Here is a 144,179-nt window from a genome sequence, read left to right as displayed (position 1 = left end):
CACCAGTCAGAATGGGTAATTATTCCATTTTTAAAGACAACTCAAGTCTTTTACTTTGTTTCATGTGTCCAAAACTTTGTTACTCCTGGCTTAGTTTAAGATTGGTGATTTACTTGGCATTTGCAATGATGTGGTTGGAAATAAAGTGTATTATGCTAAGCAAAATAAGTTAAAGGCAAATATCATATGATTTCACTCATATGTGGAATTTAAGAAACAAAACAGATGAACGTAGTGGAAAGAATAAAAAATGGAGAGAGAAAGAGAGGCAAGTCGCAAGAGACAATTAACTATAGAGAACAAACAGAGGGTTAATGGATAGAGGTGGATGGGGATGGGCTAAATGGGTGATGAGTGTTAAGGAGGGCACTTGTTATGATGGGCACTAGGTATTATATGTAAGTGATGAATCACTGAATTTTACACCTGAAGCCAATTTTAAATAATATGTTAACTAACTAGAATTTAAATAAAAATTTGAAAAAGAAAAAAAAAAGAATTTTAATTCAATTCCAAGCCTTAGTTCACATAATCCTGGATAAGTCCCCAAAATGTGGTCCAGATGTCATTTAGGTCTTGCCTGCCCCTTGAAAGCTAGATAAGACTTGATAAAACTCCCAATCCATCTTACCTTGGAAATCCAAAGCCATCAAGATTTCTGTTAAAGGATGGTAGGAGGGAATGAGTTAATGTACTCACGGTCATCTCACAGTGTTTTACTGACTTTTTTAACTCTCTTCCCTCTTCAGTCCCTAATTTTATTACCTTTCCTAGAAAAAAAAAAATCCCCTCCTTTCTAGTACAGAATAGAAAACCGTATTTACTCTTGAGGTCTTATCTCAGAATCTCAATCTGCTGGTGGATTTTCAAGATATCTTCTTTTAAGAGGCAAATTTTACCTATGAGACAATTCACATACCAGATACTAAAACAATATATTTCACCTTCTCCTATCTGTCTTTTTATTTAAATTCTATAATTTGGGAAGTTACTTCTTGGCTGCAAAGTTGGCCATAGAAAGGAGGCCCTATCAAGTATTATAAATATCATTTTGTCCAACATCCTGAGACCTATGGAGGAAAATGTCTTTCCCAAGATTTCACTATTAATCAAAGTCATAATGCATCTTGAGCCTTTGGATCCTCATTACAGTATTCTTTGTATTACTTCATACTGATATAATACTGTAATATCAATACTGATATTCCAAATAAATACAATCATTATTTAGGCAACTCACTGAAAGAATTTTTTAATTTAATCAAATGCTAAAAATTCAAAATACTTAATAGGAAGATTTAAACATATTTTCCTTCATACTGATATTTAAATTGATAGTAACCACTCATGGACCAGATTTTTTTTGTTAGTTTACATTTAAAAACTGACTGTGTATGCCTATGATTTAAATCATAGTTCAAATTACAGTTTCACATTCTAATTGTAGTTCAAATACTGGGCCACCTGGGTGACTCAATCAGTTAAGCATCCAACTCTTGATCTCAGCTTAGGTCTTGATCTCAGGGTCATGAGTTCAAGCCCCATAATGGGCTTCATGCTGTGACCAAAGCCTATTTAAAAAAAAAAAAGTCATCTTTTTTATATAATTGCTAAATCATATTTAGCAAGTATATAATTGCTAAATTAAATTCATCAGTGCTATGAAGTCAATTTTTAGTTACATTTTTAGTTCAATATGTAAATTCAATTTAAAAAAGGATGTTTAAGTGGAAAGAATCCATTGAAGTAACTAAATTAAATTGGTATCTACTCAATTTATATAATTACATTATTTATTTATTCTTTCTAGTCAAGATAAGAAGGTTTTTCTATAATAATAACTATAATTTCTTGCACATTCATTGAAGCAGGCACTTTGTCCTATATATTATCCCATTTCTGTAACTTCTCTGTAAATTAGTATTACTTAGAATAATTAACTAAGAACACTAGGGTACAGAAAGGTTACATAAATTCCTCTAGCCACACAGCAAAGCAGCAGGTATTAAATTCAAACCCAAATCTCTCCCACCCAAAAGGCACACTTCTACTAATGTGAAAATTTGTTATTTGTAATTATCAATATCCTTGTACTATTTATATCTATTTACAAGGAGGTCATTTTTCAGAGGTTGCATGTTAGTATCTAGTGAAGAACTACATTTTCTTTCAATTACTCATCAATTCAGTCAACATATATTTAATTAAAGCCTATTTTGTGAAGCACCTGGGTGGTTTAGTTGGTTAAGCATCTGCCTTCGGGCTACCCCAGTCCTGGCATCAAACCCTGCGGGGCTCCCTGTGCAAAGGGGTCTGCTTCTCCCTTTGTCCCTCCACCCACTTGTGCTTGCTCTTTCTCTCTCTCTCAAATAAATAAAATCCTTAAAAAAAAAGAAAATAAAGCCTATTTTGTATCAGATATCATGTTAGGTGCTAAAGATTTAGTAAAGCTTTGGACGTAAATGGGTATTTGCATAATTATAAAGATTTGTCCTCCTAATAATATTTTGTGAGCTTTTCTCAAATTACACATATTTATTAAAATAGTTAACTATAAATACTTAATGCAATAGTAAACTTTGAAAATCTTTTTCTAAGCTGAGATATTTTTTTCCTCTTATAAGCCTTGCCAGTTCCTCATTTAAATTTTTTCCTTCAAAACCTCTAAAATAATGAGAATGCAGTTTTGCCTGACCTATACATGGACCCAGTCTCCCAATTAGCTTTTTTGACTGTCCCTAACATATTGGCTCATACTTGCACAGTATTCGTCTTTAGGCAATAAAATATAGGATGGGGTGACAGGAAGACTCTACCTAATTGGCAATATGTCAACATTTTTCTGGGTGACATGTAATGATGGACTTGGCAGCAGTAAGAGCATGGGGATAACTGACCTGGCAGCATGTAAAGCACTCACGTGTCACAGATGATTTACCTACACAAACAGCCAATATTCCCAGCATAAATCTTTTTTTCCCAAAAATAAAGCAACCATTTTTTAAAGTTTTGAACTCCTGTATTAAAATACATATTTGACTTCAATCATCTATCAAGCTAAATAACAAGTACAAATATGTTCCCAAATCTAATAGGACTTCAACTAATTTGGGGGAAGATTGAAGGTCAAGAGCAGCAGAAGCCCTTTTAGATCTACTTTAATTTGTGCCTAAACGCAGATTTCAGAGAAAACCTCGATTTTGAGAATTGTTTAGGACCCTCACAAGGGCCTCAATATTAGCTTGTTCACCTACTTCCACGTCAAAGACAAAATGATACGAGGTATATTATCTAAGACATGTGAGAAAAAGAGAATACAAAATCCTTACAGGGATAATTCTAATACACTTCCAAATATGGATGTCACCATTTTATGGTATATATAGAAAAAGAGCTGTTGTCTCACATCTACCCCTGGAGGGTCCACCATACAAATACTCATCCTTACTGCCCAAACTCCTTTGGAGGCCACTATTCATGTTCCTGTTTATCTTTTCAGCATTCCTTTGAAAAATGTTGCCCCTGACACTCAAATGGCAGAAGTAGGGACTGGCCACACTTGTCTTTTAAGGCCCTGAAACTTTATCCTCTACTGTATAATTCAACCGTTACTGAAAATTGGGAGAAACCAGAGTAAATATAGGAAAGGAGGAATTCAAGACTGTAAGTTTTATTTTCCCCATAGTTCAAAGAAAAGGTACAAAACCAAATAAACACAATACAGAGTTTCTTCCCAGACATGGCTCATTCTTAAAGACTAAGCCATTCAAGAAGCTGACTCTTCACTAGGAAAAGGTACTTCTTTTCAGTATCCTATTACAGATCTGTAACACTCATTAATAAAATCCAATTCTGCCTAACATGTTGATCATGCTGTAAAAATGTGTGTTTTTCCAAATCCTCATTATGCAATGCAGCACAGATCCCTAGAATTTTCCAAAGTCTGTTTAATACTCTGAGGAGACTACAACAGGACTGCCTAGGTTTTAACCTAAGATTAATCTTAATATAGGCAATTAGTCTATGCTTGTGACTTTGGAAAAGGTGAAATGGGAAAAAATATACATATAGCTTGGAAAATTTCATATTTGTATTTTTAAAAAGAAAAACATTTAAATATAATACAAAATTCAGAACTCTGTTAGAGTTCTTTGCATTTATATGCACTTCAGTATTTTGTTTGTTTGTTTCTAAAAAATTATTATTACAAGGGTGCCTGGGAGGCTCTGTTGATTAAGTCCCTGCCTTCAGCTCAGAGTCCTGGTCTCAGGGTCCTGGGACTGATCCCCACGACAAGCTCCCTGCTCAGTGGGGCATCTGCTTCTCTTTCTGCTTTCCTTCTCACTGCTTGTGTGCTCTCTCTCTCTCTCTAATAAATAAAATCTTTTTAAAAATTACTATTGCAGTGGGGATATGGACATTGGGGAGGGTATGTGCTATGGTGAGTGTTGTGAAATGTGTAAACCTGGCGATTCATAGACCTGTACCACTGGGGATAAAAATACATTATATGTTTATTTAAAAATTTAAAAATTAATTTAAAAAAAGAAAAAAACTACTATTGCAAAGGAATGTGGATTTCAAAATGGTCTTAGTAGTTAATGACTCTAAAAGTTTGAATCTAATAATGGCTTTAGCACTCTAATTCAGGTGACCTTTAATATGTAGTAATAAATGTGAAGTGAAAATAAGGATTCTTCTATTTTTCTAAGGTATTCCTATTATGAAAATGTTTGTATTCTCTCTCTCTCTCTCTCACTTTGTTGTGGATATTATGCATTGACTTCCAAATTTAGAAGACTATAATTTAGCACTATAATACATCCCTCACATATGCACATTTTCTGTTTCCTATTGTTCCAATTTGGTTTTATTAGTTAGGTCCAAATTTATTGTTTGCAATATTATGTCTATATAAATATTTTTTTATTCTCACATGTCTTTTTTATTTTTATGTCTATATAATTTTTTTTAATTTTTATTTTATAATTTTTACTTTTCCAGGTAAATCTATCTTGACAGTCTTCAAGCATCTACTAAAGGGGCACCTGGGAGGCTCAGTCAACTAAGCATCTGGATTCAGCTCATGTCATGATCTCAGGGTCCTGGGTTCAGGCCCATGTCAGGCTCACCTCTGCACAGGGAGTCCACTTCTTCCTCTCCTTCTGACCTTCCCCCTCATCCCATGATTTAGTCTTTCTCAAATAAATAAATAAATAAGATCTTTAAAGCAAAACAAAATTTAAAAACACAGATTTCTATTAAAGTCTTCTCAAACTTCTACTAGTTCTCTATATAATGCTTTTTAATCAAATTATTCGCCTGGCCAAAACTGTCAGATAATGTATCAAGTTTATTCTTCTAAAAACACCTTTCTCACAACTCTCACTACTGTCCTGATCCAGTACTTACTAGTTTACCCCTAGCTTGCTGGAATCCTACTGCCTGGGGACTTTCTGCCATTATATTGAATATTCTGTTAGTCTCTTTTTTGTGTTTAATTCTATTTCAGAAAACTAATTTTCCTCCTTTTGATTTTACCACTTCATTTTGGTGGGGGAAAAAAAAAGAGGTACAAGGGAATTAGAATATTTTAGGTTTTCACATGTGATAAATATCTACTCTCCCCCACAAATCATGACTGATAATTTGTCTGGCTACAAAATTCTAAGCTGGAAATTATTCTTGGGGCACCTGGGTGTCTCAGTGAGTTAAGCCTCTGCCTTCAGCTCAGGTCATGATCTCAGGGTCCTGGGATCGAGCCCCACATTGGGCTCTTTGCTCAGCAGAGAGCCTGTTTCTCCCTCTCTCTGCCTGCCTCTCTAGTTGTGATATCTCTCCCTGTCAAATAAACAAATAAAATTAAAAAAAAAAATTATTCTCCTCAGGATTTTTTTTAAAGATTTTATTTGTTTATTTGACAGACAGAGATCACAAGTAGACAGAGAGGCAGGCAGAGAGAGAGAGAGAGAGAGAGAGAGAGAGAGAAGCAGGCTCCCTGCTGAGCAGAGAGCCCGATGTGGGACTCAATCCCAGGACCCTGAGATCATGACCTGAGCCGAAGGCAGCGGCTTAACCCACTGAGCCACCCAGGCGCCCTCTCCTCAGGATTTTAAAGATAATGTTCTACTATGTCTAAATGTCCAGTGTTGCTGTTAATAAGTTTTCTAATAATACCTAACATTAATTTAGCACTCCTAAATTCTAAATTCTATTCCAAGTTCTATACTAGCCTACTCATTCCTTATAACAAACTTATGAAAAGTAGTATCCTTAATGACAGATAATAAAATTGAAATCCAGAGTCCATAGTCTCTCATGGTTCATCTCCCCTTCCAATTTACCCAAAAGCACATACCCTCCCCAATGTCCATAACCCTACCCCCCTTCTCCCAACCCCCCTCCCCCCAGCAACCCACAGTTTGTTTCGTGAGATTAAGAGTCACTTATGGTTTGTCTCCCTCCCTATCCCATCTTGTTTCATGGATTCTTCTCCTACCCACTTAAGCCCCCATGTTGTATCACCACTCCCTCATATCAGGAGAAATTAAGTTTGTCTCCCTTTTTCCCTTGAATTTTCTGAAGTATTACAATATGCATTTCTTTTTAACATTTCAATTTTTTTAATCTATATGCTCATATGCTTGAGCTCACAATTGTCTTTTATCTGTTTTTCCTATAGTCTCTTCAGAAATCACTATATTTAAGTGATGAAATTCCTGAAATAATCTTCTAATTTTCTCTTTATTTTATTTTCTTTTATTTTTTTCCTCTGTTTCCTAAGATATTTCCTTAGTTTTCATTCCAACTTTCTATTGTTTTTTTTTATTTTAGTTAGCACATTTTTAATTTCAGAATATTTAATTTTCTGAAAAGTTAATTTTCTTACTCATATGTATAAATATATTTCCATTGTCTTTTTGTGTTATCTTAAAACATTATAGAATTTTCCCTATAGTGTTAATTTCCATTTTTGTTAAATGTATTCTTACATTCCTTGTGGTTTTATTGTTATTATAAATTATGTTTTTAAATTACTTTTTCCAAATTTTTGGTGTTTTTTAGGAATTGATTCTGTACTGCTGTCTTTTGTTTATCTTCCTTTCCACCTTTTATAATTACTTAACATGGGTCATGTGTCATTTAATTTTTTATTATTAACGACTTTTATTATGAGTAGGTCTCAATCTAGCTAAAGTTTTGCGTGTGTGTGTTTGAGTTTAGGTGGCCAGGTGAGCTGGGACAACATCATTTTCTGTACATTGTCTCAAGACACTTTTTTCACCAACTTTTCTGTGTCAGTTTTGATTATTTATTTGTTTTTTTTCTTCATAGTACTTTTGTCTGTTTCTAAATATGTTTTTGGAATGAACGGAAAATCTGTACGGCTCATTATAAAGCTTCTTATGTTACAGGTTTCCTTTGTAGTAGTAGCCCATTTTGTTCCCCCAAGTCAAACATGGAACTGGATTATCAAGTCAGAGATCTTATTTCAGCATCAATCTTACTAATAATTTCAAAGTTATAGTCAGTAAGAGGTTTAGACAAAACAGAGAAAAGCCCAAGATATCAAAAACAGCTCCCCAGGTCCCATCCTTTAGCACTACATATGACTATCTGGCTCAGAACAATAGATCAGGTCTCTAAATAAAGATCATAGAGTCACCTCACACACAGAAGCTTTTAAGATATAAAATATCTCCATTTTAAATCTGAGCATTGTATCATTTATAAGACATCACCATGCCTCATAGATTATAGGTTCCTGTTACTATAGGTAACCCTTACCCCTGGACACTCCACAAAGGGCATTTGAAAGATAACGTTTCTTCCACCCGCCAAGTATCAGTAGAACCTTTCCCCAGAAGTATAGCTGACAAAGGGGTTCTAACTCATCTACCTTCTGCCATCTACCAGGGCATCTGACAGATTTTAGGTAATTGCTTTAATTACTTCTAGATAGCTCTAAATGGACTTGATACAATTTTCAGGCTGATCATCAAACATATTTCTTGCTACTACTTGAAACTCTAATTAACTTCTTCTGGAAAAGATAGGTTTTCTTTGTGGCTTTTCCATTCTCACACTATGGAATAGGATTTGTGTATCATTTCAACCCCCCCATTATATTCTAGTAACTCACAATTCAAAGAAAGAAATCTTTGATTAGACCTTTAAGGTCAGAGACCACCATATTTCTAAGAGGTTTCTCCCATGTACAAAATTTGGTGGTACTACTTCCTCTATAGATTATACCAAATTCCACTTGATTGGTATTTCTGTGTTGGTTTTTATTATTTATTATTTGGTCTGGAAATCCCACAATTTTATTAGAGATGAAGGGAATTTCTTTCCTATGGTTTTTGTTCTTGTAATTTTCTATGTTCACCAAGCAGGAGGGTTGGAGTGGAAATAATTTTGTAATTATCAAACATAAGAAAATGGAAATATTGTTTCAAAGGTCTTCTATTGTTGTAACTAAACGTTCTATGATTTGAAGAAGTTTCCAAAAACAAGATTTACTTCAAAGTCATGTGTTTGATTTTTTTTGTAAATCAGTTTTTAAAACTTTATAATTAAGAAAAACCCCATCAATTTAACTTCGAAAATATGCAAAAAAAAAAACTTTTGGAAAGTAAATGCTTAAATTTTAAAATAAATTTTGGATATTACCTTAAATAATTGGCAGACAAATATAAGGGTAAATAAAGACAAATAGAACTGAAGTTTAGATTTCTTTTCAACTATTCTAAATCAGTATTTACAGAGGGAAATTTTATCTGCAGCAAAAAGGAATTAATTCATATCAAAGATATGTAAAATATTATATTTTACTATATTCTTCTTTATTCCTATTTTTGAATTAACGTTCTTAGATATTATTGGGTTACAGAAGGGTAAGATGCAAAATTCTCTGATCTGTAGGGAACTACTAGCCAGATTTCAGTAAATGACAGGCTCTTCAGTGTACCTTGTTTATCTTTTTACCTCTCTTACCTAGCATTTTATCTTGTTGGTGTTAGTCTCTCTTCCAGTATGTGTGCATTGTACTGTTGTCAAAAATGTGCTAGAAATATTTAAACAATATCCTTTTATTATTCTCATTCTAATAATTATTATATGTCAATTATAATGTTGGTGCTTTCTATCTCATTAGTCTCTATGGACTTTAAATGTTATTTGCAATAAGTTAAAAGAAAACAAACTATTCTTTCCAGGAAGGGAAATAGAAAATCTTCAGCAAAATAACAGTTGTCAAATAAAAAGAGAGAGAGAGAGAGAAAGAAATATCCCAGTCAAATTAAATTATAGAGGATTGACATTAATAGAATACAAGTATCTAAGATAGAACTGTGCAGAATTCCTAAAGTAACACCCAATTCTTATAAACTGTACCACTAGGAAACAGAGGTTCCATTTTACATCTCATTGCATCTGAAAAAGCAATCTTCTTTAGCAGAGTCCCAACATCCCTTTACAATTTCAATATGACATTTTATTCTGAGGTTAATAGATATTAATAATACATACAACCACAGAATATCAGCAACAACAAAACACTAAATATAGAGAAGACAATTCTGTGGCTTCTATAACATTAGGACACTATCACAGGGCCCAAATATGACCAGCTGTAAGATCTTTACACTTTAACTCACTCAGTCCACTATTGCACTATAGAGCATCTGAGCAAGCCCCTCAGTGACAGCGTTTTAATAGTACATCTTTCCTGACATAGTTTGGTCTCTCACAGAATCTCATAGGAACAAAACTTTGAAACTGTAAGTGTATTATCAAAAACAGGGTAATTGCAAAAAGAATTGGGGTTTAAATAAGATAGGTCATTAAATGCTAATAATTATCACAGCACTGAGTTAAAGTATATTTCAAAATATAAGCTTTGCTATATTTAAATGTTATAAAACCCATATTGGTAACCTAATAAATACATTAAAGTAACTAAGTAAAACAATAAGTCAATTCCCAGTAGAACTATTAATATGTTGTGCTCCAGGGTAGGTGGCTTGGAGCAGAGTTAGGTGTTAACGTGGGCCCATCCCAGATAGTCAAAAAAGGAAGCAAAGAGTAAGTCTGATGATCAAAATAATTCTATTAGGGTACCTGGTGTCTCAGCCAGTTAAGCCTCTGCCTTCAGCTCAGGTTATGTCCCATGGTCCTGGGATCCAGCCCTCGATCAGGCTCCCTGTCCAAGGTGGAGTCTGGTTCTTCCTCTGTCCCTCACCCAGTTCGTACACACACTCTCTCTCTCACACAGAAAATAAATAAGTAAATTAATTAATTAATTCTAATAGTGCCCTAATTTCTATCAAAGAATGACGGATCCATTGAGAATTCTGAAGTGTTCCTGCTTGCCTATGCCTACAATGTATACTCTATTCTATCTTAGTGTTAAACTTCTGTGATCTTAACCCGCATTGATCTATTTGCTTGTTATTCTGAGAATAGGATGGGATAATGAAGCTAATTTAGCCTATAAGTTTAATGTCTATAAGAACCCATTAACCCAATATAACCAATCTGAAATGTTATCTTTTTTTGTGGTGGATTCTTAACATGACCAGAAGCTGTAATAATGATAGAATTCCACCAGTGAAGAAGACTACAAGGGGCAAGTCCTCTCTCTTTCCCAAATATCAAGAAAATTTGAGGAGAGTACTCATAGAAAGAAAAGCAAAACCTGGGGCACCTGGATGGTTCAGTTGGTTAAGCATCCGACTCTTGGTTTCACTCAGGTCATGACCTCAGGGTCATGAGATCGAGTCCTATGTCTGGCTCCATGCTGGGTATGGAAAAAAGATTTTCTCTCTCCTTCTCCCTCTGCCCCTATCCCTCTCTCTCTGTAAATAAAATCTCAAGAAATAGAAAAACAAAACCTGATCAAAAGGTTAAAGGAAAGGAATAATTCTGAGTACAATAAAAAAATTTTTTTTTTACAAGTACCCATAGATTAATTGGTAAATTTGTGATATTGGTAAGTTTGGTAATATTTGTGATATATTTTAATTAAAAGACAACACTGATTTAAGACTTATATGTTCATCATTATTGGGAGAAAGGAATTCAAAACAAGACTTTGGCACCTCAAGAGTTCCCAACCATCAGTAAGTACATGAGCTCTCTTAGTAGTTTTGGCATAGAAGTGTGGCTTCAGTACACCATGACCTTTTTACAAGGAGACTTAGCATCACCAGGGGAGGGACTGGCAATCTATATTGATCAAAAGGCAATTTCACGTGGTAGTTTAACCAGTATTGAGGAAATCAAAAAAATTTCAGGTACTACATGGTTTAGAAGAATATGTTCAGTCATGAGATATGGCATCAAGTCTTGCAGACAGAGAATTTAAGAGACTTGGAAGGAAAGCGGTCAATAGTAATAGATGTAGTTAGAATCTAAGATATACAATGATATACATAAATTTTGGGACACATTTTCACTGAGATCTGGGACTAATATGAATGCTTAACTGAGGAAATTAAAATGTTGGTTAAAAAGTCATTTTATTCAGCAAGTCTACATGTTTAAGACAAAATAACAAATGAATTAGGAGTATGGTGAAAAACTAAGATCATAAGAAAGTAGATGATTCATGAAAGACGCAGGGACACGTGTGTCCTGTATCAGTCAAGGTGATATGACACAGGAGTCCAGAGAGAAGGGAGGAATTTGGAGACCCTACAGAACCAAAAATAGCAGTAAGTATTAGTATGAATGGAGTGGGTTTCAAGTGACTAACTGACTCAAGCACAATGAAAATTTGTTAGTTTTATAGCTGGGAAATACAGGGATACAGACAGCTTCAGACTGGAATTAGCAGCTCAGAAAAACCTCAAAACATTTTCTCTCTCCATCTCCTGGCTCTGCCTTACTATATCTTGGGTATATTCGGTCAAGCTTTTCCCATGCAGTGTCAAAGCTATTCAAACATAGTGTCAAACTTACTTCCTAACAGATTGGCAAACTCAGAAAAAAAAAAAAAAAGAAGGAGCTCTTTCCCAACAGTTTAAGCCAAAGACCAAAGGGTGACTCTTAATTGATTTGGCTTGACTTTTAAACCTATCCTGGAACCCAAACGTTGTGAAAAGGAAATGGGATGTTGTGATAATAATCAGCATAGATCACATTCCTTCCCCTGAAGATGAGAAATGAACTCAACTGTGCCTTTACAGCTTGGGTTAAACATGGTCTCTAGGTGGTTTATTAACAGGAGGTGATGTATTGTTACCAATAAAGGAAGAAATGATCCTTGATAGCAATAAACAATAAATATTCATCACATGCACATGTTGAAAACTTCTGGTTCAGGTGACCCTAAGAGATACTATCACTAAAGTTATCGCTAACTAAAATAATTATAAAAGGGAACTATAAAATCTTAGAATTATGGTAGTGGAAAGTGTGAACATGCATGTAATGCTGTCTAAGACATTGCCAATTCTGAATTCAGAATCGTATTTGTCCTGAAATGTCCATGATAAAATCTGAGTTTTGTTTTTTATTTTTTGATTTTGTTTGTTTTCCTTTTATATTTTTCATTTAGGTTGTTATTCCAAACTCTTTAGTTGTCAGTGTTAGAGAAATATATACCCATGTTTTTTGCTGTATGCCTTTGCAATCCCTATTAGAATATACAGAGTATTTTCCCACTCAATCAATTGATACTGGGCTTGTCTATGTGTCTTCTTTTAACCAGTGGAATTTTTACATATTGAGGCAAGCAAATTCTTAAATGTCCTTTCAGCATCTTAGTTCCTTGTATTTCTTCCTTGTAGTATGAAAAGAACATACCTGGAGTAGTCACTGATTGAAGAAAATGAACAGACTTGACTTTACCCCACAGCCTGGAGTCAATCCCAGGTAACTGCAGTATGAACCAGTCTCCCCAAATAACCTGCAGACAAGAAAAATAAACATTAGTTGTTTTAAGTTACTGAGATCTTGAAATCATTGATTGTGCAGCATTATTGCAGCAGAAAACTAAACATTAAACTTTTTACCCTACTTGTGAGTTATAATCCACTTAGTTTCAATATAGCATATTGTGTAAAAATGGTGCTGTTAAAAATAGTAAGAAATTTTTGACATGTAACAGTGTTTTACAATTTAACACAATTTAACTCTTACGCTGCTCAAAAATTTTTCCATATAAGTAAAATTTAAAAAATATTTAAAAAATGCATTTTACAGATTTCTTCCCATACTTAAGTTTAAAAACAATGCATCATGCCCCTCTAGGTGCTGTCAAGCTCTTCTGAATAGGGAAGCTCTTCTGAATGGGCGAAAGTTTTCCAGTTCCTCATTCCATCCCACTACAACCTTAGAGAAATCTCATTGCTGGTTTTATACAGTGAAATTCCACATAAAGTTTCAGTTTTTAAGGAGGGAGAGGAGATTTTTCTGCTACATTAACATATAAGTTTATAATCTATTCACTACACAGTCATCTTATCTAGAAAAATACAAATTTTCTCCCTATTCCTAAAAGTAGTTTGTTTATATACACATATATATAGTAATTAAATCCAACTATAAATGGTTAAAAATAATAAATAATTACACTAAATTGTGCCTCATAGGGGAAATACTCCTTTCTCCCACAGCCTAAATAATCATGTTATGAAATGCAAGTGTTTTTCTTATCACTCTTTTAATCATCCCCTTACCAGAATATGTATCATTAAAAATTGTCTATTTTAATTCTTTTTTTTTTTCCCTTGGAAGGATACTCTTGAGGGAGGACATGAAACATTCTTTGTCATTTGCATTCTTAAGGGTCTATACCTATAGAATACATATGATACTAATAAGTAAAAAATTAAAAAATATATTTTCATGCCACTTTTCAGCTGATGTGTAGGCAGAAATGATTGACAGATTTTGACATTCAAAACATTTGTTAACCTTAATTGGAAAAGTAAATAGTAGGTAGTGACTGACACTTAGAGGTTGGAAGACTATCCAGAGCCTTCTTACATATTTTCACCATTATGATGTCAATAATTACTATTACTGAAGCCACACCTTTAAGTTAAGACATTATCTCCAGATTTTTAAATAATTATTAAAATTTAATTCAGTTAAAAATTTTAATTTATTTAATAAAAACTATATTAAAGGATTAACATCAACTAAATCTTTGAAACAATGAAGAGAGATAAATTCAGTTTTCTTTGAAGACTCATTTCCTCTTCTGTTTGGATAGCTTACCAACAAGCTAACACCACAGGTCTGAATAAACTCAATGGGAGAAAAGGTATTACCAGAAGCTGGACTCCAGAAGCCACATTTTTAACAGAGTCACTTATTTACTGTTCTCTCTCCATATTTATGTCACATTGTTAGGATTTGGGGAATGGGGAATTTTTACTGGAGTATTTTCAGTGGTCACCCACTCCAGGTGTGCTAGTCAAAACATAACTCCCCGTGGGACAACAAATTGTCTATAATATATGTTTGTAACACTCCTCAGTAAACCTTCTTTTATTTTTACTATAATGGAGTTAGAATGTTTCTTGAAGGAGAAACATGTTACCTTTCACATGAGTTAACAAAAAGGAAAAAAGTTTTAATGAAAGGATTTTGGAGAGTAAAATCGCATAACTGCAGGATGCTCTTCTTGTTCCATAAGGATAGGAGGTTCCAAAAAGGAAAATAAGACCAAAGACAATCATGGGGTATGCAAAGGAATTCCAAAGCAAATTTACTACTCTAGAAAGCTCTGAAATTCTATTGAAATGTCACTAGCAAAGAATAATGAAAGAATAAAGAAACTACAATTCAGAAGTTATTTTCTTCATATTCTTTTTCTTCTCCTTCCTTATTTTCTCCTTTTAAATTGTTGATTTTAACATAAAACACTTATTACCTTTCTAAAATACAAAAAAAATGAAGATGACTTTTCCCTACTCATTGTTTGTTTTCTTAAGGAATAGCTACAGTCACAGAACACTCTGGCTTCACTGTGTTATTCCACTCACTAGAGGAAGAGGGCAACATCTTCTTGATGTTTGGAAAGAAATACTGGGCACATGTAACTTAGCTCCTTCTTCTCTTTCCCTTGGGATTGATTCAGATATTCTGCTGATAAAGATATTCAAACTACTTTTTTTGTTTTTTTTTTCTAGAGATGTTTTGCTCATCTTTTTGGGAGACCTCTGTCCCATTTTAGGCTGTTGAGTGGGAATGTCTAACTAAGTCTTGGGTTCACCATTAGAAATGTCATTTGCCCATATTGGAAAGCATTTAAGTCTGCATACAGTACCTCTAAAATATTTCCATATAGTATCTCTAAAATTAAACCTCTGTAAAATAACACTGCATTTTGCTGATACATTTACTTCCTCAGAAAAATTTCTACTGAGCTATTAGGTCTTTTTTCTACCCTTTTTAAGTTGCTTTTATTAAATGCATATACATTTCTTCATTGGTTTGTAACCATTAGAATAAAAGGAAGTCAATATACCAAATGTTTTTCCTCTCAAATGAAAATTATAGGTTTATTCTCACTGAAGTGGAATTTTACAGGATATAATTCCCTATTTTAATTTTAAAACATATTAATCCTCATATATCATAGGGAAGCATTTTATATATGAACTTTCTACTACAAAGCCAGGAGTATTACAAAAATCATTAGTTCCAGATTGAGAGGCTTTGTTTGGTTTATAGTATGCTTGAGGTGCCAATTGATTGATAGTTAAATCAAGGGATCATTCAATTATTTCTGTCCCCAATGATGTTAAAATAGTAAGCAGGAAGCTGGTTGTCATTCAAAATCAATTATTTCAACATAAGACAATAGAAGCCTGGAGTGAGGACTGTCAAATACAGGTTCATGCAAATCTGAAACAATAAAAAGACCGGCAGACCTATGAACTAGTGGACTGCTGAATTCAGTTTCATTTAAACTACATAGCTGGAAGATGGTGAGATGAGGGAAGAAAACCATAAAGGTAATATATACTAAAACTTAATAAACTAATTGTGTATTAATATAATGAGTGATAGTTTCTAGAATTTCATTATCTTGTATGAAATTCAAGACAGTGATACCCTTTATATTCAGAAATGTCATTGCTGGTATCAATATATCAAACCTAATAGGAAAGTCTTGACAGAAAAACGTATTCTGTTTTTAGTCTTACTCTACCTTTCCAACCTATGTTCCATTAGTATCCTAAAAGTCCTTCTCTCCAGAACTAATCAAGTAATCTATTCCTGGCCATGAAGTCTCATTCCTTTGTGTTTCTGTCATTCCCTTTTTCTTCTTGAAATATCCCTGACTCTTTTCTCTTCCTTATAAATTTTTCTTAGCCATATCAAGACCTTCCTTTTCCATAAATCTGTCTCAGACCATTTCAGCACATGCATTATCTCCTTCATTTGAAATCAAACAACCTATTATCCATACTTTGTTTTGCATAACTTTAAATATTTTCCTCTAATTTCATTAATGTATCATGTTGTTATATTTTGTTTTCCAAACTATACTTTGTACTTAAATACGGATAACATATTTCAAAGTACTAAGAGTGCTGTACATTTAATATGTTGGATTGGTTGATGTGCATTTTTATCATAATATAATGATTTGTTTAATCTTTACTTATAGCTCTTATAGCACATTTAAGATTGTAATATACAAAGCTGAGGCTGAAATCTCTGATAGAGGAACTCCTACAGATCTTGTATCAGACCTAGAACTGAATTAGAAACACTATACAGAGACAAGATGGCAGAGAAGTAGGAGAAGGTGCTGGTTCAACCGGTCTCCTAAAGTGAACTGATTACCTATGAAAGAACTCTGATCACCCATGAAATCAGACTGAGATTAGAATTATACACTTCTGGATCTCTACGGGGGCAGAAGATGCCAGTGGACAGGTAAAGCAGCGTGGGAATATTAGACTGATATAAGAAGATAAACAAAAGGGGGAGAGAACTACCAGAAGTGACCCATTGGAAAGCAATACCCCAATATGAGAGTGCCCTGTGATAGGGGACCAGCATTAACTTGGAGTCTGGTTGAAAGAACTGAAAAAGAGCAAAAGATTATAAGGGGAAATTGGTGGTATTGGGTGGTTAGGGACAGGAACTTAAGCCCACAGACCCAGGATGGCCACCAACATCAGGGAACCAGAGAGCAAAGCAAAGAAGGGAGGTCTTGGTCCCTGAGCCACCGGCACACCTGAGAGCATCTGGGTAGTTAGCGGTGCCCATGAGAGTGAGGGAGCCTGCTGTGGACATCAGCTGGCATAGCCACAGCATTTTGCACTCTGCACGCACACTGCACGACCGGGGTCTGAGTTGTGTCCTACACCCTCCCCTGAGAGAGGTCCTTGCAGGTGCCAGCCAGCACTCTCTAGGACCCGGAGACTCTGAGCACTCTCAGCCCAGGCCAGAGTGAAAATCTTAGTGCACTGTCTCTGCCTGGGACCTCTCTGGTGGTCTGGAGCTGCCCATACAGCCACAGCTAGTGTTTCTCATGCTTTTGGGTAAAAGCAAGAGTTCCTATGACCCCAGAGACCATGAGTGGGGATGTGCTCTGCCAGCAGTGGGGGGGGGGGGATTTATGTGCTCTGGAGCACCCAGAGGGGAACAAACTGAGTCTTCTCTCTGAGATGGAGGTCTGCAGTTTGCTTTCCTCTAAACTTCCAAAGAACTGCCAAAAGCTGCCATGGGGAGAAAAAACAAGCTAACAAACAAACAAAACCTCCAGAGAACAAAAGCCTGAAAAACCAGTTTCCTCAGAACCCAGCCCCTTGATGGGGACAAGAGGACTCAACTCTAGCAAGACTCCCTGAAAAACCCTGTGGCAGGCCCCTCCCCAAGAAAGCCAGCAAAAAAATAAATAAATAAATAAAACCCAAGAGGACAACCACCACTACTTCATAGATACAACTTTTATTTTGAATTCATTCCTGCTATTCTGGTTCTTTAAATTTTTTTTAATATAACTTTTTTACCTATTTACCATCACAATGAAATGTTCATACATCAAATTCCATAATAACCTTTTAACCTAAACTTTTCTGATACATATACCTGTGTTATTCTTTTTCATTTCTATTTTTAAATTTTTTTTTAATTTAGCTTTTTAAAATATCCATATAGAGATAAGTTTCAAGGTAATCCCCTTTCCCCAGTCAATGCTACCTCTATAGGTAAACAGTTTTAATCCCCCTTTATCTCAGGAAAGTTCAGTCCTTTAACAAGATATCAAGATACATCCAGGAAGAATCAAAATAACCTTCCTCACCCACACTGAGAATTTATAACCACCCTCCCATCTTTTTCTTCTGTCAGTGTTTCTGTGTATTTGTTTTTGTTCTGGTAGTATATAAATCTTATACTTGGGGTTCATTTTGACGGGGCGCTTTTTAAAATTTATTTACTTATTTTTTCTCTTGTCATCTACATTTGTCAGTCCTTTTGCTCGTCTGTTTTTGTTTGTATACTTCATAAATCTTACCTTTGTGGCCCATTTGGGCTGGGCCTTCTCTTTTATTTTATCTTTATTTTTTTCCCCTATCTCTCTCTCTCTCTTTTTTTTTTCTTTTTTCTTTCTTTTTGGTGGGGACTCTCAATTGCTTAGAAGTGTTCCAGAGTGCACTTTGCCTGCACCATGGTTGATATGTTCAGCTATACCTCCATTCAGCCATCTCTCATCAAAATGACTAGGAGGAGAAATGCCCAACAGAAGAAAAATTCAGAGACTGGGCCCTCTCCATCAGAGCTATTAGATGTGGACATAGATGTCGGAAAGGGAATTCGGCTAACAATTATCCACGCAATAAGTAGGTTGGAGAAAGCCTTTGATGATAAAATGGAATTGATTAGGGAAGAAGTGAAAGCCACCAGGCATAGTGTTAACAATACTCTCAATGAGTTCCAATCTAATCTAAATTCTCTAAAAGCTAAGTAACCAAGCAGAAGATAGAATTAGTGACCTGAAGGACAAAGAGATAGAGAAAAAGGATCAGGAGGAATCCTGGAACAAACAGCTTAGAAGGCCTGAAAAAAGAATTAGGAAAATAAGTGATGCCATGAAACATTCCAACATCAGAATTATTGGAATCCCTGAGGGGGAGGAGAAAGAAAGAAGAATAGAAGATATAATTGAACAAATTCTCCATGAAAACTTTCCCAATCTGGCAAAATGGAACCAGCATTCATGTGGTAGAGGCAGAAAGTTCTCCTCCCCAATATCATAGAATCTAGAAGGACCTCAAGACACCTTATTGTGAAAATGATGAATCATAATTTTAGACAGGAGCTACTGAAAGCAAGTAGGAGGAAGAAATCCCTTACCTACAGAGGAAAGACCATCAGAATAATGTCAGACCTGTCCACAAAAATCTGACAAGCCAGAAAGGGCTGGAAAGATATATTAAGGGCACTAAATGAGAAGAACATACAGCCAAAAATACTTTATCCAGCAAGACTGATATTCAAAATGGATGGAGAGATAAAGAGCTTCCAAGACTGGCAGGGTTTAAAAGAGTATGTGACCACCAAGCCGACACTGCAGGAAATATTAAGGGGGGGGGAGATTCTATAAAAGAGGAAAAAAAAAAACCCAAGGAATATCATTGAACAGAAATGTATGGAGACAATCTATAGAAACAAAGATTTCACAGGGAACACAATGTCAATAAAAACGTATCTCTCAATAATCACTCTCAACATGAATGCCCTAAATGCGCCCATAAAATGACACAGGGTTGCAGATTGGATAAAACAATAGGACCCAACCATATGTTGTCTATAAGAGACCCATTTTGAACCTAAGGATACACCCACACTGAAAGTGAAGGGATGGAGAAGCATCTTTCATGCCAATGGGCCTCAAAAAAAAGGCTGGGCTGGCGATTCTCATATCAGACAAATTAGATTTTAAACTAAAGACTGTAGTCAGAGATACAGAAGGACACTACATCATTCTTAAAGGGACTATTCACCAAGATGATCTAACAATTATAAATATCTATGCCCCCAATATGGGAGCAGTCAATTACATAAGAAAACTGTTAATCAAGATAAAGAGTCATATTGATATGAATACACTAATCGTTGGAGATCTTAACATGCATCTCTCAGAAATAGACAGATCATTGAAGCAGAAAATCAATAAAGAAAGAAGAGCACTGAATGACACATTGGATGGACCTCATACAGAACATTCCACCCTAAAATAAAAGAATACTCATTCTTCTCGAGTACACATGGAAACTTCTCCAGAATAGACCACATACTGGGTCACAAATCAGGGCTCAACCAATACCAAGAGATGGTATATACTCAGGTCACAATGCTTTGAAACTGAAGGTCTACCACAAGGAAAAGTATGGAAGGAATTTAAACACATGGAAGCTAAAGACCACCTTGCTTAAGAATATTTGGATCAACCAGGAAATCAAAGAAGAACTTAAACAATTCATAGAAACCAATGAGAATGAAGACACTTGCGTCCAAAACCTATGGGATACAGCAAAGGTGGTCCTAAGTGGGGAATACATAGTCATCCAAGCATCCCTCAAAAAAATTGAAAAGTCCAGAATACACCAGCTCTCTCTACACCTTAAAGACCTGGAAAATCAACAACAAATTCAGCCAACTCCACACACAATAAGGGAAATAATCAAGATTAGAGCAGAAATCAATGAGATTGAAACTAGAGATACAGTAGAACACATTAAAAATTATTGATTTTCCAAAAGAATCAATAAGATAGATAAACAATTGGCCAAAGTAATCCAAAAGAAAAGAGAGAAGACCCAAATTAATAAAATTATGAATGCAAAGGGACAGATCACAACTAAAACCAAAGAAATAGAAACAATCATCAGAAATTATTATCAACAGTTATATGCCAATAAGTTAAGCAATCTAGATGAAATGGATTCACTCCTGGAAAACTATAAACTTCCAAAACTGAACCAGGAAGAAATTGACAATCTGAATAGACCAATATCTAGTAATGAGATTGAAGCAGTTATCAAAAACTTCCCAAAAAACAAAAGCCCAGTACCTGATGGATTCCCTGAGGAATTCTACCAAACTTTCAAAGAAGAAATAACACCTATTCTCCTGAATCTGTTTCAAAAAATTGAAGCAGAAAGAAAACATCCAGAATATTTTTATGAAGCCAGCATTACCCTGATCTCCAAACCAGAGAAAGACCCCACCCAAAAGGAGAATTTCAGACCAATATCCCTGATAAATATGGATGCTAAGATTCTCAACAAGATCCTAGCTAATAGGATCCAACAGCACCTTAAAAAGATGATCCACTATGACCAGGTAGGATTCATCCCTGGGTTTCAACATCACAAATCAATCAATGTGACAGAACAAATCAATAAGAGAAGAGAGAAGAACCGCATGGTCCTCTCAGTTGATGCAGAAAAAACATTTGACAAAATCCAGCATCCGTTCCTGATTAAAATGCTTCAAAGTATAGGGATAGAGGGAACATTCCTATCTATGAAAACATAGATTTTTTCTATGTTTTTTCTATTTTTTTCTATTTTTTCTATGTTTTTCATAGATAGGAACATTCCTATCTATGAAAAACCCACATAAATATCATCCTCAATGGGAGAAAGCTCACAGCCTTCCCGTCGAGAACAGGAACATGAAAAGGATGCCCACTCTCACCAATCTTGTTCAACATAGTATTAGAAGTCCTAGCACCAACAATCAGACAACAAAGAGAAATAAAAGGTATTCAAATCAGCAATGAAGAAGTCAAACTCTCTCTCTTCGCAGATGACATAATACTTTATATGCAAAACCCAGAAGACTCTACCCCCAAACTACTAGAAATCATATAGCAATTCAGTAATGTGCAGGATACAAAGTCAATGTACAGAAATCAGTGGTTTTCTTATACACTAACAATGAAAATACAGAAAGGGAAATTAGAGAATTGATTCCATTTACTATAGCACCAAGAACCATAAGATACCTGGGAATAAACCTACACAAAGAAGTAAAGGATCTGTACTTGAGGAACTACAGAAAACTCTTAAAGAAATCAAAGAAGACACAAAAAAATGGAAGACAATTCCATGCTCATGGATTGGAAGAATAAACATTGTTAAAATGTCTATACTGCCTAGAGCCATCCATACTTTGAATGCCGTTCTGATCAAAATTCCACCAGCTTTTTTCAAAGAACTGGAGCAAACAATCCTGAAATTTGTATGGAATCAGTAGATTCCCCAATTGCTAAGGAAGTGTTGAAAAAGAAAACAAAACTGGGGGAATCATGTTGCCTGATTTCAAGCTTTACTACAAAGCTGTGATCACCAAGCATGGTACTGGCATAAAAACAGACACATAGACCAGTGGAACAGAGTAGAGGGCCCAGATATGGACCCTCAGCTCTATGGTCAAATAATCTTCAACAATGCAGGAAAAAAATATACAGTGGAAAAAAGACAGTCTCTTCAATAAATGGTGCTGGGAAAATTGGACAGCTATATGTAGAAGAATGAAACTCAACCATTCTCTTACACCATACACAAAGATAAACTTGAAATGGATAAAAGACCTCAATGTGAATCATAGAGGAGAACATAGGCAGTAACCTCTTTGATATCAGCCACAGCAACATCTTTCAAGATATGTCTCCAAAGGCAAAGGAAACAAAAGAAAAAATGAATTTTGGGGACTTCATCAAGATCAAAATCTTCTGCACAGCAAAGAAGACAGTCAACAAAACAAAGAGGCAACCCACGGAATGGGAGAAGATAATTCTCGAATGACAGTACAAACAAAAGGCTGATATCCAGGATTTATAAAGAACCGAAACTCAACACACATAAAACAGATAATCACGTCCAAAAATGGATAGAAGACATGTACAGGCACTTCTCCAATGAAAACATACAAATAGCTAACAGAAACATGAAAAAATGTTTTCATCACTAGCCATCAAGGAGATTCAAATCAAAACCACATTGAGATACCACCTTACACCAGTTAGAATGGCCAGAATTAACAAGATAATGTGTGTTGGAGAGGATGTGGAGAAAGGGGAACCCTCTTACACTGTTGGGAATGCAAGTTGATACAGCCACTTTGGAAAACAAAGTGGAGATTCCTTAAGAAATTAAAAATAGAGCTTCCCTGTGTCCCTGCAATTACACTGCTGGGTATTTACCCTGAAGATACATATGGAGTGAAAAGAAGGGCCATCTGTACCCCAATGTTCATAGCAGAAGTGGCCACAGTCACCAAACTGTGGAAAGAACCAAGATGCCCTTCAACAGGCAAATGGATAAGGAAGATGTGGTCCATATACACAATGGAGTATTATGCCTCCATCAGAAAGGATGAATACCCAACCCAACTTTTGTATCAACATGGACGGGACTGGAAGAGATTATGCTGAATGAAATAAGTCAAGCAGAGAAAGTCAATTATCATATGGTTTCACTTATTTGTGGAGCATAAGAAATAACACAGAAGACATGGGGAGATGGAGAGGAGTACATCATTGGTTTTTGATGTAGTGTTCCAAGATCAATTGTTTATGTATATCACCCAGTGCCTCATGCAATATGTGCCCTCCTTTATGCCCATCACTGGACCAACCCATCTCCTACCCCCTCCTCTCTAAAACCCTCTGTTTGTTTCTCTGAGTCCACAGTCTCTCCTGGTTTGTCTCCCCATCCAATTTTCCCCCTTTATTTTTCCCTTCTCTTAATGTCCTCCATGCTATTCCTTATGCTCCACAAGTAAGTGAAACCATATGATAATTGGCTTTCTCTGCTTGACTTATTTCACTCAGCATAATCTCTTCCAGTCCCATCCATGTTGATGCAAAAGTTGGGTATTCATCATTTCTGATGGCTGAGTAATATTCCATTGTATATATGGACCACATCTTTAGCCATTCATCTGCTGAAGGACATCTTGTCTCTTTTCACAGTTTGGCTATTGTGGACATTGCTGCTATGAACACTGGGGTGCACACGGACCTTCTTTTCACTACATCTGTATCTTTGGGCTAAATACCCAGTAGTGCAATTGCTGGTTCATAGGATAACTCTATTTTTTATTTTTTTTGAGGCACCTCGACACTGTTTTCCAAAGTAACTGCACCAACTTGCATTCCCAGCAACAGTGTAAGAGTGTTTCCCTTTCTTACATCCTCTCCATTTGTTGTTTCTTGACTTGTTAACTTTTGCTATTCTAACTGGTGTAATTTTTGGTGGTATCTCAATATGATTTTGACTTGAATTTCCCTGATGACTAATGATGATGAACATTTTTTCATGTGTCTGTTAGCCATTTGTATGTCTTCATTAGAGAAATGTCTGTTAATGTCTTCTGCCCATTTTTTTTACTTGATTATCTGTTTTTTTGGGTGTTGAATTTGAGAAGGTCTTTATAGATCTAGGATATTAGCACTTTGTAGTGTTATTTGCAAACATTTTCTCCCATTCCATGGGTTGCCTCTCTGTTTTGCTGACTGTTTCCTTTACTATGCAGAAGGTTTTTAATCTTGATGAAGTCCCAAAAATTCATTTTTGCTTTTGTTTCCCTTGTTTTTGGAGACAGGTCTTGAAAGAATTTGCTCTAGCCAATGTTAAAAATGTTACTGCCTATGTTCTCCTCTAGGATTTTGATGTCTTCATGTCTCACATTGAGATCTTTTATTCACTTAGTGTTTATCTTTTGTATGGTATAAGAGAATGATCCAGTTTCATTCTTCTGTATATAGCTGTCCAATTTTCCCAGTACCATTTATTGAAGAGACTGTTCCCCAATCTCCCTCCCCACTGCCATTGGATATTTATTTTCTCTGCTTTGTCAAAGATTATTTGACCATAGAATTGAGGGTCCATATCTGAGCTCTCTTTTGTGTTCCAATGGTCTTTGTGTCTGTTTTTGTGCCAGTAAAATGCTCTCTTGGTGATCACAGCTTTGTAATAAAGCTTGAAATCAGGCAACATGATGCCCCAGCTTTGTTTTTCTTTTTCAACATTCCCTTGTTGATTCAGGGTCTTTTCTGGTTCCATACAAATTTCAGGATTGTTTATGCCAGCACTTTGAAAAATGCCGATGGAATTTTGGTTGGGAAGACATTAAAAATATAGATTGCTCTAGGCAGCACAAACATTTTTACAATGTTTATTCTTCCAATCCATGAGCATGGGATGTTTTTCCATCTTTTTGTGTCTTCTTCAATTTCTTTCATCAGTGTTCTGTAGTTCCTCAAGTACAGATCCTTTACCTTTTTGGTTAGGTTTATTCCAAAGTATCTTATGTTTTTTTGTGTTATTATAAATGGAATTGATTTTCTAGTTTCCCTTTCTCCAGTTTCATTATTTGTGTATAAGAAAGCAACTGATTTCTGTACATTGACTTTGTATCCTGCCACATTACTGAATTGCTGTATGAATTGCTATAGTAATTTGGGGGTGGAGCCTTTGGGGTTTTCCATATAAGTATCATGTCATCTGAGAAGAGAGAATTTGACTTCTTCATAGCCAATTTGAATACATTTTACTTCTTTTTCTTTTTTGGTCTTATTGTTTTTGTTAGGACTTCTAGTAGTATGTTGAACAATAGTGGCAAGAATGGGCATCCTTGTCATGTTCCTGATCTCAGTGGGAAGGCTCTCAGCTTTTCCCTTTGAGAATGATATTTGCTGTGGTTTTTCATAGATGGATTTTATGAAATTAAGGAATGTTTCCTCTATCCCTATGCTCTGAAGGGTTTTGATCATGAAAGGATGCTGAATTTTGTCAAATGCTTTTTCTGCATCAATTGAGAGGGCCATGAGGTTCTTCTCTCTTCTCCTATTAATTTGTTTCTATCACATTGATAGATTTGTGATTGTTGAACCACACTTGCATCCCAAGGATAAATCCCACCTGGTCATGGTGGATAATCTTTTTAATGTACTGTTGTATCCTATTATCTAGGATCTCATTGAGAATCTTGGCATCTGTATTCATCAGGGATATTGGTCTGAAATTCTCCTTTTTGATGGGGTCTTTGCCTGCTTTTGAGATCAAGGTAATACTGTCCTCAGAGAAAGAGTCTGGAATTTTTCCTTCTGTTTCTACTTTTTGAAACAGTTTCAGGAGAATATGTATTATTTCTTCTTTGAATGTTTCATAAAATTCCCCAGGGAATCCATCAGGTCCTGGACTCTTGATTTGTGGGGGAGGTTTTTGATCACTACTTCAATCTTGTTATCAACTATTGGTCTATTCAGGTTATCAATTTATTCCTGATTCAGTTTTGGAAGTTTGGAAGTTTAGAGATTTCCAGGAATGCATCCATTTCTGTTGGATGTTGAATGCATCCATTTCTGTTGGATGTTGAATGCATCATGTGTTCTACTGTATTTCTAGTTTCTATTTCATTGATCTCTGCTCTAATCTTGATTATTTATTTCCCTTTTTGTGTGGGGGTTGGTTTAATTTGTTGTTGATTCTCTAGTTCTTGAAGGTGTAAAGAGAGCTGGTGTAATCTGGGTTTTTCAATTTTTTTTTAAGATTTTTTTTATTTTATTTATTTGTCATAGAGAGGGAAGCAAGAGCAAGCACGGGCAGACAGAGTGGCAGGCAGAGGCAGAGGGAGAAGCAGGCTCCCCGCCAAGCAAGGAGCCCGATGTGGGACTCGATCCCAGGACTCTGGGATCATGACCTGAGCCGAAGGCAGCTGCTCAACCAACTGAGCCACCCAGGCGTCCCAGAGAGAGACTTGGATGGCTTTGTATTTCCCCCCTTAGGACCACCTTTGCCGTATCCCTTAGGTTTTGGACTGAAGTGTCTTCATTCTCATTGGTTTCCATGAATTGTTTAAGTCCTTTGAATTCCTGGTTGATCCAAACATTCTTAAGCAAGGTGGCCTTTAGCTTCCAAGTGTTTGAATTCCTTCCATACTTTTTCTGCTGGTTGAATTCCAATTTCAAAGCATTATGGTCTGAGAATATGCAGGGAATAATCTCCATCTTTTGGTATTGGTTGAGCCCTGATTTGTGACCCAGTATATGATCTATTCTGGAGAAGGTTCAATTCACGCTTGAGAAGAATGAATATTCTATTGTTTTAGGGTGGAATGTTCTGTATATATCTATAAAGTCCATCTCTTCCATCATGTCGTTCAATGCTCATTTCTTTTTTGATTTTCTGCTTGGATGAAAGTGGCATGTTAAGATCCTCTACTACTAATGTATTCATATCAATATGACTCTTTATCCTCATTAACAGTTGGCTTATGTATTTGGCTGCTCCCATATTGGGGGCATAAATATTTATAATTGTTAGATATTCTTGGTGGATAGTCCCTTTAAGAATGATGTAGTGTCCTTCTGTATCTCTGACTACAGTCTTTAGTTTAAAATCTCATTTATTTGATAATGAGAATCGCTGCCCCAGCCTTCTTTTGAGATCCATTGGCATGAAAGATGCTTCTCCATCCCTTCACTTTCAGTGTGGGTTTATCCTTAGGTTCAAAATGAGTCTCTTGTAGACAACATATGGATGGGTCCTATCGTTTTATCCAATCTGCAACCCTGTGTCATTTCATGGGCGCATTTAGGGCATTCATGTTGAGAGTGATTATTGAGAGATACTTTTTTTTAAAATTATTTATTTATTTATATATGAGAGAGAGAGAGAGAGGCAGAAGCAGACTCCCCAAGGAGCGGGGATCCTGATATGGGATTTGATCCCAGGATCCTGGGATCACAACCTGAGCCAAAGGCAGACGCTTAACCATCTGAGCCACCCAGGTGCCCCCTGAGAGATACGTTTTTATTGACATTGTGTTACCTGTGAAATCTTTGTTTCTATAGATTGTCTCCATACATTTCTATTCAATGATATTCCTTGGGTTTTTTTTCCTCTTTTATAGAACCCCCCCCTTAATATTTCTTGCAGTGTTGGCTTGGTGGTCACATACTCTTTTAAACCCTGCCAGTCTTGGAAGCTCTTTATCTCTTCATCCATTTTGAATGTCAGTCTTGCTGCATGTTCTTCTCATTTAGTGCCCTGAATACATCTTGCCAGCCCTTTTTGGCTTGTCAGGTTTCTGTGGACAGGTCTGGTGTTATGCTGGTGGACCTTCCTTTGTAAAGAAGCAAAAAGGAAGTAATCTCTTCCCCCTAGCTGCTCTCAGGAGCTCTTGTCTAAAATTATGCTTCATCAATCTCACAATCAAGTGTCTCAAGGTCTTTCTAGATTCATTGATCTTGAGGGAGTGATCTTTCTGCCTCTAGCACCCTAACGCTGGTTGCATTCCCCAGATGGAAAAATTTTCATGGAGAATTTGTTCAACATATCTTCTAGTCTTCTTTCTTTCTCCTCCCCTTCAGGGATTCCAATAATTCTGACATTGGAAAGTTTCATGGCATCATTTATTTCCTAATTCTGTTTTCTTGGTTTCTAAGCTGTTTCTCCCATGCCTCCAACTGATCCTTTTTCTCTATCAGTTTGTCCGCTAGATCACTAATTCTATCTTCTGCTTCAGTTACCCTAGCTGCTAGAGAATTTATATTAGATTGGCTCTCATTGATAGCATTTTGCACTTCTTCCCGGGCAGCTTTCTCTTCAGCCCTTAGAGATCTATGTTGTCACTAATGGTTTTCTCCAACCTAGCCATTGCCTGGGTAATTGTTACCCTGAATTCCCTTTCCAACATACTGTTTATGTCTATATCCAATATTTCTGATGGAGAGGGCACAGTCTCTGAATTTTTCCTCTATTGAGTGTTCCTTCTCCTAGTCATTTTGGTGAGAGTGAGTTGAGGGGATGTGCAGCTGAATATATCAACCATGATCCAGCAAGTGCACCCTGGAATGCTTCTGAGCAATCAGAAGTCACCACTAAAAGGAAAGAAAAAGAGAGAGAGAGAGAGAGAGAAAGAGAGAGAGAAAAAAGAATTAAAGACCCAGCCAGAATGGACCCCAAAGGTAAGATTTATAAGCTATACAAACAAAAATGGACAAATAAAATGACTGACAAAAGTAAATGTCAAGAAAAAAAAATTTAAAGAAACCAGCCAAAAATGAACCTCAAGGATAAGATTTATATAATACCAGAACAAAAACAAATACACAGAAACACTGACAGAAGGAAAAGATGGAAGGGTGGTTATAAATCCTTGATGTGGGGGAGGAAGGTTATTTGTATCTTGATATCTTTGTTAAGGGACTCAACTTTCCAGTGACAAAGGGAGATTAAAACTGTTTTATATAGGGGCGCCTGGGTGGCTCAGTGGGTTAAGCCGCTGCCTTCAGCTCAGGTCATGATCTCAGGGTCCTGGGATCGAGTCCCACATCGGGCTCTCTGCTCAACGGGGAGCCTGCTTCCCTCTCTCTCTCTGCCTGCCTCTCCATCTACTTGTGATTTCTCTCTGTCAAATAAATAAATAAAATCTTTAAAAACAAAAACAAAAACAAAAACAAAAAAAAAACTGTTTTATATATAGGGGTAATATTGATTAGGGACAGAGGATTACCTTGAAGCTTATATCTATATGTATGTTTAAAAAAATAGAAAAGAAAAAGAAAAACACAGGCATATGTATGAAAAAAGTTCAGGTTAAAAGGTTATTACAGAATATGTTGTATTGAAAATCTAGTTGTAATGGTAAGTAAGTTAAAAAAATTAAACAGCGTAAGAATAGTGAGAATGAATTAAAAATAACAATTATAGCTATGAAATATACAGACAGGTTTTAGGGTAATACTAGGAGCTTAATATTTTGTTTTCCCCTGATATTGGGGTTTTACAGTTTTATGGTGACACCGTAGTGGTTGTACTCTCATTCTTTTGGCTGGCTTTCTAGGGGAGGGGCCTGCCACATTGTTTTTCAGTCAGTCTTGCTTGGGTTGAGTCCTCTTGCTCCCTATCAAGGGGCTGAGCTCTGTGGAAACCAGTTTCTCAGGCTTTTGTTCTCTGGAGGTTTTTGTTCTTTGGCAGCTTTTTGCAGCTTGTTGGAGCTTTAGTGGAAAGCAAACTGCGCCCAAAGCCCCTGTCTCAGAGAGAAGCCTCTGTCCGCTCCTCTCTGGATGGTCCAGAACACACAGATTCTCCCTCTGCAAACTCCGCTGAACCATGCAACCTCCCACAGGCACTGGACATCCCCAGCCACTGTCTCAGGGGTTCCCCAAAGTGCCCGCTTGTCTCTGCACCTCAGTGCCACTAAAACTATGAGTGATATTGGTTCAGACAGCCCACTTCTGGTGGTTGCCTTTGCCAGGACTCCTGTCTGGGGTCCAGACCTCATGGTTTTACAGGTCATTGTCTGCTGAGAGATCATGACCAGAGATAGTGTGCTGAGTTCTTTCAAGCCCGGGTTGAGAGTGTCCAGACTCTTGGCAGGTCCTAGAGACGGATGGCTAGCACCCTCATGAAACTCTCTCAAGCATGGGTGGGGGAGCGAAATTTAGAGCCTGGTCACACAGTTCACGCAGAGCACAGAAGACTGTATCTCTAGAGAGTGCAGGCTGGCACCCACCTCAGACTCCCTCATGCGGGGGCGGGAGTGTTCCTAGCTGAGTGGTGGTGCAAGCCACACAACCTGGGGGGCTCTAGGACCAAGAACTGCAGGCTCTGCCACCACATTCTCTCTGGCATAGGTGGTTGCCAGCAGTGGCCGTCCTGGGTCCATGGTCTTAGTTAGGCCTGTGCCCATGACCTCCTGATTCCACCAGTTGCTCCTTAAGATCTTTTGCTCTTTTTGAGTGCTTTTAACCAGACTCCAAGTTAATGCTGGTCCCCAATCACAGGGCACTTTCATATTGGGGTATTACTTTCCAATAGGTTGGTTCAGGTGGCCCCTCTTCCTCCTCTTCATCTTCCAATATCAGTTCAATCATTCTTACTTTGCTTTACCTCTCCTCAGGTGTCTTCTGACTCCATAGAGATCCAGAAGTGTATAAGACCATCTCAGGCTGATGTCATGGGTTTTCAGTGTTCTGGTAGATAATTAACTCACTTTAGGGGACAAGTGGAAACAGTGTCTCCTCCTTCTCCACCATCTTGACAGTCCTCCTCTTTTAACGTTTTTTTAACTATTATATCTTATCAACACCTTTTTTAAAAAACCTTTTTAAATGTTCATTGTTATAGTCACATTTTATCCCTTCATTGTATTTAACTTCATTTTTTGTATACATATAGGTTCTTTTTCTTTAAGATTTTGGGATATATTTCTTCTAATAGATCAAAATAAACCTTATACAGCTCCAGCATGAACACATTCTTCTCTTTTTTTTTTTCTTCTTTTTCCAACCACTTATCTTATCAAAACCTTTTTTAGAATCTTTTTCATTCTCGTCTTTAAAGTCATATTCCAGAACGCCTGGGTGGGTCAGTGGGTAAAACCTCTGCCTTCAGCTTGGGTTATGGTCTCAGGGTCCTGGGATCAAGCCCCACAATGGGCTCTCTGCTTGGTTGGGAGCCTGCTTCCCCCTCTCTCTCTGTCTGCCTCTCTGTCTACTTGTGGTGTCTCTCTCTGCAAATAAATAAATAAAATATTTTTAAAAAATAAAAAAATAAAGTCATATTCCATCCCCTTATCACATTTACCCTTATTTTTGCATATACATATAAGTTTTTCTTTCTTTAAAATTTTGGGAGGTAGTTTCTTCTAAGACAACAGAATATACCCAAATTCAAGTGGGTGGCTCTGCTTTATTCACCAGTCTAATATATATATATATATATATATTATATTACATATATATATTTTATATTTTATATAAAATTTTATTTTATATAAAATAAAATATATTTTTTATTTTTATATTATATATAAGATATATATTAGATATATATTATATTTTATATTTTACATAAAATTTTATTTTATATAAAATAAAATATATTTTTATTTTTATATTATATATATATAATATATATATATTATTTGATGTGGAGCTCGATCCCAGCACCCTAGGATCATGACCTGAGCTGAAGGCAGAGGCTTTTAACCCTCTGAGCCACCCAGGCGCCCTGAGCCTCCATTTTTGATTAAACATCATTAATAGCTTTTTTGATTTTTAATTTGGTTAGATATTAGTTCTTTTATTTCTCCAAAAAGGGATTCTCCATCTTCCATGCCATTTTGCAGTCCAGCTAGCATGTTGATAATCATTATTCTGAATTCTAGTTCTGATGTATTACCAATGTCCATATTGCTTAGGTCCCTGGCTGTTGGTACTGCCTCTTGCTCCTTTTTTTTTTTTTTTTTTTTTGTGGTAAGTTTTTCCACCTTGTCATTTTATCCAGATAAGAATATATGAATGAGAGATTAAGATACTAAAATACTAAAAGGGTGACAAAGACCTCAGAAAAATATATGCTAACCACCAGGGGTTGGGGGGATGAAGAAAGGGGGGAAAATTAAAATTAAAAATTAAAAATAAATAAATAAATAAATATTATTTTTATATTTTTATTTTTTATTTTATATAAAATTTATTTTATATAAAAATTTTATATTTTATATAAAATATATAATATATATTTTATATATATTATTATATAATATATAATATAAATATATAATATATATTATATATAATATAAAAATAAAAAATATATTTTATTTTATATAAATAAAAGGACATCTAAAGGACCTGGAGAAAGAATAGCAAAGAAAGCCTAGACCCAGCAGGAGAAGAGATATCATAAAGATCAGAGCAGAAATCAGTGAAATAGAAACCAAAAGAACAGTAGAACAAATCAACAAAACTTGGAGCTGGTTCTTTGAAAGAATTAATAAGATTGATAAACCCCTGGCAAGACTTATCAAAAAGACAAGAGAAAGACCCAAATAAATAAAATCATGAATGAAAGAAGAGAGATCGTAACCAATACCAAAAAAATACAAACAATTATAAGAACATATTATGAGCAACTATATGCCTGCAAATTTGACAATCTGGAAGAAATGAATACATTCCTAGAGACATATTAACTACCACAACTGAACCAGGAAGAAATAGAAAACCTGAACACACTCATAACCAGTAAGGGGATCGAAGCAGTCATCAAAAATCTTCCAACAAACAAGATCCCAGGGCCAGATGGCTTCCCAGGGGAATTTTACCAAATACTTCAAGAATTAATACCTATTATCCTGAAACTGTTCTAAAAATTAGAAATGGAAGGAAAACTTCCAAACTCATTTTATGAGCCCAGCATTACCTTGATCCCAAAACCAGACAAAGACCCCATCATAAAGGAGAATTACAGACTAATATCCCTGATGAACACAGATGCAAAAATTCTCACCAAAATCCTAGCTAAAATGATCCAGCAGTACATTAAAAGGATTATTCACCTCTACCAAGTGGGATTTGGGCTGCAAGTTTGGTTCAACATCCCCAAATCAATCATTATGATACAATAAAAGAAAGAACAAGAACCATATGATACTCTCAATGGAGGCTGAAAAAGTGCAGCATCCTTTCTTGATCAAAACTCTTCAAAGTGTAGGGATAGAGGGAACATACCTCAATATCATCAAAGCCATCTATGAAAAACCCACAGTGAATATCATTCTCAATAGAGAATAACTAAGAGCTTTTCTCCTAAGGTCAGGAACACAGCAAGGATGTCCAGTATCACCACTGCTATTCAATGTAGTACTAGAAGTCCTAGCCTCAGCAATCAGACAACAAAAGGAAATTAAAGGCATCCAAATCGGCAAAGAAGAAGTTAGACTCTCACTCTTTGCAGATGATATGATATTTTATGTGGAAAACCCAAAAGACCGCACTCCAAAACTGCTAGTACTTGTACAGTAATTCAGTTAAGTGTCATACATAAAATTAATGCACAGAAATCAGTTGCATTTCTATACACCAACAACAAGACAGAAGAAAGAGAAATTAAGGAGTCAATCCCATTTACAATTGCACCCCAAACCATAAGATACCTAGGAATAAACCTAACCAAAGAGGCAAAGAATCTGTACCCAGAAACCTATAAAGTATTCATGAAAGAAGTTGAGGAAGACACAAAGAAATGGAAAAGTTTCCCATGCTCCTGGATTGGAAAAACAAATATTGTGAAAATGTCTATGCTACCTAAAGCAATCTACACACTTAATGTAATCCCTATCGAAATATCATCTATTTTTTTCAAAGAAATGGAACAAACAATCTTAAAATTTATATGGAACCAGGAAAGGCCCCAAATAGCCAAAGGAATGTTGAAAAAGAAAGCCAAAGTTGGTGTCGTCACAATTCCAGACTTCAAGCTCTATTACAAAGCCATAATCAAGACAGTATGGTATTGACACAAAAACAGACACATAGATCAATGGAACAGAATAGAGTGCCCAGAAATAGACCCTCAACTCTATGGTCAACTAATCTTTGATAGAGGAGGAAAGAATGTCCCATGGGAATATGACAGTCTCTTAAACAAATGGTGTTGCCATTAATAGTTTAATCCAGCCTGACCATTATCTTCATAACTGCTACCCTGAAGTCCATTTCTGATATTTTGTTTAGATCCATATCCATTAAATCTGCTAAAGAGGCCATTGTGTCTGGGTTTTCTTTGTTGGGAATTCCTCCCCCTTGTCATTTTGTTGAGTTGTGGTTGAGGAGATGTATAACTGAAAATATCAACCACTATCCAAGCAAGGTGCACCCTGGGAAGTTTCACAGCAACTGGAAGTCACTGCCAAAAAGAAATAAAAAACAAACAAACAAAAAACCCAGCCAAAATGAGCCCCAAGAGTAATATTTATAAAGTACAAAAACAAAAACAAACAAAAATACCAACAAAAGAAAAAGGAAAAAAATAGCAGCCAACTGAGCCCCAAGAATAAGATTCATAATGTACAAAAACAAAAACCAACAAACAGAAAAACTAACAAAAGAAAAGAAAAACACAAGATAAAAAAGGCTAGTAATAGAATGGTGGTTATAATCCCTCAGTGTGGGTGAGGAAGGGTACTTCAGTTCTTCCTGGGTGTATCTTGTTATCTTTGTTAAAGGACTTCACTTTTCAGAGAAACAGGGAAATTAAAACTGATATGTGTGTATATATATATATATATATAGAATAGGGAAAAAAGGACTACATTGAATCTTACATCTATACATATTTAAAAAAGAAAAGTAAAAAAGTATATGTAAGAAAAAGTTCAAGTTAAAAAGTTACTATGGAATATGTTGTATTAAGCAATCTAGTTGAATGGTAAGTAGGTAAAAAAATAAAAGAACAAGAATCATGAGAAAGAATTTTAAAAAGGGAGAGAGAAAGAGAGAGTGAGAAAAGTTGTATCTAAGAAATACACGGGCCTCAAGGTAATACCAGGATATAAAAAAATATACTGTTTTCTCCTGGTGTTGGGATTTTACAGTTTTATGGGGACCCTGGGGTTGTGGTCTGCTTGTTCTTTCAGCTTGATCTTGTTCTTTCAGCTGCCATGTTGTTTTTCAGTCAGTCCTGCTTGGGTGGAGTTGATCTGCCTGCTATCAAAGGTAGGAGATCCATGGAAAGAGTTTTTTCTGGGTTTTGTTCTCTGGAGGCTTGGTTCTCTGGTGGCTTTTCACACGCTTTTGGAAGGTCAGAGCAACGTAAATTCTCCACAACCAGACTTGGCCTCAGAAAGAAGCCATAGTCTGCTCCTCTCAAAATGGTCAAGAACACACAGACTCCCCCTCTGCCAAGCCCATTGAATACTGCAGCCGCCCCCAGGCAGTGCACACCCTTACACACTGTCTCAGTGGTCACCCAAGGCCTCTGCTTTTCTCTGTACCACTGTCTACCCAAACCACGAGTGATATTGGTCCAGGCGAGCACAGTCCCAGCAGCTGTCATTCCCAGGGCTGCTGACTCAAGTCCGTGCTGGGTCCTGACAGGTGTGGCAGAGGTGGCAGCAGCTGTGTTTGCGGCAACAGCCACCAGCCCCCAGGAACTGCTGAATGGAATCTGAACCAGGGCCTCAGGCATGGATGGATCATGGCTGGGATCTGTCCTGGGACCCTCGGCTTAGGTCTGCACTTGTGGCCACTTGGTCCCAACAATTACCCCTCAAGTCCCTTTTTTTCTGTTTGAGTGCTGTTTTCAATCCCTTACCATCTCTCAGACACTGGTCTCCAAGCTATTGCTAGACTGCAAGCACAGGACACTTTTGCATTGGGGTGTTAGTTTTCAATGGCTCCCTTCTGAGGGCTCCCTCTCCCTTCTGTTTATCCCCTGATATCTGTCTTCACACTCTCAACATCTCTGTACCTCTCCACTGATGATCCTCTGTCCCTGTAGAGATCCAGAAGTATATAATCTTCATCTCAGGCTGACTCATGTGTGTTCAGTGTGCTCTGGTAGATATCTAGTTCAATCCAGGGGACAAGTTGAAATAGAGTCTTCTACTCCTCCGCCATCTTGCACCCTCCCCCATAAAGACACATTGTTACTGAAGATATGAAGAAGTGTGTATTTAACCAGAAATAGTGGTTAGTGTATAATGTATAATTTCTCATTCAGTACACCAAACTAAAAAAGTAGATGTTACTTTCCTTTTATAGAGGAAGAAACTGAGGTTCAGAGAGGCATTTTTAAAATGTCCATTGAAATGACTATGAAAATATAATATTTCATTACTAAAAACAGATCTTTAAAAACATCAGAGAAAAATATTGAGTTGGACTTGACAGATTTGCAATTATAAGGAAATAATAAATATCACCTTTTATTCTAGTGTAAGTGGTGCTATTTGAACCTAAATCCTTTCAACACAACTATTTCTTTCTAAATAGGTTATGTGAGTGGCTCCAAGCCACTCACATTTTTTCCTCCCAGACTTATGTTCAAGGGCAAAAAGAGCAAATAGACTGTGTATTTACCCATCTGTTCCAATTCTTGTGAAAGACCTTTAAAGGTCTTTTAATATATCACTTTACTTCTGTTGTTTTCTTTTTTTAAGTTCTGTTTTTATTGGAGTTCTTAGATGACTTCTTCTAAAACCTTAGGATTTTCTGCAACAAACTATAAGCTACTACTGACATATCTAGATTTTTCTGCTTTATATCTACTTGTGTGTGTGTTTGTGTGTGTGTGTGTGTGTGTGTGTGTGTGTAGAGAGAGAGAGATTTGTAAGGGCAAACAAAGCAGAAGAAAAACTCTTATTTACTTAAACTAGCCCTGAGTTAAGCTCCTGAACTTTATTCCAGTCAATTCCAAATTGGAGAAGGAATTTACTTTAATATTTAAATATAAAATTTAAATATAAAAAAGAAATATGGGAGCTTCTTTTATTTTTTATTTTTTTTTAAGATTTTATTCATTTATTTGACAGAGATTACAAGTAGGCAGAGAGGCAGGCAGAGAGAGAGAGGAGGAAGCAGGCTCCCTGCTGAGCAGAGAGCCCGATGCGGGACTCGATCCCAGGACCCTGAGATCATGACCTGAGCCGAAGGCAGCGGTCTAACCCACTGAGCCACCCAGGCGCCCAGGGAGCTTCTTTTAATACACAAGAACAAAATGCAAATGTTCAAATACTGGTTTAAATACACAGAGATATTTCTTTTTTTTTAAAGATTTTATTTATTTATTTGACAGACAAGTAGGCAGAGAGGCAGGCAGAGACAGAGAGAGGAGGAAGCAGGCTCCCTGCTGAGCAGAGAGCCCAATGCGGGGCTCGATCCCAGGACCCTAGGATCATGACCTGAGCCAAAGGCAGAGGCTTTAACCCCCTGAGCCACTCAGGCGCCGCCTCAGAGATATTTCTATCCCTTTCAAAAACTGTCTCATTTCTCTCTTAATACCACATGAAAATGATCTCTTTGGAGATTTGCTTTATTGAACATAAGTGTCTTTTTGGAAACTTTGATCATTTATTGGTCCAATATCTAGATGTACTTATTAATGATAATAATAATGGTACTATTAATCATATTGTTGAGATTAGTCTGGAAGGGTATGGCACTGAGCTTGTTTCAATCAATCTCTGTGATCATATTCCATGATGATTTTAGTGGTTCAGTTTTGACTTGCAAGTGAAAGTCTTATCATAAACAATGATTCTTCAACATATTTTTCCTTCCATGAGAAGAGAAATTACTCAGTATTCACAGGCAGAATTGCTTCTATACATAAAATAAAACATCTAAAGGAAGAAACTATTAACAAGTTCTTAAGTATCAGAAATCACTAAGAACATAGCATAAATTTATTTAAGATGTATTATATTAAGATCAATGTGGCCTCATTTTTCCTGTTTGAAGAAAACTACATTGACATAAGAGGGGCATAGCTTACAAAAAAAATTTTGAAGGTTGCATTTTGTATATACTGTATATAAGATATCTGTGAGTCTTGAAGTGGAGTAAACATCTGTTAGAAATGTGAGGTTAAAGTCCAAGAAAAGATCTGAATTGGAGGTATAGGTCTTCATGTAAAAGTCTGTGTTTTAAATCCATGGAAAAGCTTGCAAATACTTAGAAGAAAGAGGATGAATAAAAAGAAGAGAGTTAGATCCAAATGAGTCTTTAGGTCAGACAGAAGATAAGCCAGAAAAAGAATCTGAAAAAGAGGCACCCGTGAGAAAAAAAGGAAAACCAGAGAGTAGATGGAGACTGAAGGAAGAGAGGAGGAGAGGTTGGCTCACATGTCAAATACTGTTGTGAAATAAAGTAAAATGAAGATAGAGAAGTACATTGGATTAGTAACATCAGTGTTTTTGGTGATGTTGACAAGAGTAGATTCAGTGAAGTCATGATTAGAAACTGGACAATGAGGAGATGAAAATGACTAATGTTGAAAATGTAGAGATTATGTGGTAAAAACAGAAGCTCAGCTAGGAAGGGAAGAAAATAAGTGGGTTATACTTAGAAAAATTCTGGAAGTCATGGATTTTTCAGTTGGAAGACTAATAAATGTAATCTCAAGGTACTAATCTAGCAAAAAATGAATTATTAAATTAGAAGAGAAAGAATAATCTTTTTTTTTTTTTAAGAAAGGGAAAGGGAGGGGCACCTGGGTGGCTCAGTGGGTTAAGCCGCTGCCTTCAGCTCAGGTCATGATCTCAGGGTCCTGGGATCAAGTCCCGCATCGGGCTTTCTGCTCAGCAGGGAGCCTGCTTCCTCCTCTCTCTCTCTCTGCCTGCCTCTCTGCCTACTTGTGATCTCTGTCTGTCAAATAAATAAATAAAATCTTTAAAAAAGGAAAGAAAGAGGGAGGTGGGTAGGAGGGGCAGAAGAAGAAGGAGAGAGAGAGAATCTTAAGTAGATTCCATTTCCAGGGCAGAGCCCCACATGGGTCTTGATCTCACAACCCTGAGATCATGACCTGAGTGGAAATCAAGATTCCAATGCTTAACCAACTTGAGCCACTCAGGTGCTCTGAAAAAAGGGTAATTTAAGAAATAAAATTACCCACCAGATAAAAATGGAATGGTATTAACACAAGTGAAAAGAATGGCCTTTGATAAAATAAAGTACACTTTCTTCATTATGACAGGAGGAAAGAAAAAAAAAATAATAGGGACCAGGTGTCTGCGTGGCTCAGTTGGTTAAGTACCCAGCTCTTGATTTTGGCTCAGGTCATGATCTCAGGGCTGTGAGATCAAGGCCCCTGTTGGGGCTCTGTGCTGGGCATGGAGTCTGCTTAAGATTCTCTCTCTATCTCTGCCCCTCCCCATTTGCTCTCTCTCTCAAAATAATAATGATAATAATATTAAGAATAATTATAGATAAACTTACAGGTGAAAAGAAGAGGGAGTTTCCAAACTATGGCTTTTATTTTATCACTCAAGCATAAGAAAAACAACTGACAGTGATAAGACACAGATGAGATCCTTACCAAATTCCACTTTAAAAGTCAAGGTGAAGGAAAATGAATAGCTGGAGGATCAGGAAGAAAATCCAGAACATATGGTATAATGAGAGTCCTAAATAATTACATCCATCCATATGGGGGTTAAGAAATGGAACAAAAAACCCATACATCTACAGCAAGTTAAAGACATTACAAAGAGAAGAGAAAAATAGAGAGAAAGTAGAAGATTTTTATGAGTTCCATAACTGAGACTTATATCTTGCATAATTTAAGTTTATTTTTTAACTTATTAACTGTAAAAGGGCTTTCATAAAGTTGAAGTCACTTAAATGTTATAACTTTGTATGGGAAGAATTAAATCAGATATCCCTAACTATTAGAAACACTTGATGGAAGAAATACATAAATACATACTGGGAAATATTGTTAATGGCAACAAGCATATTTGTTAAGATGACTCCCTGAATTCTTAGAAATTCTTTTGACAAATAAGTCATCATGAGTTTTCTAAAATATAACATGGTATCAATTGTAGCTATATTATAATTATATAATTATATGTGATTTTTATACTTTTCTGAGCTTTTCAAGTTGATTACTTACAGCTTTTACCAAAAATTAATGAATTGTAAAAATACACACACACACACACACACACACAAAAAGAAATACACTTGGTTATTTCTCTGAGTATGTGTACTTATTTATTTCAAGTTTTATAATTTAGATTCAGCATGAATTGCAATAAATGGATCTTCAGCAGAGTTACTAATAGAAAAATGAGCATTTCCATCCCCAGAAACATAGATTTTAATTCCCGTACAATTGCCATCAATTTTATCTCCAGAAATAACATCACAATATGTGCCAGCAGGAAGACCAGTTTGCAAAGTTAAAGATAATGACCTGTAAAATAAAATTTAAGATTTAACTTGAATTTAGCACAATTAAAAGCAAGATTTCAGACTATCTCTAAAAGCTTAACTGTGTGCTGTAGAACTCTAAGCAGTCAAAGACTCAGTGAGAAGAAAATATCAAGACCTCTCTAGTAGATGTGAATAGTTTTCCAAGACTAAAAGTAATTTTACAGAAAGCTTAGCAATTTCTTAGTTAGCAGTAAATATTATCACAAAATTATGGCTGAGGAATATCAATGAAAATTTGAGTGAATTGTCACTCTTAGATAAAAGTACTTCTTGTGGTAAACATAAATATTTTAAATTTGTCCTCATCTAAACTTAATACTAATTACTTTCAATAATTTAAACTTGGTTATTTCTGCAAAAATCTTTCACAAGAGGAGAAAATGAATTTGGGCTGGAAATAAAAATAATTTAGCATTTTATGAAGAAGTATATGGTTTTAAATATAAAGCTCTCTCATAAATTTATTTTGCTTTTCCCATCCAAAAGACAGAAATTAAAGAAGAATTTAAGAAGCCATAGCTTCTTTTGGCAAGAAAGAGATATATTTGATTTATCTTTTTGTCAGTAAAATATAATGTAGGCTAAAATGAATTAAGCATGAGTGAAAGCTGGCCTTGGAATTGAGACATTTCAACTTCTTGCAAAGACATCTTCTAAGTCATAGTTCTATATATTAGGAAATCAATATAGTAGAGGCAAAGGATGTAAGTATAACCAATGAAAGTAAGAAGTAGTCTCAGAACAAAAATTGAAAATCTCCTGAAGTGAATCACTGACCAACCATAAGATACAGGTTCTTTATACATATGCTTTAAAAATATATATGATTTTTCAGAAAGGGAAGTTAAAAAAGAAGAAAAAAAAACAGATAGAAGAATACTTGAAAGAGAGAACTAAAAAAAGGCACTTCAAATTATTGAGGCAATAATTTTCCATTATTTAAAAAGGAAGAGGGGTTATTAGACAGTTCTAGTGATTTCACAACCTTTATATTAACTATTCTGCGTATTTTGTGTGGGGTGTATATGTGAGCCTATGTGTGTGCCTCATATATCTGCATGTAACAGGCAAGGATGCACATAAAATCACTCTACTTAGAACAGAGAACCTTATAAAGAAGAGATCAGAATAAAAGCCATCATCATTTTTCTTCTGATTTCTGTGGTTCTTAATCCACTAAGGAATTTTTCAGATATGAAAAAAGTAAATGTGCAAGAAGAGAAAGTAGTAAATCAAGAACATATTAGTATAAAATGTTATTTCTAATTGAGATCTGCTTACCAGTCATCATTGTTAAAGACAATGAATCCTCTGTTTCCTCTTCCAAAAGCTACTTGGTTGCTACCATTATCCCACCAGTTTGTAAAAGGTTGGCCATCAACTATATTACGGAACATAACCATGTTCCTAAAAGTATAATACCACATAAAATGCTGATGAATACATTAACAGTTTTATGAAATAAAATGTTAAGAATGTTTATTATTAGAAGACATCTCTAAATAAGAATGCCCACCTTATTTGACGCCATCGATGTTCACAGACCCAATCATTACCACAAGTAGTGTCTGGATTAATAGTAACTTCTTTAATTATCCCATTATTATTTGGTGGCCCAATCCAATCATTAACATCCTTAATAAAGAGAAAAAAAGAAAAAAAATTTAAAAGCCCTGACTTTTAACATTTCATGTATTTGTCTCTTTTCTCTCCAGAACACCAAACCTAATCTGTCTTGTGTCTCTGCATTGTCTTCATTTAGAATCTAAATCCCTTGGTATTTTTACAGTCTTTTACCAAGTCCTCACTACTGTCTCCCCAATTTTTCATTTTCTAGTGCCATATTTTAAAGGTAAGGTTTTTTTGCCCTTTTATTTTCTTTCCAAGGAATTGCCATGGAATTTTTTTTTTTAAAGATTTTATTTATTTATTTGAGAGAGAGAGACAGTGAGAGAGAGCACGAGCGAGAAGAAGGTCAGAGAGCGAAGCAGACTCCCCATGGAGCTGGGAGCCTGATGCGGGACTCGATCCCGCGACTCCAGGATCACGCCCTGAGCCGAAGGCAGTCGTCCAACCAACTGAGCCACCCAGGCGTCCCTGCCATGGAATTTTTTTAAACGATTTTTATTTATTTATTTGTCAGAGAGAGAGAGAGAGAGAGAGAGAGAGCGAACACAAGTGCACAAGCAGGCAGAGGCAGAGAGAGAAGGAGCCCGATGTGGGACTCGATCCCAGGACTCTGGAATTATGACCCAAGCTGAAGGCAGTGGCTTAACTGACTGAGCCACCCAGGTGTCCCTGCCATGGAGTTTTTAATAAATATCACTGTCAATAGTGCAATGATATTGAAGTGGCAAGGACTCCAGTGTCAGAAACAGCAGAATGGAAACAAAGATTCTATTACTATTAGTTAAGAAAACTTAGTTATACATATCTCCTCTGTGTCTAATTTTCTTCTGTAAAATGGGGATATTGTTTAGTTGCTATAAAATTTAAATAATACATACAAAAATGCCTTGAATATGATAAATTGCTAAATAAGCATTCATTTCCTTCATTCTTTCTTCTAGATAAATGTGTTAATCAATACTTCACAACATTCTTTATTAAATTGGCCAAAGTTTTAATATTGTGCTTTTCTGATTGGCACTTTTAATGATAGTCATAGAAAAAAAAATGGAAGAAACCAGGTAAATATCAGTCTGGTTTGTAGTGAAAAGTGTTTTTTACTTTAGGTATGAAGTTGCTATACAATGATGCATCTGAAATCTTCAGTTTAAAAATGTTATTTATTTATTTGAGAGAGGAACAGTGAGAGAGAACATGAGAAGGGAGAAGATCAGAGGGAGTAGCAGACTCCCAGTGGAGCAGGGAGCCTGATGCAGGACTCGATCCCAGGACTCTGGGATCATGACCTGAGCTGAAGGCAGTCGCTTAACCAACTGAGCCACCCAAGCACCCTGAAATCTTCGGTTTAAAAAAGAAAAAAAAAAATTCCACTAACTTTCCAAATACACTCATAATTTTATTTCTCAGTTCCCTTTTTAAAATTGCTATTCAGGGTGCCGGGGTGGCTCAGTGGGTTAAGCCTCTGCCTTCAGTTCAGGTCATGATCTCAGTGTCCTGGGATGGAGCCCATATTGGGCTCTCTGCTCCGCAGGGAGCCTGCTTCCCCCTTTCTCTCTCTGCCTGCCTCTCTGCCTACATGTGATCTCTGCCTGTCAAATAAATAAATAAATTCTTTAAAAATAAATAAATAAAATTGCTATTTAATATCCTCTATTACCTCAAATATTTTTCTCATCTTTACATTTCCCAAAATAGTTTGCAAATTTCTCCTCTTTAATATATTTTAAAATATCCTCCTCTATATTTTCTTTCCTCTTAAAAGATACTTTCCCTGTTTAATCCCAATTCAATTTAATAATTTCTTTGGATTCCATACAACTTTTTTTTCAAAGTATTTAAAAATATATATTGTTTATATTATGGGCAGGTACTGTTTTAAGTTCTTTACAAGTGTTAACTTATCCTTATATCAACCCTATGAAGTAGGTACTTATAAAAAGTGCATATTTTCCTTACTATATCCTTATTTTTTTTCTTTCTTTTTTTTCACTATACCCTTACTTTTAAGTGCTTCTTTGGGGTGAGTGTATTTCTCACTCATATTTTGTCATATTTCTGATATTGCTTGAATACTCTCACAATAAAGACCATGATTTTTAATTCTTTAATATCTACTGCATTACTAACAGTGTCCTATATCAGGTTTACATGTCAATATTTGATAAATAGTAAATATAATAGCATTATGTACAATTACAACAAAATTCCATTCCCTTCCTTGAGAAAAATATATTTTGGATAACACCAAAACTTACTTTTCCATTTTCAAAGTACCTTGGCCAACGGAAGCTTGACATTACTCGTGTAAATCCATATGGATGAGCAAGCATAAATCCAACTCCCATTTTGTACAGTCTGAAGGTTACAAAATGGTATTATCATAGAAGAAAATATTTTTAGCATCATTAAAAGGTAAGTTAAAAAAAGGGGGGGTGCTTTATTACCTACCTAGAGTCCCAGAATGTAAGAATAGATGCTCCTCCAGCTCCATGTCCTCGCTGATTGTCATGGTTATCAACAAAGACAAGTGCCCTATCAGATGGCATAAAACCCCATCCTTCTCCCCAGTTCCTATTAAAACACACACAAAGATATGTATTCTTTCCCAATAGCTTTAGGGTAACCCAAATGTGTAGTTCTTTTGGTATAGCAGGCCCAAATGAAATTTTCTAATTAAAATGATTATTCTATAGGAGTTTTTTAAAAATATATAAACAATATACAGATACATTATACATTCCATGTATGTATAAATGTATGAATTACTTGTATTACATTCACATTACAGTTATAAGATTTTTGTTATAAAAAAGTCATTTTAGAGATTTTAGTACATTATAACTTAGATAAAACTTCAGAATGATCAATATCCATATGATATCATACAGAATAGAAAACTGGATTAAAAGTAGGTTTCAATATTATATTGTTATAATGTAAATATTCTAATATTTGAAAATAATTGATAATATATGTAAATAATTTTATATAAAATATGTAAATAAGTATATGTAAATTAAAAATAGTCACCTTGTAAGTACTTCATAAATGATGCAATCATTTTAACAATAACGTGGCCTTCACATACTATATGCAAACATGAGTCAAATATAGTATCTCTAGGGTATGTTTTGGGTTTCTAGATACCCTCATGATTGACATTCTTAATAATAAAGATGATAAATTGGAGTGTGGGGAACTATAACCCTCATTACTAGTAACTGAATCCTTAAAAGTTCTAAATAAGTTCCAAAGCTAACTCAGATTGGGATAATAAGACTAATACATCTTTGAAATAATTTAAAAGACAAATTATATTTCATTTACTTTAAGTAAGCCATCTTCTCTCCATTCCACTTGCGCAGAACTGTGCCTAGTTTTGCACCATACTTGAATTCTGTCACACGGCCATTTCCAAAGTACTCCTCACTTTTAATTGGCTCACCACCCAGATCAATTACCTAGTAGAAATATAGGGAAATATCATTTTATTTTTTTAACTTTTTTTTACCCCTAAAAATATTTATTGCCCTAAATTGAAACACTAAAATCAAGTTCATCCTTTTTTAAAAAAATATTTTCTTCAGGTCTACTGGTTTGTTTTTTGTTTTTTTTTTTAAATATCATTTTAAATCAGAACTTTAAAGACATTTAACCAACAAGGTACTATTATATAGAAAATGGCTTGAAACTATTTATATTATTTGAAAAAGTGTAAATGGATTTCCCTAAAAAAAGATTCTTTTTTTGTGCTAAATTATATGCTACAATATTTAAAAAATAATATAACAAGGTGAACTGTTGGCCTGCGAGAATGTTGTTGTAATTTTAGTCTTGCACATAACGATAATAAAAAGGCTTGCATTTCTATAGCACTTGATATAGGGTTCACAACATTTGTAAGTGCTTGACTATGTTAACTCATTAATATTTAGACAAAAGTATAATGATTATCATCCCTTTTTTTCATGTGAAAAAAAATGTTGCACAGAGAGGTTAATCAATTTGCCTAAGTGAACACAGATGATAGTGCTAAAGCCAGGATTGTAAACTCAGATATACTGGCTCAAAAAAACCACTGTAATATTATCTGTCTTTTCTAATGGTCTCTGGGGAGATGGTAAAAGACACAGATGTCTGCAGCCTCAATAAATTCTCTGCAGTTCCATAAAACGTGTTGTGATAAAGAGGTAGGTGTTAGATACTGTCTCACTAAAAGAGGTTCAAGAAAACTCTTCTATATAAATGATTTAGCCCATAAACAACTGAAATTGTATTAATTAAATCTATCACTTATTTTATTTTTTAAAATTTATTTTATATTTTTTTGTTTATTTGTCAGACAGAGAGCACAAGTAGGTAGAGCAGCAGGCAGAGGGAGAGGGAGAAGCAGGCTCTCCAGAGAGCAGTGAGCCTGCCGGGCTTGATCCCAGGAGCCTGGGATCATGATCTGAGCCAAAGGCAGCCACTTAACCGACTGAGCCACCCAGGCACTCCTATCACTTATTTTCTACTGAATTAAATTATATTATTTCATATACACATGAAATACGGATACATATATATATTAGTGTACCTCCTGGTAAATGAAAGGTTTACTTCCTTCAGAGAACCACTTTGTATTTAGATTATGCAGCTTATCCAAAATTGCCTTCATGTCTCCAGGCCACATGTGCTTAGAAGCATCAATTCTGAACCCTGCTACACCAATGTCAATGAGGCGGTTCAGATATTCAGCGATTGTGGAACGCACATAATCTTTCTCTAGTGCAAGATCAAGAAGACCAACCAGACGACAATCTCTGACCTATTAAAGTAAACATTTTGTGAGCGATACATAAAACATCACCTTTACCTGGGAAACCATTTGATTATGCATTCATTTATTCATTAACAGATATTTCTGTAGTGTCTTCCTTGCATTAGGAACTGGAGATACACTCTAGTAGGGACATACCTTTGAAATATTTTCAAAGTATATTTTCAAAGTATAAAAATGGAGTATATAGGAAATAAAGTAGATGAGCTTTTTGATTGGGACAAATTAAATTGGGAAAAATGTTTTACATATCAATTCAAGTTTCTTACTTTTAAAGAGTCATAGTTGGAATCCTATTTTCCTAAGGAATCCAGGCCAGTATTTAAAATGAAGATCAATAAACTATATGTAGATAATTAAAGGCACAGATAGCTCTTTATTTAGATCACTGTGGGTTTTTTTCTTTAATTACCTGATAAGGATCATTATAGTTCTCAATATCTCCACTTCCAGTTTTACATTTACCATCATTAAAATCCCAACCAGAGAATGGGACTGCTGGAAAATCTCTATATCCAGGGTTGAAGTAACTTCCACAAGTACTGCTCGTTCCTGCACCTACACCATTCCCACACATATGATTAATTACAGCATCCACATAAATATGGACCTGAAAAACAAAGTTTTTATTTCAGTTTGACTTATACAGAGGTAATAATCTATGGTATTACTGACTGAAGTTTATGGTATGTTAATCACACTCCAAAATAGGTCTTTGTTATTTTTTAACTTCTCTTCTTAGTAAATCAAAAATCAAGAGTGAAGGGAAATTAATGGGAACTGAATACCTATCTGCTTTCTATCATCTTGGTAAAATTCTTATATATGTGATAAAATTATAGAACTGAAACTACCATAACTATGAAAAAATGCAGCCTTTTTTGGGGGGAGGTAAGAATCAGCTGAGATGCAAAGAGTAGTGGTCTTTGAAATTTCCATGCATCATCCTAAGAAAGAAGCAGATAGCCTTTATTATTTATTAAGCATCTGAAGGTAAATATTGTCTCTCATGCTCCTTGCCAAAAAGAATATAATTATTTACCATCAAAAACCCTATGTGAAAGAAGACCCAGGAATTATAGGTGGAGATACAAGTCACACAAAAATTACAGCAAATATCACGAGAATTTCCAATTCTTAACTAGAAAAGTATTCCCCAGAAATCTGTATAGTTTTAGAACTAAAAGTTGATACTTGCTTTATAAATAAGTTCATTTTAAACTTTGACTTAAATTTCTTTAGTACACAAATAGCACATATACAAAAATTCACAAAAGCTGAACATAAGGTAATAATTAAATTTCAGTTATAGCTTAAGTGTAAAGTAAAATAAAAAATAAATATGGAAAACGTTTTCTTCAAAACAAGCAGGAGAGAGGAGAAATTATTTTCCTAAATATTTTTAAAGGATAATTTACTTTAATTCACTTACACCAACATTGTTACATCTAGTCACCATGTCTTTGAATTCATCTTCATTTCCTGATCTTGTGCATAACTTGTAGCTAACTGGTTGATATCTTTCCCACCAAGGTCTTGAAGGGTTATTAATCACAACATTTTCATTGGGTGGAGAGATCTACAAATAAAAAATCACAATAAGTATCAAATTATGGGTTACTTTATATCACTGGGTACTCTAGAGACAATAATCTAAAATAATTTCTTAATCTTTGCATATACAGCTACATTTTTAACAAACACATGAAAATATTAACAACATATTGGAAACGTCCTGCTGAAGAAGGATTATATCAGAAACAAAATATAACGTTGCCAACAATACTAAACTTTTTTCTTCCTCAGTAAAACCTTTCAGCTTCACAGATTCAGATCATGATAGCCATTTACTATAAGCATAGCAAACCACAATTAATACTGTGAACAATACCCACCTGAACCCCTCCAAATCCTCTTGGAGCTAAGTATCGCTCACATTCAAGAGCAATGTCAATCCAGCGCCACTCAAACAGATGGACAATAGTTGTCCGTCCAGGTTTGGTATTTGGGGCATACTGAGCCCAGCAGAACCCAATGACTGAAAGCAACAGAAAGACCTTCATTTTGCTTTGAAGTTGCCAGCATTCCTTCCAGCATGTATTTATCTTCCTGTAAGAAACATGTTTTACTAAGTAAATGTTAACATGAATAAACACATAGAGAAAGTGTTTATTCAAAATCAGAAAAAAATTATCAATGATAATATTAACAGGTGAAGAATATCTATAAACAACCTACCAGGAAAACAATCTAAATGACCTTTTAGAACTTAATGTTTTCCTTACTGAGGGAATATTAACCTTTTTAAACATCTGGCATAAAAACAGACACATAGACCAGTGGAACAGAGTAGAGAGCCCTGATATGGACCCTCAACTCTATGGTCAATTAATCTTCGACAAAACAGGAAAAAATATACAGTGGAAAAAAGACAGTCTCTTCAATAAATGGTGCTGGGAAAACTGGACAGCTATATGAAGAAGAATGAAACTCGACCATTCTCTTACACCGTACACAAAGATCAACTCAAAATGGATAAAAGACCTCAATGTGAGACAGGAATCTATCAGAATCTTAGAGGAGAACATAGGCAGTAATCTCTTTGATATCAGCCACAGCAACTTCTTTCAAGATACGTCTCCAAAGGCAAAGGAAACAAAAGCGAAAATAAACTTCTGGGACTTCATCAAAATCAAAAGCTTCTGCACAGCAAAGGAAACAGTCAAAAAAACAAAGAGGCAACCCACGGAATGGGAGAAGATATTTGCAAATGACAGTACAGACAAAAGGTTGATATCCAGGATCTATAATGAACTCCTCAAACTCAACCCACATGAAACAGACAAACACATCAAAAAATGGGCAGAAGATATGAACAGACACTTCTCCAATCAAGACATACAAATGGCTATCAGACACATGAAAAAATGCTCATCATCATTAGCCCTCAGGGAGATTCAAATTAAAACCACATTGAGATATCACCTTACACCAGTTAGAATGGCCAAAATTAACAAAACAGGAAACAACATGTGTTGGAGAGGATGTGGAGAAAGGGGAACCCTCTTACACTGTTGGTGGGAATGCAAGTTGGTGCAGCCTCTTTGGAGAACAGTGTGGAGATTCCTCAAGAAATTAAAAATAGAGCTTCCCTACGACCCTGCAATTGCACTCCTGGGTATTTACCCCAAAGATACAGATGTCGTGAAAAGAAGGGCCATCTGTACCCCAATGTTTATAGCAGCAATGGCCACAGTCACCAAACTATGGAAAGAACCAAGATGCCCTTCAACGGATGAATGGATAAGGAAGATGTGGTCCATATACACTATGGAGTATTATGCCTCCATCAGAAAGGACGAATATCCAACTTTTGTAGCAACATGGACGGGACTGGAAGAAATTATGCTGAGTGAAATCAGTCAAGCAGAGAGAGTCAATTATCATATGGTTTCACTCATTTGTGGAGCATAACCAATAGCATGGAGGACAAGGGGCGTTAGAGAGGAGTAGGGAATTTGGGTAAATTGGAAGGGGAGGTGAACCATGAGAGACTATGGACTCTGAAAAACAGTCTGAGGGGTTTGAAGTGGTGGGGGGGTGGGAGGTTGGGGTACCAGGTGGTGGGTATCATAGAGGGCACAGCTTGCATGGAGCACTGGGTGTGGTGAAAAAATAATGAATACTGTTTTTCTGAAAATAAATAAATTGGGGGAAAAAAAAGATTTAAGAAACTATTTGGAAGTTGAATGCCCATGAATTGAGGAAACAGACCCTTTCCCCAACTCCATCAAATAAGATGCTTAATGCAATGCCTATAGCAGTAGAATGTTTTGTTTTTTTCTCCCTTTGGCTAAATCTCTCTCTCTCTCTCACTCACTGTCTTTTTTTAAAAGATTTTATTTATTTCTTTGACAGAGAGAGAGAGAGACAGCTAGAGCAGTCACACAAGCAGGGGGAGTGGGAGAGAGAAAGCAGGTTTCCCGCTGAGGAGGGAGCCCGATGTGGGGCTCGATCCCAGGACCCCGGGATCATGATCTGAGCCAAAGGCAGACACCTAACGATGGAGCCACCCAGGCAGCCCAAGCTAAATATCTCTTATACCTGATAGGACATTAAATTGATGAATTCAATCCCATTTTTTTTTCTTACTATAAGTAAAAACCTATAAAAGAGAATAATAGGATGGGGAAAACTTAAACCATTTATCCAATAAGCACTTTGCTTAAACTGAATGCTGCTTTTTGCTTAAGCATGTGGATGATTTTCAGGATACAGTGATGAATAAGACAGGATTCTTATTCTGAAGAAGCTTACATTCTACTGAGGAAAGAAAATATATGAATGCTCAACATTACTCACAATCAGGGAAATACAAATCAAAACTATAACGAAGTATCACCTCACACCTGTCAGAATGGCTAAAATTAACAATACAAGAAACAAGAGGTGTTGGTGAAGAGATGGATTAAGAGGAACCCTCTTACACTGATGGTGGGAATAAAAACAGGTGTGACTACTGTGGGAAACAGTATGGCGCTTCCTCAAAAAATTATAAATAGAACTACCTTGTGATCCAGCAATTGCACTAGTAGGTATTTACCCAAAGGATACAAAAATATAGATTCAAAGGAGTCCATGAACCCCTTTGTTGATAGCAGCATTATCAATAACAGCCAAACTATGGAAAAAGCCCAAATGTCCATTGACTGATGAAAGGATAAAGAAGTGGTGTGTGTGTGTGTGTGTGTGTGTGTGTGTGTGTAATGGAATATTAACCATAAAAAAGAATGAAATCATGCCATTTGCAACAATGTGGATGGAACTAGAATGTATTATGCTAAGTGAAATAAGTCAAGCAGAGAAAGACAATTATCATATGGTTTCACTCATATGTGGACCATAAGGAATAGCACAGAGGACCAAAGGGGAAAGGAGGGAAAACGGAATGGGAAGAAATCAGAGACAGAGACAAACCATGAGAGACTCTGGACTCTGGGAAGCAAAGGAGAGAGGGTTACAGAGGAAAGAGGGTTTGGGGAAAGGGATACCCGGTGATGGGTATTAAGGAGAGCACATGCAGTGATGAGCACTGGGTGTTATACAACTAATGAATCATTGGCTCACTGAACATAATGGGGGAGGAGGAAAATTAAATAAGATAAAAACAAAAAGGAAGGCAAACCATATGGACTATATAGATAAAGAGAACAAACTGAGGGTTGCTGGAGGGGAGATTTGTGGGGAATGGGCTAAATGGGTGATGGGTTTGAAAGAGAAAACTTGTAGGATGAGCACTAGGTGTTATATGTAAGTGATGAATCACTAAATTCTGCTCTTGAAACCAATACTACACTATATGTTTACTAACTTGGAATTTAAATAAAATTTAAAAAATGAAATCTTGCCACTTGCAATAACATGGATGGACCTAGAATTTATCATGCTAAGCAAAATAAGTCAGTCAGAGAAAGACAAATATATTATTTCACTCATATGTGGAATTTAAGAAATAAAACAGATGGTGCACCTGGGTGGTTCAGTCAGTTAAACATCCACCATCGATCCCAGAGTTCTGAAATCAACTCTCACATTGGGCTACCTGCTCAGTGGGGAGTCTGCTTGTCCCTCTCCCTCTGCCCCTCACCTCCACTACTGCTCTCTCTCTCTTGCTCTGCACTCTTTCTCAAATAAATAAATAAATAAAATCTTTAAAAATAAAATAAAATAAATTTTAAGAAAGAGGGCGCCTGGGTGGCTAAGTGGGTTAAGCCTCTGCCTTTGGCTCAGGTCATGATCTCAGGGACTGAGTCCCGCATTGAGCTCTCTGCTTGGCAGGGAACCTGCTTCCTCCTCTCTCTCTCTCTCTCTCTCTGCCTGCCTATCTGCCTACTTGTGATCTCTCTGTCAAATAAATAAATAAAATCTTAAAAAAATAAAAAGAAACAAAACCTATGAACATGGGAGGGGAAAAAAAGAGGAGAGAGGGAAACAAACCATAAGAAACTCTTAATAATAGAGAACAAAGTAAGGGTTGAGGGAAGGAGGTGGGTGTGGGATGGGCTAGATGGATGATAGGCACTTGTTAGGAGGGCCCTATGGAGTGCCCTTAAGGAGTGTCCCTAAGGAGGGCACTTGTTATAATGAGCACTGGGTGTTGTATGTAAGTGATAAACCACTTAATTCTACTCCTGAAACCAATTTTGCACTATATGTGATCTAACTAGAATTTATATAAAAAGCTGAAAAAAGAAAAAGGAATTAAAAAAAGAAAATATATGAATTAATAATAATAATAATAAACAACTGAAGATAAGTTCAATAATTTCAATAAGAACAAGTATGAATTAACAGTAATAAAATAGAAAATGACTTTGTCATCAAGGTATTTTAATAGTCAGGAAGTCAGGAAGATTTTTCTGTGGAAATGATTTTCATCTAGGATTTGACAGATAAGAAGGAGCCAGTCATTTGAAGATGAGAGAAAGAACAATCTAGAGGAAAATACAACAGAAAAATCCCAAGGAAAGAAAAAAAACAAAGTGACATTAAAAAAAAAAAGTAGCTAAGCAATGTGTAATAAAGTGAAGGGTAAACTGATACAAGGTCTATTAGGCCAGATCATTTAGGACCTTGTAGAATATAATGAGAAAGTCTTTGAGTCTGTCAAAAGCAGAGCGAAGAAAGTTTGGTATATTTGAAAAGAAAATCACACTTGCTGTCATGAAGAAATTGGATTATGTGAAGATAAGAGTAGAGATAAGGAGATCAGTTGCAATTTTTTGGTGATCTGGGAAAGAGGGGAGTGGCTTGGACTAAGGGCACTGACAGGATATAATTCAGAGACAGAAAGGCAATAGGTTTATGGATATAGTAGAGCTGAAGAATGAGGGAAAGAGAAAAAATATAGAAAGGTATTTGGCGATATCATTCATTAAGATGAGGAAAAGCAAGGAAGTACCACTTTTAAGGAAGGGTTATGCAGAACACTATGGTCCATAATTACTCCTCTATCAACCCTAATGCTTTCCTTTGGTCCTTCTTCTAACCCACCATGTAAACACAATTTGTCTTACTTTCTTAGTTCAAGTTGTTAAAATAAAATTATTTTAACATATAAAATGTGTTTTATCTGCTAAAACATATAACTGGTGGCTTAAACAACAAATATTTATTTCTCATAGATCTGGAGGCTGGGAAGCCTGAAATCAAAATGTCAGCAGTTCCAGTGTCTGGTGAGACACAGATAGCCATTTTCTCCTGTATCTTTACATGGTGGAGAACTGAGAGGGCTCCAGTCTCTTTCTCTTCTTATAAGGACACCGATCCCATCATGGGAGTCCACTCTCATGCCTTCATCTAAACCTAATTACTTCTAAAAGGCCCCACAGCCTTATACCATTGCACTGGAAGTTAGGGTTTCAACATGTAAATTTTGGAGGAAAGGAGACATAAATGTGCAGACCCTAACACTTATCCATTGCAAAACTAAAATTCCCTCACATTTCACAAACAATTTCATTGCTCCATGATTTTCCAAATATCACCTTCCAACATCCTTATGTACTTAACCAACATCCTTGTGTACTTAACAACTATTCTTTCTTCCAGATGCAGCTGAAGTAGCGTCTTTTGAAGCTTATCCTGATATTTCCAGGCATAGTTAATAACTGCTCTGTATGATAACTTTTTAACTTATATGACATTATTAAGCTATATTTGATTTATATTATAAATATACTATAGATAGCTAAGCATTTACATGCTCATCATTCTACATCAAACTTCTTAAAGGTAGACCTTCTACCTAATATTCTTAGAAACTAACAAAACACATAGCATAATGTCTTATATAATCAATAAATTTTTGTAACATAAGACTCTAAATTCCAGAGACACCTGGGTGGCTCAGTTGGTTAAACATCTGCCTTTGTCATGATCCCAGGATCCTGGGATTGAGTCCCACATCTGGCTCCTTGCTCTCCCTCTACCTTTGCCCCTTCTCCTGCTTGTGCTTGCGTTCTCTCTCTCTGTGTCAAAATAAATAAGTAAAGTCTTAAAATAAAAAAAAAAGACTAAATTTCAGGCATTGTATAAAATTCTGGCATAACATGGGTGATGTCCTCAATGATTTTCCAAAGTGTCAGAAATTATGTGATACAATCTAATCTTTGTAAAACCTTTGTACACATGAAGGAACTAATGCCAGATAAACTGAATTGTCTAGGCTCATATGGTAAATAGAGCCAGTGATTTGACAATAGATTCTACCACAAATCAGCATTCTCTGTATTACACCAATGGTTATAATAGAATTCTAGAGGTGTAATGTCCAATATCATAGCCACAGGCAATATTTGGCTACTGAGATCCTAAAATGCTAGTCTGAATGGAGATGTGCTATAAGTGTAAAATACACTCCAAATTTTGAAAAATTAGTATTAGAAATTAGTGTAAAAAATAATTTTATGCCATTTATGTTGAAATAATATTTTGTGACTCATTAGGCTAAATAAAATTTATTATTAACATTGATTTCTCCAGTTTCTTTTGACATCTCTTTTACTTTTTTTTTATATTTTATTTATTTATTTGACAGAGAGAGACCACAAGTAGGCAGAGAGGCAGGCAGAGAGAGAGGGAAGCAGGCCCCCTGCCAAGCAGAGAGCCCGATGCGGGACTCGATCCCAGGACCCTGAGATCATGACCGGAGCTGAAAGCAGCAGCTTAACCCACCTAGCCACCCAGGTGCCCCAACAGCTCTCTTTCTCTTTTTTTTTTTTTTTAAAGATTTTATTTATTTATTTCAGACAGAGTGAGGGAGAGATCACAAGCAGTGAGGAGGGGCAGAGGGGAGAAGCAGACTCCCTATCGAGCAGGGAGCCTGAGCAGGTCTCAATCCCAGGATTTTGGGATTGTGACCTGAGTGGAAGGCAGTCACTTAACCGACTGACCCACCCAGGCACCAGAGAAAGGTTTTCAAAAACAAATAGGAAGAAGAGTTTTTGGGGAGGACAAGAGACCAACTGGATGAAGATGAATATCAGAATAAGAAAAAAGAGCGAAGACTGACTAGACAGTGGATGATATAGGGCTGATGGTGATAATGAGTTGAGAATTAGATAAGAGCATGGTTTGAACTTCATAGTTAAGCTTCCAAATGTTAAGAAAATGACCTTAGGAGTTAGATAAACTACAGTTTAAATCCTGACGTTGTCATTTATTATCTATGTGGCCCTGAAAAATAATCTTTTTTTGCACGGGGAGTGAGGGGAATAATCTCTTTATCTATGAACTAGAAAATGTAACATGTACCTCATAAAGTTGTCATCATGATTGAGTGAATTAACATCAATAATACTGTTACCCCAGTACATGATATATTAAAAACCCAATATATTTGGTTTCTATGATGTTGCTATTACTGTTTTATTATTTTTATTGCTGGTACTATTCAAACTGCTCTAAACTCATGCTCTTTTTCTACTTTCACTTATAGTCACTTGGACATTATCTCTTTCCATTCCATTCTTTCCAAATTCTAATAATACCTTCTACTCTCAGAAGTATTTGCATACTCCCCCCTCCCCATGGGAATAGTGATAAGAAGGAACCAGCAAGGTTTTCCACCTGCTCTTTTTCCCACACTTTCTTTTCTTTTTCTCTCTTTTTGTTTTAACCTCTTTAGAGCTTACAGGAGATCGCATGTTGATTTTGAAATAACTTCTCATCACTGCCTCATCCATTATCTCTGAACTGTTTTTAATATTGATTCCATGTATTTTATGATGCTATTATTAAAATAACAGATAACTTGCAAACAAGCTGAGAAATTTTACTAGCATCACAGCATAGATGGATGTATACAATTATACAATAATCTTCTATCAAGGGTCAGTCATTGTCAAAGATTTTCTCATTTAATCTTAGTTTTTATCTCAAAACTCCATAGGAGAGACATTAAAACAACTAAAGCATCTTATATCATGTGAAGTAAAATCTGCAAACAAATCCTTGACATCTTTCATATCAATAACAAAACAAAAAAAGGGGGATCTGGGTGGCTAAGTCAGTTAAGCCTCTGCCTTTGGCTTAGGTCATGATCATAGTGTCCCAGGCTCAAGGCCTGAATCAGGCCTGCTCAGTGGGAGCCTGCTTCTCCCTCTCCCCCAGGCCCTCCCCTGGCTCATCCTCTCTTTCTCTCAAATAAACAAAGAAAATATTTTAAAAAACAAAACAAAAAAATAAGAAACTTGAAATCATTGTTATGTCTACTTCCCATTATGGATTTCCTAAAATTGTTTTCCTCAGAGAAGATATTCACAGTTATTAATACTAATAACAATGCTCCATTGCCCATATCTCATATTGCTTGGATTGCCTTACAAAGAGGAAATTTCCTTCTATTTTAAAGCTTTAAGGGCTCCTATAATATGTCAAATTAGATATATTGGAAGCTCCTTAAAAACTTGAACTAGGACATTTGGTAAAAAGCAATACGCCTTAAGAGGTATTTATATTTTAAGTGCCAATAAAACATACACAATGCTAAGAAGAAAAAAATAGGGGCTCAGTTGGTTAAGCCACTGCCTTCGGCTCAGATAATGATCTCGGAGTGCCACGATCAAGTCCCAGGGTCCAGCTCCGCAGGGAGTCTGCTTCTCCCTCAGACCTTCTCCCCTCTCATGTTCTCTCTCTCTGTCTCTCTCTCAAATAAATAAATAAAATCTTTAAAAAAAAAAGAAAAAGAAGAAGAAAATATTATTAACTTAGATTATGTTCTCAAGTATTTTTTTTCTCAATCAGTATTGAGATATTTGTTATTTTATTAAATGTCCACAATATAAATGACATCCTGGGGGGAAAAGCTCTAGAATAAATTCAGGATTTCTCTTGATACATGAAATACCATAAACAGTGATTCAGCTTAAAGTCTACTTAAATCCACCATGTCATAAATAGAACTATTAAAACGTTAGGTAAAAAGTAGTAGTAAAAAAAAACTAGTATCTATTTCTATGGCTTTCTTTCTACTTATATAAATGTCAGTCAGTTACCTATATAAGTATTACTTATGACAATGTTCTTTCCCCCTATCCGAAGCAATCTCACATCTCGGGTAGATAGTAATATATTTTTTAACATGTAAATAAATTAACATTAACCAAGAAGAGACAAGTTATCTACTCTTATCATTTGTAGTTATTAGCCTAGATACCATAGTTAAATTTCTTTAGGTTGTTTAAAGTATCATAAAACGTTTTAATGGAAATACCTTATACGTCACATCAATGCTTATTTTTCACTTTTATTTATCTGTATTTTTTTCTATTTTCATTGTTTTGAATATTTTAGAGCTTTAGGTAGTATTACTACTATAGTATTTGGTCAAGTTAGTGGTTTCTCTTACTGAAAAAGTGGTAATTCTTCTGAACTTTGCATTGAATCATGTATAATTTTCTCAAAACTGTCTCCTACAAGCTCTCTATTCTCATAAAAAAAAAGAAAAAGGAAAATAAAAACAGGAAATTGAAACTGAGCTCAAGATAATAAATTACATGGGAAAGTTAAAGAAAAGAGGCAAATATAATCAAGTTTGCCTACCAGATTTCTTAAATGAAAGAAACATTTTGAGCCAAGGCTCAGACACACTTCAAACACAAACAGTACATTTTGTGCCGCTGGAAACTGAAACTTGAGTTGTAAACAAACCTAAAATAGGTTGTGAAGCATTGAGCAATAGCAATATCAAATCATATGATAGAAACCATTTCTTTCAAAGAGAAAAGTGGGGGGTAGGGACTACATGATATTCATAAAACATTAAAATAACTTACCACAGGGACACCTGGGTGGCTCAGTGGGTTAAAGCCTCTGCCTTCGGCTCAGGTCATATCAGGGTCTTGGGATTTAGCCCCACATCTAGCTCTCTGCTCAGCAGGGAGCCTGCTTCCCCCTCTCTCTCTGCCTGCCTCTCTGCCTACTTGTGATCTCTGTCTGTCAAATAAATAAATACAATTTAAAAAAAAATAATTTGCCACATCACTTCTTTAAATCAGCAACCTCTCAAATCCACAGGTCAGTCTTTTCAATTATAGAAAAACAAAAATCAGATATTTGTTTTGCTTCCTCTTCAGCAAGAAAAAATTCGCTGAATTTAGGACTTATAGATTTTCTTTAATTCTTTTCTTTCCAATAGGTGCTCTACAACCCCTTCCAATTCTTCAAACCTCATCTGTTTAAAAAAAAAAAAAAAAGTCTAATGTGAGCTCCACAATGATACTTGATTGCCACCACTTCTAATTATACTGAGCCTTTCCAGTTGTTTGCTTTCTTTTTCTCTTTCTCTTTTTTTTTTCTTCCTTTCTCTTTCTTTCAATATCCTCTCCCAATCTCAATTGGTCTTTTTCTTTCCTGAACCATCTATAGCAATCTGTAAGAAAACTTTTTTTGATAAAATAACCTTAAAGACAAAGATTAAAATGATTGTGTCAAATTCAACAAGTGTGACTAGGATGTAAACAAAGTCTCTAAGCCAAACATCTAATTTTGAATCTGAGCTTTGCCATCTTCTGTGTGACCCTTAGAGAAATCAAAGACTATTGCATTTAGGTCTCAGTTGGAAAATGGGGTTAACAGTATTATTTTTTTTTTTTTAGATTTTATTTATTTATTTGACAGACAGAGATCACAAGCAGGTAGAGAGGAGGAAGCAGGCTCCCTGCTGAGCAGAGAGCCCGATGTGGGACTCGATCCCAGGACCCTGAGATCATGACCTGAGCCAAAGGCAGAGGCTTAATCCTCTGAGCGTATTATTGATAAATGTGATAGAAATATAAAAATAACTAAAACCAACTAACTATATATTGATAACAACTATGTGTCATTTCAGTGTATTATCACTTTGATTCCTCACACAAACATAAATACAATATAGAATTATGATTATACCCAGTTTTAAGTGAAGGGAACTGAAGTACACTAAGTAAGGTAATTTGTCCATGGTCAAATTTCAGTAAATGCTGAAACTGAAATTCAAAACCGAGCAGTTTAACTCTATAGTGTGTTTGTAGCCAATACTTAGGCTTATCAGTCTCTGTCACTGAGTTATAAAAAAAATCAAATACTTTATCTGAAGATATTTTAGAATCTGGTAATTCCTGTTTAGCTAATATTAATATGTTTAGAAAATTGCAAAAGTAGTTCATCTCCTATTTCCTGTTTTCGAATTTTTACACTAAACAAAATTAATATTTCTCTATTACAGTGTGAGGTTTTTGTTTGTGTGTTTGTTTTACAGAGAGAGAGAGCATGAGCATGAGAAGCAGAAGGTAAAAGAGAATTTTAAGCAGGCATCACACTTAGTGCAGAGCCCGACATAGGGCTTGATCTCAATACCCTCAGATCATGAAGTGAGCATAAATCGAGAGTCCTCAGCTGCTTAACCAACTGAGCCACAGAGAGGCACCGCTCTCTGTTACAGTTCTTATTCCAGATCTTATTCATAAATACCCAGTGCTCTTCCCTGTATGTGAATTACACACCTTGTCCTGTTGAATTTGGGAATATCTATATAATTTCCTTTGGCAATGAAATAAAAGCAAAAGTAATATGTTTTACTCTGGGGCCTCTGTGATTGTTAAAGCCTGTATCAAAATGAAGTTTCAGTGACAGACTATAAAGTGACTAATACGAAGAGTCTCCTTGTCGATTTAAGGTAAATGTGCGAAATAAACTTGGCTATTGTAAACCACTGAGAATTCAGGTTTTTTGTTATTATGACATCATCTATTCTATCCTGATTGATGCAACCATTAAGTTCCCTTAATTAAACTCTTTGATTCTTAGCATTCTACTTGACATTTCTTTTCTCTTGTGATGTAGGAAGAATAAATCATAAGATCAGAGAACATTAATATTGAAAGAGACTACTGGAATAAGCTAGTCCAATGGTTTCCAGATTTTGAGCTCTTAAGTAATCAGTAGAATATTTTAAAAATTATATAAAAACATATTCTCATATAAAAGTCATGAAATTCAGTTTCATAAAAAAACTACCACTGATACATTATTTTTTTTAATTTTTTAATTTTTAATAAACATATAATGTATTATTAGCCCCAGGGGTACAGGTTGTGAATCGCCAGGTTTACACACTTCACAGCACTCACCGTAGCACATACCCTCCCCAATGTCCATAACCCCACCACCCTCTCCCGTCCCCCCTCCCCCCAGCAACCCTCAGTTTGTTTTGTGAGATTAAGAGTCACTTATGGTTTATCTCCCTCCCGATCGCATCTTGTTTCATTTATTCTTTTCCTACCCCCACAAACCCCACCATGTTGCATCTCCACTTCCTCATATTAGGGAGATCATATGATAGTTTTCTTTCTCCAATTGACTTATTTTGCTAAGCATAATACCCTCTAGTTCTATCCACGTCGTTGCAAATGGCAGGATTTCGTTTCTTTTGATGGCTGCATAGTATTCCATTGTATATATACACACCACATTAATATATTACTCTTACATTTTTATATTTAGATAATATATTGTTCTTATCTAAAGCTAATTCTCTTATTTTATTGATACGTATAAAAAAAAGACCTAGGAATGAGACAAGCAGGACTTATATTGAACAAATAATAATTTAAAAAAACTGACTGTGATGTCAGCATCAAGGTACTGTGAGTGATTCCTTTCTCCTCTCCTCTTTTACAATTAATTAGTCACCTATAACTGTATTAAAGTGCCTCTCTGTATTATACCAATTTCTATCTACTTGTGCCTCCAAAAGTAAGTGAATAGGATCTCAGAGTGGACTGTGGATTCAAGGGAGCAGGTGAACCTGTTCCATCTGGCACAACATCAGAGTGGGATAGATGGCAGCGGAGGCAGAGGACAGGGAGTAACCCACTGAGGCAGCTCCCTCTTTAGGGCAACAGTGCAACACTCTGAGCTTTGGGCAACAGAAGGAGCTACTTCCCTAGCAGAGGAAGTGATAAGTGAAAGAAGCTGACACACTACCTAGCTGCATGTGGGTTGCAGCTGGAGGGGCTTGTTTTTCACTTGCAACACAAGAGTTTTAAGGAGGGACCTCCATGACTTGGGGGAGGGAGAGGGAAGGGGAGGCAGATAAGGAATATTAAATGGCACTGAAGGAACTTAATTTCCTTCTGTATGCTTCAGAATTTCAGCAGTAGGTCTATTCATAGATCTCTTGAAGTTCCCTACACTAGGATCCAACTAATGGACTGTGGACACCCCCAAAGTTCCAAATACTAAATACACATCTAGCCCAACTCCCTGCCAGCTCTTTTCGCATAGTTCAACCCAAGAACGAACACCCATGGGAGAAACAAAAACTTGAGCTATAGTGCCACCTCATGGATTACAAAAGAAAGTTTTCTAATTGCTAGTCTGTTGAGCTGTAATGACCAAATAGCACAAATTTTTAAGTAAGAAAAGTGTTTGCTATTTCAAATGTAAAATCAGACACACATATTGTCAGACACAATGAGAAATCAAGGTAATATGACATTATGAAAAGAAAATAATTCTCCATATACTGAACTCAAAGACACAAAATATTGAAATGAAACTGATAAGAGAATTCAAAATAAATTTTATGAAGAAATTTAATGGGCTACAAGAAAACCAAGAAAGGCAACTCAATGAACTCCATATAAAATTAAGGAACAGAATGAGTTTTCTACCAAAACAACTGAAATTAAAAAGAAACAAACAAAGAAAAACAAATTTTGGAGCTGAAGAAGTCATAGAATGAAATAAAGAATGCATTGAAGAGCAGATAAGAAGGAAGAAAGTATAAGTGAGTTGGCAGATAGGATTTTACAAATGATTCAGTCAGAAAAGGAGAGAAAACTAAGATTTTTAAAAGTGAAGAAACCCTATGAGTACTATCAGATTCTATCAGAAAAGAAAATAGAGTAATTAGTGTACTTAGAAAAAGAGAGAGGGAAGGGGGCAGAGAGTTAAAGATATAATAGCTGTGAACCTTCCAAACCTGGGGAAGAAACTGAATATACAAGTCTGCAAAGCTAGAACACCCTATTATTTCAATGCAAAAAGACCATTTCCAAGACACTTTATAACAAAACTGTCAAAAATTACTTATGAAGAATGCTAAAGGCAGCTGGGGGAAAAAGAAAGTAATTTACAAGAAAACTCCCATTTAACTATCAGTGGACTTTTCAGCAGAAACTATAGGACAGGTGAGAATGAAATGAAATATTTAAAGCATTAAAAGATAAAAATTGATAGCTAAGAATATGCTATCTGGCAAAGTTGTCCTTCAGATATTAAGGAGATATAAAGACTTCCCAGACAAACAATAATAATATCATCAAGGTTTATCTTCATTGTAACATACGGCAAATTTTCCTTTTTAAAGGCTCTCATATGGATATGGATATTACCACATGTGACTTATCCATTCATTTGTTGAAGTATACTTGTTTTTCTTCCACCTTTTTGGTTATTGTGAGTAATGCTGTTAAGAACATGGGTGCGTGAATAATTACTTTGAGAATTTGCTTTCAATTCTTTTGGGTATATACCCAGAAGTGGAATTGCTGAATCATATGGTAATTCTATTTTTGTTTTATTAAAAACTGCCACACTGCTTCCAACAGCAACTATACCATTTTAACTTCCCACCAAAAATGCACAGGATTCAATTTTGCCACATCCTCAAAAACACTTGTTTCTTGTTTTTTTTTGTTTGTTTTGGTAACAGACATCCTGATAGTGAAGTAATATCTTTGTGCATATTGATAATTTATACATCTTTAGAGATAAGTTTACTCAAATTCTTTGCCCATTTTTGAATTAGGTTGATTTTTTTTGTTGTTGAATTTTAGGTGTTCTTTGTATGTTCTGAATATTAATCACTTATCAGATTTTAGGATTTGAAATATATTCTCTCATTCTGTATACATCTTTTGATGAAAAATTTTTAAAAATTTTTGTGAAGTCCAATTTGTCTATTTTTTCTTGTTACCCATACCTTTGGTAATGTATAATGTGTGCATTACATAAATGCCTTATGTAATGAATCACTGTCAAATCCAATGTTGTGAAGCTTTAGTTCTGTTTTGAGAGGTTTTTTAGTTCTTAAATTTAGATTTTTTTGATCCATTTGGAATTAATTTTTGTATAGTCTTAGGTAATGGTGCAAATGAAATCTTTCATGTGTGGTTATTCGATTTTCCTACCACAATTTGTTGAAAATACTGCTCTTTCCCATTGAATGGTTTTGGCATCATTCTTGTCATCATTTGACCAGGAGTGCCTGGGTGGCACAGCCAGGTAAGCATCTGACTCTGGGTTTTGGCTCAGGTCGTGATCTTGGGGTCCTGGGATCAAGCCCAGTATCAGGCTCCATGCTCAGCAAGGAGTCTACTTGGGACTCTCCTTTTTTCACTCTGCCCCTCCCACTCATACTTGCTCTCCCTCTCTCACTCACATAAGATAAATCTTTAAAAAAAAAAAAAAAAAAGAATCATTTGACCATATATGAGAGGCTATATTCCTGGATTTTATTCTATTCCATGGATTTATATGTCTGTCTTTATGCCAGTACCACAATGTTTTGATTATTATAGGCTTATAATAGGTTTTGAAACCAGAAGTGAGTCCTCTAGTTTTTGTTCTATCTCAAGATTCTTTTGGCTATTCAGGGTCCCTTGAGATATGAATTTTAGGACAGAATTTTCTTTCTTTTTTTTTTCAAGGTCAGTGGGATTTTGATAGAGATTGCACTGAACCTGTAGATTACTTTGGATGTACTGACATTTTGATTCCAATAAGTATTCCAACCCATGAAAACAGACATTTTTCAATTTATTATCTCTTTAACATCTTTCAGCAATGTTTTATAGGTTTCACTGTATATTTTCCCACCTCATTGTTGATTCCTAAGTATTTTATTCTTTTTCATGCTATTATAAAAGATTTTTTTCCATAATTTCCTGTTCAGATTGTTCATTAGTGTACAGAAATGCATGTTGCCTTTGCATGCTACTACTTTGCTGAACTCATTTATTCTGACAAGTTTTTTCCTGACATGGTTTTTTGGTGGAATCTTTAATGTTTTCTACATATAAAATTATATTTACAACTCAATAAAATAAATAACTTAATTAAAAAGTGGACAAAGGCCTAAATAGACATTTTTAAAAGATATACAAATAGGAAACTGGTTCATGAAAGGTGTTCAATATCACTAATCATCAGGAAATGCAAATCAAAACCACAGAGAATTAGGGCACCTGGGTGGCTCAGTGGGTTGAGCCTCTGCCTTCGGCTCAGGTCATGATCTCAAGGTCCTGGGATCAAGCCCCACATTGGGCTCTCTGCTCAGCAGGAAGCCTGCTTCTCCCTCTCCCTCTCTCTCTGCCTGCCTATCTGTCTACCTGTGATCTCTCTCTCTCTGTCAAATAAGTAAATAAAATCTTAAAAAAAAAAAAACACAGAGAGCTAATATCTCCCACCTGTTAGAATGGTTATCATCATGAAGATGAGATAATAAATGCTAGAAAGGATGTGAAAAAGAGAACCTTGTACACTGTAGATGGGAATGTAAAGTAATACAACCATTATGGAAAACAGTACAGAGTTTCCTCAAAAAAGTAAAAACAGAATTACCATATGATCCACCAATCCCAGTAATCTGTGACATGGATGTATTTGAAAAGGCATTATGCTAAGTGAAATAAACCAGAGAGAGTAAGGAAAATACTGCATTGTTTCATTTGTAAGTGGAATTTAAAAAAGAAAGGGGAAAAAGTCAAACCTATAGTCAGAGAGTAGAAAAGTGTTTAATAGGGACTGAAGGGTGGCATAAATACGGAAAAGGTTGATAAAGGGTATAAACTTTCAGCCATAAAATGAATAAGGTTTGATGATCTAATGTATAACATGGAGACTATAAGTGATACCACTACTCTGTAATTGAACTTTGTGGAGAAACCTTAAAGGTAAATATGTCAAATGATAGATGTGTTAATTAACTAGATAGGGGGGTGCAGATTCTTTCCACAATATATGTATATATTAAGTCATGTTGTATACTTTATTTGAAGATTTTATTTCTCAATTGTACCTCAATAAAGCTGAAAATCATATCATCTGTGAGCAGAGATAATTTCATTTCTTCCTTTTAAATTTGAATGCTTTTTGTTTGTTTGTTTTCCTAACTCCTCTGGCTACAATTTCCAGCACTAGGTTGAACAGAAATAATTAAAGTGGTAATTTTTTTACTTGTTCCTGATTGTACAGGAAAACTTTTCCCTACTTTTCAGCACAGTGTATGATGTTCACTGTGGGTTATCCATATATATAGCTTTTATTATGTTGAGATAGTTTTCCTTCTATTCCTAGTTTACTCAGTGTTTTTATCATGAAAATGTACTAAATTGCATGAAATGCTTTTTATATATCAATTTAAATGACCATATAGTTTCTGTTCTTCTTTCTTTTCGTAGTTTATATTACACTGATAAATTTTCGTATGTTGAACCATCCTTGCATTCCAAGAATATATTCCACATGGTCATGATGTGTAATCCTTATAATATGCTGCTGAATTCAGTTTGCTAGTATTTGATTGAAAGGTTTGTTTGCATCAACATTCACAAGGGATATTGGTTTGTATTTTTTCTCTTGGTGTTTTTTTTTCTGGCTTTGATATCAGGGTAATGTTAGTTTCACAGCATGAGCCAAGAAGTGTTGCCTGCTCTTCAAATTTTAGGATGAGTCTGGGAAGGATTGGTATTATTTCATCCTTAAATGTTTTGTAGAATTCACTAGTAAAGCTGTCAGTCCCAGGGCTTTTCATTGTCAAAGTTTTGATTACTGATTCAATCTTCCTTTAGTTATAGGTCTATTCAGAATTTCTATTTTTGTGTGTAATTTATTCTTAGTAGGCTTTGTATTTCTAGGAATTTGTCCATTTCATCTAGTTATTCAATTTGGGTAGAACTGTTCATCATACTCTTATAATCCTTTTTATTTTTGTAGAATCTGTAGTAATGTACCCACTTTAACTTACGATTTTAATAATTTGAGTCTTTTTAATTAGTACATCCAGATATAAATATGTCAAATTTGCTGATGTTTTCAACTAATCAACTTTTGGTTTCACTGTTTTTCTCTTATCTTATCTCTTATCTCTTATCACTGTTTTTCTCCTTATCTTCTGTCTCATTCTATCATCATAAAAGGAGTACTAAAGTTTTGAAGTATTATTATGAAACTATTTCACCTTTCAACTCTGTCAGTTTTGCTTCATATTTCATTCAATTCATATTCTTTAGGCACATAAATGTTTACAGTTTATAATCTATAAACATATTATTTTGCTCTATTAAACTTTTATTAAAATCCTTCTTGTCTCTTGCAATCTTTTCAATTTAAGGTCTCTTTTGTCGGTATCAGTAAAGTCACTCCTGCTCTCTTTTGATTACTATTTGCATGCATTATCTTTTCCCATCCTTTAAGTTTTTTTCCATCCTTTCACTTTAAATCTCTTTGTGTCTTTGAATCTAAAGTGTGTTTCTCTTAGACATCATATAGTTGAATCAGGTGTCTTTATACACTCTTGCAATTGTGTTTTGACTAAAGAGTTAAGTTCATTTATACTTAATTACTTAAAGTGAGGATCTCCTATCAATTTGTCTGTTTTCTGTATGTTCTATAGCTTGTTGTTGTTGTTGTTGTTCATTCCTGCCTTACAGTCTTATGTTGATTTTTTTGTAGTGACGTGTTTACTTTCTCATTTTCTTCTGTGTTTATTCTGTAGCTCTTTTATTTGTGGTTATCATGGGTTTACATTTAACAATCCTAAATTAACACTTCTTCAGTATCAGACAAAAACTCTGCCTTTACAGTTGTCTTAATTTCATTGTTTAAGTCCCCCAAAGGACATCTTTATACATTGTGTACTCCAAAACCCAAAACATAAGTAATTATTTTAAATGTCATTAGTCTCAAATTATGTAGAAAACAACATGTGGAGTTACTAGCCACAGTCACAATACTGGCTTATAATTGCTTTAAAAATGTATCAGTCTCCCAAATCATGTAGAAAACTGGTATAGTTATAAACCACTATTACAATATTAACTTTTATAATTGCCCATATATTTCCCTTTATTGAGTGCCGCATTTCTTCAAACAACTTTGAATTACTATCTAATGACCTTTAAGTTCACTATGCAAGACTCCTTTCAGTATTTCTTCCAGAGCAGATCTGATGGTAACAAATTTTCTCAAACTTCATTTGTGATTCTTAATTCTTCCCTCACTTTTGAAGAAAGGTTTTGCTAGATACAGGATTCCTGGTTAGCAGGTTTGGTTTTTTGCCCTTTTTTGTTTTGTTTTGTTTGTTTTTTGTTTTTTCCATTTAGCACTTTGTACTCAGTGCCTTTTGGTTTTCCAAAGTTTTTGATGAAAACAAAAATCTGCTGATAATCTCAGTATCCCCTGTGACAGTTCACTTCTTACAGTTTTCAAGATTCTGTTTTTGTCTTTTGGAAAAGTCTGATTAGAGTGTGTCTTGCTGTGGGTCTCTGTGTTCATCTTATTGGCAATTTGTTTAACTTCCTGGATTTCTGTATTTGTAATTTTCATCAGATTTAGGAAGTTTTCAGTCATTATTTTTTCAAATATTCTCTGTCCCTCTCTCTCTCTTTTTGGGACTCCCACAGTGTATATACATCTTCTTGTTGGTGTCCAACACGTCCCTCAGGCTCTGTTCACTTTTTTTTTAATCTTTTCTGCTTCTGTTCTTCAGACTCAATAATTTTCATTGTCCTATCTTCTTGTTTGTTGATTCTTCTGCCTATTCAAATCTTCCTTGGAACGCCTCTACAGTGATTTTTTTCATTTCACTTACTGTATTTTTCATCTCTGAACTCTTTTGCTTTTTAGCTATCTGGATATCATTCTTTAATCTTTTGGTCATCTTTCTAAGTTGTTTTAAAGATTTTGTCTAGTAAATGCCATCATCTACTTCAGGTAGTTTGTATCTCTTTTGAATGGGTCATACATTTCTGTTTTGTTTGTGCTTTTTGAAATGACATTTTTACAATATCTTAATTCTAGAAATAAATTCCTTCCTGGGGCTTGCTGGGGTTTTTTGAGACGTAGAAAGTGTATGTGCCCATGTGTGCCTGTACATGAGCAGGGGAGGGACAGAGGAAGAGGAAGAATCCTAAGCAAACTCCACCCCCAGCGTGAAGTCTGATACAGGGCTCAATCTCAAAACCCCGAGATCTTGACCTGAGCCAAAAATCAAAAGTCAGATGCTTAACTGAGTCACCCAGGCAACCCTATCATTTGCTTTTGATTGTTTTTCGCTCTCTGTGCTAAGGATCAGTCTGAAGTATGAAACCTAAGGTCTTCTCAGATCTTGTTTTAATCTTTCCCTGGGCATTTATGGTCAATTTCTCATTTTTCCCATACATGCAGTTATTTATGAATGCCCTGGTCTTTAACGCCTGAATCCCAAAAGTGGGGAGGAGGAAAAGAGGAGAGAAAAGACACAAGGAAAGAAAAAGAAAAAAAAGAAAAAGAAAGAAAAGAAATGAAATGGGGAATAAAAGAGATGTCCGTCATTTTATACCTTTGGAAGTCACTTCACAGGATGTGGGTGTGTATGCTTATAATGGAAAGAAGTAGAACCATGGCTTCCCACTTCTTTGCACTCCTGTGATCAAAAGCAGAAATCAGCCATCAGCCTGATTCCCAATATTTGGAGGTGGAGGTTCTTTTTGCCTATCTTGACGCCCACTAGCTGTGTGCAAGCTGTCCCAGGAACACATGTACAGTTGCCTGTTATATGGCTGAGGTTGGGAAATGGGTCACTACTACGCTAAGAGCTAAATTTGAATGAAATTAACTTCAATTTACTGTCCAAGCTTTTTCCTGGTAAACTTAAAGGCCTTAATAGAGTTCCAAAATAGTTACATCAAAAAAACTCTACCACTCCAATTGTCATCTGTGTGGGGAGATGAATTCCTGGTGCTTCCTACTCTGTCATGTTCCCAGTATCCTTTCACATACAAGGTTTTTTGTTTGTTTTTCATTTTGTTTGTTTTCCGGGTGACCATATTTTGTTCCTCTTAAACAGGAAGTGTGATAGCTATGTCCCATATAATTGTATATTTCACTTTATATCAAACTTCTTGAAACTGTTTTTTTAAGCAGCTGGACCATTTCGTACTTCAATTAGCAATGTTTGAAAGCTGTAGTGCTCCATTCTTGACAAGTGTTGGTACTGTCAAAATTCATTTTAAGCCATTCTAATAGGTGTGTAGTCCTATACATTATTGTGGGTATCTTACATTTTTCTAAGATCTAATGATGTGCATCTTTTCATGTGCTTATTTGCCATCTCTAAGTCTTTGATAAAGTATCTTCAAATTTTTTGTCCTTTTTTGGGGCAGGGGATTTGTTTTCTCTGAGTTTTCAAAGTTCTTTATATATCCCAGATAAAATTCAAATATATATTTTGCAAAAATTTTTCCCAGTCTGTGACTTTCCTTTCATCTTCTTAGTTATGACTTCTGAAAATTACACGGTTTTTATTTGATGAAGGCATATTTATCTTTATTTTTTTATAGTGTTGCATATAAGAACTTGTTTATGTAAGGCCATGCAGACTTACCCTATTTGTTCCCCCCTCTTCCAGGAATTCTTACTTTTTCACCTTATACCTAGCACTAGGGCTCATTTTTGAAGAAATTTTTCTCATGAGAAAATATACTGAGATTTTATTCTCAATTTTTAGCACATGGATGTTCAATTTATTGTAGTATCATATGTTGAAATGACCATCTTTTCTCCACTGAATTGCCTTCTCACCTTTGTCAAAAATTATGGTACATGTGTGGGTCTATTCCTGGATTTTTCTGTTCCAATGATCTGTGGCTTTCTAATAAGTCTTAGGTAGTCTAAGTCACCCCATTTCCACCCCCCACTCCAGGCTATTCTAGTCATTGCTTTTCCAAAGAAATTTAAATCAGCATGGCAATATCAACACAATAGGATTGTGTTGTGTGCTAGGATTTTTTCATAGTAATGAATCAATTTGGCAGAGTTGATGTTCTTAAAAATCATGAGTCTTCTGACTCATGTACACAGTACCTCTCTCATTTAGATCTTCAACTGTCATCAAAAGTGGTGAAGGGTTGTCAGGGTCAGTACACATTTTGGTAGACTTCTATTATTTGTTTTGGTACTACTGCAAATGGTTTATTTTTTAGAAAAAAAATTGATATCCACTTACTGAATTTTAATCTTGCAACCTTGCTTACCTTACTTATTAGTTATAGGAGACTTCTTTGGATTTTCTACATAAACAATCATGTCATCTCTGAATGAGGACAATTTTACTTCTTCCTTTCAATTTGTATGGCTTTTCTTTTTTTGTTTTATGCACTGTTAGTAGATGTTGAAAAGAAGGAATTGGTATCTACTTTTTTTTTTTTTAAGATTTTATTTGTTTATTTGACAGAGAGAGATCACAAGTAGGCAGAGAGGCAGGCAGAGAGAGAGGAAGGGAAGCAGGTTCCCTGCTGAGCAGAGAGCCCGATGCGGGACTTGATCCCAGGACCCTGAGATCATGACCTGAGCCGAAGGCATCAGCTTAACCCACTGAGCCACCCAGGCGCCCGGTATCTACTTTCTTAACCTGTTCTCAATTTTGGAATAAAATGTTCAGTTTTTTAACCACTAGGGTAGTAGTTAAGTTTTGTAAACACTATTTGCCAGATTAAGGAAAGCTCTTCTCTATTACTTTTTATTAGGAACGTTTAATTTTATCAAATGCTTCATTCATTAAGATGAGCATATGCTTTTTCTTCTTTGGTCTATTGATATGGATTATAGTTGATTTTCAAAGGTTGGACTAGCCTGCATTTTCCAAGATAAACTGCATTTCATGATTTAAAATACTTTCCACATAGTGCTTGATTCATCTTCTTTAATATTTTGATGATGATTTTTACATTTACTCTCATAAGAAATAGTGTAATATAGTTTTCTTATATCTTGTTTTAGCATCAGGGTAGTACAGAACTCAAAATGAATTTGTATGTGTCGTATAGAATTGTTGGTTTCATTTAACATTTAGCAAAATTAACCCAGTGACACTATCTATGCCTTATGTTTTCTTTGAAAGAAAGAAAGGAACATTTTTAACTACAAAGTAAATGTATTAAGTGGATGTAGGATCATTCAGGTTACTTACTTCTCAAATAGCTTCAGTAGTTTGTCTCTTTCATGATACTGACCCATTTCATCAAAGTTGGAAATTTGCAGAAATAAATTTGTTCAAAATATTCCAAATATTTTCTTACAGCTCTGGGGGTGTTTTTTCTTTGCAATTTGGCTAGAACCTTTTCAATGCTACTGGTCTTTTTAGGAACTAGCTTTGTTTACCATATTTTCTATTGTTCTGCTTACAAATTCACTGATTAATGCTTATTTTTACTTCCTTTATCTGCTTGCTCTGTGTTTACTTTGCTCTTCTTTCTCCAGCTCCTTAACGTAGAAAGATGAATCATCAATCTGGATTTTTCTTCTTTTCTAATAGAAGTAAATTCCCTTTAAACACTCCTTTAGTGTATTCCACAAATATCTGATCGATTTTCACTTTCATTCAGTTCAAATACCATCTAATTTCTCCTCAGAATTCTGTCTTGACCCATGTTATTTAGAAATATTGCTTAATATTCAGAAATTTAAGCATTTTTCAAATCTTTCTTTATTGATACCTAATTTATCAACTAAGGTCAGGGAAAATTCTATGATCTCTTAAGGTTTTGAACTTGTTAATGTTTTATGGTATCATGTGTTATTTTTTAGTTCTTGGAAAGGATAGAAAATCTTCCAATTTTTATCCATAAAGACAGGTACATATATAGTTCAAAATCAAAAAGTATATTACGATATTAAAATTTCATGTACAGCAATTGTCAAAAAAATTCTAAAAACGTTCCTTTGGGGACAATATGACAATTGAAAACAATATGACAATAGGACAATATGAAAACAGCTGCAAACACTGGGTTAGAGGTGTTCCACTATTTTATTTTCATTCAAGTTGTGATATATGTCATACAGAAAAATGTAAAAGAAAAAAAAAATTACAGGCCCCATGTCCCAAGATCCAGATTTAACAGATGTTAACATTTTATCAAAATATTCTTCAAATAACTTTTTAAAAGAAATGTACAATATATACAAAACTGCGCAATTCAAACCTCAAACTTTCCTTTCCACCCTTTTCTTACATAGCAGCATAATAAATGTCTCCATAAGTAATTTTAATATTTTGTGTATCTTTTTTCTAAGCTCTGAGAAATTTCATACAATAAATTAATTTCTTACTCAGACTTTCTTGAATTCTTTTTTTTTTTTTTTTTCCAATTACTTTCTTGAATTCTTAAGATTTACAAATACCCAGGTGTCAGTGCTATATTGTTATTTGGAAAAATTAAAATTTCTTGTGTAGTTAAATGCCCCTTTTCTCATTGTTGCAGTTTTTGGATAGAACCCCTTTCAATCACAGATGTTCTAAAGTGTTGTTTTTGTTTAATCCCCTCGCTTCACACCAAGGTATCGAAGCTTGTGCTTGTTGGGATACAGAATCTCCCTTTCCCAGGACTTTTTTTCCCCCCCCAAAATTTGGTGAGTTTGAGCTGTTTATTTTAGATTCCCTACTGACCTGTACATGAACGCCCTACCATTAACAACAGTTTGCTTTCAGGAAATGTCAGAGTAGCATATATAAAGAGTAGCTTAAGTTTTTGGAGTACACTATTCCTCCTGAGATCATCAGTTCTCTTATGTGCCTAACATATGTGGGTGGCTCTCATCTCTCCTAACAATCATACTAAGGTCAATACTTTTTTGTTTTATAAGCATTGATAAGTATAGATATAAAAAAGTATCTTATTAATTTACAGCTGAAGCTTATTAGAAAAAACAAAACAACCTTCTCCATTACTCATAATGGGAAGTGCTCTCTTCTTAAAAAGTGGTTAAGATCAAATTGCTCCAAGCACTCAGTACTGTGCCTTTTGAATTTCAGGTTCTTAATATATTCCCTTACTTACTTCTTTTAAAAGTCTATCTCTTGATACTGATTTTAAAGGAGTCTCATTTGCATAGCAAATACTTTTCCAAATCATCTAAAGCAGTAAACTGAACTACATCCTTTTGTTTGATTTACCTAATCAGGTTTATGTTGATTCTATTCATGCTACTAACAGTAGGAGGCAGAGCCATGTACTAAATTGGGATGAAGAGACTTACATTAGTCTGAGTGACTTCTTTAATTTTACACGATATTTGTCTCACTTGCCTCATACCATTCCCAGCCTTTGTAGAAGGCCTAAGTGGAAAACCACCATGTGGAAATACGAGTTTTATATATCATAAACTGTAGTAAAACATTTGGTTTTGGCTGTGTAGCACCTACTTTCACTCTTGATTTCATAGCTCTGTGCTTTTCCTTTGGAGAAGGCCTTTAAACTCTCACTTCATGTGGTTTATATGAAACTTCAGTCCTTAAGGATGACATCTATGACCCACAGTTAGTCTGTAGAGTGCCAAATCCGTCCAGCAAATGGAAAATGTACTTATTTCAAGCTTGTTTCATTTAAAGTAACTAAAAAATTCCATGACACACTAGTTGTTCAGGCTTTTGCTACAGGTTTAAATTATTAGTACTTCTCCAGTATGAATTTAAAACAACAACAACAACAACAAAACAACCAACTGAAAGTGAACTATTATCACAATTATCAGGATAATAGTTATTAGCAGCTCCAGGAATAATCCTACCTAGTTAAAAAAAAAAAAGAAAGAAAGAAAGAAAGAAATCTGTACAAGAACTGGAAATTCTTCTGATTGGACCTATTTGGGTCATATCCTCAATTTATGAAACAGAGTGGAATGGCATTATCCACAAACAGGTTAATTCTTAAGACACCAACACTCTTACACTTGTCAAACTCTCATGGTCTAATTGTGGCAAGGAAGTGTGGGGGTCAAGGACAGGTAGTCCCAAATGTGCCACTCTGATGTACTAATTATTAAGAATGCTCTTCCCTTTCCCACCTTGTCTCCAGAAAGCAGGAAATAAATCTCCCACGTGAAAGGTACTCTCCCTGAGATATCCTTATCATGAGATTGGGAATTCAGAGGTAAAAAAGTTGTATAAATAAGTCTTACTACTTTTAGTAATTTACAATTACAGCCCAAATTCTAAGTTTTCTTTATCTTGTAAATTCCTTGTTGATAAATGTCTCTTCCTGTTCAAAGTAGGAAGTTAGGTTCTAACAAAGTAGCTAAGAAAGTCAGAGGCCTTTCCTGGCAGCATTCCACAAGAAACCTGATTAAACCAGAAAGGTCCAAGATGATGGATACCAAGACAGTAAACCCCTGACCAAATTAGGAAGAAAAAGTACAAAACCCTTCTTCCTGCCCTAAGTAATAAATATTCTACCCTCTAGTTAACAACTGTCAATAAAGACAGAAACCCAATCTTCAGAGCACATAGCGCTCACACACGCTCGCTCTCGAGCTCACTTGCTCTCCTATCTCTAGAGTGCTTTTCACTTTAATAAACTTCCCCAGTTATGTCACTTATCTACTGTGTGGAGTGTGTCCTTGAATCTTTTCTCAAGATAGAGAACTTTTGGTGACTCCTTCAGGATGGGCTAGGTTGAGGACCCAGGGTCCAGGGTCTCTGCAGTTCACCTGGCAACATCTGCCTAAAATGCATAAAAGCATAGGACTTGGACATTTGAGACTCAATGCTATTATTAGGCCTCCATGTACATTGAATTATAATTTGTTTTTCCTACTGCTAATCTGTTTCATGTCAATTTAATTCTTAGACCAATTAGAAGAATCTTGAAGGAAATTTTTTCTTCCTCAATAGTTAGCTAGTTGGCAGGATAAACTTTAACTGGCTAAATATTATTCACCCTGGGATTGCTGTAGCTGAGAAATTCTGGGACATCTGACAAACAGCTAGCAAAGGTAAGATTTCTTACCACGTCAGCCTCCTGGAATCTGTCTGCAAGATCTGGTGAAGCAAGAGTGGTGATGGTCCTTTTTTTTTCTAAATCTGGATTAGCAGGAGAAAATATTTTTGGAAATAGTTCCATGGGCTCAGCATCTCTGTTAAATTCGGTGGAGTACTCTCTTTCCTCCCAGAGATGGTCACTAATTTTATCTTTTATGTTGTTATAAAAGGGAATTATTATAGTATAGGCCCTTATAAGCCTGCTGTTCAAACTAACATTATAGACTGTTGAGTTCATGGTTCTCAACAGACTGGCAAATGTTTCGACAAACTTTGCTGTGGGTCTCACACATAAGATCTGGATAAGGGTTTTCCTTTTGTCTTGAGAACTTGCTTTATTCTCTCTGGTCTCCACCATGCAGACAAAGCACTTACTGGGGTATACCTTGGTAGCCAAGTTAAGAGTGGGGTTCTAAGACAAAGTTGCTAGTGGCACTCTATATCTAGCCATGACAACCCTCAGAACAGTAAGTCACAACAGGCTGTAGTCCATAAGGGATTTTTGTGCTCTTAACCTTTGTGCTTTGTTAGTGCTGAAGTGCCCCATTTCAGTAGCACCTGCCTGGTGTCGCATTTTAGTAGGTCTATGGCTGGAGGCATTCCAAGTCTTTGTGGGTGACCAATGACACTGTTTTCACTGAAGCATCCTTACTGCCTATGTAACAAAAGCATCTGCTTTCTTATACTACTTCTGGGAATAAACTTTTAGATCATGGGGACTGCATCATCTATGCCCTCCCCAGGGATGCCACTTGCATCCATGGCCTAAGCCTAGAATGTGTCTCTGTGTCTTTCCATAAAAAGGCTTATTTGTTTGAGTTGCTTTAAAATTAGTAAAATTCTGGACACCTGGCTCAGTTGGTCAAGCAACTGCTTTCAGCTCAGGTCACGATCCCAGGGTTCTGGGATTGAGCCCTGTATTGGGCTCCCTGCTCAGCAGGAAGCCCGCTTCTCCCTCTCCCTCTATCCTTACCTTCCCTCCTTGTGCTCTCTCAAATAAATACAGTATTAAAAAAAAATTAGTAAGATTCTACTCATCAACGGTCAGACAATAAATCTTTTAAACTGGTTACATTTCAAAGGAAAAAAAAATCCTTATACAGAGCTCTCGATTAATATACTTACTAGGGTTAGGGACCTAGGAACTCCCTTAATAAAGTGAAAGAACAGAAGTTAGACTAAGACAAAAACTGATATCCACATCCAAGTTAAATTCTTCTTAAAAACCAGCTCCATCCACCTGTTTTAACTTACCCTTCCTTATAAGATTTACAGAGAGCACTCTAGCCTATCTGCTAGAGTCAAAGTATGTAGGTTACTCCTATAAATGCTAAAACTCATGAAGTGAATATAACAGAACCACTGAAGACATGTGATGAGGCTCACTCTGCTATTTCTGAAAACTCCTACTTTCTAAAGCTCTACAATCAGGCTCTGCCAGCTTTAGGCATTCTTATGTCATGTCCTTTGCAGATGTACACGGGATCCACTCCTCCCACCCCAAACCCAGGAGGGAAAAAATTTCATGTACCTTGGATAGCAGCTGGTCTTATAAAGCCCAATTTTACCTCCACTTTTAGAAGATCCGCCAAATTTAAAGAGAAATTGGAAAGACTAGGAGCCATTCACATCCTCCCCACTACCAAAGAAAACAGATGACCATAATTTTTCCTGGTCCTCCTACAATTCAACAGCTGAAGGCTGACATTCAGGGGCTAAAGAAGCCAAGATTGAGTTGTGAAGAAAGAAGGCTTTTGTTAAAATGATTTATATAGACTTTTTCTTTTCTTTCTTTCTTTTTTTACAAAGATATAAATCTTCTGATTCCTACTTTATTTGGAAATCTCCCTCATCTAAAGAGGCAAGTTTAGTTAAAAAGGCTAATCAGTCTCTTGATATGCAGGCTGTAATTCAGTTCTTCCTGGGAATTAGCAACAACTTTGCCTGCTAATCTCTACAAAACCAGAAATACAACTCTAGAAGCAACCCCCCCACACACCCTGCCTGCCATCTCTACCAATCCCAAAACCTCACATATTCCTCTCAAAATGCTTATAGGTATTATAAAAAACTAGGATACTGAAACAGAATTGTCCTGTATTTAAGAAAGAAAATTCTAAATAGCAATTACCCTATAATTCTTGGAGGGGGGGAGCTTACATTCTTAAAGTTGTAAATCTTTTATCTCTAAATCTCTGAATCTCGGCAACTAAGTAAAGGAAAAAAGAAGAAAGTAGGTCTTCCTAAAAAATGAAACTGCAAAAGGGTTCTCTTGCCCCTTTTCTCCTCAAATATTAATAAAAGTAAGGTTTCTGCATCTGTCAGTATGTGTCTATTGTGGCTATACAGCATTTTCTACCACCAGTTAGAATTGCTAAAATTAATTTGTAAAAGAGCTCTATCTGATTGGCTTAAAGAAATTAAGCACTTACATAAGTTTTATATTCATAAAAATTCTCAAAATAAAAAAAAAAAAACAAGTGAATTTCAAGTTCACGTGAACTGGGAAAATATTCAGTATTAAAACTAACCTAAGGTTAAGAAATTAGGAGTATGTCTCACATAAATTTAATTCTTAGAACAGCTAGAAGAACCTTGAATAATCGAGGCAATTTTTCCTCTCTCAGAAGAAACAGAAGTGCTGGTCATCACAGAGGGTAGATGATTGAAGTCTTGTCTAAGACATCAAAATCTTTGTATCACCCGTAATTGGTGTGAGTTGAGAACCACCGCAACCACTACCACAAGACTTAGTATTTATTGAAAACTTGACTATAAACACACACACACACACACACACACACACCAGACTTGTTTTATAAGTATTTTATATTCATTAAATCAATTTTATAACACTATGACAAGTATTAATTATCTCCATGGAAACTGACAGAACCTACCCAAGGCCATAAAGCAATTAAACCTTAGAAACAAGATGTGATGTCAGAATCTACACCTATAAAACCACTGTAATATACTAGTTTTATACTAGTATATATAACTAGTATACTAGTAATATATACCATGTATACTATACTGGTACATATAGTATGTATATATAGTATATACTATACTATGTATACTATACTGGTATATATACTATTATAATAAACTAGTAATATACTAGTTTTCAGTAAATTTAGGCTGAATTTCCTGTCACTATAGAAAGATGGGGACTCAAGAGTTTATAAATTTACTTTTTAAAATATTACTTTTTGCATATCTAACAGAATCACATGTTCTAAGGAATAATTTTACTTAGATCTTGGCTCACTATTCTTGTCATAATAATTTTGAAATCCTTTAGATGATCCTTTTAATATTCAAGTTTCTTAATTTCGTTAATTCATCTCTTTCTATGGCCCTGTTTTCACTCAACTACCATGTTTAGATCCTAGAACTTAAAGTCACTAATTACTGTGTTCTCTATGCCTTTGTCAACTTATTACTTTATTCGGTTATTTCAACCTCCCAAACTTCTACTTCCCACCTCTAGTAAATAACTCAACGTATCTTCAATCATACTGTAATCTATAATTGATCATACCACTTTCCTATTGTTTTTCAACCTTCATTTTCTCACTTTGCTCTTTACCTAGATCTCTGTCTTTTCTTTGTAATCATTCCCTTGAATATACCAACACCTTTTCCTTTCTCCCACTTTGTTGTATTCATCTAGGAAAATCCCAACTTTCATTAAATTCAACTCTTGTCTACTTAGTGATAGCACCAAGGCTAAACATAATTGAAAATACAGAATCATTTCACTAGTCTCATTTAAATTAGCAGACTTCAACTGGCCTCTTTAAGTACTGTCTAGCTGTCTTTCTAATAATCTATTCACTCTGCCACTTCCCAAGTGTCTATTTTAAGAGTCTCATACTCTACCGACTGAGCTACCTGGGTACCTCCGAAGTGTCTATTTTATACCTTTTTTTCTTTCCTCAATCCAATACTCTTTGCCTCTGTGACCTTGCTTCCTATTTCACTGAAAAAATATAACACAACTTTTACATGCTCCTCCTATATATCTAGCAAACTACAAATATCTGGACCTTCATAATCTATCCTTTCTCCCATTGCTATTACGTTTACACGTCCATCTTTAAAACTAACTTCATTTGTATACTGTATTTATAGCTCCTCCTTCTCCCTCCTGCATCATATTTGTCTTTTCCTCTGCTGGATTAGTCCTACTGCATTAATCCACACAAACCTGCTATATCTTCAATCTTTATAAAACAAAACAAAACAAAAAATCTTGCTACTACATCCCCCTGCATTAACAGTCCATTTCTCCATCCCTCTAAGAGCAAGACTCTCCACACAGTTGTCTTCAAAATTCTCACTATATTAACTTCTTCTCAACAATTCTCTTTAATACCTTCTCATTTCTTCCATTCATCCAATCAGTTTGTCAAGAAGAAATCTGTCAAGAACAGATCTGATACATTTCAGCACCCCTTCCTATCTGAGATACCTTCATTTGGCTTCTACCTCTTCTTCATATACCTGACATCTAAAACTGAGCATGTCCTAGGGTTCACTTCTCCATACTTCTAAATTCTATCATTAAAATTCCCATTTTCCTTACTTTTACAATGCTTTGAGGAAAAAGCTGTGATTCACAACAACATTCCAACAAAGACCAAGTCTTTGGGCATTGATTCTGGTGAAGTTATTATTATATACTCACAGGACAGTATTAATAAGAATTAAATATATCCGTTTCCTTAACACATAGATGAAGGTAATTTCACTAAGATAACAGATTTTGTAAGGGAAACATTTACAACCTTAGGTGATAATCTGATCGATTTGGGGGCACCAAAATAAAAGACTAAATTAGGGCAAGATACAAATTCCCTCAAGCAGGGGAAATCTCCCACTACTTAAAAACAACAACAACAAGAACAAAAAACCAACAATAAAAAACCAACAAAATTCATAGCCAGACAAATATAACCACTCCTAAAATAATTATAAGAAGTAAGAAATAATATTACTATAAAAAAGCATGTTTAAGTGAATTGGTATGCAGGTAAGAGTGAAAAAAGGGCAGTACCTATAATCATAAGAAAATTTCTGTTGTAAAATTTACCTTCAAAATTTTGTGCAATTATCAAACTACACTTTCCAAATGTGGTAAACATAAAAAAAAAAATAAGAACATTAGTTTATTGGAAAGAAAATAATTTATTATATATGAGGAAGAGGATTAAAATACATGTAATATATCTCCAATAAACTGATTTAAATGCATATAGATTTAATTTTTAAATATACTTTAAAAGCTGTTACGCACAGTTCCATAATCCAGGTGTCACTTTCTTTTCCTTCAAGTTGGAAAGCAGTTGGAAGACATGGAATCAAAAGGAACCTAAAACACCATAAGAGTTCATTAAAAATAATTATGATTATAAAGCAGTTTATTGGTAAGTTTTAAAATAACTAAAAGCTAACATGTTTATATTTAGAAAATTAGTGAATCATGTCAGTACTAAAAATTTTTAATTGTCTAAATAAACAGCTTATACAGACACTGATTAACATTAAAAAAAACATTTTAACTGTCTCTACAAAAACCAGTAATTTAAATATCTATAAATTTTTATACTCTTGAGTGATTAAAATTAACAGAATTTTTATTGTGTTCCTAGTACTAGCAATAGCAGGATTTGCAAGAAATGCAGAGGCTCCAATTCTTGATTTTCCTACATAGAGAAGGTTGGATGGCTAGGTTGTAGTAAGCATCTAACCATTTTAATCTAACAAACTAGTATCCAAACTGATCAGCCCTTGGAACTACTAAAGACACCTTTTCAAATTAGATTCTTGGTCCCATTCTGAGAAATTCTGATTTATTAGTTTCAGGAGAGAGTACAGGAATCTCTGAATGTAAAAATCCTTCCTCAATAGTTCTCAACCTGGGTCACACTGTACGCCAGAACAATTAAATCAAAATGGGGAGAAACTCAGGTACATTTTAGCCTTTTCTTCCCTTCATCAGATTTTTTTAAGTTTCCCAGGTGATTCCAAAACGGCCAAGATTAAGAACCACTGTTTTGGGTAATTATGGTCCTCAGCCATTCTGGAAACCACTCTTACTACATATACCTACCAGATTTTTTTTTTTTTTTTTCCACTTAATGTGCTACCCTGAGTCAGTATTATATCTTCTTCCCTCTGTTCCTCTTTTCTCATTCCTTTTGTTTTGTTTAGAAAAAGAGGGGAAAAAAATACTTCTACTTGCTCTCTGTTTCAAAGGAAATATCAATAATAAAACCTCAGAAGTGAAGTGTGTTACTATTACTTGGAATTTACAAAGAAATTCAGTTATTTTAATTTCCAATATATATACTTTTTTAAAGAAAAAATCCTTTCCCCAAACCAACTGTAACAATACATTATATAGAACACCTAAACCAGATATATCATAAAACAGAAAGCATATGTTACTAAAACAGGTTTAGGAAATACATAAATATAAGAAACAAGACTAAATTCTGTGTTGAAGCAGATGCATACATTCTCCAAGTAAATAAGTTGACCTGATTCACTAACTTTCTCTGGAAAAATTGCATAACCTCAAGAACAGCATAGAAAATTCAGCAACAGATCTAAAAAACATGTAAGCGATTTGTCCAGTCAACATTGCTAATTTTAGAAATATCTCATTGGATAAATTATAAAAAATTATTGCTTAATCTGAATCAATGAGTAGGGGAGGGACAAAACATTTCTAGGAAAAACAGAAAACACTGCCCCAAAAAGGATACAACAAGAAAGGATACACTTTGTATGACAGTAATACAGCAGTATTTACGCAGGAATGCTTCTAAAGAAGAACAGCAGAAGGCAGTTTAATTTTTTTTCTCAGTTTTCACACACTAGATTTATAAATAAATGATTTTTTTTTTAAACACACACTGAAAACTGTTAATTTTTTAACCGTTCCACTAAGGTATTTGTAAGAATTCTTACTATACCAGTATAGATATCTCACAAAATTCAAATATTTAAGGCATTTTGCAAAAGAAATAAACATTAAGCAAAATTCTTCCTTAGTTATGTCATTTTTTTAGCTTAACACCACTAAAGTTGACTGAGTTACTTCATGTTCTTCCAAATATAAAGGTAAAAAGATTAAAATAAAACAAAAATGTTTCCACTCAAGTGCCTTAAATCAAACAATATAACACAAACTCTTAAGTTTAAAATGGTTAATTCTATCTTTTTTAACCATTAAATTACTTAAGAATGCATTAAAATTACTTGTTTGAAAAGCAAAAGATTTCATTCCACAAAAAAATGTAAATATTTCTATGACATATGTAATTAGTAATGCGAATTCAGAGGTCCTGTTAAGAGTGACCAACATGTCTTGGCTTGGTGAACACTTTCCCAGCATCAGCACAGGAAAACTGGCATGACTGACTACACAAGGTTCCTACTCCAGACCTACTGAATCAGATACTCTGGATGAGGGTGAAAAGAAGCCTAGCTAACAGTTTTATCAGCCCTTCAGGTCACTGTAATATATGTTAAAGTTTAAGAACCACTGCTTTCCTGTAGGTTGAACAAGTTCTAAGACAAAGACATATTCCCCTCATAAATCCATTCTCCAAACTTAATTTTATATACAGGTGGACTTTAGTCTGTAGTTAAAATTTTGAAATTTATTGGGAATTAGCTGCATAGTGACACAAAGAGAGTGATAGAGACTTGGATGGATAGATGGATCAAATGATTAATTATCCTTTAAAAACCTTAGGAGATACCTGAATTATAAAAAAGCAGGCTTTTATATTTCCTTTATCTCAAGAAAGTCTTGTTCTTTCATTATGTTATATCCACACTTACCTTCATTAATTTTTAACACTTCCTTTTTCCTTCTTTAGAATCTTGTTTTGGTCTAGCAGATCGAGCAAACTGCTAATATTTAAAAATTAAGGTTCTTTCACGAACAGGACAGTTATTTTCTCTAAATAATTATTAAGAACTACCTAATGTAAAATAGGAGTAGTTTTTAAAATCTGTCTCTTATACTTGTCTTCCTACTCTCAGCCATTTGTCAAAAAAATTTTTCTTGAGTGCCTCCTACCTACTGCCCATGATTTGCTAAAGTAAAAAAATGTACCTTTACTTCATATTTTTTTACAGCTGGACCCTGACTCCATCTATCCCACTGATTTCTATTTTGCAAACTATATTAACTACTAAAAGCCGAATGTTTAACCAATGATATATTTTGGTCATTAAAATTTTCAAATAGATATATGAATTATACTATAATAAAACATAAAACAAAACTACAATGAATCATATCTTTTTTAATGATTCCAAGTGTATTTGTAGATATTGTAGTTTCAGGCTTAGCCTAAAAATGTGCTTCTGAGTATATAAATGAAATGTTAAGACATGGCTAAATTTTAATACCTTCATGCCACTGAGGTTCCTTTATTTACACCAATGTGACCCAGTTAAGTATGTTTATAACTAATCTCAAGCCAGAATACCAACTGTTCAGTTTTCTAAAGGGTAACTTAAAAATTGGTTTCAAGAAGGACCTGGGTGGCTAAGTTAAGTGTCTGTCTTAGGCTCAGGTCATGATCCCAGAGTCCTGGAATCAAGCCCCGCATTGGGCTACCTGCTCAGCAGAGAGCCTGCTTCTTCCTCTCCCTCTGCTGCCACCCTAGTTCTGTTTGTGCTTTCTCTCTATCATAATAAATAAGTAACATCTTAAAAAAAAAATTAATTTCACATACCCTTCTACTAAAAAACACAGTGTCTTTGGAACGAATTATTTAAAGGATACAACCACCATAGGTTTTCCAAAAAGAACATATCCATTAGCTTCCTTTAAAGCTTTTGCTGCTGCTTTTTCATTTGGAAGTCCAATGAAAGCTTGTCCTTTCATGCGACCTTCTTTCATCAAACGAATATCAAACCTAGAAGTGAAGAAAAAAAAGAGATTTTGATTTGAAGACTATCAAACAATTCTAATCACAGGAAAATGTGTTGAACATTTAAAATGTTTGCTATTTCAGAGTAAAAATGACAATACTGTCTGATTAGAACATTATTCAGACTTTCTAGAGTTGTTTTGTATACTGTTCTAAAATTGATTCTAAGTAAGTCTGATAATGACCTTATACCTATCCTTCAAAACTATGTTAAGTGTATTTATATAATTTAAAAATTATAATACTAAAAACTATAAAAGCAAACTTAAATTTTTACTTCATATTTCAATGTTTAAAATATTTCATAGAGCCAACTCAATATTATCCACCCAAGAGACAAAAAGCAACTACATAATGAGAATAGGAAGGCTGAGAGGAACCAAAGTAAAGTAACACAGAACTTCAGCGTAGGAAATGACCTTATTTATCATCTAGTCAAAATCATCATTGTACAGAAGTCTACAGAGAGTGACTTCTTCAGTCATAAAGATAGCTAAAATTAGAGCAAAAACACAAACTAGATTTTTTTATTCCAAATGTAATGTTCTATTATTCCATAACATATTCATTTTTCAATACTTTTGGGAAAATGATATTCAAAAATCAGAAAAACCAGATCATAATTACAACTAAAGTACTTCCTACAATCAAAATAGTCTATACAGAGCATTAAAAAATGCAGCAATTTTTTAAATTCACGCTAGTCCCAAGAAAAACAATTTATTTATGATTTTGATGTACATACAGCTTTCTCCACATATAGAATTATTTTCCCCCTCAAATTCTAATTGCAGCAATACTAAAAATAGAAGAAATGGATGTATACAAATACCTATGTAAATGAAACATTTCATACATTTTTTTTTCTGTTTCTTATAATCATGATTCAAAGGTAGCAACAAGAAAAAGGACCAGTACTTTGCAAGAGTAGCAAAAGAAACTTTTAGTATACTGCTAAGAAAAGAGATCTGCTGCTACTGAGTATAAACAGGCCAGATAAGACTTAAAAATACTAAAATAAAACTTAGTTCCAGTTAGTCCTTCATTTTACCTCCAACTCAAAGTCTATCTCTTTACCTTTTCTACTTTTCCCTACTTCTAACTTATATGGCCGAGGGTCTTTTATACTTTGCAGCCAACTAATTATGGCAATTTAAAGAATGAAATTCTAACTCTAAACATTAGCTTTTATATCATTTACAAATCATATCCCTCTCTTTTCCTCTCACAAAATTGGGAGCCTTGGTTAATGAAGACTAATTAAAAGAAGGGAAGTTACTTCCAAGGTTAAGAATCTGAAAAATTTTGCCAGACTACTATATATATTCCTGAATAGGTCATTAATGCAGTAGTTTTCAAAGTATAGTCTTTGGACCAGCAGCTTTGACATCATCCATGAGCTTTTTAGAAATACAAATTATAGGCCCTACGTCAACCTAGATGGATCCAGGAAATGGTTTTACTAAGCTCTTCGGGTGATTCTTATGTAGGTTAAAGTTTGAGACCCACTGCTGCTGAACTGGGCATTAAGGCTGGAATTTATGCTCTTTGTATAAATAAAGTTTTACTGGAACTCAGACATAAGTATTAGTCTATTATTTATGCCTGCCTTTATGTTACAAAAATAGAACTGAGGAGCTCCGACAGACACTGTATGGCTTATAATAAAATAAAAATATAAAATGTTTACTATCTGTCTATTTATGAAGAATTCTGCTGACTAATGCTTTAGATATCTAAAAGTTATGCAACAGATAAGAGCAATTTTTTCCTGTAATTGTTATCTGTAAAGGGAAATTGCTGGGATTAAATAAAGGGCTAATTTATAACAGATAAAAACAAAACATAATTTGAGAGTATGACTCACATTATCCGTTGTGTTTCTGATGAAAAGTCAACATATCTCCCAAAAATAAATTTAAGGTCCTAGAATTTTAATAAGAAAAAGACAAATAAGAAGGTTCAGGGGGAAAAAAGAAGTAAAATAATACAGTCAATTGACAAATTTCAATTTACCTTTTCTTGAACATGTTTAGCTAAATTCTTTACATAAATTCTACAGTTTGGTTCACCCGGTTCGTAACTTCTGAAAACGGAGAGTGTTTCCATTTCTTATTTAAAAGCAAAAAAAAAGGAGGACACACATTAGGATATTTTCATTAATTTTCTCAAAGAAAAACTGTAAGAACATTCAAATACAAGTGTTAAATAGAACAAGCATTATGAAAATTTCAAAACCATAACCATTAATAGCAAAGTTATTAATAAATATACTCATTAAAAATCTGTATTGATAATAAGAAAATGAACTTTAAAATTTCAGGTCACCTAGAATAACTAAAATTTGTTCAATAAAATATCTACTATTGAAACTCCTTTACAATAAAATAACTTTATTAAAAAAATAAAGCAAATAAATGTTATCATTTGTGTCACTGTCTTGCTTAAAGTTAATTTCCCAAACCACCAGGTACCAACACAGTCAAATGTAAGAAACCTAATTTCATACAAACTGTGACTTCTGAATCCCCATACCACTACTTGTAATATCAATAATCAGTTCCTGACAACAGATGTTCTATGTAAAAATGCTAGTTGGAAGTTCATTTCCCATTATCATGGGAAATACTATAAAATGTTAAGAGACAATCTAAAACCCCTAATTTCCTAAAATGTACTAAAACAGAAAAAATTCTTTTAGAAGTAAAGAAACTATCATGTTGGGATATAAAACCCTTAAACACAGATCTTCAATTACCAAATAATTGAAACTGTTTTTTTTTTTAAACAACTGTTTTGCATGTTTCTCAAACATAGAACTGTAATGATACATCCACCGTATCTGGAATACAAAATTCCAGACCATAGGCCACTTGATTTTTTAAAATATTACATATAAAAAGTTTTAGGAATGAAAACAAAAATATTTTTTGCAATCACAGATAGACTGAAAACACTTTATCGAGACACATTTTCCTCCCTAAAAAATATGGGTATTAAAACCAAAAGCAGGGTGCCTGGGTGGCTCAGTCATTAAGCATCTGCCTTCGGCTCAGGTCATGATCCTAGGGTCTTGGGATCAAGCCTCACATCTGCTCTGCAGGGAGGTTGCTTCTTCCCCTACCATTCCCCCTGCTTTTGTTTCCTCTCTCGCTATCTCTCTCTCTATCAAATAAATAAACAAAATCTTCACCAAAAAAAAAAAAAAAAGCAGTGATTAAAAACATTATTTGTAAAGAGGTTTTGAAATGTATGCCTTAATTAGGTAAAGAACATGAAGAGATTTGTTGTTTCTGATGCATCAGAGAAATGGAATGAGCATTGGTCTATTTCATGAAATTACCTTCTCTAGAAATTCTGCCTTTTTCCAACTCCCTCCTAGAAATACATTCTGATGGCATTTCATCACAGTCCTCTTTAATCTCTTCTGTGATGTTCAAATTAGGTTTAGGGAAGATTTTTCCAAATCCTACATTGGATGCATCACCTTCAGCAGCAGGTAAATCTAAAAGTTAACATTAACATCAGCCATTAAAAATTCCCTCCCGTCAAAACAGGTTTTGTTTTCCATTTTTAGTCTTTAAAATATCTTTTGGTACTAAAATTCTTCAGTGTTTTTCTCAATGCTTTAGAACCGAGTAGACAAACTTTTTCTGTAAAGATTTAAATAGCAAGTATTTTAAGCTTTGCAGGCCATATGGTTTCTGTCATGGCTATTAAAACTCTGCCACCATATTATGAAAAAAGCCAGACAATAGCTAAACAGCCAAATGGTTGCTTTGTGGTGCTACTCATAGGCCCTGCAAGGTGAAAAGAAAATGAATTCATTTTGAATGTATTTAGTCTGAGGTACCAGAGGGACATCTCAAAAAGATAAAATGTATTGGGCAAGATAGGCAGAATGTGCACACATATGTGTGTGTGTGTGAGGGGGTCAATGATAAGTATTATGTTTAACCTGTCCACTTTGAACTATTAATAATTATATGAAAGAAATTTGTAGCAAAGGCATTCATTCTGTAATGGAATGTGGTCACTCAACATGATTTATACAATGGATTTGAAGACTTCATAGTGCTACACCAGAATATAATTAAACAGCCTTCAATCTTCAGTCTTATCAAAGATGATTAAAAGATTAAGATCAGCACAAATCCTGAAATCGTAAAACAAATGGAAATTTGAGGATACCAAAAAACTTTGATCAATCCTTTTCCCACCTTCCCACCAAAAAGAAACCAATTTTACTCCTGGATCCTGTAAGAAATAAAGAAAAACAAGTATTCACACTTTAAAAATTACTCAACTAGGAAAATTCAAAAACACTGCAAATTTTTAATTTTAGCAATATAATGGATTTCATTTATAAAATATGAATTTTAGCTTCAGCAAAAATTAAACTGTCACAGTAAGGGTAAGGTTAAATATTCACTAGAAAAATTCTAGTCATTCTACCAAAAAACAAAAAACTAAAAAGCTATGCAAATGATGCAAAGAACATGCTAAACTTAAGATTATAAAGTCTCTTCATCATGTTGAAAAACATATACAAATAGATCTCCTGTGGTCTGGAAGTATCAATAAGAGAAAAACTCAAGTCCACTTCTATTGTTACTTCAACATTACTACCAGACAGGGATGTCATGGTAGGGCCTTCACCATCTCATAGGGGTCTACACCCTTAAGCAAATTAAGTTTAAAAAAGTAAAATTAGTGTGTAGGTGACTAACATGAAATAAGGAACAAAAATATACAAAAAGAAAAATATAAATACTGAAACAAACAAAAAAGGAGCTATCCATGCCCTACCTATATTCATTTATTCAACAAACAATAATAGCTAATATTTAGACATATGCACCATGCCCAGCATTTTACTCTGATCATCTTGTTTGTTTCTCACAGCCAGTGTTTATCAGCTGCTCTTCTGTGATAGGCACTGTGCTCTGGAGCAGGGGTTCTGCACATGCTACCCCTCTGGTAGAGATTATGACCCAATGGCTAACCCAAACCCACCCCTAATGGTGGCAGGCCAAGACAAGAATACAGATGGAGGCCTCATACCATACGTTCGTTGAAATATTGTAAAGTTACAAATCAAGTTTAACTGTAAAATATGTTCTATTCTCCTTAATAATAATAGGGAAGCTATCTGAAAAGGCAATACCTTCTCATTAACCTTGAAATTCTATTCTCCTTAATAATAATATGAAAGCTATCTGAAAAGGCAATACCTTCTCATTAACCTTGAAAAAGAGGGATTAAAATCAGTTTTTCTGGGTGCCTGGGTGGCTTGGTGGGTTGAGCCCCTGCCTTCAGCTCAGGTCATGATCTCAGGGTCCTGGGATCGAGCCCCGCATCGGGCTCTCTGCTCGGCGGGGAGCCTGCTTCCCTTCTCTCTCTGCCTGCCTCTCTGCCTACTTGTGACCTCTCTCTCTCTCTCTGTCAAATAAATAAATAAAATCTTAAAAAACAAAAAAAAAAAAACAAAAAAAAATAAAATCAGTTTTTCCACTCACTACATTTCCAACACTTACTGGAACTCTAACTGCATAGTCACACAAATGCTCAAAGATATATATGCAAAAATATATGTGCCAGTAGTTTCTCAGATAGTAAAAAAACAGATAATCTTAACTTCTACCAACAAAGCATAATTACAGATTGATTTAACTGTACTATGTAGTATTATGCAATCATAAAAAAAGGTACATATTTTTATGTTGAAACATTAAGCTACTCCTTCTGGACTTTAAACTCCTAAAAATCAGAGACCACATTTAACTTGTTCTTTAGTGCCTAGCATAGAGCCTGCTATACTGTATGCTTTCAATAAGTCAATATTAAGTCAATGGCAAACACCACATAAAACATTATGCCCACTTAAAACAAGAGGAGAAAACGTGTTTACACATGTATAGAATAAGGTCCAGAAGAATAGTTATATTCTAAATTATTAACAATGGTGGTGAGACAGAGGACAGTGGGGTTTGAGGTGGTAAAACTTTTTAAATTTTTTACTTTATATGCTTTTTGTTACCTTTTCTGTAAGTTTGTATTATTTATGAAATTACCAAAGGAATTTCACTATAGTATCAAATTAATGCCTAAAATTAACAGAACAAATATCTGCAATTTTAATAAATTGTCTTTAAAGCTAAAAACAGTACCTTAGTAATTAATCTCCAATGTCTTTTGGATATAAAAGAAAAAAAATTTACATAAAATCTACAATACACACAATAGTCACAATTTATTTCCTCATCTATAATACAAATGTACTAATAAAATCACAGAACATCACATCTAACATGAAAAAATAAATCACTAGCAGAACTGCTTCATTGTATTTTTAGTGTAAATATCAGCAAAAACCAGACTCAATTTTCACCCTAAAATTCATTACTAGCAAAAGGCAACAGTGATGGTTTCATCATTAAGCATTAATTTTAGTTATATGAAAAAGTTCAATATGGATAATATTCCACAATATTAAGGAAGATTAACTGCAAATTTTAAAAATTTAATTCTAACACAAAAAGCAGAATGAGAAAAATTTTTACACAGCATATTAAAGAACTAGAATATGCTTACCATAATTTTGTTCTTCACAATTTTGTTCTTTTTCTAGATCTTTCTTAAATGTAGACGGCATGTCAGTAGATATATGAAATTCAATTTTCTTACTACCTACAGGTTGTGGTTGGTCAAATACATCCGAAGGTAACAGAACAGGATGTAAACTGTTTATAAATAGTGACAGCATTACTTTCCAACTGCAAATAAAATCCTAAGTAAAACATTATTCCTATTTACCTTAAATTAACACTGACAAAGCACTCATTACACCACAGGTATTGCACAATATAACTTACATTTAATACTTCAATAAACCCTAATAAATTTTCAATACAGATACTATTAAATTACTACTTAAACAAGGAGACTGAGATTAAGGAATATCACTCACTGAATGACAGAAACAATACTTGAGGACTATTGATTCCAAACTTAAGGAAATTTACCAATATACAAAGACATTCTTCTATGTTTAATATAAGTATTTTTATGTACTATATTCTACATTACTATATAATATAGCTATGCTATCCAACAGAATTGCCACTAGTCACATTTGTCCTAATAAGCACATGAAAATACTGCTGTCCAAATTAAAATATATAAAATACACACTGCTATGACAACTTTGTACAAAAAAAGTGACACATCAATAATTGTTTGTATTAATTATATGCTGGAATAATATTTTGGATAATGGGTTAAATAAAATATATTATCAAAATTAATTTCATCAGCTTTTTAATCCTTTACTGTGGCTACTGGAAAACTGAATTTATGTTATTTAATTTTTCAGGGCTGCAATAGGTATTAAAAGCATGGGACTGTGGTATCAAGACATATATAGGTAAGAAAAACACATAATGTGAAATTTAAAAAAACACAGATTAAGGATTTATTCCTTCAAAATGGAAAAAAAGATTTCTAACAAACTCCTTTCTCAATTTATGAAGTTAATTACAAGTTCAAGAGAAACTTACACTGTAGAATAGCTAAATGAAACTGCAATTAACATTGATTTTATGTGATTAATATATTAAAATATATAGAGTTCCATGGCAGACAGGTAGGTAAAATGTCATAATTGTTTATAAATGACATGAGTTAAGCATGTAGACAAAGTACACAGAAAACTCTTATTTCATAAAACAAAATTACCTGTGCGGAGCAGATGGAGGTGTTTTCAACATATCCTTTATTTTTCGTTTTTTTCTCACATGGTGCTGCTTTACTGTTTTTGGCCTTTTGGGCTGAAGATTTGCTAGTTCCATTAGTTTAGTCATTCTACATTATGAAAAGGGGAAGTAAAAACAAGAAATTCTTCATGTAGAAGCACATAATATGAACTATAAATATAAATTATACATGTTATATTATAAATTATGATTTATATAGCAGAATTATAGTTTCTAAGCCATCAATTAAAATAATTTACAATAAGCTCAAGTTCTGAGTTTCCTAGGCCAACTTTCATCTTTTTTTTTTTTTTAAAGATTTTATTTATTTATTTGTCAGAGAGTGTGAGCACAGGCAGACAGAGAGGCAGAGGCAGGCAGAGGCAGAGGGAGAAGCAGGCTCCCTGCTGAGCAAGGAGCCCCACGTGGGACTTGATCCCAGGACGCTGGGATCATGACCTGACCATGATCAAGGCAGCCGCTTAACCAACTGAGCCACCCAGGAGTCCCCAACTTTCATCTTTAAAGGAACTGGAATTTATTTAAATTTCAATTTATCTTTTTAAGATTTATTTGATACAGAGAGAGAGAGAGAGAGAGAGTGTGTGTGTGTGTGTGTGTGTGTGCACATACACAAGCAGAGGGAGGGGCAACGGGAGAGGGAGAGAGAGAATCTTAAGCATGCTCCCTGCTGATTGTGGAGCCCGACTCAGGACTATCTCACAACCTGAGACCATGCACGACAGGAGCATAAATCAAGAGTCAGATGCTACTGAGCCACCCAGGTGCCCCTCAATTTATCTTTTAAAGATATGTTTTATTATGAAAATTATTAGTTGTCTAAATAAAAAGGTTGTATTTGATGCCAGAAAGTTGAACAGGATACCATAATACAACCTATGTAACTTTACTCCCTTTCTTGACTGATATTTAAAAGACCTTACAAATACAGTGTAATTATTTTGATTCTTATTCTAATTAGAGTCTAAACTGAAGTTATTTTAAAGCATTTTCATAACTGTTGCACATGAATCCTTATAGAAACAGGATAACTTAGAACAAAGTTTCAATACTATACTTTGAAGCAGCTTTTTATAAGTAACTATCAAGGTGTGATAATTGATACACTGTACCCAGCTTATCTTCATTAAGAGTGTAAAATTTCAAATAGGTCCTGTCTAGGCATTTTTGTTATCTTCCTAGAATCAAACACAGTGTTCCTACAGAGCACAAGCTCAAAACCACTAGTCACAACTCTATTTCTACAGATACATTTGTGAAATTCAAAGGCAAAATAAAAAGGGGGAATGTGGTTAAAATAAGCTTTAAACTAAGTTACGAAAAAGACCACATGCTATACATTTGTAAAGCTTCTTAACAACCAATGTTTGCCAAAAATTTTATGAATAAATCCAGTTATACAAACATGTTTCTATTCATAAATTGCTCACCCAGAATATACTAAGCCTCTCAACATTGCCAGGCATAAATTAGATAACCAATAAATATTTGCTGAATAAACAGTATGGTTTTGTTTTGTTTTACGTTTCCATAAGATAGTAGAAAAGCATGAAACCAGAGATTGTTTCTTGGAAAAACTTTACTCTCATTACTCAAGATGAATTATTTGCTGAGCTCTTCACTATATCCCTAAATGGAAACCTACATAAACAAAACAACAAAAAAAGGTTTTGGCCAGTCTGCATAAAGCACTCCTGAAACTGCTATCACTATTTTTATAAAGAAAGTAAAATTTACAGAAGTTATGTAATGAACCCAAGGCAACACTTTATACTGTTCTTTATTTATCAACAAGTTAAAGTTACAGTCTATCAAGAACTGCCAGACTTCCTAAATGTCTCTATTCAAGACACTCTATTCACCTCATTTTTGTAATTTTGGCTCCATCTACATTTTTATTTTAACTCTTTCTCTAGAAAGAATGCATACTGAGCAACTACTTAAGTTAACATTAACTCAATAATAGTCATATTATTGCTGATTATTTGTAAATATTGCTTGGATTCTCTGCTTGGGTTTTTTTTTTTTTTTTTTAAAGATTTTATTTATTTATTTGACAGACAGAGATCACAAGTAGGCAGAGAGGCAGGCAGAGAGAGAGGAGGAAGCAGGCTCCCCGCTGAGCAGAGAGCCGGATGTGGGGCTCAATTCCAGGACCCTGGGATCATGACCCGAGCCGAAGGCAGAGGCTTTAACCCACTGAGCCACCCAGGCGCCCCCCTCTGCTTGGGTTTTGATTCATGTCAACCACTCCTGTGTCTGACTTCTCTACATAGTTACCTAAGATTCTTAACATTTGGGGTGCCCGGCTGGCTCAACTGGTGGAGATGTGACTCCTGACCTTGGGGTTGTGAATTTGAGACCCACACTGGATATAACAATTACTTAAAAATTAGAAAAAAACCTTAAAAAAAAAAAAAGATTCTTATCATATGCCGATAGTGGACTTCCAGGTTGGGGGTTGTCAAATTATAGCCCTAGGAGCAAAGTCAGCCAGCTGCCTCTTTCTGTGAACAGAAAGTTTTGCTGAACACAGTCATATTCACTCATTTAGGCATTGTCTGTGACTGCTTTCCTACTACAACAGAACTCTAGCCCTATACAGAAAATATTTACATATTCCTGTTCTAGGCTATGCTGTGGATAATAGACCTAAACATTATTAACAACTTACTACTTCTCACCAGAATCTTTAAATAAAATACAAGTAAGGTGTCAAGAACAACCAACAACAACAAAAAAATTCCTCTGCATTAGTTACTATGAACTATTTTATATAAAATCCCACAGAAATGCTCTGGAAATTTATTCTGAGGTGAATAAAATTCAGGGGAATAGCTGAAAAAATATGAATACAATCTATTCTTATTCTTGTTATTTGAGATACTTAAGTTTTATAAAGTTTTCACAAAGAATTAGTGAATAATGAATCAATGCCCCTACCAGAAAGTCAGGATAGGATTCCTATAAGCCTATGCTCTAATATTTCACCAACTGATCAACACAAACCTTGTTTCCTGTGTGTTTTTGTTTAAGGACATCTTATTTTATAAACTGCTGATTCACTAACATTGAATTCACAAAGACTGTAACTCAAGCTTGAACAAGACTTATCTAATATGTTTTCTCCATTAGGCACATCACAGCTTTCTTGATTTTGGAAACATCAGACGGTACCTCAATGCTACGCTTGGGGACCACTTTAAACAGCAAAATCACCAGGGTACCTGGGTGGCTCAGTAGGTTAAGCCTCTGTCTTTGGCTCAGGTTATGATCTCAGGGTTCTGGGATGGATGGATCAAGCCCTGCATCAGGCTCTCTGCTCAGCAGGGAACCTGCTTCCCCCTCCCCCTCTGCCTACTTGTGATCTCTGTCAAATAAATAAATAAATCTAAACAAACAAACAAACAAACCAGCAAATTCACCAACAAAAAGCATAAAAAATGTGAAAGGCTTGGTATCAAATAGACCACAAAAAGGATACTTGCTTACGGTATTGGAGCTGACATAAGAAGACTGCATGTCACTCTGTTCTACCTCATCTAGGAATGTGCACATCAAGCAACTCAAATTTTTCACTGTTCTGTGCATGCCCACATTAGCAAAAGACCATAAAAACACTAAGTATTGATTGGAGTGTTACAAACAAATTTTAGTATGTGGACAATTCTCAAATACACAATCCACAAATAGGATCAAATGCACTTTATAATACCATAATAATCAATCTAAAAAATTACTTATGATCCAAGAATTTTTCCTTAGGTCTGGATATACATTCTCAGATCTTAATCTATACCTATTACAATATGCTTGAGGGATGGCGGGGGGGTTGGGAGAAATTTTAATGACCCCAAATTATGGAAGAATTATAAGTTCTTATAATTCTTCTAAGGTAAAATTTAAGAAGAGCAAAAGAATCTCTCTTATATTCTGTTCCTGAAATCGAAACAAATATTATTTGATATAGCAAACCTCTGTCGGTCTTCATCATCACTACTCTCATATTCTGATTCTATACTTGATAATTCCTCATCCTCATCTGGCAAAGGAGGTTCCTCTGGTGGCTGAGGAGATGCAGGTGGAAGAGGTGCATGTAATGGCATATAATCTTCATACTAATTAAGAGAAAAACAGTCATCGTATGGTAATCTATGATATTTATAGAACAGAAAAACCATCTCCATTCAGATACTCTATTCTCATCTCTCTCCCTCATGACACATTCAACCCACACTGAGAGAACACCTGCTATAGAAGATTGCTATTTGATTACAAAACTTGTTTCCTCTTCCTTGGCACCTAGCTGGAGTAAATTTCCAAACCTCCTTTATAGCTGGATTTAACCATGTAAATGAGTTTTAACCAACAGAATGCTAGCATAAAAAAAAAAAAAATCCATCCATAATCCTCTCTTCCTTCTTGATCTGCAGGATGTATGGTAATGCTTTTATTATTCTGGGATATGCAGAGTGAAAACAAGTTAGGTCTTCTGAATGACTAAATAGAATGGAAAGTCATCTGCCCTACTTTTGGAATGGAGTTGACATGAACAAGAAATAACTTGTGCTGGGTTAAGTGACTAAGATTCGAGTTTTATAGCAGCCTAAACTTAACAGATATTCCTGTAATGTACCAGATACTGGTGTTGGGATTGCAAAAAAAAATAGTGACGCTAGTAGTATATACATCAGAAAAAGCAGTCAATATGCAATACATAACAGAAAAGCAAATTCTGTTTAAATGTTAGGACTAAAAATAATTTCTCATTGCTATTATCTAGACAATTACCAGGTACTATAACAAAATAGTAACTAGAATAGTTTAGTACAGACATAGACTACTATCTAAAGTACAGACATATTTTCATAGTAAATTCTGAATAGAAGTTATTAGCAACCTTTCTTCTCTTCTGCAAATGATGCTCTCTATATGCAATAAAACCAGAACAACGGAAATTTTACATAATTAAGTTGTCAGATGCAATTATTTTATAAAATGGAAGAGCATTGTGGGTCAAAGGACTGAACACTGGTAGAAATGAGAGCCTCTATTACCAAAAGCATCTTTTTCATATTCTAGCATTCTCCACTTAACTACTATTAGTATGTTAACTTTATACTTGTCCCTTATTCTCAATGCACATTAGAGGTTAGTGACTCAGTATTTGTGAAGGTTGGCCTGAACAATCCCATTTCAGGAAGAGAAGTTGTGAATCTTCAAAAAAAAAAAATCGTTTTTTTTTCAAAGACTTGTCTATTGAGACATCTTGGGTAAGTGTCTGCTTTCGACTTAGGGTATGATCCCAGGGTCCTGGGATCAAGTCTTGCATTAGGCTCCTTGCTCAGTAGGAAGCCTGCTCTGTCCCTCTGCCTACCGCTCCCCATACTTGTGCTCTCCCTATCTAGCTCTCTCTCTCTTACAAATAAACAAAATCTAAAAAAAAAAAATAATAATAAGATTTATTTATTTATGGGCGGAGGGCAGAGGGAGAGGGAGTCTTAAAACAAGACTCCACACTGAACACAGAGTCCAATGAAGGACTTGATCCCATGACGCTGAGATCATGATAGCAACTCAACCCACTGCACCACCCAGGTGCCCCATGAAATCTTTACAATTTTAAGATATTTCTTACCATGGGAGGGCGTGCAGTAATTGGTCCAAAAGGTGTGGGTAAATTCATTTTATTCATAAGATGAAGCACCTGAAAGCAACAAAACATTGAAAATCGCATAGTAAAATGAAAATTAAACTCACATATTTTATGTACTTTAAAACTCTGCTATAACTATACTCCTGATTTGGTGCAAAAGCTGGCTACTTCTTGCTTTATCCCAGAATGGGGCTGTTACTAGTCACTGATGTATCTCAGAAGATTACCCTTCCTAAAATGCTTGTCAATTATATAAATACTTATTCTCATTAAATATACCATGTTCTTGCAATGTAAATGCTACCAAAATGTTATGTCCTTCTTCCAACTACTATGGAATTAAATAAGCATATTAAAGAAAATAATTATCATCTATAGTTTGTACTTAAAAGTATTTTAGTACTGTCAATACTTTCAAGCATTTGCTAAGGGGTTCACTATGTTTTTTCTTTTAAGAAAGAATCTCCATATTAAAGGTGTATGATCAAGTAACAAAAATTACCATACACTTCCCAAATTATCTTATGTTTGTTAACAAGTTTAAGCCACAGTTTATAAAAACCTTTACTCGAATGTAGTAATATTTCATTACTTTTTGCAATGGACTTAACTTCCAACCAGATACACATACTAAACCCTAACCAGGGTTTAGGTATAAGGAGGCAGGGTCTTTGAGAAGTAATTAGGTCACAAGGGTAGACACCCATGAATATGAGATTAGTGTTCCTTATAAAAGAGACCCCAAAGAGCTCTCTCCTTTTTTCAGCTAGGTGAAGATACAAAGAGAAAACAGCCATTTGCAACCCTGGAGAGGGCCCTTACCAGAACTCAACCTTACTGTCACCCTAATCTCACAGTTTCAATCTCCAGCACTGTGAGAAATAATTTTCTGTTGCTTATAAACCACCTAGTCTATGGTACTTAGACCATATGCCAGCCCAAACTGAGAAGATACCTTTAAATAATTATAATACCATTACCTGTTAGAATTAGTCTGATTAGTGCTATTATGAAAAGTAAAGAAATTAGCATGAAAAATAACTTATCAAGTTATTCAAGCATTTACTTTGGGAAAGTAAGTTTCATTCTACTTACCTGTACATAGAACTTAGGCACACTTGCCAAAGCATTTACTATGTTTGCTAGGATTGTGCTTGAAGGTGGTGGGTACATATACTTGAGGCATGAATTCAGAGGGAAAGTCAGCCTAAAAAAATATTTAAAATGCTTATCATGTTTTAGTAAGTTTCATATCAATAACATTTTTACATAATCTGATGAAGTACATAATTGTTCAAATAATTCAGCACTTTTAGATTTACCTTGTTCCTTATAATCCCAAGTAAGTACATTTAAGAAAAAAATAGCTTTGAAGTCCCTGAGTAGCTCTGTTGGTTGAGTGTCTGCCTTTGGCTCAGGTCATGATCTCAGGGTCCTGGGATCAAGCCCCTACCCCCACTAATGGGCCATTGGGCTCCCTGTTTAGCAGGGATTCTGCTTCTCCCTCTCCCTGTCCCCCACATTCCCCCATGCTTGTGAGCACACACACTCTCAAATATGTAAAATCTTTTAAAAAGAAAAAAAAATTGCTTTCTGATTGAACTAAAGAAAAATAAGGTATTTCTTACCAGAGCTTGTTTTATAGCTCTTAACATTTAAATGGACCCAAATTCAGTGACAGACTCTAATACTTCACCATCTTTAACCAACGTATTGATTGACATAATAACATATCCTTTAAAGTATCTTATTGCAATACACACACACACACACACTCTTAGAACAACAAATCAAAAAGCAACAAACACAAACAAAAAATACTAACCCATGGTTTGGTGCAATTCCATTTTCTATGGTTAAACAACCAAGTTCTTTCTTTTCTTTATCATCTTCCACAGGGTCATCACATCTATAAAATACAGAATACAAGTTGATCCTATCTTTAGAAATAAGAGTAAAAAATTGAAGGTTTGTTAAAACTCAGACGGCTAGGCCTTATATTCCCCTTTCCATCTCCAAATTTCAATTTCAACAGGACTAGGGTAAAGCCCAAGAATCTGTATTCCAATCAAGATCCTACATGATGCCACTGGCCCAGGGACACTGTGAGAATCACCAGTATAAGGCAAATTTGTAAAGTTTTTGTAACTACAAAGAGTTACTGCTGGGAACCAAATACCAGTATTTGATTTCAAAGGGCATGCCTATCCATGACACCCTGCTTTCTGTAATACAACAAGGATTTTATACTAGTTATATTCCTCCACTTAAAGCTGAATACTTTTCACCCCACCCTCTTCCCACTTCACACTGATTACTTAATATTAAATCAATACTCAGACTCCTAATGCATAATTAGGAACAAAAAGAAATATACTGTACTAATTTCAATTGAGACATGTATCATTTATTATGTTAAATTATTTACCTGCTAGTCTGAAAACAACAATACAATTGATTAAAAAACACTTTAAAAAGTTAGGAAAACCTAACTACATACCTTTTCTTTTTTTCAGTGTCTGAAGGGGGACATGGAGAATGAACTCGATCTTGCTCCTTTGCAAACTCAACAACTAAAGTATGACCTAAAAGTTTCAGCTGATGTAGTCTTGTCAATGCCTTTAGTTGGAAAAATAAGAGTAAAATATTTTATAACTGCATCAAAAGTTATTTGTTAGGGAACATTTCCAAATAGTTTTACATGATCTTTGTGAATGCTGTTAATATTTCCCTGGCTATTTTTTACCCATTTCCAATCTCAGGGTGCTTAGCCTTTGTCATTTACTAAGGGACTGCTTCCTACCACTTAGTAAAAGCAACATCTGGTTAAATCAAAATCTCCCTATAACTAGGCAGCTGAAAATGGTTAGAAAAACAGACATAATTAGTCTGGACTCACTTTAAACTCATGACCACAACCACAAATTTGGAGATGAAACCTAAATGATGCCACATTTACCACATTTTAGTTAATTTCTTTCTACTAATCTCTAAACTATTATTTTGTATTTTTTCCTTGTTCCTCAGCCTCACAACATTCCTTTCCCATTCTTCCAGCCTAGGACTTTGCTTCCTACTTTGGGAAAACTGAAACAATCAGATGAGAACTTCAGATTCCCACCCTAATGCCTATCTACGAGCTAATGAATCCACATCATCAACCTTCTGTTATAAAGTATTAATTATCCACATTTTCATTTAAATCCAGTTACTTGTCTTGTATACTAAATCCCACCCTCTCATCCACCCATCATCTCTCTTCTACTCTGTTTGGGGAATGTTCTTAACTACATTACTAATTTTCTGCTCTGTACTGATTCATCCATATTAGCACACAAATATGCTTCTACTTCTCCCACCCTACTCTGTTCTTATTCATCTATTGACCCCATTTTGCTCCCTTCCCTCTTTAATTACAGTTGCAGTAAAACTCCTTAAGGATTATTTATCTAAACCAGGGCGCCTAGGTGGCTAAGTCTGTCAAGCAGCTGTCTTTGGCTCAGGTCATGTTTCCAGGGTCCTGGGCTCAAGCCACACATTGGTCTCCCTGCTAGATGCGTAGCCTGCTTCTCCCTCTCCACTGTTTGCCCTCTCTCACGCACATTTTCTCTTGATCTCAAATTTAAAAAATCTTAAAAAAAATTTTTTTTTCTAAGCTCTCTACCTAAATTTAATCCCTCTCCTCCCATCCAGTCTCCAACTCACAGACAACAAATTCTGCACTGCCAAGCCAATGGTTTATTTGCAGTCTTCATTTTTATTGCATTTAACACAGTTGATCACTTCCTCCTTGATGCATGTTCTTCATTTGATGTTAAAACATCATACTTTCCTGCAGTTTTCTTCCTAGCTCACTGGTTTCTACTCCTTAATCTCTTGGCTTTTGCCTTTTCAAACTCTAAATGTTGGCATACTCCAAGGTTCTATTATTGGTCCTCTTTCTAGCTACTATCTTAGTGATCTAATCACCACCCTAAATTTAAATCCCAATGCTGTGCTAATTCCCCACTTCTTAACCTCAGCCCAAACCTGCTCCAAAGTTCAAGAAACCATATCCAAACTACCAGACAGCTCTCCTAAATATCTAACAAACATTTCAAAATTGACATTTCAGAAATTGGACCACTGATATTCTATCCTCATCCCCCCAAATGTTTTTTATGTGGAGGCTTTCACATTCAGTTGATGGTAACCCCATTCTTCCACTTACTCATACCAAAAATATTGGAAACATACGTAAGACTTCTTTCCCATATTGCATACCCAAGCCATCAAGAAATTGTTTGCTTCTACCTTCAAAATATATCCAGAATTAACCACTTCTTACTAACGTGGTCCAAACACCTATCATCTCTGACCTAAATTACCACCATAACCTTTGTAGAGATTTCCCTGTTTCTACTCTTCCTGCCTCCCATCTCTTCTCAACACATCCTTTTAAAGATATAAATTAGATTATGTTACTGCTTTGCTCAAAATATTCTAGTACCTTCCCATTTTACTCAAATGTAAAATGTAAAATCCAGGATCTTTAGAGTACCTTCATGATATGGCATCTATTACTTCTCTGACCTCAAATTCTAATTACATCCTCCTCATTCTGTCTGCTTCAGTCATTCTAGCTTACTTGAACATAACAGGCATTCTCCAATACTAGTGTCCTTATTCCAGTCATTAATCAGACTAGAATGTACTTTATCCACATATTCCCTTAGCTAATTTCACCTTTTTCAAATTATTAAATATGACACTAATCACCTTAACTGCAACTTAACCATCCCCATCTCGCACTCTTGATTGTACTGCTCTTTTTCCTTTTTATTCCATAGCATTTATCATTTTCTAAAATATTAAACAAGTAAGTTTATTATTTATAATCTGCCTCCCCTTTTGAGAATATGAGCCCCAATGAGGACATAAATTTTTATTTCCTTTTTTGTAAATATTTTATTCACCGATTTATCCCAAGACCTAAAGCAGCATCTACCACATTGTAAGCATTTAAAATTTTTTAATAAATAGACCTATAAGCCTTATTTAGGACTAGAGTTTTATTTTACCATCTTTATGCATCCTTATTTGATTGTTTCATTTTAAAATGTTTCAATAACATTATTATTATTATTTCAATAACAAGTCCCTAAATCAATTCTAGACTTCTTCACTACCAGTGAACCTTTGATTGTCTGAAATACAGGGCATCTGAGCTCAACTGCTTCAACTTTCTTGTTGGCAAAATGGGTACCAAACTTATTCTCTTCAAGGATATACAGTTTTTCACTTTTAATGTTAACTAATTTACCCATCTTGCCCAGCTACTTACTTTATTCTTAAAGATTTCTCTACCCTTGTTTTTTAAAAATCTATCAGTCATGTGCACCGTAACCTAAAAGCCATACTAATGCTATTATCTTCTCATTACTTCTCTACTACAAACATTTCCCAAAGACAATGACTGGCACCACATCCTCTTCTCTAAGTTAATGTCGACCATAAAACAATGTGGGTTTCATTACCATATTTTATTTAAAATATCTTACGCCATATTTACAAGAATTTCTTCTGAAAAAAAAAAAAAATCCTATAATGTTAAAAAATACATATAACATGAAAGTCTTCTATAATCCCACCTTGACAGAAAGACATTTATTAACAATTTGGTGTACAGCTTTGCCAGTTTTTTCCTATCCATAAACAGAGGTACTATTGGATTTCCAAAAATCCATTACATCTCATACATAATGTCTGCCAACTTTATTCATGTACTCTATCAAGGCTACATTCCTTACTAATATATATTGGTTTGACCATGATTCTTTGAGAGTAGTACAGGCTACCGATATACTATAATATAAGCTGTCCCTTCCCTTTATTGATGAGAATTTGGGTGATTTCTAATGTTTCACAATAAAAAACCCTTTACTGATCAGGCTATTCATTCCTCATTTTGTGTCATCACAGTACCTCATCTTCTTAAAACTCTCTTCTCTTTGCAACCATTAAAATTTCTTTTCTAGTTCAACTTTCTTTTTAACTTCTCCCTCCCATTCTTCTTTCCTGGCTTGTCTTCCTTTGGGCAACCATATCCATTCACCTGATTCAAGAAACTCCATTTTTGACCCTGTCTTTAGAATCATATTTTCAACTGTATTAAAAATATTTCCAGGGTGCCTGCATGGCTCATTTGGTTAAGCATCTGACTTCAGCTCAGGTCATAATCTCAGGATACTAGGATTGAGTCTCATATAGGATCCCCATGCAGCAGGAAGTCTTCTTCTCCCTCCTGATGCTCTGCCTCTCTCTCAAATAAAAAATCTAAAAAAAAAAAAAAAAAAAATTTCCAGGGGCACCTGGGTGGCTCAGTGGGTTAAATCCCCTGCCTTTGGCTCAGGTCATGATTGCAGGGTCCTGGGATCGAGCCCCACATCAGGCTCTCTGTTCAGCAGGGAACATTGATTCCCCCCCACTCTCTGCCTGCCTCTCTGCTTACCTGTGATCTCTGTCTGTCAAATAAATAAAATCTTTAAAAAAAAAAAAATTTCCATAGAAACAGCTCAACTCTTCAAAGTTAATATGTAACATTTGAATTCATTATCTACCTTTCCCAACATCCTTTGACTCCTGCCCTTAATGTCAGGTAATGTAATAACCCAATACCTCAGTCCAAAATCTTTTGAACAAAAATTAGTTAACAGGAAATTGCTGATGACTTTATTAGTTAAAAAAAAAAAAAGTCATACCTTTATAGCTGCTTTTTCATTAGGGAAAGTAGCAAAAGCTGTATGTTTCTGAAAAAGAATTAAGGTACAAATTACTTCTGATGCAATATCTGGTTTTCCTAAGTCTGACTTTAACAGCTGACAGTTATTTCACAAATAAATAAAGTCATGGAAAATGATGGAAAATCAAGACCATTATAACTTTATTAATTTCAGTACTGTGGTTCTAAATCTTTTTTGTATCAGAGTTCCTTCAGATGATAGCTATATAGCCTTTTATATAAAGGTGTACACACACACACACACACACACACACGATGCTTTCTTTATATACACTTTCAAATAGTTCAAGAGACCAGAAGTTTAAAACCCCTACTCTACCAAAGGACAACCCTTAAACAAAATATCTTAAATTTATAATACAGATTTTCCCTATATATAGCCAAATACAAAGTTTAAAAATGTTTACCACAGAAAACCATTCCTCAAGTGCATGGTGCCTTTGTCTTTTACCCCTGCAAGAAGAGTTCAGTGGGGGAAGTCTATTTTAAAATATAAACTGTAAACAGTTTAAAGACCATCAGGAAAAAAAAAAAAAGGTAACTCAAAGGTAAATGAATCATTACAACGGGTAATGTTATCATTCTTTTTTTTTTTAACGTTATCATTCTTAACAGCGCTTATTAAAACATTTACAAGTTGCTTGAGTATATCACACATTCTAGTTTTGTCTAATCTGATCCAAGATGACATAAGAGTACTTAAACTGAACACAGACTATTTGTATTTTCTGGTGTACCTGACATATTGATCAAAATTGGTCAGTCTTCTCAATATGTCTCAACTCTGTTTGCATATTAGAATCACGTGAGGAGACTAAAACCACTGACATTTGGCGGAATCACAGACCCAGACCATCTTGCAGAAACTTCACATCACCATCACTATTTTAACGGAGAGAAATCGATCTAAAACATCTTCAGGTATAAAAGCAAATGAAGTAACTGTAAATTACTGTGCAGAAACTTTTTTTTTCCTGTGTAGAAACCTTTAAGAGTCTTAAAATATTATTCCAACGGATTCCGTCAGAAAAATTTCAGAATTTTTTCCTAAAAATTCCCGTAGAAATTCTGTAACTGCTTTACTGAACTTACTTCTGTACTTTCTCCTCTGTTTTAATGAATGTCTTAACAGTGGCTTATAAATGATCCAATATTTTTAAAAAGTCCTTTGTACCTCATATCTGAGTACTCTGCGTCTAAAAGAAATGCTCTCAAATTCAGAGGAGTTTTGAGATTCTCAAGATGGGTGAGAAAAGGGGACAGAAGGTATTTTCCATTCTTCTCCCTTGACTTTTTCACTGCTTTTTTCTACAGCGCAGTGACTAACAGGCTCAAGGCATTTAAAACTTCACTTGGTACGCAAGGTATTTTGACGTAAAAGAGAGAAGACAGGGAAGACCCCACTACACGAGCTCATTTTCCCACTCTATTCTACTTCCTTCTGTCAAACCCTCCCCCTGACCCCCTCAGTCACTAGCCCAGGGCCTTCCCCGGCGGCTTGGGACCGGCGCGCCCTTACCAGTCGTCCCTTATCTGACAGGACCCGCACCGACTGCGCCCCGAAATACTTCAGCAAGTCCTCTTTCTCTTCGGCGGTCAGTTCGGCTGGCAGGTGCCTCACTAAAAGGGTTCGGTCGCCCCGCGGTGGGGAGAGTGAGGCAGAGCTCTGGCATCCCCTTGACATCGGCGGCAGGGACTGCTCGGGGGCCGCCATTTCCAGAAACCGCAACACGGAAGGCGAAAAACGAGCACGCAGCGAACAAGCGCTAATCCACAGAAGCTGAAGATAAGAGTCTGTTTCCGCCTCGCGCTAAGGATTCTGGAAACAAGGAAGTACCGCGATAGATGGCCCCTTTCTCGCGAGAATTGCACCCCCGCCCTCCCCCCCCCCCCCCCCCCCCCCGCGGCTGACTGGTCTCCGGAGGCCGATTCCTCAAAGTGGAGGATTAGGTTCTACACCGGTGGGAGAGCAAAGTGGTTTTGAATTCCAGGCAGCTGCTGAAGGTACTAAAGACAAAAATTTGCCATGGAGAAGCGCGAGGATTTAAAAATTTGATAAGGGGACTCAGCCGCGTGAAGGAAAAGGACGGAAGCCCAAGGACAGGAAAGAATGGCGACTGCGCTTGTGCGAGCTGGAAGCGAGTCTGGGCGTGGCGCCCGCCTGGTCAGAGCTGAGCTCCCGGGGTTTCTATTATGGCCAATTGCGAAAGCGCATTTGACTGGCTGCCTGGGAAGGACGGCTTGGTGTGGGATTCAGCGGTGTGTGTTTGCAATTTTGGGATGGTAGAACCTAAACATAGCAAGTTCTTTCTTCAACTCAGTAAGGTGCGCGTAGGCAGCACTCGGTTTACGGAACAAAAAGCGAAGAAGTAACGGTTTTTTTCTTGAATCACCGTGCATATAGCAGTCTAATAGGCTCTGGCCAGTGTACATTGCAGGGAACTGGCGGTCTCCAGGGAGATGTACCCTAATGAATATAGTTAAATAGATAACCAATAGATAGATATTCACATATTTAATTCTAATAACAACCTTAAGGGGTAAGTACTCCTTCCCATTTTACCTTTGAGGACTTTGATGTAGAAAGTTTAAGTCACATAGCTAATAAATGGCAAAAGTGAGATTCGACCCTGCAAGTGTGACAAGGGATTACACTTGAATCCACTATCCTGTCTAGTTTCTGAATGGAGTGAGGCAGAGATCAGCCCAAGAAGAGAATCAGAAATTTCTCCCTCACTCCATACAGTGAGGGCCTTGAGGATTCTAGAGAAAGGTATTCTCTGCAGTCCGCGGCGTTCTCCACAGGGCCTGCTACAAGCTAGAAACCTAAGGAACTTCTGCCTACACTTTTTATTTGCTACTTAATTAGGTGTTTAAAATATAACAGTAAACAAACAGTAAATCAAACTTCTGTTTTCATAGAGCATTGTTTGAGAAGCAGAGAAGGTACAGACTTTAATAAAAACTGGAAAAAAACACGGGGAAAAAAACCCAAAATGTCAGGTATGTAGAGCCAGAACTTGATGACCCCATATGTTTGTTTGAAGTCTTGATTATGTGAAGAGTAATTGGAAATTGACAGATTTTCCTAGTAGGGTTATGTATGTGTGTGTGTGATAATTAAATTTGGGGTATGAAAATTTCTTTTTGGTTGCAGTGTGAAAAATGGAGTAGAAGCCAGAAGATGGCTGGGCTCCTACAATAGTCCGCAAAAACAAAACAAAGCCAAAAAACAACAACAACAACAAAAAAGTTGCTTGAAATAGTTTGGTAAGAGTGGATACAAAGAGAAGTATCTGGAATTGAGATATATATAGGAAGTAGAATTGATAGACTTGAAGAGGAAATAGTTCGGATTTTTAGGTTGAGCCCCAAACTGTTCACCATCTAGGTGGATGATGATGCCATTTACTGAGCATGAGAAGAGGGAGTAAAGTTTAGCTAGATTAGGGACTGCTGGGAAGGGTGGGAAAGGGAGCAATACATATTAAACTTAAGGTATCTCGTCAACGTCCTTGTTTCAAGTAAGCAGTTGGATATGTAAATTTGATATTTTAGAGAGATATCAAAACAGGATGCACATACAGCATCAAGCTATATAATATTTATATCCAAGGGATGAGAGAGCGTGTAGACAGGGAGAGAGGGGCCCAGTATTGATTGATGGGGCATACCAATGTTGAGAATTGGAGGAAAGAGGAAGAACAAGATAGTAATCCTTTCTCTCTTGGCACTTACATTCTAGTAGGAAAGACAGACCATAACATGTAGATGAGTAATTAAATTCCCTTGGAGAGCAATACGTGCTGTAGGGGGAGAAATAGAGACAGAGTAGAGGAATAAACTGTGATTGGAGACTTGCTACTTTAAACAGTATCCTTTGTAGGCTTTTGTCTGTGTCTTTTACTATTAGTAAAATGATCAGCATATAATAGACATAAAAATACATGTTCAGTGAATGAATGGGGGAATGGATTACCTTTAACATTTACAACTGCCTCTTTTGGTCAAGAATTGCTTCATAGGCCATCAAGATAAATTTAATGTTTTAAATTTATAATTTAATTTGTTATAATTGAGATACCACAACTCATTCAGATAGTAAAGGGACAAAATTTTATTTTCTCTCCACTTAATTACTTTTAGTTGTACTGACTTAAATTTGTTTTATCCTTTTCTTGTCAATAGCTCAGGCAAATTTCATAATTTCCTCGTCACTTTCAGTTAATAGTCCCAGTGGGCTCGAAATGTCAACTCTGAATTACATTCAGCCCTTGCTTTTTGCTCTCTTCTCATATCAGCCTTGCCTAAGAGATAAGAAGATATAATTTGCTTTCAGCTCTCCCACATGTGAGTAGAAGTGGGTGTGGTCTGCTCTGTGTTGCACATTTCTCAATTTTCTTTTCTTGGGATACCACAGAGGTTCCCAGACTTTCTCACCTCATAGTGCTTTTACTGTCTCAGTAGTTTTTTTTAACAGCATCCCTTGGTGCCTCCTTGCTTCATATTCCACCCTGATTTTCAAGAGATGTCTGGTCTTTATAAAGCAATGGGTGGTGGGGGGGGACAAACAGCTTTGCAAAGATTCTTAAATTCAAAAATATTTTAAGCTCGTGATCATGTAGTATCTGGCAGATAATGAGTATTGCTGTTTCCCTCAAATATTTAAAACATTCCATAGTAGGTGCATCTGGCTGGCTCAGTTTTGATCTTGGGGTCATGAGTTCAACCCCCACGTTGAGTGTGGAGGTTAGTAAATATATTCCCTAGCACCTCTGTGAGGTAGCTGGGGCACCTGGGACATGTCAACACATAGTTTGAGAACTATGGCTCTATACTACTTTATGGTTTTGATTTTCTTCATTGCAAGGTAAGAGGAGGGAAAGTTAGAGTTTGGGAGTATCTTACTTCAGTGACCAAAAGTTGGTTCCTTATCTCACTCTGATTATCTCTGGTTCTATCTGTCTGTTGATAGAAGCCTCTGCTAATGTTTTTTAGAGGTTCATATTCATCAACTCACCCTCCATTAGTCTCTGGGTACCTACCTTTTCAGTTAAGAGTAGATTCCCTCTCCCCTTCAGCCTTTACTTTGGTTTAGATTACATCTCCAGTTTACCTCACTTAGCCATGTGTCCATTTGAGCATTCCTTTCAATTTCCAAGCTCTTTAATTTTTCTCATGAAGCCAGGAGAACTCCTGGGGCCTATTTCTACTATTTCTGGAAGGGCTTGGAGAACTAACCTAAAAAAAGAGTTAATACTTTTTTTTTTTGTTTAGTTCGGTTTTACTTAATATACGATAGATTGATATAGACCATTATATTATCTTCAGGTTTGTATGTTTGTATATAGTACAAAATGTTTGTATACATAATGACATGTTCGTATACAGTGCAAAATGTTCACCACAGTAAGTCTAGTTTACATCCATCCATCATACATAGTTTCAATTTTTTTTTCTTATGATGAGAACTTTCGAGATCTACTCTCTTAGCAACTTTCAAATATGTAATACAGTATTATTAACTATAGTCACCATGCTGTACATGACATCCCCAGGATTTATTTATTTTATTACTAGAAGTTTATATCTTGACCCCTTCACCAGTTTCTCCATCCCTTATTCCTGGCTCTAGCAATCACCAGTCTATTCTTTGTGAGCTTGGTTTTGTTTTGTTTTTGAGTCTCCATATGAGATCAGATGACATTTGTCTTTCTGTGTCTGTTATATTTCACTGAGCAAAATGCCCTTGAGATCCATCCATTTTGCCACAAATGGCAAGATTTCCTTCATTTTTTTATTTCTGAAAAAAACATTTCAGAATATCATTATCTATCCATTCATTCAGGGATACATAGGTTGATTAGCATGTATCTTGTCTACTGTAAGTAATACTGCAGTGGATATGGGGATACATGTATCTTTTTGAGTTAGTTTTCTTCAGCTAAGTACCCAGAAGTGGAATTGCTGGATCATATGATAGCTGTATCTTTAATTTTTTGAGGAGCCCCCATACTGTTTTCCATAGTGGCTGTATCAGTATACATTTTTGCCAACAGTGCACAAGGGTTCCCTCTTCTCCAGGTCCTTGCCAACACCCTTCCTTCCTTCTTTCTTTTTTATGATAATACCCATTCTAAAATGCATTAGTTGATATTTCATTGTGATTTTGATTTGCATTTCCCTAAAGATTACTGAAGTTGAGCATTTTTGTGTATCTGTTAGCCATTAGTATGTTGTCTTTGGAAAAATGTCTACTTAGATTTTCTGCTTATTACAATTGTATATTTTTTGCTATTCAGTTCTCTGAATTCCTTTCCTAATTTTTTTGCTAAAAGCATTCTCCTCTTCCTTCATAGCCAAACTTCTAGAGAGATAATGTGGGAAGTAAAGAAACATTAAATTTCTTTACTATTCATAGCGAGCCCATTAACAAGTTCTTGGAACAGGTTAACAGTCCTCTAGAACTCACCTCAAGGTCTTGCTTCAAAAATTCCTTAGAGACTTTTGCTATTTCTAACCACCTCCCAACTTGAAAGTATATAATCAGCCACTCCTCATGACCCCAGTGCAGCTCTTTGTGCCCAGAGATCCTGTCTCTGTGCTTTAATAAAACCACCTTACTGCACTAAAGACATCTCAAGAATTATTTCTTGGGTGTTGTCCCAAAACCTCAACACCTTTCCTGCATCAAGAGACATAAGTTATCCTTATCTGTTTACCTTGTACTCACTCCAAAATGCACTTCTATCTGACTCCTGATTCCTTCAGTCCATAAAGTAATTCTTGCTACAGTCAACAGTTATCTCCAAATTTCTAAATCTAGTAGACTTTTTTAGTTCTCCTTTTAACTTTTAGCAGCACTTGAGACATTTGGCCGCATTCTTTTTGAAACATCATTTTCTCTTGGTTTACAAAATATACCATTTCTCTTATTTTTCTAGTTCACTTTCTATCTGGCCTGACTAGTAAATTTTCATCTTCATTTTACCTTTCCTTTTTTTTTTTTTTTCCTATCTTTACTCTGAAAGGTCCCCCAATAATGGGTCTGTGATTAAAGGAGCGAGACTGATACAAAGCGAAGGTCAAGCAAAGCTTTATTTCACGCCAGGCATTGAGAATCAAACCGAACGTTTGGGGCCATGCCTCTTAAAGAGAGGGCGACCTCTCTCTGCTTCACAGACTAGCTTTTAAGGTCAAAGGCCATGTGGTTGGGCCTCCCCATGCACAGGTGGCCAATGAAATTGTAACACACAGAGAAAGCTGCACAGTCATGGTAGGTCACACATAAGTGACAAATTGAATTACAATTTACCCTAGTAGATATTTGAACTAGCCTATCACCTTGGTCAGAATTGGCACCCAAAAGGCTCCTAAATGGTGGGGCCCATACTCCTTGGTAACTAGGGAGACAGTATTATCCCCCACACACACACTGATTGGAGACATCCAGACCCACACTTGTATTTGGGCTTTGTTACCTGGGACTGGTTTCCAAGACTTGTTTTTAAGTAAGTCCTCTGGGGGAAGGGGGACAGGGACAGTTTAAGGATTAAACAACAAGGTTATTGTTTAACCAGATGGAAGTGCTCTGGCTAAATAGGTCCTTACAACTCTTAAATGATAACCTTATTTTTTATTCTCATTGAAAAAAAAATTGAAGACTTACATACCTATCAATTTTACTTAGATTTGTGCCCTTTAGTAAATGCAACCTTACTTCAGAAGTAGATTCCCTCCCTTCTGGTGTGCTCTCCTGAATCATTCGTATTCAGCATATATGCTATTACTATTTTGATTTTTAAAAAAGCAAAGCAAATGATATGGAGAACAAAGGCAAAAGAAATATAGAAATAAACTTCCTTACAACTTATAGCCAAGTACTTGGGACAGGCAGAGTGACCTTTCTCCAGAAAATCAATTGCCTCAGTGTTAATACTTTACTAGAGGCAAAAGGCAGCCTTAGCTTGACCATAGCCCAACCTCCAGGGTCCTAAAAGTCTTCTTTAACATATAAAAATTCCTTTGGAAACTTCCTTTATCTCTATGCCGGTAATAAAGGACAAAAGGCAAAACTAGAGCATAGATAGCACAAACTAACACCCAGCAACCCCCCACCCCCTCCTCCAACATGTGTGACATTCCTCAGACATTCCTGGCTGCCCTAGAACAAAGAAAATGAAAAAAGAAAAGGCTGACATTGTTGTCACAGTCTGCAGGACAGGGATCTCCATTAACTCACAACTGTCCTAATGATACAAGAAAAAAACAGTGTCTAAAATCTATAGACTCAATTTCCTGGAGCCCTAACATCACCCTCCTCTCCACAGGATAAAAAGTCTTATATAATCAGTCACTCCTTACATTCCCAGTGCTCCTCTTTCTGCCCACAGTCCTGTCCCCCTGCTTTAATAAAAACACCTTTTTGTACCAAAGATATCTTAAGAATTCTTTCTCGGCCTTCGGCAATAAACCCCACCACCCCAAACCATATCAATCCCAAGGTATATGGTAGCAGTCATCCTCCAAACATATGGCCCACTGGTATATATCTGAAGGGTCTCATGACTAAGGTTTTACTAAATAGTAATAAATGCTCCCTCAAGGTCCTGGAAACCTTGCTTCCAGTTCCTTAGGGACTTATGCTATCCCTAACCTCCTCTCAATCTGAAAGTATATAATCAATTGCTCCTCACAACTGAAGGGCAGTTTTTTCTGCTCATGGGTTCTGTCCCCATGTTTTAATAAAACCACGTTTTTTGAACCAAAGATAACTCAAGAATTCTTTCTTGACCATTTGCTCCCAAACCCCAACATTTCACATCAGCAAATACACAAATTAAAAAAACAAAACAAAAAAACTTTTGTTCCCACTTCCCTCTCCTGCTGCTACTTCATCTCTTCCTGTTTATAGCAAAACTCCTAGAAATAATGGTTTATATTTGTTTTTTCCACTCTTTCTTCTCCCATATTTCCTTTAGTTTTGTTAAAAAAAAACTGCAGCCCCAAAATGGCTCAATGGACCAAGTCACCAAAACAAGTCTTTAATACATAACCTAATTATAGTTTCAACCTCCCCCAGACATACAACCTTAACTGGTCAGGAATTTTCTGTGAAGTATCAATGAGGTAATTTGTTAGACAGGCCCTTTCTAGCCCCAAACAAAGATGAGAAGATGAGGTAATCTACCCGATAAGACTTCCTACCATTCCCAATAAGGGAAGGTGACCTTCCCTGAGATGATCCTTTCTTTTCTCTCTCTCTCTCTTTTATTTTTTTTATTTTTTTTATTTTGCTAACTTCTTATTGTTCCTTCCTTTGAAAAAAAAAACCTTTTATTTTGTATGGCTCCTTGGAGCTTTCCTCTATCTACTATATGGGATACTTCCTGAATCCTTTAATAAAACCAATTAGATCTTCAAGTTTACACAATGGAATTTAAGTTCTTTAACAGAGTTGGTGGCAGCAGTAGGATCCAAAGCAAATCTCCATCGATATTCAGAGATAATGAAAAACACAAGCATGGTACCCTGTGAATCCTTCTGAATTCACTTTCTCGCTGTTTTCCAAGGCCATTGGTGAGTTTTTCTGTGCAGAGCTCTGTGCTCTGCATTTGTGCTCATGCTCTAATTGACTTTTTTGTCTAGGGTTAACAGATCACTCTAGACTAAGAGGAAGCACTAACAGATCATCAGCCAGCCCTCAGCTCAGGCCACAGTTCCATATCAGAATCCCTTTCTTAGTTCCAGTCTGTAGTTCCCATTTACTGGGGTTTGCTGGTTTAGTCCATCTTGGATTAGCCATAGCTGGACTGGCTAAGAACCAGACCTAAGAACCAAAATGAGTTCAGGATTAGGCTGGATCCAATTTAAGAACCAGAATAGGTCCGGATTGGACTGGGTCTGATTTGAGCTGGCCTGCATTTAGTGTGAGGCCTTTTAAATAAAAACTAGTTGCTAATGGGGAATCTTGAAAGCTGGAAATAAAGCTGCAAACATCAGTGGGCATGGAATGAGCATTTAAAGGCTTTGCCACCTCAAGAAGATTCCATGATAGGATAAGTTTGTTATGGAATGGGTTAAACTGACCCTAGGTCCCTTGCCAACTTCAAGAAAATTTCTGTGCAATGAAGAATAACACCTCACAAATACCAAAACTATGACACATCCCTTGTAGGTATTAGTTTGCCTCTAAGAAACCTAGCTAAAAGCCCTAGCTAAAAGAAATAGGATTCTTTATATCTAGAGTTAAGTACACTGCTTCCAGCACACCTACTTATTTTGTGTCTAAGAACTATAGTTACATAGGGGCACCTGCGTGGCTCAGTGGGTTAAGCCTCTGCCTTCGGCTCAGGTCATGATCTCAGGGTCCTGGGATAGAGCCCCACATCAGGCTCTCTGCTCAATAGGGAGTCGGCTCCCCCCCCCCCCCGCCTGCCTCTCCACCTACTTGTGATCTCTCTCTGTCTATCAAATAAATCAATAAAAATCTTAAAAAAAAAAAAAACTATAGTTATATAGACTACATAACATAGTCTTGTTAGTTGGAGATGTCTAGCAAGATGGAACAATTTTACTAAAAACATCTTGGAATTACAATGGCCACTATGGGGAATGTTACAATTAGATAAGATCATTTAAGAAGAACACTTATAATTAATGGTTCCCAAATTAAATAGAATGGGATACTTATTTTAATTTACATGCAGATGTCTCCAGGAATTTTCAAACTTCAAAGTCATTTCAGCAGAAGAGTCACTGTAAAAGGCTAATAAAAAACTAAAGAGAGAAAACATACTTGGAACATTATATTCTGAAAAAACTATTAAAAACAGTTGCCTTTTAAATTAAGACCACTCAAGGCTACAGGTAGTCCTGTTGTATTCTTCACACTTCAGTCAAATACCAAACTAAGGGCTAGAGTTAAGAATTTTTTAAATCCAAGGATGATCCTCAGAAGTTTTTGTAAATAATTGCATCCTGAGCCCATTCAAAAGAGGAAAATAAAATTTCACATTGTCCCTCTCTTTCCAAATCCAGACCAATTGATTATTGATTCTTTCTCTCCCAGGATAGCTATTTCCTTTTTGTTTACCTTTTGCATCCTAAGAATTTGGCTTGGCTTTTTACCAGCCTAGGGAGTGCAGGTTATTGCTTCTTTCTTGAGCTATCTTTGGGAGTAACTGTAGATCTTGTGAAGATACAGTCTTTTACTCCCTCTTTGAGGTGTCTTTTACACCCACCTATGAGGTCTATGAGGTTGTTTACAGCTGCCAGAGATATTTATTTTTTGTCTAGGCTGAAACCTGACAAGATATTTGGAAGGACTTAATAACTCTATGATCAGACATTTGGCCAAAGTGGAAGCTGATATTGAGAGTCTGATAGGAACTTTTTAAGGCATTCTCCCATCGGCTAAATGTAATCAAAAGGAAAGAAGAAATTCTAATGTAGGTACATGAGTACAACAGGCCTTTGATATCTTTGGCAGCAAGTAACCAAATTGAAGAATTTGAAATAGTTGTCCTTGCTTAAGGAACCTAGTCTTTACTATAAGACCAAAGGCATGATTACAGAAACTATTCAGAGTCCACTGATCTTTTTTACCTATACCCAAACCTCCCTTATTTATCTCAAAAGGCTTATAAGTAAAACTTGTAAAAACTCCGGCCTCAAGGGAACAAACATCCTAGGATCATCTTGCTTTATTTTTTTTTCCTTTGAAGTATAAATGTTGTATCCAGGGTCTTCTCCAGAACTTTTATCTAGACTGTATTTTATTTTATTTTTTTATTTTTTAAAAGATTTTATTTATGTATTTGTAAGAGAGAGATCCCAAGCAGGGGGAGCAACAGTGGAAGGCAGAGAAGCAGGTTCCCCACTGAGCAAGGAGCCCAATGTGGGGCTCAATCCCAGGACCCTGTGATCATGACATGAGGCAGATGCTTAACTGACTGAGCTACCCAGGCACCCCTAGACCATCTTTTTAAAAAGAAAATTTGGAGGAAATAATTCTTATCAAGAAAAAAAAGCAAAAAGATTATTTAGAACTTGATTTGCTAAGGATTAATAACAAATCTTGTGTCTTCACAAAAATTACAAAAAGCTATAGCCATCTAGATAGGTAAGTTTAGCTTATTCCATTTACCAGAAAAACAAACCTAGATTAATTTTTATAACTAGTGAATTTTGTACCAATTTCATGGCAATAACTTTAAAACAGAAGCTATAATATCTCTGTTGGAACTGTACATATAGTTCATGTGTATCTATATCTATGTTGTAGATGAGTGGTATTTTTACCACCAGACAGTATTGTCAGAATTAATTTATAAAAGTTCTGTTTAATTGACTTAAACAAACAAGCACTTTACTTAAAACAGTATTCATGAAAATTCTCAGAAATAGAATAGAAACTAATCCAAACAAATTCAAGTTCTTATGATCTGGGATAATATTTAGTAAATTAAAGTTAGTTAATGAGTTTGTTCGTTTAATTAAAACAGGCACATACTTAGAGTTATCAACATTGAATATAATTCTGGTAAACAACCATTATCCTACTAGTTAAATTTTATTTACTAATTAAATTCATGTAACATCGTTTTGTAATTTGTCAGCAAAACTAATTTAGAATTATGGTTGACTTTGGTGTCTCATAAAGTTTTTGGGCATAATCTAAACATAATTGTTAATAACAAATAAGTTGAATAGATAAAATTTTAGGTAAATTTAAATTAAATGCTTTCAACAAATCTTGGTAACTTGAAACGTTAAATTTTTGCTAAGTGATGAGTTACGTTTTAAATTCATTGAATATCTGGATCACTTCCCAATAGTAATGAAACATTAATTACTTAGAATAGGTGTATCTATTTTTGGTTTCTTATTACAGAGAAACTAGAAGATATTTGAATGTGTTAATGCTACACTGGAAAAGGCACATGCTTCTAGAAATTATGAAATGTATTCATTAATCTGCCAACCTAAAGAATACTGGTGTTACAGGGTTGCAGGTTTCTTGTCTCACAGAGTCGAAGAATGAATCTTGGGGACCAATAGAGTGAAATGATAGTTTATTAAGTGGAAAGTGAGAAACTAAAGAAAGCCCTCTAGAGTGAGAGGGATCCTGAATGGGTTGCCATTAAGCCTTTTATGGTCAACACTGATCAAGGAACTTAAATCTTCGTGATGTCACCATGATTACTTCCCCTATGAATAGCTCATCTGTGATGTTTAAGACAAATTAGGTGGTCTGGTTATGTTCCCTTATCTCTGGTTTCCTTTATACCTCTGCTTTTCTGGGATTTTTATGAGCTTGATCACATAGCCCTCTACTTGTCTCTCACACCCAGCCCTGCCTGTCCCTTGCTCACTGGTACAATGGTTTACAATTGCTTACTTCTAGTTTTTACTAGATATTAAGGTTTCTAAGTGTTGAGAATTCTAATTAATGCATGTGATTAAAACTACTAGAAATAATAAAGGAAACATCTCCTTTTACCAAGAAATAGGACATGTTTTAAGTAAGAGAAGTTATGAAAAATTGAAATGCATTTTTTTGTCGAAGGAAAAGAAAGTAATTTTATCCTAAATTGAGGCTGGTTGTCTAAAGAGGAAAAACATACAGGGACACCTGGGTGGCTCAGTCAGTTAAGTGTCTGGCTATTCATTTTGGCTCAGGTTAAGAACTCATGGTCCTAGGATTGAGCCCCATTCTAAAACTGTTGGACTTTTGGTCTGCTTTTGATAACAGATTATGAAGGTTTCTTTACCTTTTAAGTGATCTGCCTAGAAAGAAAAAAAAAAAAAAAAGATTTTGTGTCTTTTAAAAATAATATTCTGTGTCTGCTCTCTGGGGCACCTGGGTGGCTCAGTGGGTTGAGTCTCTGCCTTTGGCTTAAGTCATGATCTCAGGGTCCTGGGATTGAGCCCCACATTGGGCTCTCTGCTTGGTGGGGAGCTCGCTTCCCCCCCTCTCTGTCTGCCTGCCTCCATGCCTACTTGTGATCTCTCTGTCAAATAATTTAAAAAAAAAATTTAAAAAGAGCTAAATTTTGCTATAGATAATTATTGTTTCATAATAATCTGTGATACTATTCAGGCAAGCACTTTATTTTTTGTAAAATTTTATTTATTTGTTAGAGAGTGAGCTCACAAGCATGGGGAACCACAGGCAGAGGGAGAAGCAGGCTCCCTGCTGAGCAAGGAGCCCTATGCTGGACTCATCCTAGGACCCTGGGATCATGACCTGAGCAGAAGACATACCCTCAACCAATTGAGCTACCTGGGCATCTCCTGGCAAGCACTTTAAAATTTTTTGTCCATGTGTGATTTTGACCAACTCCCCAAAATCAAATTCTAAATGAAGTCTTTTTGTCCTAGAAGAAATTAGAATTTTTCCAGAAGTTTCCCTTAACATTTCAAAGGATTTGTTAAGTTAATTAAGCTTATTTGATATGTTAAATTATACCGGAAGCATTGTAAAATCATAACAAATGCTATGCCTTCCTTATGTTGTATTTGTATGGGTATGTAAGAGTTCTGGAAATCATGTAAATTCCTAGACATATGTGTCCTTTATAACTTTATCATTTTATATTATTCTTTTACCTTCTGAAGTTGCTCTCATCAAAATTGGGGCTTGTACTAAAGGGACTAAACCTGAGTATCAGGGAGATGCTTTAGCTGACTTCCATGCAAAGACAGCAGAAACACAATCTGTAAAGGTTGTGGCACATGTGGATGAAGTTTATTCTGCTTCTAAAAAAAATTACCCTTTGATACCAGACTTTTGCCATTCTGATGTCCTTGCCCCATGGCAACAGCCTGCTTCTAAATCAAAGAAACAATAATTGTAAATTAAATGAACAGTTAGGGCTCTGGGAAACCCACCATGGCTGCGCAGTTCTTTCTGTCTCCCTGGCAAGCCTCACTTTTTTGGTATTTACATTCCTTTACCCACTCTGCATTCATGATGACTCAAATTATTAATGGACATTGATGAGAAAACTTTTATAAAATTCAAAACTAGTCTACCATTAATAGTCTAGGATTATATTCATAATCCTAGAGAAACTGTTTTGTTTTGTTTTTCAAGAGGCTTCACACCTCCCTCTGGACCCTTTGAACCCCTGCAGTTGGACGTCATTCGGCTGTTACTTAGTATGGGTTACCACTATGTTCTTATTCTTGTGTTTTTTGGATGGATGCAAGCTTTCCCTTATTATAAGACTAATGTCCTCATAGTGGCAAAAAGCTGTTAGAAAATGTGTTTTCTACTTGGTATACCTCCCATGTTCTCCATTGATCAAGACATCTCTGCTTTACTGGGAAAATCTTATAAGCCTTAATGAAAACCTCGAAAACTTTTTGGCATTATCACTCTCCCTATCACTTCAATCATCAGACAAAGTTGAGAACACTAATGGGATCCTCAAACTGAGCATTTCTAAACTTGCCAAAAACTATTGGACTAATGTGTTCTAATGTATTAATGCTCTTGGTCGTACTGATGGCTAGAAGTTCTTCCTTTGGGAAGTATAACCTCACACCGTGTGAGATAGTCATAAGCAGACCAGTGTCTGTTGGTCTACAACCTTCGACTGATCCCTCGTTGTCTCATACTAGTATAACTGACTACTGTAAGTCTCTCGTATCTTGTGCTCAAGCCTGTCAGCAGATTCTAGAAGCCTTTCTGGATCCCAATTCCAAGGATCCTGTTGATCATAGTCTAAAGCCTGGTGACTAGGTATTCTGGAAACATCATCAGAGGAAGACAGTTCTTGAGCTCAGTCAGAAGGGACCTTAATAAAAATATATTAAAAATTGAACCATTTTTCTCCATCTCCACTGTTATCGTCTTGTAAAAGCCACCATGAATTTTCTGAAATTGTGGTAGCCTCATGGCCATTCTACTTTTGTCCTTGCTCCCTGAGCAGACATAAGAAGGCTCACTGATTATTCAGTATGTTCTTCATTTACCAAATCTCTTGTTTTTAGGTGGGGCTATATAAATCATTCTGGTCAATGGGCTGTTACTGAAAGTAACATGTGTCAATTCCAGACTACAGCCTGGAAGAGTAGATGTGAAAGCAGTGATCATGGAGGCCACACACTGAGATTATAGAAATAAGGCAAACATAGATAGGTAAACACAACATGGAATACCTAGTCACCATATCAATAACAACTGCCTTGTGAAACTGCTGGACTTCCACCAATCTTCACATAATTAAGAAATAACTTTTATTATGTTAAATGATAGTTTAGGGTTAATATTTTAAAACCATATCAAAGCTAATTCTGTCATGATTAAAAAAATACACTCTGATGGTTCATTTTATGTATCAGCTTGACTGGCCACAGGGTACCCAGATTAAACATTATTTCTTGGTTTGTCTCTGAGGGTGGCTTTAGAGGTCAGCATTTGATTTGGAAGACTCAGTAATGTAGCTTGCTTAGTCCAATAGAGGTAGACAACATACCATATCACACCATACCATCCTGAATAGAGTAAAAGGGTGGATGATGGAAGAGTCCACCCCTTTCTTCTGACCTCACTGTTGAACTGGAATATTTCACCTCAGGCCTTTACTGGAACTTATATCATCAGCTTCCCTGATGATTCTCGGGTTTTTAGATTTAAAGTAATTTGTACCATGAGGTTTCCTGGATCTCCAGTAGACAGAAGGAAAATCATTGGACTTTTCAGCCTCCATAATCACAGGAGTCAATTCCCCAAAATTAATATCTATTTTCTCTGTGAATATATAATTTTTATTTATTATATAATATTTTAAGGTTTACCTTATATGCATATTAAAGAATATATATTATAGTATATATTAGTCTCATAATAAGAATACATTTCAGGAGGGGAAGATGACAGCAGAGTAGGAGGACTCTAGGCTGGCCTTGTCTCACAAATACAACTAGATAACTATCATATTATCCTAAATATCTCAGAAATTGATCTGAAGATTGGTAGAACAAACTCCTCAACTAAAGGTAGAAAAGAGGCCACATTGAAGAAGATAGAAAGTTCAGAGATGTGGCTTGGGAGAGAAATGGATCGTGGCCACTGTGGTGGGAGGGAGCCATGGTTGTAGAGAATGTCGAGAGATAGACTAACACTCAGGAGCACATGGGAAATGAATTCCTGTAGCAGTTGTCTTGGAAAGTGAGAAAGACTGAATTTTGTAGCTTCTGTAACCAGTGGGGCTTAAAGCCTGGAGTTTTAAAGGTCAGGATGCTTGGCTTTGGAAGAACATGGAGGACATTGGGGCTTCTCTTATAGAGAAGCAGGCAAACAGCCCACTGACATACAGCATAGAAATAGCTATCTGAAGAGTGCCTGGGGTAGGTAGGGAGGTTAGTTGCTTATCTTGGAACATTTCCCAGAGAGGCAGCATTCACAAAGAGAACCCTTCAGGCGCAAAGGAACTGGCAAGTATCATTTCCCTTCTCCTACCCCTCAGCATAAACACAGAGCCACCTGCAGGAACCAGTGCAATACTGGCTCTCCCTCCCGAATTTGCTTTTGCTAAGCACCCTCACCCCATGCTCTGTAAGAACCACCTTTTCCAGTCACAGATGCTTCAGTCCCAGTGCTGTGAACCCCTCCCCCAGAAGACCAGCCCAAACCCGTGCCAACACCATTTCTCTCAGCCCAGGCGTTTTGTCGGGCCTCAGTTCCAGCAGCAAGTCTCATCTCAAAAGCAGACCAGACCACACCTAGTTAAAACATGCCACATTCAGGCCAGGGACAAAACGTTGCCCACAACAGAGAGCCTCTGTAGATGACTGGATAAAGCAGCCATGACAGAGCAGGAGAGTGTGTACAGTACACTTGGTTAATTATACCTCTGAAAGTACCAATGCCTGGAGAATGAGGAACACTACATGGCAGGGCACTATGCCATGTAGAAGACCTCATCTTCTTAAATCCATTATGTTCAAGAACAGCGGCTATAGCTGATTTCCCTAAGACAGAGAAATAGGCATAGAGACATAGACAAAATGAAAAGGCAGAGGAATTTGTGACAGTGAGAGAATAGGACAGAGCTATGGCCAGAGAGCTAAACAAAACCTCAGATATAAGTAAGACACCTGATGGATAATCTAAAGCAATGGTCATAAGGGTACTCACTGGACTTGAAAAAAGTGAGAACATCCGTGAGACCATTAACACAGACATAAAGAATAGCATAGCAGGAATAAAAGGACTCAATAAATGAGAAACATGCTTGATGGAATGCACAGCAGGCTGGAAGAAGTAGGGGAATAAATTAATGACCTAAAACACAGAGTAATGGAAGATAATGAAGTTGAACAAAAGAGAGAAAAAACAATTATGCAAAACAAGAATAGATTTAGGGAATTCAGTGACTCCATCAAATATAGTAACATTCATATTGTAGGAGTCCCAGAAAAAGAAGAGAGAGAAAAGGGGGCTAGAGAATTTATTTGAAGAAATAAAACTTCCTTAATCTGAGGAAGGAAATAGGTGTTCAGATCTAGGAGAAGCCCCACAAAATCATTAAAAGCAGATCTACACCAAGACATACTGTAATTAAAATGACCAAGTATAGTGAGAAAGAATAAATATTAAAAGAAGCAAGACAAAAGAAGACAGTTACATGCAAAGGAAACCCCATAAAGCTATCAGCAGATTTTTCAACAGAAACTTTGCAAGACAAAAGGAGCAACATGATATATCCAAAGCATTGAATGGGAAAAACCCACAGCCAAGAATATTCTATCCAGCAAGGCTATCATTCAGAATAGAAGGAGAGATATAGTTTACCAGGAAACAAAAATTAAAAGAATTCTTGACCACTAACCCAGCCCTGCAAGAAATACTTAAATGGGACTATTAGAGTGGGAAGGAAAAACCAAAAAAGACAGAATGAAGGTAGAAAACACAAAGGGAGTAAAAATGAATATTGCATAATCCATCAAGGGACTCACAAAATAAAAGGATGTAAAATATGACACCATATACCTAAAACATGTTGAGGAAAGGAGTAACTGGGTTCAAGCTCAAATAACTATCAACGTGACATAGATTGCTATATGTAGAAGATGTTATATACAAACCTAATAATAACCACAAATCAAAAACCACTAATAAATATGCAAAGAATAAAGAGGAAAAATCCAAATATATCACTAAAGAGAACCAGCAAACCATAAAAGAGAAAAAGACAAGAAAAGATCAGAGAAAATCTTCAGAAACAGTCACTAACTAGTAATAAAATGGCAATAAATGCATATCTATCAGTAATTACTTTGAATGTATATGGACTAAATGCTCAAATCAAAAGACATAGAGTGACAGAATGGATACAAAAATCAAGATATGCTGTCTACAGGAGACTCATAACTAAAGACACATGCAGATTGAAAGTGAGGGTATGGAAAAACATTTATCATGAAAATGGATGTCAAAAGAAAGCTGGAGTAGTACTTTTATGGGACAAAGTAGACTTTAAAGTAGACAAAGTAGACTTTAAAACAAAGACTGTAGAGGTGCCTGGGTGGCTCAGTCGTTGAGTGTCTGCCTTTGGCTCAGGTCATGATCCTAGGGTCCTGGGATCGAGCCGCCTCACATCAGGATCCCTGCTCAGCAGGAAGCCATCTTCTCCCTCTCCCACTCTACCTGCTTGTGTTCCCTCTCTCGCTGTGTCTCTCTCTATCAAATAAAATATTTTAAAAAATGAATAAAACAAAGACTATAATTAGAGACACAGAAGGACACTACATAATAATAAAGGAAACAATCTAACAGGAAGGAAAAAATTGAAATATTTATGCACCCAGTAGGGGAGCACCCAATGACATAGAACACTTAATAAAAAACATAATTGAACTAATCAATAAGAATACAATACTAGTAGGGGACTTTGAGACCCCACTTACTTACATCAATGGACAGATCCTTTAAACAGAAAAATAACAAGGAAACAATGGCTTTAAAAAACACACTAGACCAGATGGATTTAACAGATATATTCACAATGTTCTACCCTGAAACTGTGGAATACACATTGTTTTTAAGTGCACATGGAACATTCTCCAGAATAGATCATTTATTGAGCCACAAAATATTCCCCAACAAATTTAAAAAGATCAGAGTCATACCATGCATCTTTTCTGGATCACAACATTATGAAACTAAAAGTCAAATACAAAAAAAAAAAAAAAAAAACTGAAAGGACCACAAATATATGGAAGTTAAACAACATGCTACTAAACAATGACTGGGTTAACCAGGAAGTAAAAGAAGAAATTAAAAAGTACATGGGAAAAAATTGAAAATAAAAACACAATGGCCCAAAATATTTGGGATGCAGCAAATGCGACTCTAAGAGGGAAGTTTATAGCAATACAAGTCTAGCTCAAGAAGTAGGAAAAACCTCAAATAACGTAACCTTACATCTAAAGGAGCCAGAAAAAGAACAACAAACAAAATCTAAAACCAGCAGAAGGAAGGAAATAATAAAGATTAGAGCAGAAAGAAATGATATAGAAACCAAAAAAATAGAACAGATTGATGAAACCAGGAGCTGGTTCTTTGAAAAAAAAAATCAAGAAAATTGGTAAACATCTATCCAGACTCATCAAGGAAAAGAAGAGAAAGGACCAAAATAAATAAAATCACAAATGAGAGAAGAGAAATAATAATGAGCACCACTAATATAAGGAGAATAGTATGAAAAAGTATTACGCCAACAATTTGAACAACTTGGAAAAATGGATAAATTCCTAGAAATATGTAACTATGGAAATGGAAACAGGAAGAAATAGAAAGTTCAAACAGATTGATTACCAGCAAAGCAACTGAATCAGTAATCAAAAAAACTGAACAAACAAAAGTCCAGGATCACTTCACAAGCCAATTCTACCAAATATTTGAAGAGTCAATACCTCTTCTCAAACTATTCCAAAAATAGGAAAGGAAGAAAAACTTCCAAATTCATTCTATGAGGCCAGCATTATCCCAATAGTAAAACCAGATAATGACACCAGAAAAAAGAGAACTACAGGCCAATATCTCTGATGAACATACATGCAAAAACCCTCAGCAAAATAATAGCAACCCAAATCTAATGATATATTAAAAACATCATTCATCATGATAAAATAGAATTTATTCCTAGGTTACAACAGTGTTTCAATATTTGCAAATGAATCAATGTGATATATCACATCAGTTAAGAGAAAGGGTAAGAACCTTGTGATCATTTCAAAAGAAGCATAAAAGCATTTGACAAAGTACATCATCCATTTGTGACAAAAGCCCTCAATGATGTAGATTTAGAGGGACTGTCCCTCAACATAATAAAGGGCATATTAAAAAAAAAAAAAACAGATAACATCATCTTATCTAGGCAAAAAACTGATGGCCTTTCTTCAAAGGTCAGGAACAAGACAAGGATATCTACTATCACTACTTGTTTCACAATAGTACTGGAAGTCCCAGCCACAGCAATAAGACAACAAAAAAGGGTATAAAGGAAATAAAAGATATCCAAATAGTTGAGGAAGAAGTTAAAGTTTTCAGTATTTGCAGATGACATGATACAATATATTAAAAAGCTGAAAGACCCCATGAAAAAACTGCTAGAACTGATAGAGGAATTCAGTAAAATCACAGGATACAAAATCAATCTACAGAAATCTGTGGTATTTCTATACACCAATTATGAAGTAGCAGAAAGATAAATTAAGGAATCAGGCCCATTTACAGTTGCATCAAAAACCATAAAATACCTAGGAATAAATCTAACCAAAGAGGTGAAAGATCTGTATTCTGAAAATTACAAAACAATGATAAAAGAAATTGAAGATGACATATAGAAATGAAAAGACATTCCATGTTCATGGATTGGAAGAACAAATATTGTTAAAATGTCTATACTACCCAAAGCTATCTACACATTTAAATGCAATCCCTATTAAAATACCAGCAGCATCTTTCACAGAACTAGAAAAAACACTCTTGAAATTTGTATGGAACCACAAAAGACTCCAAATAGCTGAAGAAAACTTTGAAAAGACAAGCAAAGCTGGAGGCATCACAATTCCAGACTTCTAGTCATATTATAAAGCTGTAGTGATCAAAATATTAGGGTATTGGCACACACACACAAAAAAAGACACATAGACCAATGAAGCAGAATAGAGAGCCCATAAATCAACCCATGAACATATGATCAATTAGTCTCCAAAAAAGTAGGCAAGAATATGTAGTGGGAAAAAGACAGTCTCTTCAACAAATGGCATTGAGAAAACTGGACAAGTGCATGCAAAAGAATGGAATTGGACCACTTTCTTACACCATAAACAAAAATAAGTTTAAAATGGATGGAAGACCTAAATATGTGGCCTGAAACCATAAAAATCTTAGGAGAGAGTACAGATAGTAATTTCTCTGACCTCAGCCATAGAAACATTTTACTCGATATGTCTTCTGAGGCAAGGGAAACAAAAGCAAAAATAAACTTCTGTGACCACATTGAAATAAGTTTCTACACAGTTAAGTAAACAACAAAACTAAAACCTATTGTCTGGGAGAAGATACTCGCAAAGACATATCCAATAAAGGGTTAATATCCAAAATATATAAAGAACCTATACAATTCAACACCAAAGGAATAAATAACTCAATCAAAAAATGGGCAGAAGACATGAAGAGACATTTCTTCTAAGAAGACATCTACTTGGCCAACAGACACATGAAAAGGTGGTCAACATTAGTAATCATCAGGGAATGCAAATCAAAACCATAATGAAATATCATCTCATACCTGTCAGAATGGCTAACATCAAAAACAAGAAACAAATATTGGCAAGGATGTAGGGAAAAAAGGACCCTCATATGCTATTTTGATAGGAATGCAACCTGGTGTAGCCACTCTGGAATATAGCATGGAGGTTCCTCAAAAAATTAAAGATAGAACTGCCCTATGATCCAGTAATTGCACTACTGGGCATTTACCCAGTAAATTTTCACTAAGGTGAATAGCTGTAGTGTTACAGTATTACAGTAAGGTGACTAGCTATAAACATCCCTATGTTTATTGCAGGATTATTTACAATAGCCTAAATTTGAAGCAATTCAAGTTTCCATCAATAGTTGAATGAATAAAGAAGAGGTGGTGTGTGTGTGTGTGTGTGTGTGTGTGTGTGTACACAGTGGAATTTACTTAACTACAAAGAAAATAAAATCTTCCATTTGCAACAACATGGATGGGTATATAGGGTATAATGCTGTAAAATCAGTCAGTCATAGAAAGACAAATAACCATATGACTTCACTTCTCTGTGGAATTTAAGAAACAAAACAAAGAACGAAGAGAAAACAACAGCAACAAAATCCCCAGTATCTTAAATATAGAGAACATATTAATGGTTACTGGAGGGGATGGGGGAAATGGGTGAAATAGATGAAAAGGATTAAAAAGTATACTTCTGGTGATGAGCACTGAGTAATGTGTAGAATTGTTGAATCACTATATCATATACCTACAACTAATATAACACCATATATTGATTATATTGGAATTAAAATAAATAAAACCATTTTTAAAAATCTAGTTAAACTTTACCTTACCCCCAAACTAATAAGACCACTGGCTCTACCTTTGTTTTGGTGAAATGCCCCACAATCTGCTAATGTGAAATTTCTTATGGAAGTTTGTCAGACTGTAGATGTGCTATGCTTTGGTGGTCTTTGAGCAGGTTTTTAAATCATATTTGAACATCATTTTCTGTGCCCAACACCCTCAGGGACATTTAAAAAGACAGACCAACTACAATGGCAAATGGAAATCAGCATGTAACTGAGTTGTTACAGGAAGATATGTTAGAAAGCAGAGAAGAAAAAATAAAGGAGGGATTAAATTTATCACCTTAATCCTTTGAGGTGCTCCATTATTTGACTCTAATTTATGTTTTACCCTTATAGTCGCCTTGTGGCAGAGGGAAGTTGAAATACTTACTCTTTTCTGAACACATTCACATATTCTTCTCTGTAAATTTAGATATGCTGCATATCCCAGCCCCCTAGTAATGACTTTCTTGGTCTTCGTACAAATACAAACATTGATGACCTATATATTTTGTACCTTCTATTATGACATTTATAGTTTCCTTTGCATTCTAGTCATTCATAAATTTGATTTATTAGATTTAAAATTTTTTAAAGATTTTATTTTTAATTAACTTCTACATCCAATGTGGGACTCAAACTGATAACCCCAATTCAAGAGTTGCATTCTCCACCAACTGAGCCAGCCAGGCACCCCTGATTATTAGATTTCATCATTATGTCTTATCTGGAAAGTTGCAATAGCCTCCTGATCAATTTCTTTGTTTCACTTTATACACCCTGCAGTCTCTTCTCCTCATAGTAACTAGTGTGGTCTTTAAAAGATACAAATTTGATCATGTTACTTCCCTGTTTGAACGTTTCAGTTGGTTTCCCATCTTGGAATATGAAATACCTGTCATGTTCTCATGTAATCCTATTACTTTCTTTTGTATGCACTCCCCCCCACCACCTTTAATCATTCTTGCTGGTGTGGGGGGTGGTAGGGTTAGTTGGATAAAAGCACAGAACAAAAACCAGAATCCTTCCTAATGGTCTTCGTGTTTGCTATTTTTCTTTCTAGCATTATTCTAGATGCTCATATCCCTCACATTTATACAATGTCTATTCCGGTGTCCTTTCCTCAGAGAGGATTTCCATTACTGCTCTGGAAATAGTGTATCTCCCCATCCTTTCCATCACTAATCAGTTATCCTGGTGTTTTAAGTTTTGGGCATTTAACAGTCTAGACATTATATTAATGCTTTTATATGTGTATGTGTGCATTCACTTGCATGTTTATGATACAAGCTTTATAAGGTTAAGTATATTTGTCTTGTCTTTTTCTTGTTCACTTCTTCATCCACAGGCCAAAAATAGTACCTAGCACATTATAGGAGGTCAGCAAATATTTTTTGAATTAATAAGTGTTTTCCAATCATATATTTATCTTGCTTGCATATACAAAGTTTCGGTTTGTTTTCAGAGGTGGTTAAATGCACAGATTTGAGAGTGAAACAGCCTGGGTTTATATTCCTTTTCTGCTTTGTGACCTCGGGGAAGTTGTGTGACTTTTCTGCCTCAGTTTTCCAACCTGTAAGATGGAGAAAATATCTTCCTTATAGTTTTTTTATAAGTATTATATAAATTAATCTGACATAGAGTCAGTGCTATTGAAGTTTAATTTGTTGTCATTTTTACATTTAATTGGTAATTGAGTAATGTCTGTCTTCCCCAGGAGACTTTTAGGAGCCATATTAGTTTTAGTTTTGTTTTGTTTTTTTTTCTTACCACTGTATCTCCAGACACCAGCTCATAATAGGAACTCTACAAATTATGTTGAAAAAAAGAGAATGATTTAAATTTTGAGGTAATGCTTGCATATTTGTATGGACGGAATGCTTTCCCATATTCTGTAGTTACCAGCGATTGACACTAGATGGCAAGCTTGTTCTAAGCAAGGGAAATGTTGCTGGCATTAAGCTTAAAAATGGAGTGGAAGTGCAAGGTAGGGATAAATGTCATATGTGTTTTTTAGGTTGGCAGGGTGGTAGGAAGATAAGAATTTAAATCATAAAATAAGAAGAATCACCTGTATTTTATTCTGCTTCATTCTATTGTATGTTCTAACCCTCTGACATCTCTCGCATAGTGATGGTTTTTGGCATTTCTGTCATTCTACTAGCCCCTTCTTATATCATTTGTAGTTTTCTTTTAAAAAACAGTGCTTAGAAAGTTCTCTTACAGTATGGATTATTAACAAAAGTTTCCTAATTGTTTCAACCCTTTGCCTGCTGGTTCTAAAAATTGCTACCATTTGCAAGGCTGGCGGGAAATTAGACCCATTGATAATATTTCTTAGTTTAAATGTTTGAAAGTTGAAAAAAATATTCAGTACAGTGATTTCTTATATTATGGAAGATTTGTATCATGAGTTTTGAGTCTTGCACTGACTCCTATGTACTCTCTAATCTCTCTATTCTCTTTCATATCTGACTCATAAATTATTTTATATTCAACTTGAGCAAATTTGAACTATTATAGTAAGTTATAGTTATATTATGTAAGGCAACCCGATGTAAAATTTTCAAATATATGACTGTCCCACAAATATTCCAGATTCAGTTACCCTGAGAACTCACATTTTTTAAAAAGATGTATTAAAAAGATGTATTTATTTATTTGAGAGAGAGAGTGCACACCTCCACAGGTGTCCCAAGAAATCATATTTTTGAAAACAACTATACCTTACTTGAAATGAATGTACTACTATTTTCTAAAAGTAATGCATATTTAGGGATGCCTGGCTGGCTCAGTTGGTTAAGCGTCTGCCTTCAGCTCAGTCCCTGATCCCAGGGTCCTGGAATAGATTCCTGCACTGGGCTCCTTGCTCAGCAAGGAACCCGCTTCTCATTCTGCCTGCCACTCCCCCCTGCTTTTGCGTGGTCTCTCTCTCTATCTCTGACAAATAAGTAAAATCTTACAAAAATAATGCATATTTATACTGAACCTCTATGCTAATTAGCAAATGAAAGAAAGAAAAAACATAACCCCATCAAACATTGATAAACTCTATTATATTCCTTCTACTCCTTTACCCATTTTATATACATGTTTGTAAAACTTAAAGATCATCATTCCTCTTACTTTGTAACTCTTAGTAATGTATTATAAACATCTTCTTGTATAATTATACATTGTTCTTCACATCATGTTTTATAGGATCCCAATGCATGTTTTTAACCAATCCCTTTATTATTTTCCTTGATTATATATTAATATATAATATTAGATAGATCTAAAAGAATATCTCTAACATATATGTTAGAGAGCCTGGTAATATAAAAAGGGCATCCATGAATCTACCATCTCACTTCTAAATGAAATTATTGCCTAACAATGACCATTTTACATTGGCAAATTCCCAATGTAGACTAATACTGTGTAAGGAAACTGCAACTAAATAATCTAAGTTTGGCTCCAGCACGCACAGTCCTGACCCTACACAATTTTTCTATCTGCTTGAACTCAGCTTTTCTTTCTTATCTTTATCTAGTGTCTTATTTTGATCTATCAGTTATGAGAAAAAGTTTCAATAAGTATAGGAAAACACATAGATACCACATCCACCCCAAATAAATAGTTTTCAGAGATACCGTCTTAATCCAATTTAGACAAGATCCATTTTCATAAAGAAACTACCCATATTAATACAGCTCCTTTCACAGTAAAGAAAGCACTTACAGTATTACACAAAACAACTAACTTAATGTCTTTGTAAACTTTTTATTTCAGAATAGGACCTTTGCTTTACCTTTTTATAGTAAATAGCTTTACCTTTTAAAATAAATTCTCTCTATTTCTAGAAAAAAGAAAAGTTAGCTTAAAGGGTTCTGCTTCTATCAAGTTTTAAACAGCTTTAAGTATTTCTAGGTAATTTTAGAGGGTTCAGCTAGTTTGTTTATTACAGCTTGTTAAGTCAGAGGAAATAGGTATTTCTTAAGATTAAAGACAGTATCTTATCCTTCTGGGTAATTTTTATGGTCTATTTAACCAGCAGAAGTCTGACTGTCAATATTTGCTAAATGAATGATTTTGGTGAGTAGAATTACTCAGTAATACTTTAATTGTTTAGAATTAAGCAAACTGGCAACCTACTCTATATAAAATAAAGCATAGCCCTTATCAAAAAAATACAAAATTACGTATTTTTTAAAAATTATGAAAGTCTCTTGATACTTGTATGGGGAACTTGCTCTCTCCACTCTGCCGTTTCCCACCATTGAGGTTTGAACTGAGTTACCTCTATGTACTTCAGGGCTAGACTTACTGGCTTGAAGCAGTCACAATATGGCCACTGAGTTTAATTCAGGGGTAAGCAGAAGAGCCAGTCCAATTAAAGTATACTTCAGCACTTTTGCTGTGAATACCAGGGCAGATTCTCCCTTCAACACTGGGCTAGATATGGCAATGAGTGGCTTGGAAATAGTAAGGCATTTTGTCAATTGGAAGAGTATGGCCTAAGATTATGGCCTCCACAAGGAGTAGAAACTGAAAATTCATAATGGTACAGTTTTCTTCCTGACCTGGAATAGAATAACCCCCTACAGTGTTCCCCTATGTTAGACAGTATCCCTCCTTTTTTTGTAACATCCAGCTTTGTTGCATTTTCTGTCACTTGCAATCAAAAGGATTCTAACTTATTGATGTACTTTTTTTTTTTAGTTTTTATTCAGATATCTTTATTTTATGAATGATTCTAAAAACCTCCATTTTGTGGTTTTCAAGCAAACATTTGACAAAAATTTAAAGGGAAAAAATGGGTAGGCCCACTGCCATTAGTCAGCCATTCTATCAGTCAGTGTATATTTATTAAACCATCAAACTGGGAAACTCATGAAGGTAGTGGACCATATGTTCTTGTTTATGTCTGTGTCCACAATTTCTTTCTCTTTTTTTATTATTTTTTATAGACATATAATATATTTTTATCCCCAGGGGTACAGGTCTGTGAATCGCCAGGTTTACATACCTCACAGCACTCACCATAGCACATACCCTCCCCAATGTCCATAACCCCATCCTCCTCCTCCCAACCCCCCTCCCCCCAGCAACCCTCAGTTTGTTTTGTGAGATTAAGAGTCACTTGTGGTTTGTCTCCCTCCCAATCCCATCTTGTTTCATTTATTTTTCTCTTTGTGTCCACAATTTATGAGGTTAATTTCTTATACATTGTAATTGCTCAACTGTTATCTAATGAATAAATGAATAAAATAATTAAAAGCATAATCTAGTAGGAAAAAAACCTGGATTATTGTTGCCTAAAATATTTGATAACCGAAGAAAAGAAGATTTATGTTTATGATATTAAGCCACAGATGGGTAAATGGGTAGGGAAAAACTCATATTATTAGTTCTGTAATCATGAGAAATTATATCACTTTTCTAAACCTCATCTGTAAAATAATTACAGTATGAAGCTGAAGAATTTCTTTCCTCTTTTTTTTTAAAGATTTTATTTATTTAGAGATCACAAGTAGGCAGAGAGGCAGGCAGAGAGAGAGAGAAGAAAGCAGGTTCCCTGCCAAGCACAGAGCTCGATGTGGGGCTCAATCCCAGGACCCTGGGATCATGACCTGAGCTGAAGGCAGAGGCTTTAAACCCACTGAGCCACCCAGGTGCCCCAAGCTGAAGAATTTCTTTGAGGATTTAATGACATAATGTATGTAAAGTGCCTATAAGAGCTCAGTAACTGTTAGCTACTCTTATTGTAATGAATGGATGATCAACCTCATCATAATTTAATAATGTTTGGTTATCTGCATTGTTATAACTTTCAAATTTTGTTGAAAGCTAAATCTTGTAGTTAAATTTGACACTAAGTATATCCAGTCAAGGTTGGATTTACATATTTCATTAAGTAATCACTTATCAGATTTTCACATCAAATGTCTCAATTTGCTGGCATTCACTTTTATAGAATGCTGACAGCAAGGAAGCTGGAAACCCTGCCTGGCTTATCCAGCTATACTAATTCTTTATAGCAGATTAGATAAATTAGAAAAGAATTAGAATTAGATCTATCAATCACGAGACTCAAGAAAATCTTAATAATAGAGCAAGAAACAAATTATTGAAAGTCTTCTAAGTGAAAACTAAGGAGAGTCTGAAAAGCATCTCATTATGACTTTTCCAATTAAAAAATTTTGCTAAATATCCACAGAACCATTGCAAATGCTAATGAAATATAAAATAGCCTGCATCTTCATTTACCCAGTTCAAATGTGCTTTAAACACAATTAGTGTATTTTTGATTTTATGTTCAAAGTACATATCAGGAAAATAAGTAGACAAGAATTGAGAACTATTTGTCCACTGTTAACCTGCTGTTTTTGTATCTTTTCTTTGGAATTCCTAAAACCAAAACCTGTGTTTCTCAAAGTACATTCCAGGACTACCTGTATCACCCAACTGTCTTTTTATTATATGTATTCAATGATTTAACCAATTTTTATTCAGTGTTTTTGAGTCTATAGCAGAACCTAACAGAGTGAGACCTGAGAATCTATTTTGTTAACAAACTCCCCTCCTGATGCAAAGACAAAGTCTTATTCTCTGTGGAACTTAAAACACACATACATAAACCTATTAGTTGCTATTAATGTCCTAATGGACATTATGGACACTATTTAACTTTAATAAGGTCAGTCTCCAAAACTGAGTCCTATGTTTAATAACAACAATGAAAACCACCAAAATTGGTACTGAGAATTTAATAAAGGGCTTAATGTATCAATATAGTTATATCATGAATTAATTCTGTGAAAGTATAGAAATTGCATAAAAAAGTGTAACTAAATAATGAAGCAAATGTTATCATGGACCATGGAAGCAGTGAGCATTCCCAATGCTGTAAGAATTAGTATAGTGTATACTAATAAAATATATTTATTACTATATTATTAATATATCCTAACACAGACCATACAGTAACTATCACGTGATATGGACTAAATCATGATATGAACTAAATACATATTTTTAAAAGTATTTATGTATTTTATGTATTTACTTTTATTATAAGATTAGACATATATGATTATATATTAATGCAGACAGATCAGTATTTATTTTTTTAGATTTTAATTTATTTGAGAGGGAGAGAGAGCATGAGTGGTGGGCAGTGGCAGAGGGAGAGGGAGAAGAAGACTCCCCATTGAGTAAGGAGTCCAACACAGGGGTCAGGGTTCTATCCCAGGACCCTGAGATCATGACCTGAGCCGAAGGTAGATACTTAACTGACTGAATAACCCAGATGATCCAACAGATCAGTACTTGTAGGAAATTAGATGTTTGGAGTTTGAGGTTTTTTTGGTTTTGGTTTTTGGTTTGTTTTTTGTTTTTGGGGTTTTTTTTACTCATATGATAGACTGAGTTATTTGGTTCAGTTATTTTCCCTGCTTCCTGTAATCATTTGCACTGTAACTTTTCAACCCCCCCAACACACACAAAAGAGTATACTTTCTTCCCTACCTTTTAATGTTTTGCCCAGTCATAAAAATTATTTTGGCCAGTGGGATTTTAGAAGATAGAACACAGATGTGTTTGTATATTCAGGTTTTTCCTCTAGCTCTTTGGCATTACCACGAGAATACCCAAACTAGCTAGTAGCTCCAGTGGGGGAATGAAGACCATGTCACTGAATGAAGCAGAGCCACCCCAGCAAACCCAGACATGAGAGTAAAATTCCTCTGAGAGGTTCTTGGGCAGTTTCAATACATCAAAAGATAACTGATAGAATTTAATTCTCTTTCTTTTACATAACTTTCCAAGATGTTCCTTCTAGGAAATCTTTCCAATACTCTTCCTTTGTCTTAGGCTAGATAGATACTTATCGTTGTATCTGTGAATTGACTTTTCCACATCTCTATCACTGAAGTTACCACATTATACTATAATTGCTTCTTACCTTGTTGTAATCTTCCACCAGACTAATTTTCTTTAGAGCTGGAGGTATATTTAAAAAAAAAATCTGTTTCACACATATAATGGGAGTCAAATAACTCTCAAATAAATGAATTAATTTATAGGAATAAGTCTGATATACAATGTGAAATTACATTCACTTTGGAATAGTACAATGCAATCTTATGATAGATTTTGCTTCCTTATAATAGTAATATATATCCACATTCTTGATAATATATATCCCTACCCTTGTCTCCAGGTAAGCAGGAGGTACTTTGTCAGCCTTAAAGACTTGAACATTTGGCTAGCAATGGACTATGGACTTTTTGAGGCTTGAACATTTGGCTAGCAATGGGCTATGGACTGTTAGCAGACATGACAGAAATGACATAAAATAATGCAGCTGTTGAGTCTGCCTTGTTGTGCTTCTGTTATTGTCATGTGAAGAACATGTGATAGGTGTTCTACTAGGCCCACTGATCTAAGAAAGATATATAGACCAGACTTGAACCTAACCTATAGCTTGAGGCCAAGCTCAGCCTAAATCAGCCAACCTTCACAGGATACAAATACATGAGCAAAAATAAATGATTTTTGTTTCATGCCTTAAAGTCATGGGGTAGTTTATTTATAAGCACAATTGTGGCAACAGTTGATACTCATCTATGAAGAGATTTTTTCCCACATGTCTAGTTAATGAATAAACTGCACAGTTTATATTCACAGAAACATTTTCTAGTGCTTACATATTTTCATAATCAATCAAAATGAATCTAGTATGCCTATGACATAAAGTGAATCCTTATTGATACAGGTGAATGAATCACCATAATAGCAGATGGATGGTTATAATTTTAGTAATTTCGAGATATGAATCTCACTATTTACTTACTGAATTATTAAACTAAAGCTTACATATGTGGTCAACACTGCTGGTTATTAATTCCCAACATCCATTTTCCCTCTTCCTATAATACCAGGCACTAGGTCATCTACACTAAAGATTCCCAAGCTCCCTTCAAGCTAGATGTGCTTATGTACTGGACAATGGCATATGAGCAGATAAAATCTCTGCCCCCTGAAAGCAATGACCTTAGAGGAAAATACCTTTCCTTCCTTCTCTCCATTTTACTGCTAGCTAGACTTTGTGTAGGTGTTAATGAGCTATCTGGGAATCCAGAGATAGACAAATAACAAGACAAAAGGAGACTGACCCTCTGATTACTTGTATAGCAAAACTGCCATAACAGCTTGGGCCTTTAACTTGTGTGAGGCCTCATTCTTCATTCTTGTTTATGTAGTTGGTAATACTGAATACTGTATTTGAAATGTATCATTAAAATGGTCTATGTACTGGTCTATAGTGGTCTATATACTGTTTAGTTGAGGTATTCTAACTGAATGGCCTACTTTAAAAATGAAACATATATTTTTTAATTTCAAAATATTTGTGTGTTAATACACTTTGTATACTGAGAAATTTTACCTTCAGCATTCCAGTCTAAGAATGGCCATCTTAATTAAAAGTTTGGAGTTGTTATTGCTTTTGCATGACTGGACCAGTTGTCATGTCTGCATTCCTTCCTGTGTAAAATATTAAATGACAAACAGTCCATACCAGAGCCAGTGATTACAAGTAATATGAAGGTTTATTACCCACTTAGACATAGGTAAAATGAGGGGAGTCCCTGGGCTTGGAGACCTCCCAAGAGAAGAGGGGAATGAAGGGAAGCAGAGGAGAGAAGTAGAGTGAGAGAAGAGAAATACAGTACAGGATACTACCTGCCTGCATTTTTTAGTAATGCCGAAGGCAAGCTAATTTTGGTTCCTCCTCCAAATAGGGATAGGAGACAGGAGGTGGGAGTGGAGATCAAAGACAGGCAGAGCGGTATCTATCAACATAGCAGAAGTGACTGGGGTGAGGGAAGGGCATTGATAGTTTTCTGTCTGGTATTGATTTATTATACCAACTCTATTTTTCACTGGTATGTATCCTTCTAGCCTAATTTTGAAAGTCTCATTAAACTTGATTATAATTAAGGAAGGGTATGATGATGAATTTTGTGTGTCAGTTTGGCAGGCTATGGTGCCCAGGTATATGGTCAAATGTTATTCCATGTTTCTGAGGTGTGTGTTTTTTTTGTTTTTGTTTTTGGTTTTTTTTGGATGAGATTAATATTTAAACTGGTAAACTTGGAGTAAAGTGGATTGCCCTCTCTAAGGTCATTGGGTCTCACCCAATCAGTTGAAGTCCTTAATAGAATACAGGGTTGACTTCCTCTGAGTAACAGTGAATTTAGCAGGGAAGGCTTTCAGACTTGAACTGCAGCAACAGGTCTTCAAACTGCCAGTCTACCTTGCAGATTTTGAACTTGCCAGCCTCCATAATGAGGCAAGTCAATGTCTTAAAATAAATCTTTTTATATATACACATCCTATTGGTCCTGTTTTTCTGGAGAATCCTAACATAAGGGCACAAGCAAAATGGTTACCAAATATGAAATACATTCATATTCATTTTGTAGCACAAATTCTATTTCAAATGGAAATAAAATGATGATGATGACAAGAATTGAAATATAGGGGAGGAGTCAAGATGGCAGAGAAGTAGCAGGCTGAGATGACATCAGGTGGCAGGAGATCAGCTAGACAGTTATCAAACCATTCCAAACACCTACAAATCCAATAAGAGATCAAAGAAAAGAAGAGCAGCAATTCTAAAACAGAAAATCTGCCACTTTCTAAAAGGTAGAACCTGCGGAGAAGTGAATCCAAAGCCATGGGAAGATAGACTGTGGGGGCAGGGGCTGGCTCCTGGCAAACAGCGGAGCAACAGAGCACAAAATCAGAACTTTTAAAAGTCTGCTTCACTGAGAGACACTGCTCCAGAGGCTAAGCAGGGGTGGAGCCCTCATGGGGACAGTGTGGTCTCTGGGCCCGCAGGGTCACAGAAGGATCGGGGATATCTGAGTGTTGCAGAGCTCATAGGTATTAGAGCAGGCAAGCCGGCTCCAGAGATGGAGCAGAGGAGTGAGCTTTCAGCTCGGGGTTACCTTAAACTGTGACCCATGGCACAGTTAGGCCACTGCTCATTGAGCAGGGACCCTACAAGTGGCAGATCTGGGGAGACACCCCCTGGAAGAGCGGCAGGCATCTGCTGGGTTTGGAGACTCCAAATGGGGCTGTGTGCCACAGAGAGGAATGCTTGGTCACAGGCCATGTGACCTCAGAGCACGGCCGGGGACCAGGAAGACGGGAGTGATTGAGCGCTTTTCTCCTAGGGCACACTGAGAAGTGGGGCCGCGAGCACTCAGCTCCTCTGGTCCAGAGATTGGGAGGCTTCCATTTTCATCCCCATCGTCCAGAGATTCTACAGAAAGCATTCAGGGAACAAAAACTCTCGAGAGTGAACCCAAGCTGATTACTTAGCCCAGTTCCTGGCAAGGGTGGTGTAATTCCACCTTGGGCAAAGACACTTCAGAATCACTACAACAAGATCCTCCCCCAGAAGATCGGCAAGAACATCCAGCCAAGACCAAGCTCACTAATCAAGGAGAACAATGGAATTCCAGAGGACGGGAAAGCAAAGCATGGAATTCATGTCTTTCTCCCCATGATTCTTTAGTCTTGGAAAGTTAATTAATTTTTTAAATTTTATTTTTTTCCTGTACTAATTTTTTAAACTTTTACTCTTTCCCCATTTAATAATTTTTAACTAGTTTTTCTTAACAATACCTTTCTTAACAAAAAAATCTTTTTGAAACTTCATTATAATAGTCATAATTTATCCTTTGTTGTATCTAGCTTTATTTTTTATATACACATAGGGTTTTTTTGTTGAAAAATTTTTGGAATACAACTTCTTCTAATAAATTAAAGTATACCCTAAATCTAGCACAGGATTGTTCTAGTCTCCACCCTGAGCAAATTCTCTCCACTTTCTTTTTCTTTCTTTTCCCAAACAACTTATCTTATCAACTCCTTTTTTAGATTTTTTAAAAAATGTTCATCTTTACATTCATAATCCATCCCTTCATTGTGTTTACCCTTATTTTTGAATGTATATATGTATAAGTTTTTCTTTCTTTACAATTTGGGAGTAAGTTCTTCTAAGAGATGAAACTACTCCCAAAATCAAGTGGGTGGCTCTGTTCTATTCACCAGTCTAATATATATTTTTTCTTATTTCTTATTTTTTTTTAATTTCTCTTTACCCCCTTTCTTCACCCCACATTTAGGGGTCTTATCTGAATTGGTTAACACACATTTTTCTGGGGTCTTTGCCACCCTTTTAGTATTTTATTCTCTCATTCATATATTCTTATCCGGGTAAAATGACAAGGCAGAAAAACTCACCACAAAAAAGAACAAGAGACAGTACTGAAGGCTAGGGACCTAATGAATATGGACATTGGTAATACGTCAGATCTAGAATTCAGAATGACGATTCTCAAGGTGCTAGCTGGGCTTGAAAGAGGCATGGAAGCTATTAGAGAAACCCTGTCTGGAGAAATAAAATCCTTTTCTGGAGAAATGAAAGAACTAAAATCTAACCAAATTGAAATATAGAAAGCTTATTAATGAGGTGCAATAAAAAAATGGAGTCTCCTACTGCTAGGATAAATGAGACAGAATAGAGAATTAGTGATATAGAAAACCAAATGGTGGAGAATAAAGCTGAACAAAAGAGAGACAACTACTGAACCATGAGGGGAGAATTCGAGAGATAAGTGATACGATAAGATGAAACAATATTAAAATAATTAGGATTCCAGAAGAAGAAGAAAGAGAGGGGGGGGGCAGAAGGTATATTGGAGCAAATTATTGTAGAGAATTTCCCTAATATGACAAAGGGAACAAGAATCAAAATCCAGGAAGCCTGGAGAAACCCCCTCAAAATCGATAATAGGTCCACACTGTCATCTAATAGTAAAACTTACAAGTCTTAATGACAAAAAGAGAATCCCAAAAGCAGCCTGGAACAAGAAGTCTGTAACATACAATGGTAAAAATATTAGATTGGCACCATAATTATCCACAGAGACCGGGCAGGACAGAAAGAACTGGCATGCTCTATTCAAAGCACTACATGAGAAAAATACTCAGTCAAGAATACAATATTCAGCTAGGCTGTCATTGAAAATAGAAGAAGAGATAAAAAGTTTCCAGGACAAACAAAAACTGAAAGAATTTGCAAATACCAAACCAGCCCTACAGGAAATATTAAGAGGGGGTCCTATAAGCAAAGAGAGAGCCTAAAAGTAACAGACCAGAATGGAACAGAGACAGTATACTGTAACAGTCACCTTACAGGCAATACAATGGCACTAAATTAATATCTCTCAATAGTTAACCTGAATGTAAATGAGCTAAATGTCCCAATCAAAAGGCACAGGATATCAGAATGGTTAAAAAAAAACAAAACCCATCAATATGCTTTCTTCAAGAAACTCATTTTATACCCAAAGAAACCTCCAGGTTAAAAGTGAGGGGGTGGAAAACAATTTACCATGCTAATGGACATCAAAAGAAAGCTGAGGTGGCAATCCTTATATCAGACCAATTAGATTTTAAGCAAAAGACTATAATAAAAGATGAGAAAGGATACTGTATCATACTCAAAGGCTCTGTCCAACAAGAAGCTCTAACAATTTTAAATATCTATGCCCCTAATATGGGAGCAGCCAACTATATAAACCAATTAAGTATATAAACCAACTATATAAACCAATTAATAACAAAATAAGAGAAACACTTTGACAATAACACAATAATATAGGGGACTTTATCACTCCCCTCACTGAAATGGACAGATCATCCAAGCAAAAGATCAACAAGGAAATAAAGGCCTTAAATGACACACTGGACCAGATGGACATCTCAGATACATTCAGAACATTCCATCCCAAAGAAACAGAATACACATTCTTCTCTAGTGCACATGGAACATTCTCCAGAATAGGTCACATCCTGGGTCACAAATCTGTCTCAACTGGTACCCAAAGATTGGGATAATTCCCTGCATATTTTCAGACCACAATACTCTGAAGCTAGAACTCAATCACAGGAGGAAATTTGGAAGGAACCCAAATATATGGAGGTTAAAGAGCATCCTACTAAGGAATGAATGAGTCAACCAAGAAATTAAAGAAGAATTGAAAAAATTCATGGAAACAAATGATAATGAAAACACAACAGTTCAAAATCTGTGGGACACAGCAAAGGCAGTTGTAAGAAGAAAATATATAGAGACACAAGCCTTTCTCAAGAAATAAGAAAGGTCTCAAATACACAATCTAACCCTACACCTAAAGGAGCTGGAGAAAGAACAACAAAGAAAGCCTAAACCCAGCAGGAGAAGAGAAATCATAAAGATCAGAGCCGAAATCAATGAAATAGAAACCAAAAAGCAATAGAAAAAATCAATGAAAATAGAAGCTGGTTCTTTCAAAGAATTAATAAGATTGATAACCCCCTTGCCAGACTTATCAAAAAGAAAAGATAAAGGACCCAAATAAATAAAATCATGAATAAAATCATGAATGAATGATCATGAATCACAACCAACACCAAAGAAATACAAACAATTATATGAACATATTATAAGCAAATATATGCCAGCAAATTTGACAATCTGGAAGAAATGGATGCATTCCTAGAGGTGTATAAACTACCACAACTGAATCAGGAGGAATAGAAAACATGAACAGACCCAAAGTAGTTAAGGGGATTGAAGCAGTTATCAAAAATCTCCCAACAAACAAGAGCCCAGGGCCAGGTGGCTTCCCAGGGGAAATCTACCAAGCATTTAAAGAAGAATTAATTCCTATTTTCCTGAAACTGTTCCAAAAGATAGAAATGAAAGGAAAACTACCAAACTCATTTTTGGAGGCCAGCATTACCTTGACCCCAAAACCAGACAAAGATCCCATCAAAAAAGAGAATTATAGGGGCACCTGGGTGGCTCAGTAGGTTAAGCCTCAGCCTTTGGCTCAGGTCATGATCTCAGGGTGCTAGGATTGAGCCCCACATCAGGGTCTTTGCTCAATGGGGAGACTGCTTCCCCCTCTCTCTCTGCCTGCATCTCTGCCTGCTTGTGATCTCTCTCTCTCTGTCAAATAAATAAATAAATAAATAA

At 35.5% G+C, this 144,179-nt stretch overlaps 2 protein-coding genes across 5 annotated transcripts; both read right to left on the bottom strand.

Moving 5' to 3' along the window:
- Window positions 1-40,485: 40,485 nt before the first annotated feature.
- Window positions 40,486-83,137, bottom strand: LOC122900257 (pancreatic alpha-amylase). 3 transcript variants are annotated; one of them, XM_044238787.1, is made up of 13 exons: window positions 83,079-83,137; window positions 82,421-82,505; window positions 81,605-81,679; window positions 49,070-49,283; window positions 48,607-48,753; window positions 47,587-47,784; window positions 46,932-47,162; window positions 45,683-45,816; window positions 44,804-44,926; window positions 44,611-44,710; window positions 42,243-42,361; window positions 42,008-42,133; window positions 40,486-40,706 (listed from the first exon to the last, which is right to left on the bottom strand). In XM_044238787.1, the coding sequence occupies exons 2-13, from the start codon at window positions 82,501-82,503 to the stop codon at window positions 40,517-40,519; spliced, it is 1,740 nt and encodes a 579-aa protein (XP_044094722.1). In that variant the 5' UTR covers window positions 82,504-82,505; window positions 83,079-83,137; the 3' UTR covers window positions 40,486-40,516. The 3 variants fall into 3 exon arrangements, with proteins under 3 accessions (XP_044094722.1, XP_044094721.1, XP_044094723.1); XM_044238786.1 differs by lacking the exon at window positions 83,079-83,137 and having other exon boundaries at window positions 82,421-82,513; XM_044238788.1 differs by lacking the exons at window positions 81,605-81,679; window positions 82,421-82,505; window positions 83,079-83,137 and adding an exon at window positions 59,012-59,045.
- RNPC3 (RNA binding region (RNP1, RRM) containing 3) lies at window positions 81,476-107,301 on the bottom strand. Of its 2 annotated transcripts, none has more exons than XM_044238789.1 (15): window positions 106,997-107,301; window positions 105,437-105,484; window positions 101,197-101,315; window positions 100,522-100,605; window positions 99,792-99,903; window positions 98,679-98,747; window positions 97,016-97,158; window positions 93,003-93,128; window positions 91,860-92,008; window positions 88,609-88,770; window positions 87,282-87,376; window positions 87,133-87,191; window positions 85,118-85,250; window positions 84,163-84,234; window positions 81,476-81,679 (listed from the first exon to the last, which is right to left on the bottom strand). In XM_044238789.1, exons 1-14 carry the CDS (start codon window positions 107,189-107,191, stop codon window positions 84,175-84,177), a joined length of 1,554 nt encoding a protein of 517 aa, XP_044094724.1. In that variant the 5' UTR covers window positions 107,192-107,301; the 3' UTR covers window positions 81,476-81,679; window positions 84,163-84,174. The 2 variants fall into 2 exon arrangements, with proteins under 2 accessions (XP_044094724.1, XP_044094725.1); XM_044238790.1 differs by lacking the exon at window positions 81,476-81,679 and adding an exon at window positions 83,051-83,137.
- Window positions 107,302-144,179: the final 36,878 nt, after the last annotated feature.

Source organism: Neovison vison, chromosome 2 (genome assembly GCF_020171115.1).
Source record: "Neovison vison isolate M4711 chromosome 2, ASM_NN_V1, whole genome shotgun sequence".
In the NCBI taxonomy this organism is placed as follows: Eukaryota; Metazoa; Chordata; class Mammalia; order Carnivora; family Mustelidae; genus Neogale; species Neogale vison.
The sequence above is the reverse complement of the archived record's forward strand: the minus strand, read 5'-3'. Positions and strand labels throughout refer to the sequence as shown.

Bases quoted from the DNA above. Each gene is read 5' to 3' on its own strand.
- LOC122900257 (XM_044238787.1), bottom strand. From the start codon at position 82,503: ATGAGAAAAGAGGAACAGAGGGAAGAAGATATAATACTGACTCAGGGT. The intron at 49,284-81,604 runs GTGCGTAACAGC...TGTTTCTTACAG, and splicing joins GACACCTGGATTATGGAACT to GAAGATAAATACATGCTGGA. The intron at 48,754-49,069 runs GTGGGTATTGTT...TTTTATTTGTAG, and splicing joins GAGGATTTGGAGGGGTTCAG to ATCTCTCCACCCAATGAAAA.
- RNPC3 (XM_044238789.1), bottom strand. From the start codon at position 107,191: ATGGCGGCCCCCGAGCAGTCCCTGCCGCCGATGTCAAGGGGATGCCAG. The intron at 92,009-93,002 runs GTAATTTTGTTT...ATTTATAAACAG, and splicing joins CCTCCATCTGCTCCGCACAG to TTTACATCCTGTTCTGTTAC. The intron at 87,192-87,281 runs GTAAATTGAAAT...TTAAAATTCTAG, and splicing joins CTAAACATGTTCAAGAAAAG to GACCTTAAATTTATTTTTGG.